The sequence below is a fragment of the Rattus rattus genome, chromosome 1, assembly GCF_011064425.1.
Source record: "Rattus rattus isolate New Zealand chromosome 1, Rrattus_CSIRO_v1, whole genome shotgun sequence".
NCBI lineage: Eukaryota > Metazoa > Chordata > Mammalia > Rodentia > Muridae > Rattus > Rattus rattus.
The window spans coordinates 271,390,009-271,531,386 of NC_046154.1; the positions used below are offsets into that span (position 1 = coordinate 271,390,009).

The 141,378-nt window shown below is 50.2% G+C and overlaps 5 protein-coding genes across 7 annotated transcripts; 2 read left to right on the forward strand and 3 right to left on the reverse strand.

The window, feature by feature from the left end:
* Positions 1-25,500: 25,500 nt before the first annotated feature.
* On the reverse strand, positions 25,501-46,791 carry Adcy6 (adenylate cyclase 6). Its single transcript, XM_032885972.1, has 22 exons — positions 46,700-46,791; positions 39,761-40,619; positions 36,880-37,029; positions 36,411-36,532; positions 36,204-36,315; positions 35,947-36,074; positions 34,758-34,916; positions 34,522-34,663; positions 34,277-34,405; positions 34,006-34,031; positions 33,636-33,783; positions 33,295-33,392; positions 32,911-32,998; positions 32,648-32,764; positions 32,224-32,382; positions 31,764-31,942; positions 30,642-30,677; positions 30,429-30,558; positions 29,852-30,115; positions 28,967-29,171; positions 28,161-28,285; positions 25,501-27,965 (listed from the first exon to the last, which is right to left on the reverse strand). The coding sequence occupies exons 1-22, from the start codon at positions 46,738-46,740 to the stop codon at positions 27,840-27,842; spliced, it is 3,543 nt and encodes a 1,180-aa protein (XP_032741863.1). The 5' UTR covers positions 46,741-46,791; the 3' UTR covers positions 25,501-27,839.
* Positions 40,920-41,387, forward strand: LOC116884740 (cystatin-C-like). Its single transcript, XM_032885962.1, has one exon. It carries the CDS (start codon positions 40,922-40,924, stop codon positions 41,342-41,344), a length of 423 nt encoding a protein of 140 aa, XP_032741853.1. The 5' UTR covers positions 40,920-40,921; the 3' UTR covers positions 41,345-41,387.
* A 21,965-nt stretch (positions 46,792-68,756) lies between the features above and the next one.
* On the forward strand, positions 68,757-81,190 carry Cacnb3 (calcium voltage-gated channel auxiliary subunit beta 3). 2 transcript variants are annotated; one of them, XM_032885987.1, is made up of 13 exons: positions 68,757-68,961; positions 75,761-75,883; positions 76,096-76,218; positions 76,632-76,747; positions 77,164-77,228; positions 77,418-77,437; positions 77,611-77,691; positions 77,834-77,892; positions 78,106-78,215; positions 78,436-78,587; positions 78,812-78,907; positions 79,008-79,157; positions 79,913-81,190. In XM_032885987.1, exons 1-13 carry the CDS (start codon positions 68,920-68,922, stop codon positions 80,225-80,227), a joined length of 1,452 nt encoding a protein of 483 aa, XP_032741878.1. In that variant the 5' UTR covers positions 68,757-68,919; the 3' UTR covers positions 80,228-81,190. The 2 variants fall into 2 exon arrangements, with proteins under 2 accessions (XP_032741878.1, XP_032741872.1); XM_032885981.1 differs by lacking the exon at positions 68,757-68,961 and adding an exon at positions 71,415-71,641.
* Positions 81,191-81,708: 518 nt separating this feature from the next.
* Ddx23 (DEAD-box helicase 23) lies at positions 81,709-98,938 on the reverse strand. 2 transcript variants are annotated; one of them, XM_032886001.1, is made up of 17 exons: positions 98,834-98,938; positions 93,991-94,196; positions 93,726-93,836; positions 89,700-89,793; positions 89,215-89,280; positions 88,627-88,765; positions 88,153-88,286; positions 87,943-88,055; positions 87,634-87,777; positions 87,316-87,541; positions 86,886-87,031; positions 86,450-86,627; positions 84,989-85,231; positions 84,000-84,151; positions 83,686-83,794; positions 82,861-83,035; positions 81,709-82,495 (listed from the first exon to the last, which is right to left on the reverse strand). In XM_032886001.1, exons 2-17 carry the CDS (start codon positions 94,194-94,196, stop codon positions 82,272-82,274), a joined length of 2,460 nt encoding a protein of 819 aa, XP_032741892.1. In that variant the 5' UTR covers positions 98,834-98,938; the 3' UTR covers positions 81,709-82,271. The 2 variants fall into 2 exon arrangements, with proteins under 2 accessions (XP_032741892.1, XP_032741899.1); XM_032886008.1 differs by having other exon boundaries at positions 81,719-82,495; positions 98,789-98,902.
* A 6,829-nt stretch (positions 98,939-105,767) lies between these two features.
* On the reverse strand, positions 105,768-112,175 carry Rnd1 (Rho family GTPase 1). The gene is given in 6 exon segments (XM_032886018.1): positions 105,768-106,087; positions 107,403-107,411; positions 107,413-107,538; positions 108,518-108,627; positions 111,265-111,352; positions 111,963-112,175. Coding segments are annotated over 6 exon segments (699 nt in total). The 5' UTR covers positions 112,083-112,175; the 3' UTR covers positions 105,768-105,841.
* Positions 112,176-141,378: the final 29,203 nt, after the last annotated feature.

Below are 141,378 nucleotides of genomic sequence, written 5' to 3' on the forward strand. Positions count from 1 at the left end.
CGGTACTGATGTTCACACATTCCCAAACTACAGATCCATTGTTTACCACGAGCCCCACTGCAGGATTGGCAATCGATCTTGAACACAGACTTGTCTTGGACTGACTTGCACAAAGACTAAATAGTTTAGAAGTCGCAAAGTGTCCTAGGATCTGCTCATGGATGAACCAAAACTGCTTGTACCATGTGGAAAGTTCCACCAGCACCGTGTGGAGATTTTCTAAGTTCAAGGCCTTTGTTAAATCGGAGCCCAACTCCAGCTTTTCAACCTGAGCAGTCTATTTACCCGGAATACATAACAAGGGCCAGGAATACTTAGATCTGTCTTAAAAAAAAAAAAAATTCCCATTTTTTTACTTATGTCTTGTCTCTTTTTCTTTGTTTCTCCTCACCAAGATCCCTTCTCCTCCAGGGAATTTTTTTTAATTTAAAAACTGAAAACTGAGTGTGTATACATGTGTGCACGTGTGCTTGGGTATATAACATGACTTTTCACATGTGAGTGTAAGGCTAGAGGTCGGAGGACAACTTTAGGGTGTTCTTTCTACCACAGGAACCAAAGACTAAACATAGGGTCATCCAGCTTAGTGTCAGACACCTTTACTTAACCAAGTCATCTCTATGACCCTCAAAGGAAACTTTTTTTTTTTTTTTGAGATAGGATTTTCACTGTGAAACAGTCCTAGCTGTCCTGAGGCAGAGGCAGGCAGATCTGAGTCTGAGGCCCAGCCTGGTCTACATCATGGGTTCCAGGACATAGTAAGACCTGACTCAAAAGGGAAGGGGCTTGTAAACCGGGAGGGTGCTGGTAAATGGGGAGAGCTGTCAAATGCCGGACTCCTGACCGGGGCCTGGCTAGAACTAGATCAGGCCAGTCAATAGTCCAGCAAGGACAGGACAGGGCCTTCTGGACCCCATCCTTGGAAACTGATGGCTGCTGAGGGAGAGTCACTCTTTCGCACATGCCCCAGTGGATGGCTCCACACCCACGTGCAGATAGGCAGCGTTAGCTAGACTCACTGAGTACAGAAAGGAGGCCATGCAGTTAGGAAGGAGACAAAATGGAGGGCAATTGGGGGAGTTGGAGGGAGGTGCGGGTGGATGCAGATGAGGCAGTTTTCAAAGGATAAAAACACCGTTTCTATGAAAGGTAAGGAGCCTGGAAGGCTGCAGCGTGGCGTACACCTTTACTGCAGCACCTGTACGCCAGCGTGGGCTACAGAGTGAACTCTCGGACTACACAGAAAACCTGTCTCAAAAGAAAAAAAAGTGTGTGTGTGTGTGTGTGTGTGAGAGAGAGAGAGAGCGCATGGGCGCTGCAATCTGGATGTAAAGTGAATAAATTAATTGGAAAAAAGGGTAATGGGCCTAGCAGTGGTGGCATACACCTTCAGCCCCAGCACTTAGGAGGCAGAGGTTGGCAGTTCTCTGAGTTTGAGGCCAGCCTGGTCTATAGAACAAGTTGCAGGATAGCCAAAGCTACATAGAGAAACTCTGTCTTGAAAAAAGTAAGTAAAAAGTAATGCTACCTGATCCCCCAAGCTTCCTGAAATGATTTAGCTCATGCGATTCCAACTCCACGGTGAACCCATATATCCTGTGCTTCACGGGACAAAGGAAATGCCAGTTACTAACGCTTCAAGCCTTTGCCATGGTTACTAGAACCTGGTGCCCCAGCGTAGACATTCTGGAGAGAAGGGGGCGCCAAGATGTCTTTCTTCAACATATATCTACTAGGACACCAGCATTACTTTCGGAGTAAAAAAAGAAACCCAACCAAAGAAACAAGTAAGGAGGACTTAGCGTGGTGGGGCAGAGCAGTGGACCGTGCCTTTCCTAAACACTCAGCCACTTCCTAATCGCTCCCTTTCCCAGCAGAGTTACAAATGTACTTTCATTACCAATAGTCAGCACAGTTAAATTGACCGCGTGGGGACAGTCGCCATGCGGCCCCACTTTCTGTTATTTCATAGCATTATTAAGATAGATAATTGAGGAGGCTGGAGAGATGGCTCTGGCAGTTAAGAGCACTGACTGCTCTTCCAGAGGTCCTGAGTTCAATTCCCAGCAACCACATGGTGGCTCACAACCATCTGTAATAGGATCCGATGCCCTCTTCTGGTGTGTCTGAAAACAGCGACAGTGTACTCACATACATGAAAAATTTATAAAAATTTTAAAAAAATACATAATTGAGCCAGCCAGCACTCAGGAGGCCAGAGGTAAGCGAGTCTCTGAGTTCAAGGCCAGCCTAGTCTACAAAGTGAGATCCAGGACAGCCAGTGCTACTCAGACAAACCCTGTCTCAAAAAAAAAAAAAACAGGAAAAGATGGGGTTGGAGAGATGGCTCAGAGGTTAAGAACACTGACTGCTCTTCCAGAGGTCCTGAGTTTAATTCCCAGCATCACAGCTATCTGTAGTGGAACCTGATGCCCTCTTCTGGTGTGTCTGAAGACAGCTACAGTGTGCTTATATATAATGGAAGGAAGGAAGGAAGGAAGGAAGGAAGGAAGGAAGGAAGGAAGGAAGGAAGGAAGGAAGAAAGAAAGACTCCCATAGGCTCATAGATTTGATTGCTTGGATACCCGGGAGTGGCACTGTTTAAAATGGTTAGAAGGTGTGGTCTTATTGGAATAGGTGTGACCTTTTCAGAGGGAGTGGGTCATGGTGGATAGAGGGATTTTGAAATTTCAGAAACCTAAGCCAGACCCAGTCTCTCTCTCTCTCTCTCTCTCTCTCTCTCTCTCTCTCTCTCTCTCTCTCTCTCTCCTGAGTTTAATTCCCAGCATCACAGCTATCTGTAGTGGAACCTGATGCCCTCTTCTGGTGTGTCTGAAGATAGCTACGGTGTACTTAATACATCTTTTTTTTTTTTAAATATTTATTATATATAAACACACCAGAAAAGAGCATCAGATCTCATTGCAAATGGTTGTGAGCCACCATGTGGTTGCTGGGATTTGAACTCAGCACCTTGGGAAGAGCAGTCAGTGCTCTTAACCACTGAGCCATCTCTCCAGCCCTTAATACATCTTTTAAAACTAAACAAAAAAGATAGTTTGTTCAACCAAACAATGTCATTCATTTAGCCAGCACCAACTAGCCCCGTGCTTCCTGTTGGTGACTGAGGGTACAGAGATGGCTAGATGACTAACCATTGAGTAACAAACTATCTCAGGTGAAACTTGTAGTAGTATACAATTCAATATGGACTGCTAACCTCAAAGGGGGAACTACCTGACTCTGTGAGGTTTGGAAATCAAATGAAAAGATTTCACACAGGAACCGAGTATGAAATGATACGTGAAGTGCCTCCAGAAAACAAGCGGCAGCCAGGAAGGAAGAGACAGACCCATACAAAGTTAATTCCAAGGGCTGGCCCACATGGAGAATGAAGAAGGTACCGTGAAGCAGACCTTGAAAAGAAGGCCAACTAAGTCAGGGTGCTGCCAACCCCGAGAAACATTTGGATCTCCCGGGGAACTGCTGAAGAATCTGAGCATATATTTGTCCTGCATTGTGAAATATTATATTCACAGTGACCAGCCGTGCCTCCTCACATGCAACAAAGCCTTAATATTTCCAGGATGAATGAATGGTTTTGATTAACTATAAAACAAAGTTGAGGCCAGTTTGTACGAGATTCCATTTGATTTAGGTCTTTAAGGTTGAGAGCATAGGGACTAGCGGTTAGGAGCACTGACTACCTTCCAGAGGTCCTGAGTTCAATTCCCAGCAACCACATGGTGGCTCACAACCATCTGTAATGAGATCTGATGCTCTCTTCTGGTGTGTCTGAAGACAGCTACGGATGGTGTACTCATATATAATAAATAAATAAATCTTAAAAAAAAATTCCACTCTGTGTATTTACAGGTTGTTATCAATGTTCTTAAGGAATGCATGGTACTGGGCTTTGTATGTTTAGGTGGGCAATTATATCTTACCAATTGGGTCAAAGGTTATTGTGTTGTGTGACCTTTCATGTATAGATTTAAGTGTAACGGAGTGTGGGGCGGCTGGTCTGGGCCACCACCACGGAGTTGGGATGTGTGTTTCTGGCATGGAAACCTGCCTTGGGAACTAGATAGGTAGAGAGATTGCTGCCAGCTCAGAGAGAGGCCTTCAGCAGTGTGATAGGGGATGGAGCAGAGTGGGTGAGACACTTTGCTGACTGAGACTTAAGATATCTTGGGGCACCGTGGGGCCAGACCTAGAGGGATAAAAGACAAATCGTACTTTTTTTATTTTTTATATTTTTACAACAACAATAAATAAGCTTTTTTCTTTTCTTTTTTCGGAGCTGGGGATCGAACCCAGGGCCTTGTGCTTGCTAGGCAAGCGCTCTACCACTGAGCTAAATCCCCAACCCCCCCACAGTGGTCTTGTATCGGCATCCCTTCCTCCACACCCCCACCGCACCAGGTCTCAGCCATATGTGATGAGTCTATTCTTGTTTCAAAGGGAGAGGTCTTTTGTCCCCTGTAGTAGAAAGCACATCCTTTAGAAAACCACACCCGTCCTCACTCCAGACCTGTAGTAGCCTCTCCTGGCTGCTCCAACCTACTTACCCCTGCCCTATGGGACTACCTTACCAGAAAGGAAGATGGGTGGCCTGAGATTTCCCTACCCACTTTACTTCTCACAACTCCTGTGGAGGCTGAAACGTAGCCCACGGTAAAGCAGTCACCACACCCACTCAAAAATGAAATTTAAAAATTAAGAAAAAATTAAAAACAAAACCAGTGGACAAATGCTTAGCACCAACTCAAAGAGAAACACGCCATTCATCTCTCCTAAATTTCTTTGTGGCACGCACATAGACTGCACTTTATAAAAACCAGGATCCAGTGCTGACTACTTTTATGTTAACTTGAGAGAAGCTAGAATTACCGAAAGGAGAGTACCTCAAATAAGAAAATGCCCCCATTAAGATCTGGCTGTCGGGGGGTTGGGGATTTAGCTCAGTGGTAGAGCACTTGCCTAGCAAGCGCAAGGCCCTGGGTTCTGTCCCCAGCTCCGGAAAAAAGAAAAATGAAAAAAAGAGAAAGATCTGGCTGTCGGACGTTTTCCTAATTAGTGATTGATGGGAAAGGGCCCGCCCAGGGCGGTCCTAGGCTCTATAAGAGAGCAGGCTAGGCAAGCCAGGAGGAGCAAGACAGTAAGGAGCGCCCATCCACAGTCTCTGCCTCACCTCTTGCCTCAGGTTCCTGCTCTGAGTCCCTGTCCTGACTTCCTCCAATGAACTTCGATGTGGGTGTGCAACAGTCAAATAAACCCTTTCCTTCCCACGTTGCTTTGGTCACGGTGTCTCATCACAGCAACAGCGACCCTAAGAGCATCTTCTGCGGGATAACAGGGACAGCAGCTACTCCAATTTGCTCCTTCTGCTGTTGTAGCATCAGAGTTTTGGCTAAACTGGCAACCTATAGAGAATTCAAGGTTGAAGACTGGACGTCAGGGGCTGGAGAGATGGCTCAGTAGTTAAGAACACTGACTACTCTTCCAGAGGTCCTGAGTTCAAATCCCAGCAACCACACGGTGGCTCACAACCATCTGTAATGAGAGCTGATGCCCTCTTCTGGTGTCTCTGAAGATGGCTACAGTGTACTTACGTATAATAAATAAATCTTTAAAAAAAAAAAAAAAGACTGGAGGTCAAATATATTACTCCTACCAACTGCTTGCTTTCTATGTTCAGGTGCCTCCTTAAAATATAGACAGACCAGGCTGGGAAGATGGCTGACCGTTTGCGTTTGCTTCGAAAGCATGGGAACCTGTTTGAACCCCAGCATCCTCACGAAGATGAGAGAGACAGAGGCAACCATAAGCCCAGCATTGGAGGACTTAGAGATAGGCAGATCCACAGGGCTCACAAGCCAGGCCTCACCGTGAGGTTTAGGTTCATTGAGAGAGTCTCAAAAACCATTAAGGTGGAGAGAGCTGGAGAGACAGCTCAGAAGATGCTTTTGCAGAGGGCCTGGGTTCAATTCCCAGCACCCACATGACCAGTCTTCAGCCGTCTGTAAACTCCAGCCCAGCACGTCTAAACTTTCTTCCAGACTCTGCAAGAGTCAGACACACAGAAGATGCACAGACATATGTGCAGGTACTGCACTCATAAAAATAAAATAATGCTTAAAGAAATTAAGGTGGAGAGCAATAGAAAAGAACACCTGAAGATGACCTCTGACCTCCACATCCACATAGAGGCAAGTGTGCATGCACACATACCCCACTTGCACACAGATATATGGACATATTTAACCACATGTGATGGCACATCCCTGTAATCACAGAACATAGGAGTCTAAGCTGAAGGACTGCCACAAATTCAAGGCCAGCCTGGGCTACAAAGTGAGGCTTGGCCAACAGACTGACCCTGTCTCAAACAAACCAAAATACAGGTTATATCTGGTTAGTAACTTCCTCTTTTTAAGTTATTTCACATATATGAGTGTTTTGCCTACTTATGGGTCTGTGAGCCCAGAGGCCAGAAGATGGCACTGGCTTCTGGCACTGGATCCTCTAAGCTACAAGACAGTTGTTAGCAACCTCCAAAGGGCTAAGGACTGAAGCCAGGTCCTCTGCAAGAGCAACTAAGTAGCACTTATTAGTACCGTTGTTTCATGTGTAGAGTTGTCTGCATTGAACCTACAATGGCTTTCTTCTAGCCTCACACAGAGTTTCTCACACAGAGAACTCTAATTGGGAGTCCTTTACCTGACTGGTTTCCAGCTAGAAGCCTTTCTTTCGGAACGTTTTCGTTTCTATTTCCCACTGTCCCGACACTCTGTAAGGACAGAATGCAGTGCCGATCTATCCATGTACTGTGACTGACATCCACTGTTCGCCATCCTGAAACCCATGCCCTTCCTGCCTGAGGAATTTCGTTTCCTTTCATTAGTTGTCTCTTCCCTCCTATCTGTTTCAAGTTCTCATTTGTGAGCTATAAAACCTCCTGAGCTGGGGCTGGAGAGATGGCTCAGAGGTTAAGAGCACTGTCTGTTCTTCCAGAGGTCCTGAGTTCAATTCCCAGCAACCACATGGTGGTTCACAACCACCTATAATCAGGTCTGGTGCCCTCTTCTGGCCTGTAGGCATACATGCAGGCGGAAAGCTGTATGATGTGTACATAATAAATAAGTTTAAGAAAAAGAAAAAGTCTAAAAAAACCTCCTGAGCTGATCATCTAGCTCATTACATCGTTCTTTATTATTCTATATTCTTTATTACTTACTCAGGGTCAGGCTTCCTCAATGTTATCTCTCAACTACCAATGTTTACTGTGTAACAACTTAGCTGAAACATACACTATGACCGTGTCTTCCCACATTTCTGAGAGAGTAGATCCGGAGGCAGCTTAGCTGGAAGGCTCTATATCAGGGTCTGTTTCTGACTGCAGACAGAATATTAGGAACTGCAGTTATATATGGCCAGAATTTTGGGTAGTCTCTATACCCAAGAGGATTTGTTGATGACTTACAGTCTGTAGTCCAACTCCCCAACAATGGTCAGCAGCAGCTGTGAATGGAAGTCCAAGGACCTAGCAGTGGCTCAGTCCCACAAGGCAGGCAGGGGAAGAAGAGTGAGACTTCCTCCTTCCAATGTCCTTATATAGGCCTCCAGCAGAAGGTGTGGCCCACATTAAAGGTGTGTACCCCCACGCCTGGGTCTGGGATTGGCTTTGTCCCAGGTGACCTTGAACTTAGAGACCTCCTTGCTTTTTAGTCTCCTGGGATTCATAGCCACTTTGCCTCAAGATCTCCATGCCAAGATCCAGATCAGAAACTTGTATCTCCCAGCCTCAAGATCAGGATCACAGGCGAGCCTTGCAATTCTGGATTGTAGTTCATTCCAGAAATATTCAAGTTGAAAACCAGGAACAGCCACTGCAGCCAGACAGGGGGAAACTACTTCTAAGATGCCTAGAGGTCAAAGCCTTTCTAGCAATTAACAAGACAACTATTTCTATCTGTATTGGCCTCTCCATAGGCTAAGTGTTTTTATATAGCAGCTAACTTTCCTTGTGTGTGTGTGTGTGTGTGTGTGTGTGTGTGTGTGTGTGTGTGTGTGTGTGTGTGTGTGTGTGTAGGTGGGGGAATGGAGGAAGGGAGAAAGGAAGGAAGAAAAGAGGAGTAGGGGAGAAGGGAGGGAAGGAAATGTTAGATGAGAATAGACAGACAAACATGATAGACAGACATATAGACAGATGTGATAGTAAGCACACAAATGACTTTCTATGATCTAGAAGTAATGGTCACATTTATCTTCCTATCGCACTGCGATTGGGGTCTGAAACCTCTCTTAAAGAGCCTTGTTGTTTTTTTTAAGATTTATTTATTTAATATATATGAGTACACTGTTGCTGTCTTCAGACACACCAGAAGAGAGCATCAGATTCCATTACAGATGGTTGTGAGCCATCATGTGATTGCTGGGATTTGAACTCAGGATCTCTGGAAGAGCAGTCACTGCTCTTAACCTCTGAGCCATCTCTCCAGCCCAGAGCCATGTTCTTAAAAGCTTAGATTTCCAGTATGGGGAGATGACTGGGCCTTTGGGAGTGACTAATAGAAGGTCTTTAGGTCATTGGGAGTGCTCAAAGAGATTATGGGGTCCCTATCTCTTCCTCTTTTGCTCTAATATGCTCTGCTACTGTAAAGTATTGCCTCACCTCAGAGACAGAGTCAAGACATCACAGACCAGAACCTCCAAAACTATGGGCCGAAATAAAACCTTTTCTCTTTATAAACTGATCATCTTGGACATTTTGTTGCAGTGGCAGAAAGCTAATTAACACAGCTTCCCAGAGGAGAGTCACTAAACCAAGCCTCAAGGGAAGAGAAAGGAGACTCAGTTTTTGCAGGGAAGACTATCAGAAGGTGTTGGAGCACCCTGAGTTGGCTATTCCAGTAGTTTCTACATATCTGAGGAGGACGTACCCCAAAATCTCCAGTGCAAACCTGAAACAGAACAGTGTCAAATGCTACATATGCCGCTCCTCCCTATACATACATGAATTTACCTGTTACAAAAACTTTATAAGCTTGCACAGTAAAAAAAACTAATAATAATAACTAATAAAAATGAACAACTATAGCAATATGCTATAGTAAAAGTTACTTAAAACTTCTTCTGGGAGCCATGCAGTAGCTCAGTGAGTAAACCGCTTGCCTTCTAAGCATAAAGACCTGAAGCGAGAACCCATTTTCTCAGTAAACAAAGCCAAGGATGGTGGCATGTTCTCATAACTCCAAACTTGAGGAGTGAAAGACAGTTGGACCTCTGGAATTCGTCAGCCAGTCAGCTGGCCTAGTTAGCAAGTTGCAGGCCAGTGAGAGATCTGAACTCAAAAAAGGTAGTGTGGTGAGATGCCTGGAGAGTTGGATCAACACTTAAGATTCTTTGCGAGGGAGGTTGGGGATTTAGCTCAGTGGTAGAGCGCTTGCCTAGCAAGCGCAAGGCCCTGGGTTCGGTCCCCAGCTCCGAAAAAAAGAAAAAAAAAAAAAGATTCTTTGGGAGGACCTCGTTTCAATATCCAGCAGTTACAACTGTTTGTAATCCCAGTGCCAGGAGATACAACACCACCTTCTGACCTCCATAGCAACCAGGTACACATGTGGTACACAAACGCCATGCAGGCAAACCATCTATACATATAAAAGGGAAAAATATGTACTAAAAGAGGGACCAGTAGGATGGCTCAGTGGGTAGATGCACTTGCCACTGTGCCAAAGACCTGAGTTCAATCCCCAGGTCCCACATGGTGGTGGGAGAAGAGAACTTAGTCCCACAAGTTGTCTCCTGACCTCTGCATAGTCCCCAAGTTGATCTCACATGCACACATGCACACATGCACACATGCACACATGCACACGTATACACCAATAAAACAAAATTTTTCTTGGAGACAGAATATCTCCATGTAACCCCGGCTGGCCTCGAACTGACAAAGATCTAGCAGCTTCTGCAGAATGCTGGGATCAGATGCATGTGCCATCATGTCCTGCTATAAAACAAACACAAAAACAAACAAGAAACCCCAGTTTTTTAAAAGTGGATAGTGACAGAGGATCAATACTTGAGAAGTTATACTCTGTTCTCCATAAGCATTTCTTCCTTCCTTCCCTCCCTCCTTCCTTCCTTTCCCTCTTTCAGGGGTTTTGCTTAAAACAAAGTATTACATAGCCTAGGCTGGCCTTGAACTTGCTATGTAGGTAAAGCTGTCCTTGAACTGACCCCTCTGCCTGTCTCCACCTCTTAAGTGCTGGGACCACAGATATGTCTCCCATGCCCAGCTTTTATTCTGGACTTTCTCTTTTTCTGTTTTGTGTGTTGGCTGTCCTGAAACTCACTCTGTAGACCAAAGGCTAGACTCTCAACTCACAGAGATCCACCTGCCTCTGCCTCCTGAGACTAGGACTACATCCCATCCCAGTCCCTTTTCTGGGTATTGTTAAAAGATTCCGTTCTTAAAGCTGTATGAATGTGGGAGGAAGGGGAGGGTGCAGTACAGTCCCTGGGGAGGCCAGATCCCCCAGAGTTGAAGTTAATGTGACTGAGCTGAGGTCAGGCCCCTTGAAAGACTGATACACATTCTAACTTCTGGGTGTCTCTCCAGCCCCTTACTCTGGAATTTTAATCTTTTAACGCCATGACTGACCTAAAAGAAGTGAAACTCAAGAATATGAAAGCACAGATGGAGGAACTAATGTGTAGTTTAATTTCCAAGGACCATTTGTCCTCCTGGTTTTCCCTTTCTATATATTTTTTTCTTTTCTCTATGAATATTTTACATTATTTGACATTATTTTGTTTCCTGCCTTAGCTCCTCTTTCTCTGAATCGTTTCCCCTGAGCTTATGGAGGTCTGTGGGTTTTTTGTGTGTTTTGTTTTGTTTTGTTTTAAGATTTATTTATTTATGTATTGTATATGTGTACACTGCAGCTGTCTTCAGACACACCAAAAGAGGGCATCTGATTCCATCACAGATGGTTGTGATCCACCATGTGCTTGGTGGGAACTGAACTCAGGACCTCTGGAAGAGCAGCTCTTAACCACTGAGCCATCTCTCCAGTGTCCTTTTTTGATACATTAACAAATCTTCAAATAATCTTGGCTCTCCATCCTGCTTAGGAAGGAACAGAAAAGAGGACAAGGAGACTCATGACTGTAATCTCTTTTGGAGGGGTGAGAGTGGGGTTTTGCTGCCCTGGCTGCCCTGGAACTCTGTAGACCAGGCTGGCCTCTAACTCACAGGGCTCTGCCTTTCTCGGCCTCCTGGATGCTGGGATAAAGGAATGTGTCACCCACCACCCAGCATCATGACTGTAATCACAACATCCAGGGACTGAATGAAGCGGGGGTAGGAGGGCATCACAAATTCAATCCTAGACTGGGTTACCTACTGATTTTGAGTTCTGCTCTGTCCCAGTCCATAAACTGTCTTGGGGCTGGAGAGAGGACTCAGCATAAAGAGCACTGGCTGCTCTTGCAGAGATCCCAGGTTTGATTCCCAACACCCACATGGAGGTTCACAACCACTTGCAATTCCAGTCCCCGAGGAATCAGACACCCTCTCGTGCCTCCTCAAGCACACAGGGTACCCAGATATACATGCAGGCAAAACACCCACACACATAAAGTAAAAACAAATACATCTTTCTTTTTTTTTTTTTTTGGTTCTTTTTTGGGAGCTGGGGACCGAACCCAGGGCCTTTGCGCTTCCTAGGCAGCGCTCTACCACTGAGCTAAATCTCAACCCCAAAACAAATACATCTTAAAAAAAAAAAAAAAAAAAAAAAGACTCAGTGGTTAGCCAGACATGGCAGTCAGTGGTTCAGCAGTCAGTGGTTCTTTAATCCAAGAATTAGGGAGGCAGAGGCAAGCAGATCTCTGTGAGTTTGAGGCTATCCTGGTCTACATAGTGAGCTCCAGGACAGCTAGGACTATGTAGAAAGACCCTGTTTCAAAAACAAAAAGGACTTGTTTTAAGAAGACCAAAGTAGGGACAAAAGAGATGGCTCAGCAACTAAGAGCACTGACTGCTCTTCCAGAGGACCCAGGTTCAAGTCCCAGCACCCACACGGCAGCTCGCAACTGTCTGTAACTCCAATTCCAAAGAATCCAGCACCCTCACACAGACAGGAATGCAGGCAGAATGCTAATGCACATGAAACAAAAGTAAATAATTAAAGGAAACCAAAATAACACAATATTAATCCTATTAATTCCGCCAGCCAAGAATAGGGTATGGAGGTCGGAGGACAGCTTGTGGGACATATTAGGATTAAAGGTGTACGCCAAGATGTCTGGTTATTTTAGCAAAATTGAGAAAGAACAGAAATAAATTCATAGGACCCATCTATCATTTTAAAAAACATTTTTTGGTGACATAATTTCAAAATTAAAAAAATGTAAGAGTAGTGGGAGGAAGCTCTCCATCCCCTTTGTCCTAATTAACCACATGTTGCCATTCTGCCAGTCTTTGCTTTGTCTCTTACCCCAGTTGTCTTTTTTCCAGTTAAAAATAATTCCTCATACTCTATCTCTTTACCATCAACATTTCTGTTTGTCTTTCTTTCTTTTTTCTTTCTTTCTTTCTTCTTTTTCCTTTTTGAGACATGGTCTCAATATGTATTTTTACCTGTCCTAGAACTCGCTATGTAACCAGGCTGGCTCAAACTCACAGAGATCCTCCTGCCTCTGACTCAGAAATGCTAGGATTAAAGGAATGGACCACATACCCTGCCTGTTTGCATTTCTTTTCTTTTCTTTTTTTTAAACATTTATTTATTTATTTATTTATTTATTTATTTATTTATTTATTTATTTATTATGTATACATCATACAGCTTTCTGCCTGCATGTATGCAACTACAGGCCAGAAGAGAGCACCAGAACTGATTACAGATGGTTGTGAGCCACCATGTGGTTGCTGGGAATTGAACTCAGGATCTCTGGAAGAGCAGACAGTGCTCTTAACCTCTGAGCCATCTCTCCAGCCCCAGTCAGTGCTCTTAACCTCTGAGCCATCTCTCCAGCCCCAGTCAGTGCTCTTAACCTCTGAGCCATCTCTCCAGCCCTTCTTTTCTTTTCTTTCTTTTTTTTTTTAAAGATTTTATTTTATTGTATATGAGTACACTGTAGCTGCCTTCAGACACCAGAAGAGGGCATCAGATCTCATTACAGATGGCTGTGAGCCACCATGTGGTTGCTGGGATTTGAACTCAGGACCTCTGGAAGAACAGTCGGTGCCCTTAACCACTGAGCCACCTCTGCAGCCCTGTTTGCACTTCTGAAGAACAATCACCCACAGCACAGATACAGTTTAGCAAACCGTTAGCACTCCTGTGTCATCTAATTACCTGCAGTCCAAAATTCCCGTTCTGCCAGTTGTCACATTAATGTCCTTAGAGCACAATGTTTCCTCTAGGGTCTAATTAAGGGTTGAGCTCTGTACTTAGTGAGCATGTCTCTTCGGTCTCCTTTAATGTGGCACGGTTCCGCTGCCTCTGTTTCATGGCACCAACATTTTTGTAGCATGCAGGCAGGACATTTTGCAGCATGATCCATTGGGGCGGGGGTGGGGGTGGGGTACGTGACATCAGTACTTTCAATTGTTCAGTGACTGATCCTAAGGACATAACCCCTCCATCCTTCATTCATTCCACCCCATCACTCAGGCTTGCTTGCTCCCCACCATCGCCAGACAGGTGGGTCCCTGTAATAATTCTTTTTTTTTTTTTTTTTTTTTTTTTTTGTTTTTTTTCGGAGCTGGAGACCGAACCCAGGGCCTTGCGCTTCCTAGGCAAGCGCTCTACCACTGAGCTAAATCCCCAACCCCAATGAATTCTAAGAGACACAGGACTTACAGAGTTTTTAAATAGAGTTGCTATTCTATTGTTAGTTATTAATTTCCTACTGCGCATGCTCTATAGGTTAAACCTTATTACCGGGATGTGCATAGAGAAAAGCCATGGTCCATTCAGAGTGCAGCGCTGCCCACGGCCTAAGGCATTTATGAGGGACTTAGCGCAGAATTCCTGCAGACAAAGAGGGGCAATGTACTTCCACCCAAGCGGCCTGACCCTGGTCCTGACCACACGCACTCAGTCTTCAACCTGTCCTGCAAGCTCAGATCAGCCTCGTTCCGACTTGGCCCTTCAGCCAGCCATACCAGCAGCTTTGTAACTGAACCTATTAATAGCCCTCTTCCCAAGCACTCTTACTACCATGGTGTATTTTTATCACAATTTTTCTTTGAAGGATGATTTTTTTTTCCCCTTTCCTAGTGGGTGTGAGTGTATTAAAACATTCAACTCAAAAAAAAAAAAAGCTCTCCCTGTTCCCTTATTACAGTCATAATGAAAACTCACCGAGGTGAGTCAACACAGTCAGATCCTTCTCCTGTCCTGAATCCTTCCTTCCTTTCCCTCCTGATCAAAAACAAGAAACAACCCACAGGGCTTGGAGAGATGGCTCAGTAGTTAAGAACAACAGCCGCTCTTCCTGAGGGCCTGGGTTCAGTTCCCAGCACCCACAGGTCTCAACCGTCTGTAACTCCAGTTCCAGGAAGCCCCAGTGTCCTCCTCTGGTCTCCATGGACAGTGAATGCATGCGGTATACATGCACTCAGACACACACATACACGTAAGACAAAAGTAAACCTCTTTTTAAACTATGCAAGCCAAAGAGGAAACGAATAGGGAGCACTCCACTCCATCCTCAACAGGCAGAGCATCGGTTCTGTGTGGTACCCAGAGTTCATGTGGTAGCCTGAGGAAAGCTAACACTGTGCAAATCCAAAGTTCCTGGCCCCTCACCTGTAAACGGAGACGGAGACGACGCCTACCTTTTTGTCATTGAGATCTAACACGGAGAGCCAAGGGTGGGGGTTCACACTGAATTCCCAGCACGGATCAGGACAACCCAGGCTAAGCACTGGGTTATTTTCATGTAGAATACAGATGATGTGGGAAGTGGCTTGGTGTGCAAAGCGCTTGCGGTTAGAACCTGACAACCTGAGATTCAATCCCAAGAGCACATATAAAATCTGGTGCCGGGGTGCACACTCCTGTCACACCCTATGGAGGAGGTGGGAGACTCTGGCAGCACGCAGAGGTGAGCAACAAGGGAGACCTTGTCTCTAACAAAGCATAAGGCAAGAGCTGACACCCAGGGCTGTCTTTTTATCTAGATACACACACCAGCACACGTGCATGTGCACACACACACACACACACATACACACACATACACACACATACACACATACATAGACATACACACATACACATACACACACATACACACACATACACACACATACATAGACATACACACATACACGCACACACACACGCACACGTATGCACGCACACACACAGATATACATACACACATATACAGACATACACATACAGACATACACACACATACACACACATAGATACACACACACACACATATAGACATACACACACACGCACACACACACACACCGTGTACACACACACACAGATATACATACACACATATACAGACATACACACATATACAGACACACACACACACACACACACATAGATACACACACATACATAGACATACACACATACATGCGCGCGCGCACACACACACACACACACACACACACACACACACACACACACACACCTGAAGAGAGAGGGAAATACTTTCAATGCTAACTGCAATGTCCTCTGCTCAGTCTTAGGCTTCTTGGTCTCTCTGAGCCACCTGGCCGGTGACCCGCTTGCTGCCCGCCTGTAAACTCCAGCAGAGGGCACTGTAGTTCCAGCTTTTCAAACAGGAGCACGTGTGGCACTGTGCAGCCAACAGTGAACTTGGCCAGGGACCCTCTGCTCTGCCTTTGTAATACATAGAACTGTATGGAACTGTACCCTGAAAACCTATACCTGCTTATAACTGCCACAGGCCGTCAAGTTCCATCCCATGAAACTAGACAGGGAGATGTCCCTGTGCCTCACAACCAGCGATGACGCCTCCAGAGTGGGCCCACTTCCTCACTAGGGACTTTACAGCATCAGATGAGCCACTTCTCCCACAGGGGCTCAGCCTTTCCTCCCTGCTCCTCCCCAGTGGGACTGGTCCAACTCACTGGGAGAGCGACCTACCAAGTCCCATCCTTTCTGCTTCTATGCTGACTTTGAGAAATTACATCCTACATTAGAGCTCAGAGAGCTTGGGCTCTCCCCCTGGATCAAGGCAATGATGTCATATTCCCCCATCCCACTCGAGTCTGTTTGGGTGAGCCGTCACGCTTGCTGAATACCTCCCCCCATCATCTATGCACATCTCTAAGGGGACTGGTGCTGTCAGTCCAAGTCCCCCATATCTCCTGGACACCTCCACGTGGCTATTTCAAGAAGCAGTTGTGTGTGGTCAGGACGAGTATCCCCAGAGCTAAGCGATTCAGGTTAAACTCATGTTTCTGCCTCATGTGAGTCTGTGACCACAGGCAAATGAGTAAACCTCTCCGGTGTCTCTGTCTCCTTTTGTAAAATAGCGGCCCCTACTTGACAGAGGAGGGCACATGATATTAGCTATCTTTATCCCTAGGAAATCCACTTTACCTAAGTAGTCTGAAGCATTAGGCCGCTCTGCGGCTCATGCCCCATCTGCTTTCCCTACACTCGGAATGAGCAGGCGCACCGCTAAAGGAAGACGCAGAGGCATGGAACCGAAGGCGTGTGGCAAACATACCCTGAGGATCCCGTTCCCTAGGCTCCTGTTTCTGTCTGCTTCCTCCCAAAGCACAGATAACCATCTCGCATCAGGGATGGCAGTAAACACAGGTGGCCCCCCAAACGCACCTCAGCAAATCATCTTAATATCCCCAGGTCAATGCCACGTGATATGACCTCCTAGATAGGGATCACTTTTCAAGTTAAAAACATGTTTGTGTGTTTGGCCCACATGTGTATATGGCGTCTGCACATGTGTATGCAAATGAGTGGACCTGTGCTCATGTGGAAACCAAAGGGGAGCACCGATGTCCTCTCGTTCTTTCTACCTTGTTCCTTTGAGGCATGGTCTCCCGAAGAACTTAGAGCTCCCACTTTTTGACCAGAATTGCAGCCGGCTAACACCAGCGATCCCCCTGTCTCCTCCACGTTGGAGTTACAGGCATGCACGCACGGGGCCACACCCAGCCTACTTGTGGGTGTGAGGATATGATCTCTGCTTCTCCAGTTAGCACGGCAAGCTAACATTCATAACCGCTGGGCCAGCCAGCTAGCTAGCCCAGGGGTCATTATGTATTTACGTAAAACGCCATAACATCTTCTCTCAACCTGACCTCGTATGAATTTCTCGCAAAGTGGTATTACCATTGGTAAACCAGTGGGACCAAGAGCTGTGTGTTGGATACTGTCACCATTACGAACCAAGAACCTGGTACCAACCCTTAATCTAGAAGTCAGACTTCAAGGAGTCACCGAGCGTGTGGATACCTAGATTCTAAGACCCTCGATCCCCTGCTCACAGGACAGCCTACAATACAAGATCCGACCAAGTACTCTCATATCGTCCAGGATGTCTTCAAAGTGCAGTCAAATCCCCAGCTTATGGAGGCCCAATTCTAGAAGCAGCTATTCACAGTCCCTCCTGTTTATTCCCCAACCAGGACCATTCAGGGCAGGGCACCAACTTAGCTATGTGAAGAACCCCTGTTGTACCACCTGCCTACAAGAGGCTGAGTGACTCCCGAGCACTGCGGAGCTCAGCCATTGTGCCCTCCGTAGAGAGCTCACCTCAGCAGTCACAACATGGCTCACACCCACCCTTGGCTCCCCCAAACCTGGGCAGTCTGGGAAAGTCGTGAGTCCCCAAGGATAGCTCCCAGTCTGACAGAAAAGAAAAATGAAAAACAAAACCTAAGGAACCCTAGGAGCAGCGAGGTGTATGCTTGAGTCAAGTGGCAGGCATCCAAGTGGGTGAGACCGTCACGCAGACTCCCAACGCAGCCACCTTCCATATGGGAAGCCGAGAGCCTGCTGCACTGCTGCACGGGCCCTTAGAAGTAACAGAGAACATCGTCTGGTCGTATCTTAAGAACAGTCTGACGCCTGAAGACCAGAAGGTGCTCTTGCTGTCGCCTGCATTTAAAACCATAATTTACTCTCAGCCCAGATCCCGACACCCACCAGAAACACATCGACTGCTACTCCTCAACCCAGAGCAATTTGTCCATGGCTATATTGCTACTTCTACCTCGCCTGAAGCTGAACGACCAGGCTCAAATGATACCATTTCCAGAAATGACCCCTCATTGCTGGAACACACGATTAAGTGCAGACCGGTCCCAGCTGCAGGCCAGGATCCCAGAACAGCACTCCAGCCAAACTATCAGGACAGCCAACCCCTCTTACATCTGCAGCTCACAGAGGGGACGTTTAAACTGCTCCTCACGGCTGTGGGGGTCCTCGGTTGTAGGATGTTAAAGATGTCCTTTGGAGGACAGAATGGAGAGACAAGGATAGAGACGATGAGTGAGTGAAGCCGGGCTAGGAAGCTAGAGGAAAGCAGGGATTGATTGGGAAAGAATGTCACAAAAATAACATCACCCTCACCCTCGAGGAGATGAGTCAGCCATCTTCACCACAGTGTCCAGAGAGATGGGTAAATACTGATCTCGTCCCTGACAAGCAGTAATGAGAAGGACAAAATAAAAATCCGAGGGAGTGGGTCAGAGCCATAGCTCTGGGAGAACCAAAGAGACATGGAGAACGTCAGATAAGAACTGGGTCTTATTAGGGGCCTGGACAGGGGAGAAGAGGTCAAGGGCCTGGCTTCTTTATGGCTTGGGTGACAAACTGTGTGGAAAGGCCAAAGGGAATCTTGGAGCAACCCTAGACAACGCCCTTCTTTTCACCCCTCACCAGGCCATGCTGTCCTGCATCTTAAAAGTTGTCACCTCGGGGTTGGGGATTTAGCTCAGTGGTAGAGCGTTTGCCTAGCAAGCGAAAGGCCCTGGGTTCTGTCCCCAGCTCCGAAAAAAAAAGAAAAGAAAAAAAAAAAAGTTGTCACCTCTACTCTGCTTTAGGGTTCTGAGATGTGAGCAGACATTATGGTGGGCACTGCCGGACCCAACAACATGGTTCTGCCGGCTGCTGGGAGAACAGGATGTGCTCATCGGTGCTCATTACTGACAAAACCCCTGTATGGACGCCCGCTTCCTTGCAACCCCATCTTTTTTTTCCTCCCAGAGCTGAGGACCAAACCCAGGGCCTTGACCCAGGGCCTTGCACTTGCTAGGCAAGCGCTCTACCACTGAGCTAAATCCCCAACTCCTGCAACCCCATCTTTAGCTCAAAATCTAGACCACAGGGCTGGAGAGATGGCTCAGTGGTTAAGAGCACTGACTGCTCTTCCAGAGATCCTGAGTTCAAATCCCAGCAACCACATGGTGGCTCACAACCATCTGTAATGAGATCTGATGTCCTCTTCTGGTGTGTCTGAAGACAGCGACAGTGTACTCATATACATAAATAAATAAATAAATAAATAAATAAATAAATAAATAAATAAATCTTTAAAACAAAATCTAGACCACGCCTTAAATTTCCACACTGGGGAAGCAGAGGCAGGCAGATCACTGTGAGTTCAAGGCCAGCCTGGTCTAACAAGTTTCAACTCAGCCAGGGCTACACAATGAAATGTTGTTCCAAATAAAAAATAAATAAATAAATAAATAAATAGATCTAGATGTGTTTGGTATAAGCCTAGCCTTTGAGAGGCCTGGTAAAGGAGAGCTGGTTTGTGTGTGTGTAGGGGTGTGTGTGTGTGTGATGCAAGATCTGCTTTATAACAGATAATTCCAAAACTCGACCACCATGTACCCACTTACGCAACCCTTCCAGGTGCCCGCCTGCCCCGGGCCACCCGATGCCATTGCCATCCTTCTCCACATCACCCAGCATTCTAGGTTCCAATCAACAGAAAGCTCGCTCTCTCTCTCTCTCTCTCTCTCTCTCTCTCTCTCCCCCGCCCCCCCGCTTCTGAAGCAGCTCCCATCCTGCCTGAAGCACCTTCATAACTCAGTCCTGGCTCATCTTCCACAACTTGGCAGCCTGACTTCCCCTTTCAGACCATTTGACGTTCTATACCAATGTCAGTCGTGGGAAAGTCTAACCTGTTTGCACCTGCACTGGTCCTAAATATCTATCCAAGTCTCCCGAGTACAGTGGGAAGCCACTCAAAATCTGGGAGTCAGAGAAGAGTGGCGAGAGCTTCTTGTGAACCCCGAGTTCTTCCTCCCTCCCCTCTATCACAGGCTTGATGATTAACTACTGGGATCCTGAGAACTGAATGTCAGAGCTAGGGAAGATCCCTATGTACCTAGTTGGCACAGCGACCAGGAAAATCAGAGAATAAAGAAGCCCCATTTGCCAAGTACTCAGAATGAAATCTTCTCATTTCAGACCAGAAGGATGCAGTGGCCACAAGGCTTCCCCCAATCACCTCAGAAGATGGTAATTATTCTGTCCACCAGAACAGCCATGAGAGGTACCAGGAAGCTGTTCGAAAGGTGTTGTTAAAATCATGTAAGTACCTTGGAGTGGAAATCAAGGAATGAGACTGAGCTCTTAAGAGTGGTTAGGATGTCGTGGCACAGTAATGGGGAGAGGGGGTGCTGTCCTGTTTTCTATGGCTCCCAGAACTGTGAGAATCACGGCACAATGCTGAAATAAGGACAAATGTACTTGGTGTTTGTCACGCTGCTGCACCCGCTGAGGAGAGCCAGCACCAGCTTTGTAACTTGAACTGAGCCCAAACTCCAAACAAGTTGGGTGACCTTGGTGAAGTTCCTTCAGCCATTTAACCTCTCCCAGCCACTTGAAAAATGGAGCTCTTTAGCTTCCTCCAGAAAAGCTTGTAGGACAGACTCTCAATGCATATGGTATGTCGTAGGAATCTTCAAGGAATTGTGTTCCCTACACAAGGCTGTTCCTAGCCTGGCTGTGGTAGTATGCAGCTTTAATCCCAGCACCCACCGGGAGACAGGTGGATTTCCGAGTTTGGGCCAGCATGGTCTACAGAGTGAGTTTTAGGGAAAGCCAGGGCTACAAGAGAAACCCTGTCTCGGGGAAAAAAAAACAAACAAATGAAGCAAACAAACAAGCAAAGAGGAAGGGAAGGGAAGTAGGGGGAGGGAGGGGAGAGGGGAGGGGAAGGGGATAGAGGAAGGGAATGGGGAGGGAAGGGAAAGGAAAAGGAAAAGGAAAAGGAAAAAGGGGGAAAAAGGGAAAAGGGAAAAATGGGAAAGGAGGAGAGGGAAAGGGAAAGGGAAAGGGGGGGAAGGAAAGGGAAGGGACAGGAGCTATTTCTGCTCTGGAGAGATGACTCAGTGGTTAAGAGTCCCTTACTGTTGCTGGTCTACAGGACTGGAACTCTGTTCCCAGCACCCACACAACAGCTCACTGTGACGCCAATCCCAGGGGATCTGACACTCTCTTCTCCTCCACAGACACCCAAGGTGTGGTAAACACAACAGACATGCATGCGCGCACAAATAAAAGAGAGAAGAAAGCCACTTCCTCTGACTCTGCTCCACCTTCCCTTCCTCACACTGCCCCCTCCTTCAGCAAACTCCAACTTTGCTTTATCAAAAAAGGCCAGCCCCCCCCCCAAAAAAAAAGGCCAGCCCCGAGCAGCCCACAATCCAGTCTCCACTTGTGTGGTATTCTTAAAACGACAAAGGTACAGAAACGAACAGAGCAGAGTACCAGACTTTACAGATGGCAACCCTGGATGTTTGAGGATTATCTCTCACAATTCCAAATGTCTTTTGCATAGTCTTGCACGTTAATGTTCCAATGTGCGGTCTTGTAAAATGTCACTACCGAGGGTCAGAAAATCTCCTAGCAGTGTTTCTTATATCTGTGACTCTGTAATTATTTCAAATGAGGGTTGATTATTTTCCCCCCTAGAACTGGGGGGGTGAGAGTGGGGGGGGTGTATTTCACTCTACCATAGGGCTATACCATCAGCCATATATATAATTTTTTTAAAGATTTATTTATTGTATTTTTAAAATCAAATTATGGTCTTTTTTTCTGTCTAATCTTGAAATTTTTTTTAAAACCTTAATTCATTGACTAAATGTTACATTTTTACCTAGCTGTTTTTCTTTTTTTTTTTTTGGAGCTGGGGACCAAACCCAGGGCCTTGCGCTTAACTAGGCAAGCGCTCTACCACTGAGCTAAATCCCCAACCCCAGCTGTTTTTCTATTAATTAATAAGTCTTAATTTTTTTTCTGTTAGAAATAACTTAAATAACCCTTTCCTTACATTTGCTGTTTTGATCTCTAAAATTTAGTTTAGCTTGGCCTGAGCTGTGGTGAAAGCTTGTAAATGAGTAATTGGTTAATCTGTTATTTGGAAGGCTAAAGCAGGCAGACCACATATGTAAGCCTGAACAGTGTAGTTAAGTCCATCTGAAAATAAAAGTGTAAAAAAAGGTGGGGCCGGTGCGATGGCTCAGAGGTTAAGAGCACCGACTGCTCTTCCAGAGGTCCTGAGTTCAATTCCCAGCAACCACAGGGTGGCTCACAGCCATCTGTAATGGGATCTGATGCCCTCTTCTTGTGTGTCTGAAGACAGCGACAGTGTACTCATCTATAATAAATAAATAAATAAATATCTTTAAAACATTTTTAAAAATATGAAATTTTGGGGTTGGGGATTTAGCTCAGTGGTTGAGCGCTTGCCTAGCAAGTGCAAGGCCCTGAGTTCAGTCCCCAGCTCCGGAAAAAAGAAAAAAAGAAAAGGAAAAAAATATGAAATTTTGCAAGGCACAGTGGCCCACCCTTCAATCCCAGCACTGGGAAGGTAGAGGCAGGCAGATCCCTGTGAGTTTGAGGCCAGCCTGGTTTCTATGTATAGTAAGCTCCAGGATAGTCAGAGACATGTAAAGAGACCCTGTCTCAAAAAACAAAAATTAATTAATTAAAAACATTAGATTATTAAAAACAAAAAATAGAGGAAGGCAGCCAACGTTAACCTCTGGTCTCACACACACACACACACACACAGGAATGAGCACACGGGCACACTCATGTGCACAGCACAAAGATACACACACACACACACACACACACACACACACACACACACACACACACACACACACACACACACACACACACACACCACACATACTCACACACTCACACACATACACACACACACACACACACACACACACACACACACACACACACACCACACCACATGCACACATGCACACACACACACAGCTTAGTTGGTTGGTAAGGTGTTTACATTGCGAGCAGAAGGTCCTGTGTTTGAGCCCCGGGCATGGAAGTACGCACTCATAACTCTAGAGCTGCAGAGGGGACAGGTGCGTCTCTGACACTGGTTGGCTGCGTAGCCTAATCATGGGGTCCTGGGTCCTAGTGACAGACTGTTCTAGATGGATCCCTGGGAACCCTTGCTTCCATGCATACCTGAACACAGGTGTACCTGTACATAGGTACGCCTTCACACACACACACACACACACACACACACACACACACACACACACACACCTTTTATATAATATTTTGAGCAGCAGGTACTTGGTTGCATCTGCACGTGGTTCCTCAGAGTGGGTGGTGTCATTGTTTCGTTTCAGGGAACTCCCTCAGACAGAAGGAAACAGAGTGAGGGAGGGTGATTGAGAATACTCCTAGCCCATAGAGATTTAATATGCTGGACAGGGATACCCAGGGGGTCCTACCTACTCAGAAGAGAAGAGATGGGGGGAAGGATTGTGGGAGGAGGTGACTGGGAGGGGATAGTGACTGTAAAGTGAATAAGTAAAAGAAAAAATTTTAAAAGATAAAAAAGATATTGAATCAATAGACTCTATTTTGTACACTTCCTGAGTGGGTTTCCACCTTTTTCCCTACCTTCTCGGCAAGACTTAGACACGGGCTTACTTAGTAACAGGGAAATCCAAGACTAAACCATCTGACCATGAATGGTGTGAGATGCTGGAATCCGGAAGTGAGGTAGGGTGTGGTGACCACATACCCAGGATCCCTCCGCACCTGGTCACAGCAACTTCCTGGACTGTGATTTTTACCTGGAGACAGAAAAACAAGGGACTCTGGAGAAAATTAACACCTGCCTTTCTTCCAACCCATCCAGTCCCCAATCAGGTCTTCAGAGTCCCTGTGACCGACGCACAGAACTTCAGCTTCTGGCGGTCCAACAGCCCAGGCGTGCGTCCGGAGAACGTCATCCCTTGGGTCAAGACTCCACGCCATTGTCTCATCAACAGCCCAATGACCAGGTGATATCTCAGCAGGGTCAGGGTGGAAGAGCAGCAGAAGTTCTTCTCTTCCCACACTGGAAACTGTAGTATGTTTCAGCTCCATTTAAGGGATGAACACCTTTAGTCCCAGCGCTCAGTAGGCAAAAGCAAGTGGATCTCTGTGGTCTGTGAGTTCAAAGTCAGCCTGGTTTAGAGTTCCAGGACAGACAGAGCTCAAAAAGGGGTGAGGGTGGGGTGTCAGAGTATAGAAGCAGCTTGAGCCTTATCAGGGAAAGTGTGCTTCACACACCCTGGGCGACCTGATCTCTACATGGTGTAGTTGGATCTGTCTGCTTTGCTTTATGGGTAACACTTTGAACAGGCACAAACAACAATGTATCTATCTAGCATTCCCCTGGGATCCTGAGGGTGTTTCCACCCCAACCGGCATCCATTAGCAGTAGTCCTAGTCCATCACGTCTGCCCATGTGCCGAGAGGCAGTCATCATGACAACCGCTTTTTTTTTTTTTTTTTTTTTTGGAGCTGGGGACCGAACCCAGGGCCTTGCCCTTGCTAGGCAAGCGCTCTACCACTGAGCTAAATCCCCAACCCTTGACTACCGCTTTTAAGGGTATTCCTTTCCCTTTATCCTGGGGTGGCCCAATCTGAGAGGGTTTCTCTCTTTTTCAGATTTGTGGATCATTCTCATCTCAATGACAAAACCTTCAGTCTGTACTGAGGAGGGCGCTCCTGCAGGACGAATGAAAACTAGAAGGGGTGGTGAGGAGGGGTGAAAACAGGGGAGAAGGCGGGGAAGAGTGCAGAATAAACAAACTGAACTAGAAGGCACTTTTGCACACTGAGTGTGACGGGTATGGGAGTTATCCCAAGGCCCTGACTCCTAAGGGCAAGCGCAGAGGTCTAGACTTAACGCGTGACAGGGGTCAGAGTAAACATATGGTGTGACACATTTGTCCTCATGGTACTGAAAGGCCTAGAGCAGTCATGCTCTCTGAAGACGTTGCAGCTCTATCCTGACAGGCAGAAAAACCACAGGAAGCTGTTAGATCACAGATGGCAGAGGCCCAGAGACCCCTGGGCTAGGAGCTTGCCTAGGAGCTAGCTTTACTCTGTCACTTTCTGACCCCCAACCCTGCACCCAAACAGCTGCAGAGAACAGGGCTTTTTTTTTTTTTTTTTTTACAAAGAGTTTGATTTTATTGATATTTAAATATATTAAATATTTCACTGAAATACATGGTACGTGCCCTCCCCGACTCCCACAGTGGTTACATTATAAAACCAGAGCCCATGGCCTCCCGTACCCTGACTGCTCCATCAACTGGTGAGGAGAGGGGCAACGGTAACTCAGAGGACACAACAGGCTGGCACTGTGGTGCAGGGAGCCAGGGTGTAGACAAGCCCCTCCCACCTGGTAAGAAGCAGACAAAGTTCCCAAAGCCGAGGTCTCCCTGCTTTGGTTTATACACCTCACGCCCACCCCATCGGCATCGAGTAGTCCCTTCCTAACAGGGATAGAATATGGCTGGGGGAGACGGGGAGGTGATCTTCTGCCTGGACCAGATAATCCTCCTCTCTTCTGCCTTGGCTAATCAAGCGCCCAGTGGTCCATCGAGTGGCACATGGAGATTCCCAGGAAAGCAGTCCCAAGCCCGAAACCAGGCCTCTGCAGAGAACTGGTGGCAGGGGCTTAAGGAAAGGCAAAAGTACTGGCCTGGCCCTCCCATACATCCTGAAACTCCTCTGCCTTCCCTGTCTGCATCTAAGACAAAGCGATCGCTGGTCAAAATCGAGGCGAAACGCCTCTGGCTTAAATAGGTGCAGAGAAATCAAGGCACCAGGCTAATTCAGACCAGAGTCAAGGAGGCTACAAGGGTAAGACAGGACAGAGTACAACCCTTGTGGGCCTCACGAGGATTGGGAGCCAGGACTAGAGTCTAGCCATGCTAGATTCAGGCAGAAAGGCTTGGGACAACCAAGTTCCAAGTTCCTAGGCTCCATCCCCTTAGTACCAAAATCTGGGTCCTCTGAGAGGGATCCCACACCACCCCAGTCAGAAAGTATTATCACACCCCCAAGACACAAGCTGAGGGATTCAGCAAATGCCTGAGCCTCTACCCACAAACCTCCAACAGTTCAAGTCCAAGGAAACTAGAGATTAAGCAGGTGCTTGGGTCCCCACCCTAGGCAGGGGGACAGTCATACTGCACATGTGGCCCCCCCAATGGCACTTAGGGATTTGGCACAAAAAGGACTCCTCTCCCAGACCACTCTCATTTTGCTACCAAACCCCATCCCACTCCTGTGCAACCTGGAAATTACTCTCCATCCCTTGGCATAGGAAACCCCGCCTTAACACCAGAAGACAGAGGCCCATGGGGGAGAGGCAGTCCCCAGTGGAGAGCTGAGGAGCTGGAGCATAAGGACACACGGAGACCTCAGACAGACAGACAGACAGAACACACACACACACACACACACACACACACACACACACACACAGGGCCTCCCTAGTGCCAGACTTAGGAGGCCAAGTTTGGGTCAGGATTATCTTTCTTGGAACCCTGACCCTTCGCTATTTGGCAATACAAGGGGTAGAGATGGCCCATGCCCCCTGCCAGCAGACAGCAAGTGAGCACATGGGCCAAGAGAGCTGACCCTGGGCACACTGGGGCCTCAGGTCAGTGTGGCCTCCTCCTCCTCTCCCTCCTCCTCCTCCTCCCTGGCTTCGTGCACTCTTCGGCACCTGCAGGTGAACATCCAGTTCCTATTCTTCTGATGACCTCACACCCAGGCTTGTGCCCTGGCTGGTCACTTTCACAGTACCAGTGAGGCCAGATGCCCCTTTCCCTGGAGCATGCAGGAATTGAGGCTAAATTTTCACTGTCAGAGGTCCCTTTGTTCCCCTTTGGGGACAGATCACGGGACTAGGATTTGGCAAATGGAAACATTCCCCTGAAATCTGCTCAGAGCTAGGTCCCACAGCACCTCCTTCCTCTGCCTTGTTGTGCTAGGAAGGAGACTTGGCTGGTACTGGGAGTGCCCAAGACAAATGCTGCTGACACAGGCCAGCGAAGGCAAGCATTCCTCATGCCTGCCCCAGTCTTTGTACAAAAATAGTCCCAGGAAAAATAGGGAAAGAAAGGTCCCAGCCCTGAGCCTGTCGCCCAGACAGGGAAACAGTAGGCAGAGTGAGTTGCCATTTTACTCTCAAACAGGAGGCTCTGCTCTGCTGCTGCTCTCTCAGCTGCGTCCAAAGGGGAAAAAAAAAGCAAACAGCCTTACTCCGATTAAGAAAGTCACTTGGATAATCCTCTCGGCGTCCCTTCCTTTGCTGCTCTGAAGGCAGACGGATATGGTCCAAGCACAGCCTGCTGGGGTGTTCCCTTTTGCTGTCAGCAAGATCTGGAGCTCAGAGCCCCCTGCCACAGCTCCATCCAGTGAGCAGAAAGGTCCACTCACTGCCCACCTTGGTCCCTTTGGTTCAATCTCCACTGCTGCGCTCTGCTAACTGCTGGGGCCCCCATTGAGGAAGTAGGTGGTCATCTCCCCCTTTCCCTTCACCTTGACCACCCCTCGACACTCCAGTTGGTAGCCCTTGGCAGCTAGAACCTGGTACAGATCCGTGGTCACCTGGGGAAGTGAGAGGGGAAGCCTGCTTAGCCTGGGATCTTAGATGTATTGGTAAGAAGCCCAGGAGTTCTCTCCCCGCCAACCCCTACCCCAACAGCCATGGGAAACAGGCACCCCTCCCCGTTCCCCGAAAGGTTCAGAGACCAGTGAAAGCCCTCAACACCCATCCAGCTTGGTGACAGACGTCCCCCTCACCTGTATTCGGTCAGGAACTCCTGTGCTGTCCATACGGCTGGAAACATTCACCGTGTTTCCCCAGATGTCATACTGTGGCTTCCGGGCCCCAATGACACCTGCTACGACCGGACCCATGTTCAACCCTGAAGTACAGACAATAGCAAGAGATTGAGGCTAGGATGTCCCAGGGTCACTCCAGACAGTCCTCTCCCCTGGCACCCTGAGAAGAACCCAAAGGAGGAAAAAAAAAAAATCAAAGAGGACAATGCTTCTGGTGGTTTAAGAAAAAAAGTGGGGTGGGGGTGGGGCGGGGGTTGGGAAGTGGGACTGGGCATGGGAGCTGAGTTGGCTCCCTTGAATCCAGATGAGGATTGAGGCTCATCTCCTGATCACTTCCCTGGGCACTCGCTGCTCAGGACAAGCAAGCATGGCCGTGGGGAATCAAGCCAGACTCTGGATGTTATGTTATTTAATCACTGCCTTCCACCAGAGCATTTGAGCCTGACCACACATATCACACTGACCACACACTTAGATACCAGGCCTTTAGACAAACCGGCCTACTAGTTCTCTAACCTTCTCTGAGTCATTTCATCTCTGAGCGCCACTCCCCTTATTTTATAGAGGGGCCTTGAATGCACTCCTCAGAATGTACTCGAAACCTCTGGGACAAAGCCCCAGCCCGTGGAAGACTCAACGGTCTTTATCCTCAGTATTAAACTTGACAGGAAGGTGGGAGGTAGAAACCCCCACAGGAGTCCTGATGGAGAACTCACTCTGCCCGACCCACACACTCAGCTTTACCCACAGTCCCAGGCCCTCACCGATCTTCATCTGGAAGTTGTTGAAAGAGTGTTCGTTGATGTGTTTCATTTGCTCCATAAGCCGCATGGCGTAGTCTGCCAGGGCGGTGATGTGCGAGCGGCCGACCTGGTCGTAGGTGCTGGCATTTAGCCCGGAGGCGGCCATGTAGGTGCTACCGATGGTCTTGATCTTCTCCAGCTGCCGGAACCTCTCCTCACTGATGATCTGGACAACACGGGAGGGGCGGGGCGATTGGTCAAGCCAGACCCAGAGCTTTCCGAAGCTCACTCCTTGTCATGCCGCTCCTCCCCCCAAGAGCCCCATTGTTTGAGTGGGTGAGCCCCTTCCTATCGATTGCAGAGCTTCAGAAGTTCAAACCGTAATAGTCCCCTGTAGCAGAAACACTCTGGTATGGTTTGGGGAAACTGTGTCCCAGTGTGTGTGTGTGTGTGTGTGTGTGTGTGTGTGTGTGGCGGGAGAGGGGGGTGTTCCCCCAGAACAGTGGACAGCCCATCCTTGACCCAGGTGAACAGGACGCTTCCATTTCCGCTCTTTGAGAGACAATCTTGCTTGCATGGTCTGGTGTCGATTTGCCCACAGACTACTGTGCTCCTCTTCAATGACATCACCTGATACCTATCCCGTCATCCATCATCCCTGTCCTAGAGCCTCCTGTCCTCCTCTGCTCCTCGGCAGGGACGACCCTGCCCCACTGAGGCTGACCTCCCTCGCTGTCCCGGACCGTGCGAGGGCCACTCGCCCTGTCTAATCCCTGGCTTTTCCATACAAAGCCTGCTCCTTCCCCCGTCCCCCCGTCCCCAGATCGCCCTGCCCCTGCTCCTGCCCCCCCCTGCCCCTGCCCCGCCTCCCACCCGTTCTGCCGACACTGGTCCACAAGCAAGCACCTCATCAAAGTCCGCGATGATCTCATTGAGCAGTCGCAGACACTCCACGCCCTCATTGTTCGCCTCCAGTTCCACGTAGAACTCGGAGAAGTTGGCGATGGAGGCAAACATGACAGCCACGCACTCGCAGGATTGGTAGTACAGCTCGTCGTTGCGGCGCTCCCGGGCCAGGAAGTGGGCAGCCACGTCCTTGGGAAGGATGTTGTGCAGCAGCCGCCGGTTGTAGGCCTGCAGCTCCTCCATCTCCTCCTTCTCCCCTGTGGCCTGTGGGTACCACATCCATCAGCCACTGCCCCACGCTCACAAAGCTTGAGCGCAGTGGCCGAGGCCAGAGGATGGGCGTCACCGGGACCACGTGGAGGAAGAAGAAAGGCATGGGCGGAGGAGGCCTAGATGATAGGCAAGAGGAGCGAAGGAGGCAGGTACAAGACAGGACACAAGAGATGGACAAAGGCATGGCCCCGGGGTGGGCTTGGGTAGTCTCGGCCTTAGCCGGTTAGCAAGAGATGCATTTCTGACTTGGCCTGGGCTCTGCCCCCAGAAGCCTCTCCCTCCCATAGAGGTCCCTCCAAGTCACCTGCAGTTTCCACAGGAAGTCCAGGCGGGCGGTAGATTCCACCTGTTGTGCGTGTAGATACAGTGCCAGGGCAAACACGAGGAGAATCACAGGGGTCATGTATTTGAGCGCTACCCTCCCTACGGCTGGGCTGAGAGGAATCAGAGACAAGCTTGGTGTCTGAAGGAGATCTCTACCAGTCTCGTCCTTCTCTGCCCCGGGGTCCCCACTTACCAGTCCAGCCCATCGATGGTCTCATTGGAGGAAGCCCTGGCAGGAAGATACAAAAGTCATTGGAGGCTGTCTGCTGGGAGGGAAACTGGAGGGGAGACAGAGACTACATTGCTGAGCCCAACCGCTACCCAAGCCTGTGGGTAGAGCCTTTGCTCTCATAGATTAGCTCAGTATGGGCAAAGATCAAAACTTTCCCGGCTATAAGCTCCTCCCCTGGCTGCTAAATGGTCCAGGACAAGTCGTTTATAACTCTCTGAGCCTCAGTTTCCCGTCAGTGAAATGGGTCTGCTCTAACTACAGCTTCTGAAAGGTTTAGTGTATGCTGTAAGGCTTCGGGGCTGTCTGTCACTGTAATGGATAGCGTGAGATGCTGGGGTTTACTAACAAGGAAACCCAAGCTCAGAGAGGCTAACTCACCTGTCCACGCTTATGAGAAGCGGAACAAGGACTCAAACCCAGAAGACTCTTAATGCTTCCTACCCCAAACTACAGCCACATGTGCATCCCAAAGGGCCAGAACTTTTTAGTCAAAGCTATGCCACCACACAACTCTAAGACCTACGAACAGAGGGTGGAACCCTCAGCAAACAGAGGCAGGCAGAGCTCTGTGAGTTACAGGCCAGCCTGGTCTACAGAGAGAGGTCCAGGGTTGTTAGACAGGAAAAAAACTAAATAAATAAATAAATAAATAGGGGTTGGGGATTTAGCTCAGTGGTAGAGCACTAAGGCCCTGGGTTCGATCCCCGGCTCGAAAAAAAAAAAAAAAAAAAAATAAATAAATAAATAAATAAATAAAATAAAATAAATAAAAAATTAAAAATAACCCAGATGGGTAGGGAAAGGACTAGAACACAGAACAAAAAGAAGAAAATACTTAAAAAAAAAAAAGAAAAGAAAAAAAGAAAAAAAAGAAAAAAAAAAAAAAAGAAAAGAAGAAAAGATAGCCTAAAAACACAGGACTTTGTCACAACTGGAATTTCTTTGGGGTAACTGAGGTCACATGCCAGCAACTAACTCTTCCTTCCCTTCCTTTCTCCCACAAGCGAGTTGCACATTCCAAAGGCCAGCCCAGAAGGATCAGGGAGACCCCAGAGAGATAAAAGGGGCTGAGAATTAACTTACAAGCCATGGACGCTAAGCAGTAGATCATAGTTGTCAAAGATGGTGGCTGGGGGACCCAGCAAAAGCAGAAGCAAGTAGATGAACCCCAAGACAAAGGTCATAACTAGCTTGCCAATGCTGCTGATGTGGAGGAAGACGGAGCTGGCCAAGAGACTCAGCAGCACACTCCCGACGAAGTACTGGAGGGAGGGGGCGACAGCAGAGGCAGCGTTGGGTGACAGCAAAGACCAGGGCACCCAGAGCAGGAAGAACCCTACTCCCCTGCCTGACTATCCGCCCTCCCACCACCTTCAAGCCCCAGCTCCCTATTCAATCCATGCCCAGCTTTACAGGAGGGGCCCCGGTTGCCCCTGGAGTCAGGGAGTTCCAGGCTCCCCTGGTACCCATCACTAGGCCTGGCACAGAGGGGCCGCTAACTGTGCCAGAACAACACCCCCCTGCCTGAACACTGCTCGGACACCTCAGGGAAGCTGCAGGTGGGTGCGGTGCCCTCACACAGGGGAGCATCCAGTCCCAGAGAGTAATTGAGCTGTCGTAGGTGGCAGGCGGTGACATCGGCTGGTGTTAAGTTCAGCATCTGGGCCGCACAGGTCCTTAGTGGGGTGTGATTGCAGGTGAACTGCAAAGATTGGGTGCAAATCAGGATAACCAGTGAGGGAAAGGTTTACGAGGAACATCAGAGGTACTTCTTCGACTAAAATCTTCAGGGATGATGGAAGAGGAAACAAAGACTAAGAACAAGAGATACCCACCTCCCCCCATACGCCTCCCCCCTCCCCCCTCACACCCCCACACACAGGGGCGGCAGGCTGCCCTGAGGCTGGAGCTCCTCAGAAAGGCTGCAGTTCTCAGAGAGTGCCTGGCACAGGGCATGGGAGAATTACCATGTTGGCGATGGCAGAGATGAACACAAGCAGAACCGAGAAGACTCCAACAGCTGTGCTGTGCACCCGTGAGCGGACGATACTGCGGGACAGGCGCTGCAGGGCGTTGGGGAAGAACTGCGGCAGTAAGAGACGAACAGTTAGAGACCGCATCGGTGAAGGAGGGAGACCACCCAAGAACAGGATCTGACAAGAGGCACAGCCACCTTTCCCGTGGGAACCCCCTCCCTCACCAACAGCCTCAGGGAAGTTCCCCTACTTACAGACCCACAGGAGCACACAGCACAGATCAGCACGGTGACCAGCAGCAGCAGGAAGATACCGGCATAAATCCCGAGTATCAGGGTGGAGCTGGAGCAGGGGGAAATATCAGTGGAATGTGGGGTGTCCTGGTTCTGGCCCTGAGATAGATCCAAGGCCAGCTTGCATGTGTGTTAGGAATGGAGAGATGGCTCGGCTCTTCCAGAGGTCCTGAGTTCAAATCCCAGCAACCACATGGTGGCTCACAACCATCTGTAATGGGATCTGATGCCCTCTTCTGGTGTGTCTGAAGACAGCGACAGTGTGCTTATAGACGTAAAATAGATTAAAAAAATTTTTTTTAAAAAAAGGAGAAAGGAATGCTCAGAATGTGGGGACAGACTCACTGTGGGAATACGAGGAACTGGATGAAACAGATGAAGCAGAAAACCAGGAGGGCACAGGCGACGTAGGCTCCGAAACGAGGGTCTACTTTCCGTGAATACTGAGGAAAGAAAGGAGACTGAGCTGGGTGCTGGGTCCTGGGTCCTACCCTGGCAGACATGTCATAGCAAGAACGGGGCAGTACAAGGGCCTTGGGAAGAACACTTGGCCCAATTTATATGCAAGTCCATCCTGTGCTGTGGTCTCTCCCCATCCCCGCACATCCTCCTGTCCGTGTGTTCAGTCTCCCAGCCAGGCCTTCCCTCCTCCCAGCCCTCGCTCTTTAGCCCTGTATCCCCCAAACCTTCTTCTCGAGATCCTCTCTCTGGAAGGTAAGCAGGAACCGGCGCACGTGGTCCTTACGCAGTTGGTCGATGCTTCGGGCATCGATGGCTCGGCCCAGAAACTCGTCCACCTCATCCTCAGGGTTCAGAGCATCTTGGGCACCCCGGCTGGTAATGGGATGCAGGTTTTACCGGGTGCGTGATTAACGCCACAGGACAAGCCATGAGACGGGTAGGGTTCAGGCAGCAGCAAGAAAGGCTACGTGAGCCATGTGTGTGGAGCCCTTCCCACCTCTTACTGAGAAATGGGAGGTCTCGGCTCCCACAGCCCATCCCAGGCTGCCAATGCCTTCTCCCTCCCTCTGTGACCCGTCCCGTAGACCAACTTACTTCTCTTTGCTAGAGTCATCGATGCCCTGGAGAAAGAAAGGAAGATGTGACTGGGGACAGGAACTGACCGCTTTCACCTCCAGCACCTTCCTGTTTCAGTACCAGGTTGAGAGGGTCCCCACACACGCTTGGGGAGACCTAAGGCACTACTCCCTCTCTTCCCAGTCTTAAAACACATACATGGAATGGAGAAGCCAGCTACGGGAAGAGAGGGGAAACTTTGAGGGAAACCAAAAAGTGAGGCCCCCAGGTCCTGTGGAGAGGCCCTCACCATCTGTCGGAATGCCTTAGAGTCCTTGGTCCGGGAGAAGGCACGGTCAGGAACCCAGCGGGGCATCAGTCCTTCCATGGAGTTGGCCCGCGTCCGCTGCAGCTTGACCAGCATGGCCTTCTCCTCTTTCTGTTCGGTAGCATGAGCACAGGCTCAGAAGCGGAACCCCAGGGAGGCTTTTGCTAGCACTTCACCATTTGTTCCTTTCCCCCTGCCCCTCCCGCCAGCCCTGCCCTGATCCTGACCCGTTTCTGGCTGGCTCCTAGTATGAGGAAGGTCTCAATGCACTGCTCCTTGAGGTACGCGTTGCGCTCGCCGCCGCGGCCTGGCTCCACCTCATAGTCCCCGTTCAGGTACTGCAGTGTGGCCCGAGTGATGTGGATGCGGCTGTAAGGGGCCAGGAGGTTAAGACCCTGGTTCTCCCACCCACCCTCCTATCCACTCACCCCCTACAACCAACCGGACTCTTCCTTCCACTTACCCGGCCCGGCCCCCCGCCTCCATGTGGTTGGCCAGGGTCACATCGTTGGACCAGACATCGAACTGCCATTTCCGCAGACCAAGGACACCGCAGTGCACACGCCCGCTGTGGATGCCCACGCGCATGTTCACGTTTACGCCCGTTACCTCACGCACCAGCCTGAGAAGATGGAGCTCTAGATCAGCCCCAAGCTGCCTTCTGATCCTCTAGCCAAGAACCAAAGCTGAGGCCAGCAGGACGGCTCGGTGGTAAAGGCCTTTGCTACCAAACTTCATTACCTAAGTCTGATCATTCCTGAGACCCATACAGTAGAAAGAAACCAGCTCCGAGTTATCCTGAGCACAATGTATACACTATGGCAGGTGCACACACAGACACACACAGACACACAGACACACAGACATACAGAGACATACACACATACACACACACACACACACATACTCACACACACATACTCACATACACACACACACACAGACATACACACACAGACACACACAGACACACACAGACACACACACACACACACACACAGAGTAAAGAAATGAATGTACTTAAAAAAAGAATCCAAGCAATATAGGCAAAGACAGACAGGAGCAGGAAGCCACCAGGGACTCAAGAACAAAGGTTTGAGAACTATGTCCAGCAGGGGCTGCCACTATCCTGCTCTCTGGCATTCTCTGCAGCCACAAACCCCTACTGCCCCAGCTTCCTGCACCTTCTAGCCTGCACCCTGCAGTCTGCACCCTGCAGCCTGCACCCTGCAACCTGCACCCTCCAGCCTGCACCCTCCAGCCTGCACCCCCCAGCCTGCACCCTGCAGCCTGCACCCTCCAGCCTGCACCCCCCAGCCTGCACCCTGCAGCCTGCACCCCGCAGCCTGCACCCTCCAGCCTGCACCCCCCAGCCTGCACCCTGCAGCCTGCACCCCGCAGCCTGCACCCTCCAGCCTGCACCCTCCAACCTGCACCTCCAGCAGGCTGGGGCTGGGAGGGCTGCAGGGATCTCCACACAGACTGGAGGCAGTCCCACTCCCTCCCCAGTGATGAATGCATCTCAGATAAAGAGTTACTTAGAGCAGAGAAAAGTCCCAAAGACACGTCAGAGTAGGAGCCGCCCGGGCACCCACAGCTCCGACAGCCCGGGCACCCACAGCTCCGACGGCCTGGGAAGGGGTATTGCTTACGAGATGGCCTCGATCATGTCCACCCCCATCTCCACACAGCAGTGGGCATGGTCTGCCCGGGCCTCGGGCAGCCCCGACACACAGTAGTAACAGTCTCCTAAGATCTTGATCCTCAGACAGTGATTCTCCTAAAGGGAGAGAGGTGGGAGATCACCTGACTCTCCTCATCACCCAGCACCTTCAATGCCCCCACCCCTCCCACCCACCACCACGACAACGACCGTATGGTCACCACCTCTAAGCCCCAGGGCCCTCACCGCAGCCAGCTTGTCGAACCGGGCAAAGAGCTCATTCAAGGTCATGACCAGTTCCTGGGCAGTGCACTGGGAGGCCAGGCTGGTGAAGCCCTCGATGTCCGCAAACAGGATGCTGTGGATAACGGCGGGAGAGAGAGGGGCCTGGTAGCCCTCGAGGACTCCTCCGCACCCTGCAACCCTTCTGGCAGCATCCCTACCCCGTCCTACCTGACGTTGTCATGCTTCTGGATGTAAATCTTGTGGAACATCATGTCTTCCTTTTTTGTGTTGATATCCTCTTTCATTTCCATGGCAACATGCTGGGGCAACACCGACAGCAGCAACCGTTCCTAGACCAGTGGTTCCAGCCACTATCCTCTCTGCTTTCCATTTGGATTCTTCTCGTTCCTTTCACATCCCCAGAGCCCTCCCGTACCTCTGCCACCCTTCCCTTTTGGACCCTTGACTTGACACTGCCTAACCCTGCCCTCGGAAGTCATCCATCCTAGCTGTCTCTGAGTGACCTCCACTCAACCCCCCAATGCACCCCTGCACTGTCCCTCCCACCCTGAGGGCTTTTGCCATGCACAGTCCTTGGGGACCATTCATACACTGCGTTCCAAGGCGGCAGGTCTAACCCACAAGGTACTGAGCGTGAAGGGAAGCAATGCCTTAGCCAAGGGAAGCGGGCCCCCACCTGCTGTCGATTCTCATGCTGCAAGTGCAGCCGGGCCTGGATGTAACCGCGGGTCTCCTGAAAGGCTTGGCGCTGAGACACTTCAGCGGGGTAGTGCGTGCAGACACCGATGGCATTGGTGCACAGGAAGAGCACCACGTTAGCACCGAGCTGTTGGGGAGGGTGGCAGAGGTGGATGAGTGACCACCAGCCCAGCACACACGCACACCAGCTCTCTCGCACATCAGCTCTCTCGGGACAGCTTGTGAGCCAGAAATGAAATCCTGCACCTTGTTTGTCCCCGAGCTGTACCATCCCCAGGATTCTCTGTCTCCCCCTCCCCCGGACAGATCCCAGCCTGCCTAGATTGTTCTGTGGCCGGAAAGATGAGCTTTTCACAGCTTCAAGAGCAGGAACCCCAACCAGAGCCACACAGGTCATGGGCCCAACCATGGTACCCTATAAGCTCCTGCCCCACAAACACCCCTAACAAAAGACAAAAGTTCCTTCTGTGTGTGGTCCTCCTTACAGAGCAGATCTGAGCTTCCCATCCTCTTCCAAGTGAACCAGGACAAGTGGCTTCCTCTGTTAAGGTGTCCCCTTACTCATCTACAACCCAAACAGGAGGACTAATCTCTCTAAAGCCTCCGGCTGCCGCCCTGCAATAGCAGAATGATGCTGTTGGGTTGTTGGGTTCGACTGGTTGAATTTTTGAGACAGGGTCTCGCTATGTAACCAAGCCTGCCTTAAACTCACTAGGCAGTGATCCTTTGCTTAGATTCCCAAGCTAATGTTACTGCTGTTATGCCAGTAGCCAGTGTGCTGGCCACCTGCAACGTCTACCACCCGGGGGGACCTGTCCCACACATTGACCGATGAACTTCTTACAACTATGAACCCGGTAACAGTACCCAACTTCACACCCCAGTAACTCGAGAGCCCCGTAGCTTGCCCGAGATCACGCGGGGTTGGTTGTGGTTGGCGGGAGATTTGAATCCTGGTCAATCAGATTCCAAAGCCTTTGTCCTAGTTCCACTATCTAACACAATCCAGGTTTCCGAAAGTTCTTTCTTTGGGGATTCTAGCTCTTGAAAGCCAGGCTGAGAGGCCCGCTCCTTGGCATCTAACGGTTCTACTACTAGAAAGACTACATGGCCACCCCTACCACAAGATACAATTCTCCTCCTCTCCTGTCCCCTCCTTTTCCTCCTCCCTCTCTCTCCCCTTCTCCCAACTCTTACACACATACCTCTGCAGGACCCCATGCCTAAGCCCCCACCCTTCACATAGCCAGTCCCAAACCACGGTCGCTAGAACTGACTAGAGAACAAGTCTGAGGCAAGCCCACTTCAGTGTTGCTGGAGACTCAGGGGTTAACTGGCACTGGGACTCCACCCAAGCTGGATGGGGCAGGGCTATGGTTATGGAGAAAGGAGGGAAGGCTCACCAACTGCCCTGAACCAGAACTAGGCCTGCAGACTTGGACCTGACAATCTTTGATTCCTCTGTGTAAACCGAGGTCTGGCTGACTCCTAGCTCCTAACTCCAGCCCTGACCCCCTAGGACTGGCCTTCAGATGCCCTTCCCAGTCTGCGAAGCTTCCAGAGAACCTACACAGAGCTTCCCCTCTCAGCAGCAGGGGTGAAGAGGGGGCACTCTATCTCCCTTGGGGGCTTCTAAGAATAGCCCCCAGTTGGGGGGGGGCGGGGGTAATCCAGGCAACTTCCCTTCCTGGCCCCAGGAGCCCAAGAGGAAAATGTGAGTCACAGCGGAGGGAAGGGGAAGAAGGATGAAGGACTGAAATAACCACACTCATCCCTATCTACCGTGAGAAAAAATGGATGCCAAGGCTCTGGGGGCCACCCTGGCCTAGTCACTGCTCAGGGTGTCTCAGCGAGTGCATCAGGAAAAACTTCCTCCTAAGGACACAGTGAAGCTGGAGCTGGGAAGGGATTGCCCAAGGAGGCTATGAGCCCTGCTCCATGCACAAACACCCAGGCCCCAGTGGGCACATGAGTTTGTTCTCAGTTCCCAGATGCTGAATGGGCAGCCAGAGCCCTGCAGATGAGCGCAGCCGGCTGCACAATCTTCTCTACCGTCATCGCAGGAATGTGGAGACCCCGCAGGGTGACACTGAAGCCAGGCACCCTGGGGAGGTAGGAGGCTGGCAGCTCTAGCCTCCCTAGTTCAGCCTCCCCCATCAGGCACAGGGCTGGGCCCTGGGCACCACGCCAGCAGAGAGCAGGGAAGAGCCACACACCCACCTTCTGGCGAGTCTGACAGAGGGGGGGAAGGGAGACACCACTCCTGCGTGTCTTCTCCCCAAGAAGAGCAGTTCACCCCAAACCCCCCACTTCGAAGGCAGCCAAGAAGAGAACTTAGGAACTAGCACAGGAGGGTCTGGCCCTTTAAGAGGTCTGCAACAAAGTAGCTATAAAGTTACTTTTAAAAGGTATGCTCTGTTCTCCGCAGGGAAGGGCATCGAGCCAGAGCACCCAGCTCCTCACCCTAGGAGCCCCAAGCAACTTTCTCTCTGTTTATGAGGCCATGGTGGGTTACAGGCCACAGCTTCTGACAAGGAGGAGAGAGGCCTTGCTTAGGGAAGCTTCACAGAACTCCCTATAGCTGCTTCTGGCTGCTTCTCAGGAGCAAGGACAGGGCTTAAGTCTCAGAGGTCAACAAGAGGTCAGAGAGACCCGCCCCGCAGCATGTCAATCCACCTAGGCCACAGAGCTGAAGACTGGCCTCTAACGGTCTACAGACCTGCTCCTTAGCGATGCCCACTGACTCAAGTCCCAAACGGAGGCTAGCCCCTGAAACCTGGCCTGATATATCTAGACATGCCTATACCATGTCCCTCCCTCGGCCCGTCCCCTTCCCGCTCTCACCCCACAGCACCTACCTGCTTCCAAAGGAAGGGGTCGCCATTGTTGAGATGCCAGGCCAAAATCAAATGCAGGGTGGAAAGACCCAGGCCACTGAGCACGGCCGCTCGCATCCGAATGGGAAGAAGCGTGTAGGTGATGTAGACGAAGAACACGGGGCACCAAAGGCCTGCTGAGGGGCTGCGCGGGTTGGCTGCCAGGGCACCCCCGACTTGCACGGCTGCTAGGATGCCCAGAACCACATAGCTCACTACCCACATGGAGTCCTGGCGGAAGCTATGTCGGTTACACACTACCATGAGTACCACAAAAAGGACGGAGGCACAGGTCAGCAGGGCCACATAAGCAGGCTGAGGCGGGGCAGGCGCAGAGTGGAAGGTCAACAGTACAGCCATGAGGAGCACAAGCACCGCCATGAGCAGCGTGAGGCTGCTCTGGTTCATCTGGAAGAAGTACCGCTGGTACAGACGCTCCAGCTTGGCGGAGCGGAACTGCTTAGACTGGAACACCTGCGCTAGCCGGTGCCAGCAGGACAGACCGCTTCGAGGCGATGTGTCGGGTGCCACTTCAGCTGTCCCCATCGGTGTGGTTACCTCAGTGTCATCAAAACCCAAGGCCACTGACCGCAGCCCCAGCTCCACACCCCTGCCCGGGCCAGCCCTCCTGATGAAGGCTTCATCCTGCCAGGGGCACCGAGTGCGAGCTGCAGGAGTAGGGCTGGGTGGCTCCACATTCTTGAGGCAGCTCATGTAGCGGGGCGCGCAGAAGCCATGGGCTCGGGTGGCGTGGCGTGGGCGCTTCTGCCCATTGCGTTCGCCCCAGGCTGTTTTCCGTTCATCCACTTTGGGAACCAGGAGGCCGCTAAACCATGACATGCTGCTGGGAGGAGAGGTAGGGAAAGGTATTAATACCACTGCGTGGCCGCAGTAGCTTGTGACACTTGCGCTTTGTACAGCTCTGTTCTTCATTCCCACCATCTTGATAAAACCGCCCTGGGTGTGTGTTGGGGGGAGGTGCGGGGGGGAGGGGTTGGCCTGCATCCCCTCTCAACAGGTAAGGAACTGTGACAGACACAGAAACGTGGAAAAGCCACAGTAGCCATGTAAGTAAAAGAACTAAGGCTGTCTTAGTGGCTCCTCTGCACCGACTCAGTACTGTTGGCTTTGTCCTGCCGAACCATGGCCAGCCCGCTGCGCTCCTTGATGCTACTGCTGGCGGTCCTGGCCCTAGCCTGGGCCGGAACCTCCAGGCCACCCCCGCGATTGTTGGGAGCTCCGCAGGAGGCAGATGCCAGCGAGGAGGGCGTGCAGCAAGCGCTGGACTTCGCCGTAAGCGAGTACAACAAGGGCAGCAACGATGCGTACTACAGCCGCGCCATACAGGTGGAGAGAGCTCGTAAGCAGCTTGTGGCTGGAATAAACTATTATTTGGATGTGGAGATGGGCCGAACTACATGTACCAAATCCCAGCCAAATTTGACTAACTGTCCTTTCCACGACCAGCCCCATCTGATGAGGAAGGTACTCTGCTCCTTCCAAATCTACAGCGTGCCCTGGAAAGGCACACACACCCTGACAAAATCCAGCTGCAAAAATGTCTAAGAGCTGAGTCTCATAGGACCATGCCAATGGTCCCTTACTTGTTCCCCTGTCCTGTAGTGTTTTATCTCTGAGAAGGGTGCTCCAGCTCTGGAGGGCATCTCCAGGGTGTTCCCACCAGGAGACAGTAAAGAAGCTGCTGCAGGCAGCTGTCCCCTGGTTCCACTCTTCTCCTTGCAGTACCTGTCATACCTTGCTCTTGCTCAATTAAAAAATTAAAAAAAAAAAAAGAACTAAGACTCTGGGGGCTGGAGAGATAGCGAAGTGGTTAGGAGCGCAAGCTGTACTTCCAAAGGACCCTGGTTCAATTCCCAGCACCAGCATGGCACAACCTACAACTGTTTACGGTTCCAGTTCCAGGGGGTTTCACACAAACATGCACGAATGCAAAACACCAGTGCACATAAAAAGTGTGTTTTTAAAAATTAAACAAGGGGTTGGGGATTTAGCTCAGTGGTAGAGCGCTTGCCTAGCAAGCGCAAGGCCCTGAGTTCGGTCCCCAGCTCCGAAAAAAAGAAAAACGAAAAAAAAAAATTAAAAACAAAAGAACCAAGATTCTAAGCTTGACTTGAGACATGAGGGCCTCCTAGCAGCAGTTGCCTGGTGTCATTGGGGCCCCAGTGGGGTGTGAACTTCTACTTTTTATTTTTTCAGTAGAAGCCAAAGAAAACCTTGGACTTCAATGTGACATCTCTCAATTTTGAAATTTTGATAATTAATATACATTTTATAATACTACGCACTAAAGCCAAGCGGCAATGACAAACTCCTTTAATTCCAGCACTCCAGCGGCGGAGACAGGCAAATCTCTGGGTTTAAGGCCAGCCTGGTCTACAGAGCAAGTTCCAGAATGGCCAGGGCTACACAGAGAAACCCTGTCTCAAACAAAACAAAACAAAAAAACACACCACACACAAGCCAAGTAAATCGTGTCAATGAAATATGTTCTTCTGTGAACTGTCAATCATCGGTGACCTCTATACAAACGGGATTCTTTCTATATCCCCTTCCTCTCCTTCTCCCTCTCCCTCTCTCTCCAGCAAACTAAATCCAATTTCTCCCACAGGTCACAGTTCAAGAGTTACTTCCTCACGGAAAATTTCCCAGCCCCACCCCGAAGACTAAGTTTGGTCCAGTTTAACCTCTGTTCATTTCCTCCCTGGTACCTACCGCCTTTATAATTCAATCATTCCCTGTTTAACATACGCCTCCGTCCCTAGGACTATGAGCTTTGTGCCGGTAGAAATTATATTTTTGTCAGCACTTCATCTCCAAAGCTATCGGGGCTAACAGTAGGTGCTCAATAAACACAAGGGCAAGAGATAAGGAGGAAGGGAGGAGGGGAGCGCAGTTCGGTAGTAGAATGTCTGTTTAAAATGCACAAGACAAGGCGTCAGGATCCATGCTTAGTGCCACACACAAAGAGATGGGCGGAGTGGCCAGAAGGAAGCTCAAGGGTATGGATGCCATAGGGCAGTCCACAACAAATAACTGCTAACAGTGACAGTCCTGGTCCCTCGTCTTCCTTATCGTACCTATCACACCAGCGTGTCTGGTGTTCCCCAGTACGCAGCTCAGCCCGGGCTGGCACCCTGGTACTTGCTGTTCCCAACTGGAACAGAAGCTCCTTTAGGTCATAGCCCAAGTCCCTTATCAGCGCTCCTCTCTTACCAGCCTTTTAAAATAGCAACTCCCTTTCCTGGGGTTCCGTATCTCCCTCCCCGGTTTATAATTTTTCTCTCTCCGCAGCTCTTATCAGCGACTGCTGCTCTACAATTTTCCTTTTGCTTATTTGTCCGTTGCCGCCGCTCCTAACTGGAATGCCAACTCGGTAAAGCCAAACGATTTGGGCGTTTTGTTGTGCACTGCGGTGTCCGCCGTCCTCGGTGTTTGCTGAGCGGAGGAATGGCCGGACGTTAACTATATCATATTTTCTTGGTGTCATAAACCTCCAGTATCTTTTCACAGACCTAACTTCATCTCTTCTCCACCAAAGGCCTGTGAAGCTTGCCCTGTGTCCGCCCAGGGAACAGATTTAAGAGAGGAAAACAGAAAGCTACATCCAGAGCAGTTTTCCATGGCTCACCAGGACAAAGACCCGAGACAACCAAATCGGTCTTAGATCCTAAATTTTCAGAAAAGACAAGCCTTGGACTGGGTGGATGACTCCATGACAACTACCTTACCACGTCTCCTGGCTGAGCCCAGGTTGAGAACACGAAAGCCATTTCTGTCATCATGACGCCACCACCAGGACCAAACTCCTGTACCCTGAGGGGCCCCTTACACCTGCTGAGCTGGCAGCACTGACATTTGTACTCACTAGGGAATAGAGAAGCTTACACAGCACCTGCCCCAGGTGGCCACAGAGCCAGAGCTAAGGAGGGATGCGCGAAGATACTCCAAGCTACTGCTGGAGGGAGCCAAAGCAGAGGGAAAGTCTGGAAGGAGCTTCCTTACACTCCCATCTCTACGTCTCCCTCAGCCATGCTCTGCCAGCGTCCCTTCTACATCCACGGGGCAGCCTGCCCTTCAACTTCTTTAACACCAACAGCACCATCTTGAAGGACAGATCAGAAGTACAAGGTTTCAGGTCAGGCTGGCATTTGGAAAAGGTCACCAGAGAAAACACTTCACTGGAAGTATGATCTTTGGCACAAGATCAGGTTTCAGATCTTAAAGTGATTTGTCACCCAGCTGAGACAAGCTATCTACCTGCCACCTCACGCCAGTCTCTTCACCTGAAGAACCAGAGGGCAATGGTTCTGAGGAGAGACTCTCCCTTTCTCACACACCCTGCCATGCTACACACTGTGGACATTACTTCTCCCACCATACGAACCTTTGAATGCAAATCTCTGTCAGGGTCCAAGAGATGGAAAGACAACAGTCATGAGCGAGACCTTGTATCCCTCCAGCCAGTCAGATGCCTGCCTGTCAGGCCCTATGTCCCCTGCTGTCAGCCTCCAGGGCTGCAGAGTGTAGTTTCCCACTATGTCACACCCCCCTCCCCAACGCACCCCACACACCATGACATTTCCCTTCCGTCTCCTCCCATTCTCCAGTCCCCTTCCCTGTTCTTATCTCACCACCACCACCACTGGCCCAGATCTCTGTTCCCAAAGGACCTGTTTTTGGCCATGTTCCCAGTCCCCTGGAAGCACATCCCTTGCATCTGGCTCATACCCACAGAGGAAGGGGCAGACTATCAGGGAAACATATGACCCTTCAAGAACACTCTGACTCCCCAAGGGGATAGCTCTGTAACTGGTCAACCAGCTACAAACATTCAGGCGCTGCCCACCCTAGAGGACTCGCAGGCCTCCTCTATGCCAGACTCCTAGAGCAGGAGAACTGAAGGCATTGTTCCAAGCCACAAAACTTCTCTATACGCTCCCCAAACCTCCCTGTTCGGGAACCCCTCACCACGAATTCCAAAAGTGCACACCACATCTCTTTTCTGCCTTCAGGCTCTTGAGTCCCATGCCTCTTGACCCCCTCCTCCCCTGGGTCCTTTGGTCTCTCTCACAGATGTGCTATTGCATACACAACCCGGCTCCCACAACCAACTCATGTCCACTTAGCCCCAAGTGCCATAGTCCCAGGCCCAGACTTCAAGTCCCTCCCAAATCCTGATCTTTTCCGCCTGAGACCAGGGTCTGGAAGTCAAGGCTTGGCCTCAGGAATGGCTCTGCCCACTACTTTGCCCAACCCTCTTCTGGCCACCTCTCAGCCACCTCATCCCCAGGGTCTATCTGCCTCTGGCCTTGTTGGCAAAATGATTTAAAAGTCTTCAGAAAGTTCACACAGAAGACTATGCCCAGGGGAAGCCCAAAACTCACTCCCCGATGCTGAAACCCAGCCCTCTGAATTTCCAGGCCTTTCCAGAGGTAGAAGAACTTCCCCTGGTCTGTTTCTATAGATTCAACACAGCCTTCTCACACCCTGGTTCTCCCCTAAGGACCAAAAAGGGTTCCCACAACCGGCCAGCTCCAACCATACAACACCCCACCAGGCCCTCTGGCTTCAGAGATACTCTGGGAAGACCCAGGTTCGGCAAGACTCTCACACTGCCTAATCTCATCTCTGTTTTTTTCAGTCAGGCCGCTGGGCCTACTCTGAATAAAGTCTGCCCACACCCCACCCCACCCCTGCCCACCCCGCAACAGGCCTCGGGGAAGTAGGCACTGACACTACCCTTTCATTCCAAAGGTTCAGGGTGAGGGCAGAGAAGGGGCCTCTCCTCTTCAGCACAGCCTCAACACTCCAAACTCACCCCCACATCCCCGATGCCAACCTCTGGGGGCATCCCCTCCCCTCGTGCACGCCTTCTCCCCTTCTCTGGGCAAGCCTGAAAACTCTGGGGAGTGCAGGAAGGAAAGCTCTTGGCGTGGAGCGAGGGTGGAAGCCTCCAGCCCAGCCCGTGGAGCCCGGGTTCCCCATGTCCTCCAGCACTTCCCAGGCGCCCCTGAAACTGTTGGGACTCCGCTGTGCCTCGCAGCAGCCCGCTCCCCATGCTCACCTGCCAGGGTCGGCGCCTGCCCGGGGCCCGCCGCCCCACCGCGCCTGCGGGCTCCGGCCCGGAGGGCTGGCCGTCCCGTCCTGCTCCGTGCCCGCGCGTCCCCGCTGTCCCGCCCGCCCGCCCGCCCGCCGCGCAGCAGAGCCTCCGGCCCTCGCCCCCCTCCTTGTTGTCCAGCGCAGCCGCCCTCTACCCCGGATCCAGAAGTCCCCTCCCCGCCGGCTCCCGGACTCCCCGCCTTAAAGGCACAAGCTCCTTTTGTCTGGGCACCCCCTCCCCCTCCCAGAGGCGGGGGCAAAGCTGCCCACTCCCCTTCCCGGGCCCCGGTCGGGTGAGCGAGGCCAGAGTCCCGCGCGCCCCCTCCCCTGTCCGCCAGGTCCTCCCGGGTCTCCGCTAAACAAGCGGCCACTGTTCTGGGCTTCAGACCCCGCGGGAGGGTCGGTGCGCCCGCCGGCCCGCTCGCCTGCCCGCCCGCCCGCACTCCAGCCTCCACCCAGGGCGGCATCCTGCAGGGTGCCCTCCACCCTCACCCGGGGGGTCCACCGAGGCTGGCGAAGCCACCCGCTGGTGGCGAAGATGCCCGCCCCGCCCAGAGGGTCAGCTTCCTTCCTGTCGGGGGTGCCCTGCGCCCCCTCCTCACCCCACCTTCCTCCCGGCCCCAGCCCCCACCATGCCCGCTCGCCCTCCCTCTCCACCGCGGCCCCGGCGGGAGCTGAGTTTAATAATTAATTAAGATTTCATTCCACAAGGCGCCAGGTGTGTGCGCCTGGCACCCGCTCGCCCGCACCCCACTTCTTTCCGCTTCCCCAACCCTCTGGGGCGCCGGGCCCGACGCAAACCTGCTGCGCCCAGAACCGGATCGGGCCACGGGCAGGGGCATTCTTGGTGCCGCCCTCTGGCCCCACGCTCTCAGGGGCAGCCCTTCCCCCGCACCTGCCAACTGGCAAAGTCCCTCCCCCGGCACCTTTTACCCAAAGGGTTGTGCTCCTTTGATGTGGGGGGCTGGGGTGCATTGCCAGGTTCATGAACTGAAAAATTGTTCCGGGATGTTTATTTATTTCCCTCGCAAGCAGCTGCCCAAGTTACCTGGGAGATGGGAAAATCATGTGAAAGCTACTTTAACCCTTTGAAGGGTAGAGTGGTGGAACCAGAAGGGAGAGAAGGGCTCATTCCCGGGCTGTAAATCTGGTTTAAACTTGCCTTGAGTCCCCTTCCCAATCCTCAGCCAGACCAGTAGCTGCAGCCCCACCTGCCAGTCCTGTCCCCGCCCCGCGGGGCCTGAGGGTCAGGCGAGCTCCCCTACAGCCTTGTCCTTCAGGACTCAACTGTCCAAACCACCCCAGATCTGATCTAGGGTCTCCTTTGTTCTTCCTAAACTCAGGTCAACATTTGTGGTGAGGAAAAGGTCCTTGACCTAATCCCTAATCCAACGTCTATCACAAAGGCTGTGGATGCCTCGCATAATGGCCCACGCGCCTTGGCGGATATAGGAGTTCGAGGACAGCCTGATTTACATAGAGCGGTTGGGACAGCCAGGGCTACACAGAGAAACGCTATCTCAATAACAAACAAACAAAATTACTGTGGATAAAACATTCCTTACTGTCTCGAGCCTCATCCCTAAAATGGGTATGATCCTCCTGACCTTTCTCCCAGGTATCTCAGGTTCAGACAGGAAAGCGCTGGTTGTAATGTTTGAGATGAGAAAGTAGGGAGACAAGTCAACCCTCAAGGCCCTGAGAACCTGAGTTTGGCTCCCAGCACTTACTTCTACTTCTACTTCTGCGGAGCTGGACACCCTCTTCTGGCCCCCAAAGCACTGGAACGCTCACAAAGACGAATTAAAATACATATTTCTTTTTAATGAGGACACAGCTGTCGTCTATTCTGCCTTGTACGGTTCTCAGCTGGTTGGGCTGCGCAGTGACGTTTGGGATCTCTGCCTGACTTCTCTCTTTCTTCGTGCAGCCCTTGCTCTATTGTGATCTAGATTTCCATCCCACCAGAATCAGGAGGACCCCAAGGCTCCCCTTTTGAAACAACGTATTTGGAACCAGTGGGGGAATTGCAATAGACAATTGAGGCAGAGAAATGGGGTCTGGGGCTGGAGAGATGGCTCAGCAATTAAGAGCACTGGCTGCTCTTCCAAAGGTTCCAGGCTCCGTTCCAAGCACCCACAGCCAATCATAACTCCTCTCCCAGGGGATCTGACAGCCAGGTGGGCACTAGGCACACACATGGTTGGTACACCGACATGTATGGTACACAGATATGTATAGTACCCAGACATGCATACAGGCAAAACACCCATACACATGAAATAAATGCTTATTTTTTTGAGATAGGATTTCTCTATACAGCCTGAACTGTCCTGGAACTTGTTATATAGACCAGGCTAACCTTGAACTCACAGAGATCCTTGTTCCTCTGTCTCTGCCTCCCATGTGCTGGAATTAAAGGTGTGTTATCACACCTGGCCAACATGTTTTTTCATATATATACATATACATGTACACACACACACACACATATACATATATATGTCAGGGGGTTAAAGAGTTGACTCAGTGGCTAAGAGCACTTGCTTGATTTCCAGCACCCATCTGACGCTCACAACCATCTGTAACTTTAGTCCCAGGAGATCCAGCACCCTCTTCTGACCTTGACAGGTAACAGGCACACATGTGGTATATGAGCATACATGCAGGCAAAACACTCACACACACAAAATAATGAAAATGTTTTCAACAGGTAGGTGAGTGATCTGGCATGGTGGGTGGTACATTCCTGTAATCCAGGCTTTCTGGAGGCAGAGGTAGGAGGATCACAGCAAGTTCAGCTCAACCCAACTACAGTCTATCTTCCAAGGCAGTCGGGCCTGTATATTGAAACCCTATCTAGTCTACAGAATGAGTTCCAAGCCAGCCAGGCCTAATATTGAAATCTTGTCTCAATAAAAGCAGTGGAGAGCTGAGATGGGCAAAGGCTAAAGGGTCTGCCACCAGGCATGGTGGCCTGAGTTCAGTGGAAGTGAGTTCATGGTGGAGGAAGAGAAACAACTCCTCCAGGTTGTTCCCTGACTGTTACACACAATGTGCTATGGTATGCATGCACCCATACACACATGCACCCATACACACATGCACCCATACACACATGCACACATACACACATACACACATGCACACATACACACATGCACACATACACATTCACACATATGCACACATACACACATGCACCCATACACACATGCACACATACATGCACCCATACACACATGCACACATATCCACACATATATCCACACATATCCACTCATATCCACTCATATACACACATATACACACATATACACATATACACAAATACACATATACACACATACACACACATACACACATGCACACATACACACATGCACACATACACACATGCACACATACACACATGCACACATACACATTCACACATATGCACACAGACTCACACACTACACACACAGACTCACTCATACACACTCACACACAGACACACTTATACACACATGCACACAGACTTACACACAGACTCATTCATATACACATGCACCCAAACACACATGCACACATACACACATACACACTTACACACATACTCATTCATACACTTCTACATACTCACACACATATACACACACACTCACATGAACACAGTCTCACTCATACACATATAAACACATACAGAGAGACTCAGACTTTCTCTCACACACATACACACAGACACACATGCACACAGACACACACACACTATAAGATATGTAAAGTGTAGGAGCTGGGCCTGGTGTTAACCCTATCACACCAGCTACTCAGAAGGCTGGGGTGGGAATGTTACATATTCACACCTTGGCTAGGCGACTTAGTGGAACCCTGTCTCAAAATAAAAATAAAGTTAATAATTGAATAAGAAGAGGAGGAAGAGAAGAAAGGAAGTCAGACAAGATGGCTTACCAGGGGGTTGGGATTTAGCTCAGTGGTAGAGCGCTTGCCTAGCAAGCGCAAGGCCCTGGGTTCGGTCCCCAGCTCCGGAAAAAAAAAAAAAAAAAAAAAAAAAAAAAGATGGCTCACCAGGTAAAGGTGCTTGCTGCCAAGCCTGAGGACCCGAGCTCTAACCTCTGGTGGAGAGAAGAACTAGTTCTTTCAAGTAGCCCCGTGGTCTCCACAGAATGTCACACACATGAAAGAAATGAATAAAACATAATGAATTGGGGTTGGGGATTTAGCTCAGTGGTAGAGCGCTTGCCTTGCAAGCACAAGGCCCTGGGTTCGGTCCCCAGCTCCAAAACAAAAGAAAAGAAAAAAAAAAACATAATGAATTTGGTTGGTTGGTTGGTTGGTTTAGTTGGGTTTTCGAGACTCTGTGTAGTCCTGGCTGTCCTAAAACTCACTCTGTAGACCAGGCTGGCCTTGAACTCAGAATTCTGCCTGCCTCCGCCTCCCAAGTGCTGGGATTAAAGCTGTGAGTTACCACCACCAGAGGAAAATTGTGTGATTATAAAGGGAATGTTGTATTTGAAATGAAAGGCCTTGTCTTCTTTACTTTTGAGTGAGAAAGAATTTGGACACCAATCAGGAAACTGAAGAAGTAACGCAGGGTTCTTCTCTGGGCTAAGTCCTCAGGTATCTCTACCTAGCAGAACTACACACAGTGTGACTGCACGGCCTCCTGAGTTCTGTTTTTTTGTGTGTAGCGGGCAGGCCTGACATCAGCATTTCCCTCAGATTCCCACCACCAACTCTGTTCCCGGAATTCTGCAGCCCTGGGACCTTCAGAGTGATTCCCCTCCCGTATTTCACAGAACGGGAAACATGGAAAAATGTTCCATTGCTAAAGTTGGCTATTTGGGCGGGAGGGTGTCCTAAAGATTATCTAACTCAGCCAGCGGATATGTTTTTGGTAATTATAACCATGGACGTGTATAACCTTTACCATGGGCTGAACAGTACTCAAAGCCCTTGGCACGTGTAACACCTCGGAGATGGGACGGACCAGAAACACAGAGAGGGTCAACCATTTCTCCAGGTCAGTGGTGCTCAGACTTTGGCCCAACTACTCTGTCTTTAGTTTTGCGTTTGGCAACCATTGTTCTATAGTAATTGGAGAAGGCAGAGCCCATGAGGTATGAGGTGGTTTGCCCAGACAGCAAACAAGTCACTGGTGGGAGGAGAATCAGAACTCACAGCTACTAACCCCGATTCATCGATATGTTTAATGGTTTTTTTTTTTTTTCTTTTTCTTTTTTTTCGGACCGAACCCAGGGCCTTGTGCTTGCTAGGCAAGCGCTCTACCACTGAGCTAAATCCCCAACCCCGGTTTTTAATTTTTTATATCGGTTTGTGTATCTATATAAAGGATACATACATTCTATGGCATCGTGTGGAAGCCAGAGGTCAACTTTTGGGAATCAGTTCTCATCTTTCATCACATGGGTCCCAGGGGTTGAGCTCAGGCATCCATCTTGGTACCTACCACGTGCCCTCACCACTGGGCCCGGTCACCGGCCCTCGGTGGTTTTTTGTTTGGTGTGCGTGTGCGTGTGCGTGTGCGTGTGCGTGTGTGTGTGTGTGTGTGTGTGTGTTCCTTAATTCTCTATTATGATCACACACAAAAGTCCTGGATTATTCTGACCCTTTCCTGAGGTTTTTCTCCCAAGGGCAGGCGGGTGTTGGCTCCATGCAGCTAAGGGGATGCTACGTTGAGCTGTACCACAGTAGGCCTGTGCTGACCACAGCAGTGTGTGAACCACTGTTGTTAGCCAGCAACAGAAACCAGGGAATCCTCAGACCAGCACGTTAGAGTCTGGGCCCTCCGCCAAGCCCTTCCACGACAGAGGACTGCCTGCTCCAGACATGTTTCAGCCAAATTATCTGTCTCCGAAATGCACTACGCCTGTTTATAAAGGTTTGCTGGAGGATGCTGGGTAAAAAAAAAAAAGGCCTCTAAGGCTGCCTCCCAGACTTACCCTGAGCTCTGCTGAGAAACAGGACCCTTGGGTAGACCGTGGCAGGATGTGAATCTGCTAGGATAACCCAATACAGATGTGTACTGTGGCAGGAACAGCGGGCATCAAAGTGTTAGAGAAGAATGGGGAAAACTTAAAATGGAGAACATTCTCTTCTTTTCTATTTGAACAGGAACCCATCTGTCCCTATTCCAAATTCACGGCCGAGCCCTGTGACCCAGCTTGTGGACTACGGACCCTGCTGAACCCTCTGAGAAGAAAACATCACAGTAACTAAAGAGTTTGGGAAGTGTTAGCCCTGACAAAGAGAAGGGAGAGGGGCCTGGAGAGATGGCTCAGTGGTTAGAGCACTGACTACCCTTCCAGAGGTCCTGAGTTCAATTCCCATCAAGCACATGGTGGCTCACAGCCATCTGTAATGGGATCCAATGCCCTCTTCTGGCCTGCAGGCATACATGCAGGCGCAAAGCTATATGATGTATACATAATAAATAAATATTTAAAGAGAGAGAGAGAGAGAGAAGGGAAAGGGAGAGGCCCTCAGAGTGAGCTGCAGCTAATGGCCAGGCCAGAGACTAATCTCGGTGATCTTTTGGGGTTTTTTATGATATAGACGGGTCGTCAGAGGGGGTCATTCTCTACTTCTCCTTTTCTGGAGGAGGAAATTTCCAGCTGGAGAGTATATGCAAATGCAAGCTCCGTGGAGCTGTGTGTTTCTGGACAACACTAAACGCGGCCTGCAAACGCTGTACCATGACATGGAGGAGCTTGGATTTTCTTCTGCGCCTTCCCTGGGTTGTTCAAATAACAGCTAAGTCCCGGCACCGTTAACAATCGTTCCCTAACACCCCTGGCTGGCTGCAGCGAAGGTTTCCACACACTTCTGTTGTTGGTGCTGCTGCTGCTGTTGCTTTGCAAGACAGGGTTTCTCTGTAGCCCTGGCTGTCCTGGAACTCACTGCAGACCACCGCTGCGCTGGCCTCTCTGCCCCAGAGCGCTGGGATGGATTAAAGGCCTGCACCACCACCGCCTGGCTCCTGGTGCTGTTCTAGGAATAGGCGCTAGGGATGTGGTAATTGAACTAGGGAGACAGGGTCCCTTTTGTTGTAGAGTTTCCTTTCTAGAAACAAATGAGGAGCAGGACTCGTGAGGCTGAGGCGGACGGATAGGAAACTGAGGATCAGTCTGAGCTCCACAGCGAGACTCTGTTGAACAAACAAACCAAAAACACCACCACCAACGACAAAGAGGGTTGGAGAGATGCCTCGCACACAGTGTGGGCTGTGTGTACACATCTTTTTTTTTTTTTTTTTTTTTTGGTTTTTTTTTTGGAGCTGGGGACCAGACAGGGCCTTCGCTTCCTAGGCAAGTGCTCTACCACTGAGCTAAATCCCCAACCCGTGTGTGCACATCTTGCAGAGAGGACTTGAGTTCGGATCCCGGCACAAGCCAGTGCAACCCCCCTGTTAACTCCAGCTCCAGGGGATCTGACACCTTTGACCTCCAGTGGCACGGGCATTCCCCGTACACACACCCCACATATATGCATAAGTAGAAATAAAATCTTAAAATTAACAACAGGGGGGTTGGGGATTTAGCTCAGTGGTAGAGCGCTTTTCTAGCAAGCACAAGGCCCTGGGTTCGGTCCCCAGCTCTGAAAAAAAAAAAAAGAAAGAAAAAAAAAATAACAATAGGGCTGGAGAGATGGCTTAGCGGTTAAGAGCACTGACTGCTCTTCCAGAGGTCCTGAGTTCAATTCCCAGCAACCACATGGTGGCTCACAACCATCTGTACTGGAATCCAATGCCTTCTTCTGGTGAGTCTGAAGACAGCTACAGTGTACTCACGTACATAAAATAAATAAATGCTTCTTTTAAAAAAAATTAACGTGGTTGGGGATTTAGCTCAGTGGTAGAGCGCTTGCCTAAGAAGCGCAAGGCCCTGGGTTCGATCCCCAGCTCCGAAAAAAAGAACAAAAAAAAAAATTAACAACAGATAGACAAGAAGTCAGGATAAGAGCTACTGTGATCACCGTTAAATGAGGAATGGATTTGGTGGAGTGGCTGGGGAAGAAACCTAGGTTGTCAAGAGCTGTCCCTTGGAGGAAGTGACATTTATGTGGTGACCTAAATGACGAGGAGGAGCCCCTCCAAGCAAAGAATCTGGGTTGGGAGCATTCTAGGCAGAAGGAACGGTTAATGCAAAAGCCCTCTGGCAAGAGCAGCTCCCTGGGCTCTAAAAAGACAAAGGAAGCCAGTGAGGCCGCAGCGTGGATGAGGTCAGCGAGGCAGGCATGCCCCGGCTGGTGCAGAAGCGCGCAGGCCACTGGAAGGAGTCTGGATTTCGTTCAGAGTGTAATGAGAAGCCTTTGGAGGTGTTAAGCTCGGAAGTGGCACACTCTGATTTATGGTTTTAAAAGATCGTGCTGGCCGCTGGGTGAAGAATGAACTGTGGGATGAAGGGATTGGAGGGGAACCACTTAGGAAGCTATTATAGTGGTCCAGCAGAGGGAACCGCAGCTTAGGCAAGGCCAGCAAGAGTGGCTGGGAGAAATTACAAAGACTCGAGCAATGGGAATTGGAGCACCCTGTACCCGCTGCGGTTCCATTGGTAACACTTATTCCGGTCAAATCGTTATCAACAGGCAACAAACACTCGCCAGGCACCTACTCTGTGCCAAACACCTTAGTGGGCACTGAAATACCAGTTCAGAGAAGCCACACTCCACTTCCTTCTGCCCAAGGGCTGGAGGAACGTGCCTCACCCTGCTATCCCTGCCCTGTACAACCAAAGTGGAGTTGATGGGCAGAGGTGGGGGGGAGTGGGGTGTTGACAGTTGGAAAATTGATGCCATAAAACGGAGAGTTCAAAGTCCCCTCCAGTGCCGACAGCAGAGAAGCCTCTCGCGGCTCACACTGCTCTTTATCTTCCGAGTTCCCACAGCACAGTCTGTCAGGGCCACCCTCAACCCACATCACCGCTGGTTTTTGTTGTTGTTGTCCCAATCCCCCAACCCCACTTCGGGAAATTTGTTAGTCTCTTGTGCCCTCTGGTGGCGTATTTGGGTACTGCTGTCCGTAGTTGTCTCGGTTTCACTACTTGGGTAATTTGAAGGTCAGTCTGGGAAATTCTGGAAGAGCTGGAATGTCACTGCACCGGGGACTCTATCAATTTCCCAGGACTGGAGGCAAGATGTAGCTCTCCATCTACTCTGTACATGACGCCAGATTCACCTTTTGTCTATAAAGCAATGAGCATTAACCAGCTAGTCTGTCAGTCACCAATGTGTTCAGAGCCTGCTGTAGCTCTGATCTTTGGACATTTCCACCCACAGGTCTGGAGCTGATGACATCGGGCAGGGCAATTAGAATGCATTGTGTCATTGTCGGAACATGAACGGAAAAACCCCCTTCTATTACTCTGTTCCTGCCTGGCTTTCAAGGCTGACACCCTGACCTTTCCAGGCTGAGAAAATATCTCACTAACATTCTGACAGATGGCTCAGGGGTTAAAGAGCACTGACGGCTCTTCCAGAGGTCCTGAGTTCAAATCCCAGCAACCACATGGTAGCTCACAACCATCTGTAGTGGGATTTGGCGCCCTCTTCTGGTGTGTCTGAAGACAGCTATAGTGTACTCATATAAATTAAATGAATCTTTTTTTTAAAAAATGCATTTCTGAGTGGGCCTGGTAACCCTAGGGGAAAGCAGCCAACATGAAAAAAAAAATGCATTTGAGCCAGGTGGTGGTGCACGCCTTTAGTCCGAGTACTGAGGAGGCAGAGGCAGGCAGATTTCTGAATTTGAGGCCAGCCTGGCCTATAGAGCAAGTTCCAGGACAGCCAGTGCAGCACAGAGAAACCGTCTTGAAAACAATTATAGCTAAGTGGCTCTGCCCACCAGGAGACGGAGTGCCATCTACCAACAGAGTGTTCTGTTTTCAGGTAGCAAAGCCACAAGCAAAAGGCCAGTTGGGGGTTCAGCCTCATTGGTGACTAGACGGATCCAATACTATGCTCACCAGCAAAAGCTGGTAGGATTTAATTCCTTTTTTAAAGCTGTAAGGCAGTTTCTCAATTAGTGATCAAGAGGGGAGGACCCAGCCCATTGTGGGTGGTGTTATCCCATGGGCTGGTGGTCCTGGGTTCTACAAGAACGCAAGCTGAGCCTCCATGGCCTCTGCATTAGCTCCTGCTTCCTGACCTGCTTGAGTTCCAGTACTGACTTCCTTTGTCGATGAATAGCAATGTGGAAGGAATAGAAACCCTGACTTAAGACAGTAGGCAAGCAAGTTATAAGCATCCACCACCGGAACAAACATAACCGCTGGGGCATCTCTCTAGCACTGAGGTCAGCCTGTTTTACAGAGTGAGTTCCAGGGCAGCTGAGGCTACACAGAGAAATTCTGGAAAAACCAAAGTGGGGGGGGGCGGGAGAGAGACAGACAGACAGACAGACAGACAGAGGAAATATTCCTGAAACACCTCGTGGTAGAATACTGTTGCAAGTAAGTGGAGAGAGAGTCTGACAGGAATGTTGTTTAAAAGGCCCAAACAAACTGTGTCTTATAAGCTCCAAGTCCAGGTTAGGATCTGGACAGAGAAACCAGTTACCTCCTTGCTCACAACCAGCTTGACATACAGATGTTAGGAGTTCGACTCCAGACAGAATGCTATTTTCAACCTCAGACAGAATGCTATTTTCATCTGCTTTTGACCAGATGACATGAGTTCCCAGGGAGGTGAGAGAAGGGGAGGACACTTTGAGGCTGGGCTTGGTTCAGACAGGACCTGAGGCTGCTTCCTCTTGAGGGGTTGGAAACTTCTGGAGGTGGAATCATCTGGTGGGATTTTGGCCGTAGGGAAAAAGTCAGAATGATGGCTCCCCTTCCTTTCTCGGCCTCTCGAAAGTCTGCAGAGGTCCCATCATCCTTCTGTCAGCTCTCCCCATTTCTCTCCTGAGAATAACACCCCGATTGAGAAAAATGCCACGGCAGATGTCTTGTCCAGGGGACCAAATCCAACAGCACCAAAACTGAACGTACGGATTCCATATGACCTCAAATAGATTTGTTAGCAAAGACACAAGGTCACAAGGTGGTATTTGCAATAGAAATGTTCAACCCTAATTGAATTGTGGGCCAACAGACAGAGGGTCACTTCTTGGGCTGTTGGTTGCACTCTCCCATAATATCAGTGCTAGGATAAAGTTTTAATGAATGTGGACGAACACAGCTAAAGAGTTATAGGACACTTATCTGGCCCAGGTCGTTGGTGGTGGTGGTTCCAGATTTATTTATGTGTTTTGTGCGAATGACTGTTTCGCCTGAATGTGTGTTTGTGTCCCTTGTGCGTGCCTGTTGTCTTTCTGGAGTGGATGTCTTTCTGAAACTAGAGTTACGGACAGTTGTGAGCCGCCAAGTGGGTGCCAGGAATTGCATCCAGGTCCATCTACTTGGAGCAGGAGGACCAAAAGATCGAGGACAGCTTGGCCTGTTTACTAAGACTCTTTTCTCTCTCTCTCTCTCTCTCTCTCTCTCTCTCTCTCTCTCTCTCTCTCTCTCTCTCTCTGTCTCTCTCTCAAATTTAAATTTAAAAAGAAAAAAGGAGTAGGGTAGCAGGGAGGGGAGGTTGTGTGTCTCTCATTATAACTGCGATCTGAAGTATTTAGGAACTCAGTTGGCCCCTGCTCTCACACTCTCACAGGGCTCTGCCGAACCACACATCTGAAAGAGAGTGGGCAAATGTGGGAACTCTGACAGCCAGTAAAAACAGACAAGATGTGTACTTACGTATTCACTGTACTGCTCCGGCCATTTCTCTATGGAAAATGCCCAGTTTGGGTACCAGCATGATAACACTCCAGCGAGGGAATTAACACAGTACCTCCTTTCCGTAGAGTATTACTGAAGGAGCGGTGAAAGCTGGGTACCAGCTGCCAGCAAAGTCACTGAACAATGTTTATTTAAAAGTGATCCCATGTGTGGCACCCCCCCCAAAAAAAAAAAAAAAAAAAAAACAAAACCCCGTCAATTTGTTATGGGAATCGTCCCAATTTTGTCTCTCTCCTTCATATTTCTACAATTGAATTGAGCGTTTTGTTGTTAGGTTTTGTTTTGTTTTGTTTTTTTTTTTTGGTTGGTTGGCTGGCTTTGTTTTGAGACAGGGTCAAATCAGGCTGGCCACAGACTGGCTCTGTTTGATGTCCCCTACCTCCCAGAGCTGGAATTAGAGGCTTGTGCTCTAGCACTGCCTCAGCAGGTAGGGCTGAATTGGTTTTCACTGCATGGGGTCATCAGAATATTTCTAGTGCATAGTGTGTTTCTGAGTCCTAATGTGTCCCGAAACCACCCACAGGCAAATAGGCAGAAGGAGCAGGGAGGCAGGGAAACCGGAAACCGGAAGGCCACTGAACGGATTGTAAGCCGTGGGAGCCAGCGGTCTAGGAGGCAGGCGGGCAGGAGGTGGGGCTCCTGGGAAAGCTCTGTAGGAGGCTGGAACTTTACATTTCAGCTTCCTCCCGGCTGACTGGTTACTGTTGTTACTGCTTTTGTTTTTCTGCGGGTGTTGGTTTCTTTGTTTGTGGCTGGGGGTTAGATTCCTCAAGCCCAATCAGAGTTCAGGAGTTTCACTGTTTGCTTGTTTTGTTTTTTAATTGTTATTCTGAGCTTTACATTGGGTAAAGCAATTTGGTTGTTTGTTTCCCGTGTGCTGCAGAAGACATTCTGGACACACAAAACAATGGGGGCGGGTGGGGGAAGGGATGAATAGGGAGACACAACTCAGGGTTTCTAGTGGAACTCCACTTGTGCTGTAGGGATGGGTGCAAATAGTCACACCCAGCACACAGCCTTCACCGAGAGTCAACTCTGACATAAAGGGAATGATCTGCCTGTGTGTTGTTGGGAATTGGAGTTGGGGTCCGGGTTGGAGGTGGGGGTGCTGTGCACCTGTACAGAGTGCAGAAACATCAGTGTACCTGTGAGTTTTGCTGAGTTTTGAGGTTGTGTGTGTGTGTGTGTGTGTGTGTGTGTGTGTGTTTTCCGTATGTATATGCATGTGTGTGCAGGTCCCCCAGAGGTGAGAATAAGGCATCAGATCTTACGAAGCAAGAGTTGCAGGCTGATGTAAGCTGACTTATGTGGGTGCTGCAAATGGAACCAGGGTCCTCTGCAAGAGCAGCAAGCGTCCTTAACCGCTGAGCCATCTCATTGGCCCTTTTGTGGTGAATTTTCAGTTGTTCCGAAGGACGAAGCGTTTCTGTTTTGTCTATGTTAGAATGAAGTGGAACCCAGAGATAGAGTCTAGGCAGGGAGCCTGCGGCTGCCGGGTCCTAGTGACATGCAGGTGAGGGATGTGCCTTCACAGCACTGTTGGTATTTTTGGTTTTGTTCTGTGCTGGGGGATTAAACTCAGAGCCTTAGCACATGCTAGGCAGGCAATCATTGGGCAACACCCCAGCACTGCCTGGCTGTTTTCAAGATGAGTGATAGATACACGAAGGTGGCTCTCCCATTTCTTGTGTCCTCCAATGCTGGACAGTTGAAACAGCAGCCACAGGTCTACAAGGTCACACAGGCAAGGGCCCCCTCTGCAACAGCAACCTCTGCCTCCTTGGATTCGGGCCTGGGTGTGTAAGTGCATGCTCTCTGTGTGACTTGGACCTAAGGATTGCTTCCTGAGGAGTATAATGCAGCAGAGGACGAGATACCCCTTTCAAAATTAGGCTACAAACAGCTCGTGGCTTCTACTCAAATCCACCACAAACTTGCCCCTCACCCCACCCCTACAAGTAAGCGGCCGTGTTATGGTGGAGCTGTGAAGAGATTCAGATAGCAAGGAACACATGTATCAGCTAACAGCCTGCCAGGACCCCAGGAAGGCCTGCCAACAACAGATATGCCAGCCCACTGCACATAGGGTATTCGATACATGGCCTTTTGAAGTGACAACTCTGGAGTTTTAGGGGTCTTTGGAAAACACCATGGGAATATGTTTTCATTTGAATCCGGGATATGGGGCTGTTTTAGATTGTCTGCAGCAGCTGACTATGATTTGCCTCGTGCCCTGGGAGGGTCGTGACTTTGCCTGTTCCTGTGATGGTGTGGCGGTTGGAATCCCGGGGACTTTTTAGAGTGTATGTAAGTGCTAGGGCTCCTGAGAGGTGGGGGGTTGTTGATTGGTTGTTGTTGGTTGAGGTTAAGTAGTACTGGTGCGTGAAGAAGAAACAAGAAGGAGAAGGAGAAAAGAGAAGAGGAGGAGGAGGAGGAGCAGCAGCAGCAGCAGGGAGAGGAGGAAGAGAGGAGGGGGGAGGAGGAGGAGGAGAGGGGAGGAGGAGGAGGAGGAGGAGGAGGAGGAGGAGGAGGAGGAGGAGGAGGAGAAGAAGAAGAAGAAGAAGAAGAAGAAGAAGAAGAAGAAGAAGAAGAAGAAGAAGAAGAAGAAGAAGAAGAAGAAGAAGAAGAAGAAATAATTAGATATTCTGACCACAAAGATCAAATTTACCCCAAGGAATTCTAATCAGCAGGGAGTAGTCTAAGTATCTTTGCCCCCTTTCTGACCCCTGACTTTATTTAGGGATCTCTTTCCTTTCCTTTCCCTTTTTTTTCTCTCTTATCTAGTGTTAGGGGGTTGAAAGAGAGGAAGAAGGGGGTGAAGAGGGTGGAAGAAAGAAGAACCCAAAGTAGCCAAAAGACAGCTACAGTCTTTTCTTGAATACTGAACGGCATTTATCAGCATTTGTGGAAGGAAGTTTGGGATAAAATTAAAATTAAAAAAAAACAGGGGTTGGGGATTAGCTATTGACTAAGAATAGACAAAATTCCCCAGCTCCAAAAAAAAAAAACCAAAAAAAAAAAAAAAAAAAAAAATGTAAAACATCTTTGAATGAAAAAGTCGAATTTTAAACAGCATTCCATTATGATCTCATTTTTCTAAAAAAAAAATTAGTCTATGTGTATGAAAAGGGATACATTTTATCCTACAATTCTGTTTCTAAGTATATACCCAGGAGAAACAAGTTCATCTGATTACCGAAAGGCATATTCAGAAGGTTGGTGGGAATTTTATTTATTATAGACCAAATTGGAACCCTCCCTAGTAGAAGGAAGCATGGAGAGATTACAGTGTGGTATATTCTAAGAATGGCCTACCGCAAGGCTCAGGAGGACCAGCTTCAGAAATACAATGTTACAGCAGCTGAGGAGAGGTCTCAGCAGGAGGAAGCGCTTGCTGCTCTTTTTTTTTTTTTTTTTCTTTTGGAGCTGGGGACTGAACCCAGGGCCTTGCTAGGCAAGCGCTCTACCACTGAGCTAAATCCCCAACCCGGAGTGCTTGCTGCTCTTACAGAGGGCCCTGTTCAGTGCCCCGTGTCCCTTGGGTGGCTTGCAACCTGTAACTCCAGCTTCAGGAGATCTGACCCCCTCCTCTCTGCAGATATCTGTGCACACACAGCATGTGCACACGCATACATGTAAGTTGTAAAAATGTAAACCTCAAAATAGAAGGCTGTCCATCACTGTCATACCAAGGTTAAGTATGCGCAAGCGTAACCTGCAATGGTGTCTGCAGAGTCAAGTCCCTGCAGGAGAGGTGCCAACCAGGAAGGCAGCAGAAGGAAGCTTTTAGTGTGAGGTTGATGCCTAAATATTGACTTGGTTACACAGAGGTAGATCCATATACACAAATGCAAAGGCCATCAAATTGTACATTAATATTTGTGGTTTAGGCAACTCAGTTATATCTCATTCCATACTTAAAAAAAATGTAAAAGGAAAATCAAGGGGCTGGGGGTGTAGGTCAGTGGCAGAGGGCTTAATGTGTAGCATTGCAAGAAGAGAGAGAAAAAAATTCTAGCAAGAATGATGCAGTCATGTTAGCAGTCCTCCTTCCTAGGTGATGGGAGTATAATGCTTTGATTTGTTTTATTCCTGATCTTTATTTTCTTTTCTGTGTGTGTGTGTGTGTGTGTGTGTGTGTGTGAGAGAGAGAGAGAGAGAGAGAGAGAGAGAGAGAGAGAGAGAGAGAGAAACAAGATCCCACTCTCTAGCCCTGGCTGACCTGAAACCCATTATTTAGTCCAGGCCAGCCTTGGACTTGTGGGCAGCCACTAACCTTGGCTTCCCGTTGTCAGTTGAGATTGCGGCTGTAAACTACCCCACCCAGCTGCTAAACTTTATTTTCTTTTTGCGACGTACAGGCAACACTTCTGTAAAAATCAAAGGTTATTTTGAGAACTGCATTCCAAATATTTGAATCATGCTGCCTCAGGGGGAAGTCAAGAAATCCTACTGCTCCAGTCCGAAGGAGAGAGGGGTGTGGCCTCACGTGAGGAATGAAATGCTAATCACCCTGGCACCTGGCTGGGGGAGTGGGGTTGGGGATAGGGGACGGCAGCAGTGTGCTTTTCAGGGGAAGTCCCAAATGCTGAACAGGAGGAAAGTCCCAATGGGCATGCGCAGTAGTGGAACGTAACCGGGATCCCTAAATGAGAAGCTCCAGCCGTTGGTTAGCTGTGGCATTTAAAAGTCATTTAATCTCAGAAGTCTCCCAGTGGCTTAGTCATAGGGCAGGGGCTAAAAGCCCCAACTCTAACCCTGAACAGGTTCTTTCCACTGTGCGCCACCTCGCTGGTTTCTGGAATTCCGGGTCCTAATTCCGCCAGAGCAGTTTACACGTGGTGAACCACTGACCTTTTTTTTTTTTCCGGAGCTGGGGACCGAACCCAGGGCCTTGCGCTTGCTAGGCAAGCGCTCTACCACTGAGCTAAATCCCCAGCCCCACCACTGACCTTCTTGCTCAGTTCTCACAGAGCTTTGTGACAAGAGGGTACTGTTCTTTCCTGTGTTTCTCCTTCTGTGGGTTATATTTCTTGTTTGGTTTTGAGACAGGGTTGCCTAGGCTGGCTTTCCACTCGCGCGTGTCCTGATCGGACTTCCTAACTGCTGGAGTCACAGGTGGGCACCACTGGGCCCAATTTTATTATTTTCCTTTCATTTCTCCCCTGGTTTTAATTGTATAGGTGTTTTGCCTACTTGTATGTCTGTGTGCTTTGGGTCCACAGAGGCCAGAAGGGGGAGTCAGATCTCCCAGAACTGGACTTACAGATGGTTGCAAGCCACCATGTGGGTGCTGAAAACCAAATTTGAGTCCTTTGGAAGACCCATCATTTAGCACAGGCGCTCTCTCTCTCTCTCTCTCTCTCTCTCTCTCTCTCTCTCTCTCTCTCTCTCCCTCTCCCTCTCCCTCTCCACACACACACTCATGCTTTATTTATTTATTTATTTATTTTTTTGGTTTTTTTTTTCGGAGCTGGGGACCGAACCCAGGGCCTTGCGCTTCCTAGGTAAGCGCTCTACCACTGAGCTAAACCCCCAGCCCCTATTTATTTTAATTTTATGTGAATTGGTGTTTTTCCTGCATGTGTGTCTATATGCTGGTGTTGGATTTCCTGGAATTACAGACAGTTGTGAGCCGCCACGTGGGTGCTAGAAATGGAACCCACGGCCTCTGGAAGAACTCTTGCCTGCTATTCTCTTAACTGCCAAGCCATCTCTCCAGCCCCCTTTCTCCCTTTTTTTGACGGTGTCTCCTGTGGAACAGACAGGCCTCCAGCTCCCTGTACAGCGGTGATGGTTTTGATCCTCTGAGTCTCTGTCTGCAGCGCCAGAGGACTGGGGTTATCGGCTTGCATTATTCAGGGCTGAGAATTTAACCCAGCGCTTCAGGCTTCTTGTGTACTAGGTAAACGCTCTTCCAGTTGAGCTACATTCTCAGCCCTTTTCTTCCCCCCTTTAAAAAAAAAATTATTTATTCTTACGTGTCTGTGTGTTGCTTTGCCTGTGAATCATGTACGCACTTGGAACCAAAGGAAGTCAAACGGGGATGTCACATCCCCTGAAACTGAAGTTGTAAGCTTCTGTTTGGGTGCCAGGAATCAAACCCAGATCCTCTGGAAGAGCAAACAGTGCTCTTTTTTTTTTTTAAGATTTATTCATTTATTATATATAAGCACACTGTAGCTGTCTTCAGATACACCAGAAGAGGGCATCCGATCTCTTTACAGATGGTTGTGAGCCACCATGTGGTTGCTGGGAATTGAACTCAAGACCTCTGGAAGAGCAGTCAGTGCCCTTAACCACTGAGCCATCTCTCTGCTCGGTCCTTCTTTCCTTTCTCCTCTTTTAAAAAACAAAGACAAAACATACTTTCTTTTTTTAAACATACATCGGTGTGTCGCTTGCATGTATGTCAGCGTGAGGGTCCCCTCGAACTGGACAGACAGTTGTGAGCCATCACATGGGTGCTGGGAACTGAACCTGGGTCTCTCGAAGAGCAGCCGGTGCTCTTAACCACAGAACTACAGCCCCCTTCTTTCTGTATTTAAAGAGCGGTTTCTGAGGCAATAAATACCACCCACAAGTAGGAACTCAGAGTTAGGCCCTCCCTCCGGTCTTCAGACTCCAAATGCTGCCTTCTTTCCAAGATTTTCTGGGCGACCTTTCTGAACCCTGATGCTGCTTAACTACCCACCACACACACACAGACACACAGACACACAGACACACAAACACACAGACACACGCACGCACGCACCGCGCACCAGGGCCACCCTCAATGTCCTCTCACGGACCTGCTTTGATGTCATTCAAAAAATCCAGGGGTTGGGGATTTAGCTCAGCGGTAGAGCGCTTGCCTAGCGAGCGCAAGGCCCTGGGTTCGGTCCCCAGCTCCGAAAAAAAGAAAAGAAAAAAAAAAAATCCAGATTTCTGTCTCTATAACCCCAGAGGCCTATAGGAGCCCAAACCTGCAACTTCTAGCAGCCACTTGGCGGCTTGGCGGCGTAGGGTACCTTCCGTTCCTAGTCCCCAGTCTGGTTCAAAGGTGAGTGTCAGCTCTCCTAAGAGCAGCCTCCTCACTCGGACATTCTCTACCACGAAGGAGGGTTCTCTCCAAACGCAGCGCCCCACCCTCCACCCCCATCCAGGGTGCTGCTCTCCCCACTATCCTTCCCAAGGCCACAAAGCCCCTCAGAGCAGTGAGAAGCAGCAGAGTGACAGGCCATGCTGGGGCCCAAGAGCCAGCAGCTGTGTGCATCTAGCACTACGTCCTCTTCAATAATTCATCTTCCAGCAGGCTGCAGGCACCATGCCCTCATTCTGAGCCAGAGATGGCTGCCACAGCTCTGTGGGGTCGGAGAGGAAGGCTGAGAGGAGCAGAGAGCTGGGAGAACAAGTCAAAGGTGCCAACCTCCAAGTCTGTGCTGCACACGGCCCGCTATTCCTTGTGAAAAGGGTTTCAGTCTGGGCCGGTACTAGGGGTCCAGACCCGGAAGGACCTCAGAGAGTGCCTGCCGTCAGCTCCCTGCCGAGTGCATACCAGGAGCAGCCTCATGCCCCGGCGGAGCCTCTGCAGGCTGCCTTGCCTTTCTAATGATGTCCACAGCCCTCTGTCCCCTGACACGGCCCAGCTGTCCCTGCTTCCAGAGATCTACTCTGCTGGAGCTCCCACCACTTAGACGTCCCTAAACCTCTTCTTGGCTGTGTCGGTCCACCCCCATCTCTTCAACCCCAGCCTCTCTGGCTAAGAGCTGATGTTTACGGAGCTTGTAGACCGTGGGGGTGGAGGACCTGAACTGACCCGTGTGTGGCAAGAAGAGGGATTCAGAATCGTAAATGTTAGGAGTGTACCAAGCAGTTCTTTGCAGTGTGGAGGGACGGAGCCATATCAGGGACTTTGCCTTCTCAGTTCCCCAACCTTTAGAGACAGCCTGAATTCTGTTCCTATGCTAGCCCTGTTCCTTCTGCAGTCCACTCTGTAACTGGTACATGCAATGGCATTGGAGGGGAAACTGAGCTGAAAGACTAAAGCAAACGCTCACAGAGCACCTAGTCCGCACCAGGCTGAGCCAGACCGACCAGCAGAAGCTGAGAGCCAAGCATTTCTGGCTTCCCTTTTCCTCTTTTTTTTTTTTTTTTTTTTTTTTGGTTCTTTTTTTTTTGGAGCTGGGGACTGAACCCAGGGCCTTGTGCTTCCTAGGCAAGCGCTCTACCACTGAGCTAAATCCCCAACCCCACTTTCCTCTTTCAAGTGAAGAGGATTCCTCAAATGGTCAAAGCAGACCCACTGTCTGCCCCAGAGTGGGCAAGAAAGCCCCGTTCCCTCTGGGGGGCCTGGCTTTCCGGAGAGAAGGTGCTATCATTCCGAGCACTGTCAGCAAGAAACTCTTCAGACATATTTATAGCAAGTGCTGCATCAGGAGATGGAGCCTGAGAGAGCTCAAAGCATCAAATAACTCTATAGGCCCTGAGGTGGAGCCCAGGAAGACAGTACTGGTTGCAGCAGGAGAGACTGAGGTTTGATGTCGGAGGAACTTCCCAGAGTAAAATTTGGAGTTGACAGTGGGAATTCCCTGCAGAAGTTACTTCCAAAGAATTTTTCTCAGAGGGATAAAGCATCGTGTTTTGGACTAGTGTGTGTGTGTGTGTGTGTGTGTGTGTGTGTGTGTGTGTGTGTGTGTGTGTATGATGATGTGCTGGGCCACAGATTCTGTCCTGGTAGTGTCCAGACTACCAAATACCATAAGCAGAGTTGTCCAGGTTATGCCATTCTGAGGAGGCAAGTGGAGACTGAAGGGTGAGCTTGGTTCTGTGTGGGAACCAAGGGTTTGGTAGGTCTGGTCTGCACCAGCCAAGCTGGGGCGGGAGCCCCAGAAACATATTGGACAGGGGCCTCTCCTAAGTAGCTGCCCAGAGACTCAAGTCCCAGTGCAAAGCAGGAACTGAAAGGCCTTAAGTGAAGAGGTGGAGCGTATGTGACCTGCCTATCTCCTCACTGGGAGGAGGGCCTTCGACAGAAAGTCCTGGGGTCCAGTTCTGATACCTACTTTTTTGCCCAAGTGGTGACAGGGTATGTGGTTCAGGTCCCACAGCTTGGGTGAAAATGAACAAACAGGGGTGTGGGCTTCCCCCCTGCATCTCAGATTCCCTCTGATAAACTCGGAGACCTGATATTTATGCTTTAAAGAGGTGGAGATGGCTTCAGGGGTGTAGGCTCAGGCAGAGGGAGGAGGGAAGCCAGGGACAATCGCTTCTCCTGTGAAAACTGAAGCGCCCCAAGGCCCAGAGGAGCTAGTCCATTAGCTGTGGTCAGCAGGGGAGGCAGGGAGGGAGGGGGATGGGGGATACATCTCTCCCTCCAGGTCTTATTGCCTAGGCAAAACTTCAGCTCCCTCCATGACAACCCCCAAGACAAAAGGAAAAGAATTAATACCCTCCCTACCCCCCTACCCTGTGCCCAAACCTGTCTCCTCTCCAGGGTTGACGCTGAGTGTGTAGGGGTGGCAGTAAAGCAACCACAGCAGGGGCAGGAACAGACCACAGAAGAGGGGGAGGGAGGGCAGTGCCCTCCCCAGGCACTCTCCAGGTTAAAGCCAGCCCAAGAGGACCCTGGAATGGAGCGCTCTGAGAATGGATGTTCTTCCACCTTAGCGCTCTCTGGAATGGGACCAGTGGAAAGTCAGCAGAGTAGAGACAGTCTCCAGAGATCTTCAGGGAACAGGGAGGTGGAGGGGAGGGGTCCTGAGCCCCCTCTACCCGGAGAAAGTGGGTTCGAAGAGGGGCTGAGAAAGGGAGTTTTTCAGTTGGAAAACCCCGAGGTGAAGTTGGAGGCTCTCCCAGAACATTAGATCTCTCAGTTCTGTCTCCATAAGGGGGGGTCTTCTCCCACCCTCGCCAGGCCCAGGAGCGGTCACTGTCTTAAGAACAGGAAAGGGTCCGGTATGGAATGACCAATGAGAGGTTAGTCCGCTTACGGGGATGTAGGGAGTGAGCCGGACTGGGTTTACACCCTCGCTCCCCCCTCCCACGCCAGAACTTGGGCTTGTCCGCTTTGACGTGCCCGCCGGAGGGGACGAGAAGGGGTACTGACCCGAGAAGCGGTCCTGCGACTTTGTGCTCTCTGCTGCCCAGACTGAGCTGGGATGCTGCTCGGCTTGCCCGGGCTGCCCCTGAGACCAGGATGGAGGTAAGAGCAGTCTAGGGCTCTGGAGGGGGCAAGAGTTTCTCTAAAGAACCCCACATGGGTGGGGACAGAGTGCGACCTGGGGTTCTCTCCTGGGGCTCCTGGAGAGGGGGGAAAGGCTTCAACCGGGTCTAGACCCAGGCTGAGCCCTCTCCGGCAGCGCCTCCTGCTGGTAGGAGACAGCACTTGCGGCCGATGTAGCCACCTGGAGGGTGGGTGCGGACACCCAGCCATGGAACCTAGGGGGCGCTACAGCGGGTAGGGAAGCGGCTGCCTCACCTCGCCTTGACCTTCCCCTTGGCGGATCTGAGACCTGCAGTGCCCTAACTGACACAGGAGGCGTCCGTGCTGGGCTGTCTCCTAAAGGAGTCTGCAGAAGCCACAGGGTCGGGACCTGGACGGGGTGGATGGAAGTGGCTTCCCCAGAACTCAGAGGGGCGTCTTGAGGCTTGGTCAAGCGGACTGAACACCTGACTCTTCTTCCTTCTTGGTCTGTTACCCGACTGAGGTGGGGACTTAGTAGGGCTTTACTTCCTAGGGTGCTGGGGGTGGGGCACTAGATGCACGGAGCCTGGAGGGAGCCGAACCCAACCTCCCCCCTAAAGCCTGCCTTTGAACCTTCCCTGCCCTCTGCCTGAGGTGGCAGAGCTCCACAGACCCTGTCTTTTCTGGAGACCGGGTGGAGGGGGAGGGGAAGGCTGGGTGGGAAAGAGGGGTTGTGATGGAAGGACTGTGGGGGACACCGGATGAATAGGGAATAGGGTGGTAGAGAGGCAAGACTTAAGTGGAGACACACTGGACTGAAAGCCGAGGGAAGTGCAAGAGAAATTGAAGGAGGAGGCTAGAAAGGAAGGGAGGAGGGAGGAGGAGGAGGAAAAGGGGTGGGACCAGGAGCGCGGAGAGGGAGCGGGCGGCTGGAGCTGGGCGGGCGTGGGGCGAGGCCAGGCGTGCAGGCTGGAGCGGTGTGCAGAGCCGCGGCTGGGTCCCGCTCCCGCCTCGGAGCCCCTGGCCCGGGGGAGGGAGAGAGGCCGCTCACCCGGTCTATGTCTTTTTCGGACTCCAGTGCAACCTTCCTGCTGAACGAGGTAACCGCTGGGGCCCCCTCCCCAGAAGGGTAGGAGGTGAGCTCCAGCATTTGGGGGAAACTGCAGCATGGAGAGGGAGCAAAAACAGGAGTTGAGACCTCTGGGCTAAGAGAGGAGCGCAAGGCTGGAGTTGGCGGCTTCTCCAAAATATGCAGAGAGGTCTGACTGGGGAGCTGAGAAAGGGGCTATATTGAAAAGAGGGCCGTGCCAGGCTCCCTCCGTGGACCTCTCTGAGTTCCCGGGGGAGGGGGCAACCTAATAGCTGGAATGCTAGGTGTCTCCGCCTGGAGTAGAATTCCTAGTTCCTGCCTCAGTTTCCCCTCTTGCTGTCCAGTTAAGAGTTTTTCTGGAGGTTTTCAGCTCCCAAGCCTGGTCGTGTAAGGGCTTTCCTCCTCGGTCCTGCTTCCACAGCTAGACTAGCAGGAGAACTGGCATGGGCAGGTGTGGCTGTTAAGTGGGCACTGGGTGGTAACCCGGAGGTACAGGAGGAGGGAGGGAAGATCAAGTGCCTGCAGGACCCAGGGGATGGACGCCTGTAGGTATGAGGAACTTGAAGCCATCGCCTGGGGAGGTGGTTGGCATGGCAATGGATTTCTCAGAGGCAGACTTAGACACCATTGTCCCAGCTGGGGATGAAGACGACAAGGTGTGATCTGTGAGGCTGATTGTAAATCTACCGCTGTCTACAGTCCAGGGACCCCCATGGGTAGAGCCCCAAAACGAGAGGCCAGGAGAGGAGACGCCAGATGGGACCCTCTTCCAGGAGAAGAGAGCTGGAAGGGTCTCACTCTTCGACACTTCTCTACCCTCTGGGAAGGAGACAAAGGAAAGAGAGGGCACAGGACAAGGCAGTGCTTGGGGACACAGAGCATATGTTACTAGCCCCTGAACACAGGACTGGAGCTGTGGAAGCTGGCTCCCCCAAGTGCAGCTGGTGCCCTGGGCCACAAGGGCTCCAGTAAAGTTGCCTTCAGTCAGTAGGAGACAGACTAGGGTGTCATTAGATGAGGGCCCCCCTCCCCTTATCCTTTTCTTTCCAAGGGAACAGGAAGATGAGACATAGGTGAGAAGCCAGTTGGCTTGGGTGTGTGGTCTTCCTGTCTTCCACAGGGTACCTTCTAGAGATCTCATGAACCCCTCCAGATTGGGGCAGGAAGGGCCAAGGATGGGCAAAGTCCTGAACTTACACCCTGCGGGGTTTGAGGTGCTAGAAGTGCAGAGGGCTGAGTTGAGAAAGCGAGACACCAGGCATGGCTGATGTCTGCCTCACATCCTCTTGGGTTGGCCAAGCAGGTGGTCAAAATGCAAAAGGAAAATTTTGGTGGGGGGGGTGAAAAAAGAGAGAGGGAGCTGAAATGATGGCAGCTTTGGGAAGATCTCTTCCAAGATTAAGACGCGGCTCTTTTCCTCGAATGGCGGGGTGGGGGTGGGGGGCGCTGACTGGTGCGGGATGGCTAGAACCGGCACCCTGCACAGCATAGTTCTGATCTTTTGCAAAGCAGTAGGCTTTACCCTTTCTCCTTCCCGACCACAGCGTCAGGATCTCACCCTCTGCTCCACCCACAACCACCCCCTTGCCTCCACCCTTTAGGCTCACCTAAAACAGCCCCTTTCTGCCCCAGTTCCCGCGGACGCCTTGGCAGTGTCTGGCACAATCCTTGGCAGGGAAGTGAGGAAGAGAATCTCCATCCCGGCTTAACTTGGATGAAATCTGCCCGTGCAACAGGTGTGGGGAGGCCTAGCAAGCGTCCCCGAACTTCCCCCCTTCCTCAGGGTCGGCCCTTTACCGCAGCCCGAAACGGAGAGGGCCGGGCACCTGTTGGGACAGGAGCTGCTTTCACGGCACGGGTCTGGGAGCTCAAAACCGTTCTCCTCAGTACCACCGCGGGGTTTGCTTTGGGTGTCTCCAGGACTTGCAGGGAGCCGACATTGCCGGATCACCTGAGACCTCTCCCCATCTGCTGCCCGTCCTCCTTTCGATCTCCATTTTTCTGTCTCCGCGTTCTCCCTGCCTGCAGTCCTCCTCTCCCTCCAGCCATCCTTCCCGCCGCCCGCACCCTCTCGATTCTCCACCGGGGTCGCGTCTCCTCGCCGCGTCTCTCCCCTTCCCCTCCCCCGCGCCAGCCCTTTGTTTCCCGGCGGAGCAGTTCCTGGGTTGCGAGAGTCCCTGTCTCCGCATCTCTCCTCGCCCCGCCTCCTCGCCGGGATCCGCCCCGCCTGCAGCCTCTCCGCCCTTCTTCCCCGCCGCCCCGGCCCCGGAGGTGCCGGGGACCCACCTTCCCGACTCGCGTGCGCCCGCTTCCGCGGCCCCGGCGGGTCCCCCGACCGCCGCGCCCCCGCCGCCCGCGTCTTCCCGGGAGGGGGTCAGGTGGGCGGGCACTATTGTTGTAGGAGCCGGCGGCAGATTCCTCAGCCGCGCTGGCGCGCTCGGGGTGGGACCGGCTGGGCTGGGGGGTGGGGAGGGGAGCGGTGATCTGAGCTGCGAGCAGCTGGTCTTCGCGGCTCGCTCCTTCCTTCGCGCTCGCGCTCTCCGCCGCCGCCCGCAGGGCTGCGCGGCTCGGTGGCATCTCGGGCGCGGCCCGCCGTCCTCGCCCCCGGCGCCGCTCGCTCCCCCCACCCCACCCCGGACTCCCCCATGTATGACGACTCCTACGTGCCCGGGTTTGAGGACTCGGAGGCGGTGAGTGCCCACGGGGGAGGGTGGGGGTGGGGGAGTAGGGATGACACCTCTCTCTTCAACCCTTCCCCCAGTTCTGGACTTTGAAAAATGGCTTGGCAGCGGGCAGCGCGCGTAAGATGGGGGGGCGGGGGGCTCTCTAGGAAAGTGGGGAGGTGGCCCCTCATAGCCAGGTATCCCAGATACTCCGGTGTGTGCACAGAGGGACTCTACAGGGGGACGGCTCAAGCAGGTGGCCCCAGAGCTCAGGGCATAGGAGGTTGAGGAGAGGACAGAAGGCCCTGACACCAAGGTTTTAGAGGGAACATGGAATGTTTGGAGTTCCAAATCCTGGGTACATAGGGGTCTGAACACAACAAGGAAAGCTGAGCTTCAGGGGAGACATTCCGGACCTGTGCCTCAAGTAAATGACAAATTGGGGAGCTGGAAGAACATTAGAGAGTCGGGTGCCAGCCTCTGAGGACAGGAATTCTAGACCTTGAGGTCTGTTATTCCCTTCTGCCCACCACCCCTGCGCATGGCCTTGACTCTTCACCATTGCCTATTACCCTGCTTCTTGGAAAGGCCACCAACCACGGGGATGGGCCGTCAGACTGAGTTCAGTCTAGCCCCCTGCCGAGCTTCCCTCTGAGCCCCTGCTCTCCGTGGAGGGCCGGGAGGTGAGGCCAGGGGAGCTCAGGGCATGGGGATGGAAAGGAAGCTCTTTGCTCAGAGAACCAGGCAGCCAATAAATATTTAATTCTCCTCTTTGCTTTTATCTCCTGACCCACTGAGACAAATCGGCTCATTAGGCAGTGATTCCCGGAGCTCAGAGAGCAGGGAGAATGCCTGGAAAGGTGGGACAGGAGTGGGGAGCCGCTTCAGAGCCCCTCGGAGTTGCGGGTCTTCCCTCAGACATCCCACACGAAGGCTTTCTTGGGAAAGGACCGCTAACGCGGCTTGAAAGGGTCCCCTGACAGGATTAGGTCGAGCCTTCCGTCTCAGGCCCAGGAAAGATGAGGAGTGAGCCTCAGAGCGGGCATGTGTCAGTCGATTCTGGGACCAGGCTCCTTCTGGGCCCAATTTTCCATGGGGCTCTGGGGCTAATTACGTTGCAGCGAGAGCAGAGAGATGGTTCCGAAGGCTCTGGTGGGCACCTCTTTCTGACAGTTGAAGGGACAGCTGGTGTAGCCCAGGGAGTCAGGATGAACTTGCGGAGAGATCTCTGTGGGGCTGCCCGGCCTGAGGACCTTCCTTCTCATCCCTGGTGAGAAGTCAGGGCTGTTGCAAGAGACTGACACGTGGATGTTGTTTGAGGGCAGCCTGCTGACCCTCCCTGGTTCTTGGATCTCCAAACCACCCCCCAACTTCCCTTCCTCCAGCTAGCTCCTTGCTCTCCCTGAGGCCCCCTCTGAAGCAGTAGGAGGGAGATCAGGCTCTAAATAAATCCACTGGGCTCATCCCCCTCCTCTTCTTCCCCCGTGCCAGGCAAGAGAGGAGCTGCAGCCTGCCCACACACTCACCAGGCAAGGGGGGCACCACCAGGGCACTGTGCCAACTCCAGTAGCTCCAGAGTACTGAGAGGTTTTTGGGGCGTAATGGATTGGGAAATAAGACCCCACCATTCTACAGGGTAGAATGTTACCTACTTCCTAATTGATAACCAGACCAGCATAGTCAAACCCCCAAGACATGAGAATTATGGAAAGTGGCTTCCATTCTGATCACAACTCATTAAAGAATTTAGGGAGAGACTCCCCGTCACTTTCTAGGGTTAAGAGGTTACCTAGTCTAGATACCCCAAAGGCATTAAGGACTAAATTAGGCTGACAGCTTGGATCAGATGAGGTCAAAGTTACACTTCCCCCCCAGTAACCTGCTGGGTACACAGAGGAAGTATCGAGTACTTGCACAGTGGGTGGTCATCCGGCCTCCCTCCGGCCCTTTTCACCTGCTGGTCTCTTAGTCCTTCAGCCAGCCACACCCCACAGCTAGCACTTACATCCTGGGTGTGAGGTCCCTCACCCCTTGTCCAGGTTTTTTCTGGGCCTTAGCCTTGTTTTCCTGTGGCTGGAGAGATGGGGGGCGGGCAGCAGACAGCCTCTACTTCTGCAAAACAAAAGACTCCCCCTCCCTCCCCAGTTCTGGGGCTGCCTCAAGCCATTTGGTCTACAATAGACACAGTCTTTAGAGCAGATTCCAGGGCTGCCTGAGCCAACCTGGCCTGCCTTCGCCCTGCACACGCAGCGCTGGGCCCTAGGCCTGGTTGACAGCGGGGTGTGAGTTTGCCTTTTCCAAAGAGGAGTCTGGCTTCTGCTGCTTGTAGGTAGGTAGTCATAGCCTGTGGCTTTAAGAGACTGTTTCTTCAGTCTTAACATCCTGAAACCTCTTTCCTTACGCACAGCCTTTTACCTAGCCTCTAAGCTTTTTTTCCGAGCTGCTGACATCTTGGAATACTGGGAAGAATTCCTCCAGGCTCCTGCACATAGGAGACACAGAGTCGGAAAAGATTTCTTTTTCCCTAACCCGGTCATCTTAACTTTCAGCCGCTTGTCTCAAAGTTGAGCTTCCCCTATTCATCTGGCCTCTTCCTCATGGCCCCAAAGGTGAACTCTGTAACCCTCCAAATGTAGGCCTCTTGCCCCAGGACCCTACTATGGGCAGGACTCAATGACTATCCCTTCCCCGAGGTCCTGTATCTCATCTGGGTTGCCTGGCACAGTCTCCCTCCAGGCCCTGCTGTCCCTTGGGCCCAGGATAGAGAGATACAGGCCAGGTGTACCTGTCTGTACCCAAGGAGATGGCCTTGTATGGCTCTCCTTCCTGTCTTCTTGTCACACCTGTCCAGTCCCCACAGGACTGAGAAGGAAAGAAAGTGGGGGGAGCCAAGGAGAGGTAACTTCCGGGAGTCTGTAGCTTTGGCCCTGTCTAAGGTCTTCACACACAAGGCAAGGCAAAGCACTCATATCTGACAGCTTTCAGAAACCTTGCTGGAAGCCTGCTGTCGGGGTACACTAGCACCTGGGAGACAGACAGGTCTCCGTGTCTCTCTCTCTCTCTCTCTCTCTCTCTCTCCACCCCTCTCTCTCCTCCCCCCCCCCGTCTCTCTCTGTCCCCCCACCCCCCTCTCTCGTGTGTATTGGTTTGGTTTTTAAGACAGAGTTTCTCTGTGTTGCCTTGGGAATCACTCTGTAGGCCAGGCGCCACCACCACAGGATTCATGTGTGTGTGTGTGTGTGTGTGTAAGGTCAGACATACACATGCCACTGTATGTTTTAGTTTACTGTGCATACAGTCTGTGTAAGTGTGTTAAGCTGCTCAGACACACACACACATGCTGCTCTGTGTGTACATCATGTGTGTATGTAGGTGTATAAACTCAGACACACACATGCCGTTGTGCGTGTGTGCGTGTGTGTAGATCAGAGATGGCTTCTCTACTTCTGTTGGTCCCCTGGATTGACCTTGGGTCATGTTTGAACAGCAAATGCCTTCACACCATCCTGCTCTTTTGGGTGAGGGGGTTGGTCTCATGCAGCCCAGAAGGTCTAAGTCTCTTAGCTACTAAATTGACCCCTCTTAGCTAGGTGTACTCTAGTCATCTTTTTTTTTAATTTAAAGTTGTTTGTTTCTAAAGATTTGTTTATTGTAATATTTATTGTACACTCTAGCTGTCTTCAGATCTCATCCCAGATGGTTGTGAGCCACCCTGTGGTTGCTGGGATTTGAACTCAGGACCTCTGGGAGAGCAGTCAGTGCTCTTAACCACTGAGCCATCTCTCCAGCCCCTTTCCAGTCATCTTAAAGGGATAATGTCCCGGCTACTTCAGGCTAACATGGAGATAAGAGACGGTCCCCTGGATTTAACACCATCTCGAATACATTGTCTTTAGTATTTTGGTATTTAGTACAGGGGAGAAGGGAGAGAAAAAGGTAAAGATTTCATTCAGAAATCCAGGTGCGGGGTAGAAGGCCCTGAACTTTGCACATACAGATTGGGCAGCTTCCCTGTAGCCTTAGAGACACCAGGAGACACACAGGAAGCAGCTTAGGGGGTCAAGTCATCCCCTAGAAGATGGAGAAGCTGCATCAGGGCTAGGAGGAGGCCCGTATGGTCCCTTTTACACAGACTCTCCCATCCAGGGTTCAGCCGACTCCTACACCAGCCGCCCCTCTCTGGACTCAGACGTTTCCCTGGAGGAGGACCGGGAGAGTGCCCGGCGAGAAGTGGAGAGTCAGGCTCAGCAGCAGCTGGAGAGAGCCAAGGTGTGTGTGTGTGTGTGTGTGTGTGTGTGTGTGTACACCTGCTGGTGGGAGGCTAGGCTGGGCACGAATCTGTGCAGAATCCTCGGTCCCCAGGGGCATGTCAGGGTGTGGAAAAGTGTATGCCTGTAGCTGCTTTCTTGTCTGGGCCTCTGCCTCCCCCTGAGGTACTGTGAGGTGACTCTCTCTCACGGCCCCATGATCAAATTCCCCAGCACAAACCTGTGGCATTTGCTGTGAGGACCAATGTCAGCTACTGTGGAGTTCTGGATGAGGAATGCCCAGTCCAGGGCTCTGGAGTCAACTTCGAGGCCAAAGATTTTCTGCACATTAAAGAGGTAATGAACCTTACTCTCCCCGGAAGCCTACTCTAACACTTAATTCTTCTGTTTGCTGTCACGGCCTCCAGTGCCTCTTTAGTTCCATATGTAAAACAAGCCAGCTTCTCTGCGTGCATGCCTGTAGGCCCCTTCCACGGGGCCTGGTCCCTCGGTTCCCACCGTTCTCAGACCTGGCTTGGTCCTGAGTTCTGTCTGGGAGGCTAGAGTAACTAAGCAACCAGTGGTCTCGTGGTGACATCCGGGATTCCACACCCTGAAGCGCAACGGCCTGCGGCTCGAACCTGGCTGTCTTGTTCTATGACACCATTACACGTTCCTTGGCCCTCCCTCTGCCTTCCTTGTGCCAGCGTCCCAGAGTCCTCCCTGAGGAGCATCTCTCACTGCTCCTCCCTCGTCTCATTCCCTCCCAGAAGTACAGCAATGATTGGTGGATCGGGAGGCTAGTGAAAGAAGGTGGCGATATCGCCTTCATCCCCAGCCCCCAACGCCTGGAGAGCATCCGGCTCAAACAGGAACAGAAGGCCAGGTGAGAACAGTGCTGAGATTCAATACACACGCCCACGAACACGTAATACTGCACCCACAGAACGCAGCTACACATTTACACCACACAGTTACACACACAGACACACAACTACACACACACTCACACACATATACACACACATACACAACTACACACACAACACACACACGTACACAACTACACACACTCTCACAACTACACACACATACACACAACTACACACAGAAATACACACACAACTACACACACACATACACACACAACATACACACACAACTACACACACACTCACACGCATACACAACTACACACACACACACACCGTAGATGCCCAGCTGTCATAAACGTAGTTACTAATTTGTAAAACTTTAACATAGAGAACCGTATAGACCTTTTTACTGTCCCCTTTCTGTCAGGAGATCCGGGAACCCTTCCAGCCTGAGTGACATTGGCAACCGACGTTCCCCTCCTCCATCTCTAGGTAGCCTCCTCCCCTCAGCTTACCCACCTTGGGTAGGCAAACAAGGGGGTCCTTCCTGTGAACGATATCTGAGCGGGAGGGATCGGAGCAGCCGGGGGAACCCTGACCTCCCCTGGGGAAGGGACGCCCAAGCTCCCTAGGGCCTTTTCCCTCCACCAACTTTAATCTTTTATTTCCTTTTCCAAAAAGCCAAGCAGAAGCAAAAGCAGGTGAGTCAGAAAGGGACCTGGGCCGGGGGGGTCATGGATTTTGGCTCTGGGGACCCTCCTGGTCAGCCACTGCTGACATCAACAGAACAGAGGGGAGGGCGCCCAGAACTCTCCACTCTGCCCCCAGAGCAGTCAGGCCTAAAGTGGGCACTGACCTCCTGGTCATTCTGCAGGCGGAACACGTCCCCCCGTATGATGTGGTGCCCTCCATGCGGCCTGTGGTGCTGGTGGGACCCTCTCTGAAAGGTTATGAGGTGAGGAATCTCCCAAGCCCAGAGTTACCCCTATCAGAGCTGCCACCGTGGGAAATGTCTGTGCGGAGGGTGCAAACTTACTTTGGGACACTGTCCCCCACCCCGCCGGAGCCCTCTGTCAGCACCACATCTTCCCTTCCAGGTCACAGACATGATGCAGAAGGCTCTCTTTGACTTCCTTAAACACAGGTTTGATGGCAGGTAAGCCGTCCTGGAAGGGAGCGAGAATCGGGAGGAAAATAATCCCCCGCCCCCATGCGCGCATGCCCAGAGCTGGTCTCCTCTCAAGGAGAATTAGAGAGCTGGCTGGGGAGTCCATGACTTAGACGGCGTGTGTGTGTGTGTGTGTGTGTGTGTGTGTGTGTGTGTGTGTGTGTGTGTGTGTGTGTGTGTGTGTGTGATCCTCACACCCAGGATCTCCATCACCCGTGTCACGGCTGACCTCTCACTGGCCAAGCGCTCTGTGCTCAACAATCCTGGCAAGAGGACCATCATCGAGCGCTCTTCTGCCCGCTCCAGCATTGGTGAGGAGTCCTTTGTCCCTGGCTCTCTGCCCGCTTGATGCTAGTGAAAACCTTGAACTCCTTGTGGTCTTGCCCACGCCCCACCACCTGTCCCAAGTGCTGCCCTCCTCCCTTGCCCAGTCCACTGCCCGCCCAGGCTTGCTGGTCCATTCCATTCGCTCTCGAAGCCCTGGTAGTTAGCAGTGGCCAGAGCCCCTGGTGAGCTGCTCCCCTTCCTCAGCTGAGGTGCAGAGTGAGATTGAGCGCATATTCGAGCTGGCCAAATCCCTGCAGCTAGTGGTGTTGGATGCTGATACCATCAACCACCCAGCACAGCTAGCCAAGACCTCACTGGCCCCCATCATCGTCTTCGTCAAAGTGTCCTCGCCAAAGGTAAGTGAACTGGGGTCACTGGGGTCCCCTAGAATACAGTGCACCTCTGCCTGGCTCTTCCCTGGAGTGACCAGTTCCTTTTCCTGCCATTCCTTAACTCCTCACCCAGTATAAATGTCATTCATAGCACAAGGTAGGAATTGAGCCTAGTTCCTTCCAGGCTCAGATCTCACCAGAGCCCCCCCCCGAGAAACACCACGCCCATCCCTGCCCTTCTCCTCCAGGTACTGCAGCGACTGATCCGCTCCAGGGGGAAGTCCCAGATGAAGCACCTCACTGTACAGATGATGGCCTACGATAAGCTGGTTCAGTGCCCACCTGTGAGTGCTTGGGTCGGCTGCACCCATGGCCTATGCCAGAGGTTAAAGCTCAGCGTCATTGCTGCAGAGAAGCCAACCTCCCCGTGTGCTCTCTCTCCAGGAGTCATTTGATGTGATTCTGGATGAGAACCAGCTGGACGACGCCTGTGAGCACCTAGCTGAATACCTAGAGGTTTACTGGCGCGCTACCCACCACCCAGCACCGGGCCCCGGGATGCTGGGTCCGCCCAGTGCCATCCCTGGACTTCAGGTAGCCATTTTTTTTTTGTAAAGATTTATTATTACATATATGTATATAAGTACACTGTAGGTGTCTTTAGACACACAAGAAGAGGGCATCAGATCTCATTACAGATGGTTGTGAGCCACCATGTGGTTGCTGGGATTTGAACTCAGGACCTCTGGAAGAGCAGTCAGTGTTCTTAACCACTGAGCCACCTCTCCAGCCCCAGGTAACCATTTCTACTGGGCAAAGCTCCTGGCTTGACCGAGGATTATTCTCAGTCTGTATGTGAAGCCAAGGGATTGCTGAGATCGTCGGCTCTGCCTGGGGCAGGCTCACAGGCCAAGGGACTTCCTGTCTGGACAGCATGGTGACTGAGATTAGAGCTGGTCCTCCTAGGGTCCAAGGAAACACCCCACACCTTACTCCCAGGCACTTTTTAAGGAAGAGCCTGAATTTGTAAGGAGCTAACAGTCCAGCTTTCTGCCTCTGGCCTGGAAAATGCCCCAGCTTACTCCTTCCTTGCACTGCATACTCTTAAAAACCTAAGAATCGGGGGTTGGGGATTTAGCTCAGTGGTAGAGCGCTTGCCTAGCAAGCACAAGGCCCTGGGTTTGGTCCCCAACTCCCGAAAAAAAACCAAAACAAACAAACAAAAAAAAACACCAAAAACCTAAGAATAAAGACTAAGGGAGGAAGAACCCCACCTCCCTGCCAGAGTCCTGGGAGGAACAAAGGCTAGACCTCCCTTACCTTACTTAGAGCTATTGTATGTCCCCCAGAACCAGCAGCTGCTGGGGGAGCGAGGTGAGGAGCATTCACCCCTGGAGCGGGACAGTTTGATGCCCTCGGATGAGGCCAGCGAGAGCTCCCGCCAGGCCTGGACCGGATCTTCACAGCGCAGCTCCCGTCATCTGGAGGAGGACTATGCAGATGCCTACCAGGACCTGTACCAGCCTCACCGTCAACACACCTCGGGGCTACCCAGTGCTAACGGGCATGACCCCCAAGACCGGCTCCTAGCCCAGGACTCGGAGCATGACCACAATGACCGGAACTGGCAGCGTAACCGGCCTTGGCCTAAGGACAGCTACTGACCACCTCCTGCCCTACCCTGGCAGGCACAGACACAGCGGCTGGGGTGTCCACCTCAGGCAGGTTGGAGTTAGATTGGCATTAGGCTGCCTCTAGGTTCAGCTCACACAACCCTCTGCCCAGCCCTAGGTCCAGGGCTGACTGTGGTCCCAAGGTTCTGGGAGAAGCAAGGGGCCCCTTCACCTCCTGGGCACAGTGACCCCGTAGGTTCTCATCCAGGTACTAGCCGTGTTCTGCATCCTTGGCACCTTCCCCTGCATAAGAAGCTGCCCCGGTGAGCAATGATCTCAGGCCGGGATCACTTAGCAGGGGCCTTCCAGCCAGAGTGGATGCCCCTCTAAACAGCAGGAGGGTGTGAGTGCAGGCAATGTAGCATGAGGAAGAGACATGGTTCCTGAGCAGGCGTAAACCCTAAGCAAAGGAACTCCGTTCACGTCACTGCCGCACATCAGAAATGAAGCAGTCAGAGCTCAACATGGCGGCACTTCTATCCCATCAGCTGGGGTGGGCACTTACACCTAAGACAGGAGCAGTGCAGGTGAGGCAGGACAGACAGCTCATGGCTGTAGCTCTGTTAGAGAACGGCCCTCCTCACCAAACCAGGAAGCTTAGCATCTGGCAAGACTAGGGAACTGGGGCACAGTCAAGCCCAAAGCCGGCCTGGACTGTGGGGGAGGGGGAGCAGCTTCCGGCCCCCCACCCCCCTTGCTTTTCTCATTCTTTGCCCTTGCATCTATCATTTCTGTTCCTTCCCTCCATGCCTCCTGCAAGATAGGGGCTCCCTGGCTCGTAGCTGCCACTTGTTAAGTTAGGGTTAGATGAGAGGAACAGACACAATGAACAGCCCCAGAGGCTGTCACCTGGCTACCCTTGCCTTATGGCTCTAGCGTTTGACCTACAGAGCATGCTCCATTAAGAACCCGCCCCACCTCATTGTCATCTCCAATAAAACATCACGCACAGTCCCTTGGGTGTGGCTCTGTAACTCTGCAGAGGTGAGGTTCCCTGGCTCATTCTCTGAGGATTCGTGAGCTGGGGGAGACCAGCAACTGCAGCAAGAGGCCCTGTATGTGTAGGCACACCGGGGGCACCCCAGGCCTGATGACTGGAGGAGGCAGTTGGTGGTACACAAGGGACTCTGAGACATGAGGAAGTGACAGTCAGAGCTTCCCGCTGCTCGCCTCAGGCCAGAGGGCTGCACGAGCAGCTACAACTTGAACTCATATACTTGCCTCCCTCTGAGGGACGGGGAGGGCCTGCGCCTGAGACCCATCTCCAGTCCTCCAGACCCAGAACCCACCCCGCGAGCAGGGAGCACGTGTTGGCTCAGGTGCAGTTCCACACAGAAAAGCAGGAGACACTGCCATCCTGCCCCCTCCATCCCTCCCGTGCAGATAAACCATGTGAGAAGCTAGGCCTCCCTTCACTTAGCCAATGCTGCGGGCCTGACTTGTTTCCCAGAGAGGAGGGCGGAGCCAGGGGCTGACACACTGTAATATTCATGTATTTATTCTCAGAACATACAAACTTATCTTCTCAGAGAATAGAAAACAAATTTTACTGACTTAAACTCCGAGGGGCGGGGAGAGGAGGGACGCCCAGAGTGCACAGCACCCGTGGCACAGAGGTGGTGTGGCACAGGGCTGCGCAGTTCTAAGGGTGCTCAACCTGCTTTAAACTCCGAATGGGAAACCAGTTGTCAGAGTGACAGAGTCCAAGGTCCACAGTCCTCATGATGCCAGATCCCCTGGGTCACTCAGGGCAACTACTGCTGTACAGTCACACAGGTGTGCTGAGGAAGTCCCCTCCAGGTGACCAGGTGTTTGTTCAGGCTGGAGATCGTGCTGGGCAGCTGCCCCACAGCGTGCTGCTCCTGCCTCCTACAGCCCTTCCTGTCCCCGTGGAGCCCACCTCACAGGCTCCAAACCAGGGACTCTGGCTGCTTCCTAAGACCCATGAGCCAAGGACGAGAGCCTGGAGGGGTCATGAGGGCTTAGGACAGGCACCAGTTTCAGAGCATGGCTTCACATCCACTCAGGGGCTGTGTCAGGCAAAGATGGTCTCTTCCCTGCGCTTCTTGGTAAGGATGGTGCCGGGCTTGTGCTGGGCATCTGGGTGGTTTGCCAGCTCTGGAGGGCAAGAGGACACTGGGCTCTCCAGGATGGCTTGCTTCAGTTCATAGAACACGGCTGAGTCCTCTTTGGTGAGGAAGGTGATGGCTACACCACTCTTGCCTGCTCTTCCTGTGCGGCCAATTCGGTGAATGTAATCTAGGGAGCAGAAGAATGTCACTCGGGACCAAGTCAGATGTCCTGGTGCGTGGTGCCCACTCTTAAAAGGAACCTCTGCCCCACAGACCTCCATGGGCAAGCCATCCACCTCCTGCTGTCTACACCCGGTGAATCCAGAGTGCCCTCCACTCTGCCCATCCCCCGCTCCACTGCCGACTTGTCGCACAGCAACACTAAGGCTCTCCCAGCCAGAGCCAATCTTTACACCCCATGAAGTGTCATCCTAGACACTGGGACGTCGCCCCAGACTCAAGCAGAGTTTTCGGTGCACCCTGACTCTGAGAGGGACAATGTAAGTGGCCTCTCTCCTAACCCTGAAGTGAAGCTACCCCTGCAGGCCTCACCTTCAATGTTTTTGGCCATGTCGTAGTTGACAACCATAGACACGTCTTGGATATCGATACCACGACCAGCCACATCTGTAGCCACCAGAATATCCTTGGCTCCAGCCTTGAGGTTGGACAATGCGAATTCTCGCTGCTCCTGGCCTTTGCCACCATGCAGTGTACAGGCGTTGTACTGTAGGGTAGAAAGCACTAGGCTCAGGGAGAGGGAGTGGAAACAGGGAGAGGGGGAGAGCAGATGCTAGGGGAGAGCAGGATGATGCTAGGGGAGAGCAGGACAATGCTAGGGGAGAGCAGGACGATGCTAGGGGAGAGCATAGAAGCCAGAGAAGTTCAGTGAAGTGAGGAAAGAACACAGGAACTAGAGCAAGAATGAACAAAAACATGGCGTCCTGTTGGGGGCAGGCAGGATAGGGACTGAGGCCCAGGAGTGTGCTGAGATGAGGAGCCAGGCAGACGACAGGTTCTAAGGGAGAATCAGGGCAAGGAATGGGGAGGTAACAGGCTAGGAAGGCGACGGACATGAGGAGCTGAGTGCTGAGGACACCCCTTACCTGGTGAGCAGTACAGGCCTGGTCATCAGCACCCCTCCCCCACCCTCATAGGGCTCCAGCCTCACACTGGCCCCACCCGTCTGGCTGCCGGACTAGAAGGGAATCCTAGCAACTGATCAGTTCTCCTCCCTTTCTCAAGCCATGCACTAGTTTCTGTGGCCCTGGTTTGTTAGATGTGTAAAGATTAAAGAGCGAGTGGGAGCCAACATCCCCATCCATCCCTAGCTTCAGAGAGCTGCAGCGCTGGCTTTGCTCTGCCTGCCAGACATACCCCCATCTTCTCCAGAGACTTGGCCAACACGTCGCAACCCTTCTTCTGGTTGACAAAGATGATGATGGGTGGATCAAAACCTTGTTCCAGGATTGCCAGCAGCTTTTTCCTGGGGGAGGGGGAGGAGAACAAGGTACACATACCACCCAGACTCAGTAACCCCAACACTCAAGCCCAGCAATGGACAAACCCAAGGTCCTCAACAGAGACCTTGCAAAGGAGGAAACAGCAAGGCAACCACCCCACAGCCGCCCCACAAAGAAAGAAACCGCAGACAAAAGCACGCAGGTCTCCCAGATCAGCCCCGCCCATACCTCTTTTCTGACTCGGACATGAGGAAGACCTTCTGTTCCACCCGCTCATGGGGCTTGCCTGCAGAGCCAATGTACACCACAGCAGGCCGCCGAAGATAGCTCCTGGCTAGACGCTCCACCGCTGGAGGCATGGTAGCCGTGAACATGACTGTCTATAAAACAGGAGGTTCAGCTCAGCCCAGGCAGATGAACTACACACCCTACTGTCAGCCCAAGCAGCCCGACTCAGGCTAAGACATTAATCTAACACTGCCACCCTGGGAAACAGTGTTCTTTGCCTTTTGTCTCGCGCTAGGAAGGACCGAGAGCATTTGCTACCACCTGGATCCAAGTAGCATCATGATTCCTCACATCAGGTCATCATCACCATGATCATTACAGGTTTTTCAAGACAGGGTTTCTCTGCAGCCCTGCCTGTCCTTGAACTCACTCTGTAGTCCAGGCTGGCCTCAGATTCAGATCCCCCTGCCTCTGCCTCCCACAGGCTGGACTAAAGGTGTGCCAGTGCCCAGCTTGTCTACTTTTCTTTAATGCCCGAGTGTTCTCTGTATTACACCTCCACACCAGAAGAGGGCGTCAGACCCCTTTCTAGATGCTCACAAGCCACCATGCGCTTGCTGGGAACTTCCCACCTGAGCCGGCTTATCAGCTCTCAGTCCTTACTTTTGTTTAGCTCTTTTGAGACAGGATCTTGTTGTGCAGATCTGCCTGGCCTGGAACTCACATCTAAGACAACCTAGCCTCAGTCTTGGGCAATCTCCCTGCCTCCTCCCGAGTGCTGGGGCTTTGCCATGAGTCACTATGCCTGGCACCTTTTTCTTCTGCACCGCTAGCATGCTGGAAGCGTGTGCGGCAGTGTTAGCGCGCTGGAAGCGTGTACGGCAGTGTTAGCGCGCTGGAAGCGTGTGCACTGGGCCCTCCCTAGGCAAGGAAGGTCTGAAAACAAGACTTGGGAACTGGTTCAAGTTCTCCCAAGAAAGCTGCCTTACTTGACGGTACTTATGTTTTCCTGATTCAAAGTTGGCTAACATCTTCTCGGGGTCCTCGGCCTCGTCCGTGTCCGGCTTCTGGTTGCTGACAGGCATGTGCTCCAGGATCTTCTGCACATCTGGCTCGAAGCCCATGTCGATCATCCTGTCGGCCTCATCCAGAACCACATAGGTGCAGCGGCTGAGCACCAGGTAACGGTTCTCCAGCACGTCAATCAGACGTCCTGGGGTGGCGATCACAATCTGGAAGGATCAGTGTAACCATGTATGGCTTTAGCAGACAACTCACCTGTTTTTTTTCTCTGCTATGAACTATCTACTCACCTAGGCAACAGACCTTCAATGCTAAGGAACCTGACCCTCAACCTCCAGCCAGATTTGGTACTTAAGGTCCCAGAGAATGGACCTGAAACTATCTGCTACCTTCAGTTTCCTTCAGGAATAAATGGGGTTTCTAAATAACATCCAGGGTTAGACAGATGGCAGAATCATGAGGAACTAGCTTAGATGGAAAAACACTAGGGAGCACTGTGGGAAGAGAGAGGCTGGGGAGCACTGTGGAAGCAGAGAGGCTGGGGAGCACTGTGGAAGGAGAGAGGCTGGGGAGCACTGTGGAAGGAGAGAGGCTGGGGAGCACTGTGGAAGCAGAGAGGCTGGGGAGCACTGTGGGGAGCACTGTGGAGGCTGGGGAGCTGTGGAAGGAGAGGCTGGGGAGCACTGTGGAAGGAGAGAGGCTGGGGAGCACTGTGGAAGGAGAGAGGCTGGGGAGCACTGTGGAAGGAGAGAGGCTGGGGAGCACTGTGGAAGGAGAGGCTGGGGAGCACGGGGAGCACTGGGGAAGCAGAGAGGCAGGGGAGCACTGTGGAAGGAGAGAGGCCGGGGAGCACTGTGGAAGGAGAGAGGCTGGGGAGCACTGTGGAAGCAGAGAGGCAGGGGAGCACTGTGGAAGGAGAGGCTGGGGAGCACTGTGGAAGGAGAGAGGCCGGGGAGCACTGTGGAAGGAGAGAGGCTGGGGAGCACTGTGGAAGCAGAGAGGCCGGGGAGCACTGTGGAAGGAGAGAGGCTGGGGAGCACTGTGGAAGCAGAGAGGCCGGGGAGCACTGTGGAAGCAGAGAGGCCGGGGAACACTGTGGAAGGAGGAACTTGCAGGACTACACTGAGAGGTCTACATGAGAATCACGGTCTCAGATCCTCACAGGATCTCTCCACCTCTGAGGAATGCATGTCGACAACATGCTTTAGTAAGAACACAGGCTTTGGCTGTGAACCATTCCCTCCCTCACAGGGCTCACTAAGAGCTGGCTGTGTTGGATTCTAGGCGAGTTATTAACCTCATCTTCATCTATAAAAGTGTACGATCTCTGTCACTACCTGCTCTCATATGGCTGCTGTGATGGCACTAGTCACTAGTGTTTAAGTATATACTGGTGTAATTAATTAAAGCTCATTAGAGACACAAACCTCACAACCCATGCGTAGCCTGAAGCCTTGGTCCTCTCTGGAGATGCCACCAATGACAGCCACGGTGCGGATACCTAGTGGCTTTCCGAACTTGATGGTCTCTTCCTCGATCTGCTGAGCCAATTCACGGGTGGGAGCCAGGATGATGGCATAAGGGCCCTGGTCGGACTCTTCGATCCTGCAGTAAACAGGGCGTCCCACAGCTCCGTAAGCTTTGGTCTCGGCCAATCACAAGCGGAACAAGACAAACACAAGCGGGACAAGGCGAAGTCCCTTGTAAGAGCATCTATGGGAATGGGCGGGTTGGTGATCCCGTGTGAAAACCTGACTACAGATGAGCAAGGGAAGGCAAGACCTCTCTCCACAGCCTCTGATTCCAGTCTGCCTCGCCTGCCCTACCCACCAATCCAGGCACCTGATGACGAGCCGAGCCTACCTGTCAATTTTGGGAAGTGTGGTGATCCAGACCAGTAATGGTATGAGGAAGGCTGCTGTCTTGCCACTGCCAGTCTCAGCTACGCCAATGATGTCACGATTCTGTAGCCCAATGGGAATGGCCTGACGCTGGATAGGTGTTGGCTCCTACGGTGACCCAGAAGAAAAGTCATGGGCAGAGAATCACACTATCTGAGATGGACAGTGCTAACACAGTGGGCAAAGCATGCTACTACCATAGACCTCAGACACATAGGAAGGGGCCCACAGGAAAACGCAGGCCTAAAGCCCATACTCCATACAAAGTGACAGGCACAGTTAGTCTGGTGCTGTGGGCAGAGAAGACACTAAATAGAGAAGGAACGAAGCTCTCCAGTCCCAACTACATCTACAGTCCTAGAACACAGTGCTCTGGGCCAGTCTGCCCTTACCTTGTAGCCACACTTATCAATGACTTCCAGGATATGCGGGGGCAGAGACGAATCTTTCCAGGACCGAATAGGATTGGGAATCTTGCCACCTTTGGTGGTGATGCTATAGTCTTCCCGAAAGATCCGCCAGTCCCTGTCCGTCATCTCATCCAACTTCTTCTGGGACCAGTGGCGATCATCCCAGCGTTGCTTGGCTTCCTTCTTACGAAGTTTGCGGAGTCTTGCTCTGAAGCAGGTATGATGGAGGTTAGACAAAACCCGAAGACTCCTTCTCATAGACCGCAGGCTCCACCCAACCACCCTGACCCAATCACTCACTCCTCCTGCTCCTTCTCTTCCAGGGTTCGTCTCTTTTCCATTAGGTCTCCATAGAAACGGGACTGTTCTCGCTTCTGCTGCTTTAGGTCAATGCCCGCAATGAAGCCCCGCCCCAACAGCTGCACCTGGTGCCGTTCTTTGTACCTGGGACGGAGACAGAGGGAGAGAAACGAGGTGTTCAAGGCAAGGGCAGACTGCCCGTGAGTAACAGTTCTCCCCCAGCCGGCCTATCACTTCCCATCCTAGCCCCGCCAGCCTTCAGGACCACCCAGTGTCCAAGCCCCAGGATGTGGGCACGAAGCCACTCACAGGGGGTTGTAGTCAATGGAGGTGTCTTCAGACGCATCCCACTCAAACACAAACTTGCGGTCATTGAGATGCCTTGTCCGGCGCCGTTTTTTGATGCCACCCAGGTAACGCTCCTATCAGGGAAAGAGCACAGAGCTGGTCAGCCTCAGCCCTGACCTGAGACCAGAGTGACCGGTGACTAAGCCTGGTCTGTGGGGTCTCGGCCCGCACCTTAATAGCGTGCAGCTCCTTGCTCTTGTCCTTCTCCTCCCGGATCTTCTGCCGGCCCTCCTCATCCTCGTTGCCATTGGTCTCCCGCTCCATCCTTTCCCTGCGTTCCCTCCGTTCCCTTTCCTGAGGGTCTTCTGCAGACAAAGCAGGAAAGCAGCAGAAAGGCTCAGTGGGAGGAAGAGGTCAGGGAAGGGATCCAGTTAGCAGGGACAAGTGAGGAAAGCGAGGGGACACATGGCAGAATGGGGACCTAACAGATATTTCCATACACTTTCACCATTCTTTCCTTTCCCAAGCCCTGGAACAAACAAGCCCCTGTCCTCCACCCTCCCTTTCTTTTTGTAATGGCTGGAGATCAAACCCAGGGCCTTTTGTATGGTAGGCAAGTTCCACCGTTACCTACAGCTCCAGTCTGGGCTTCTATCTCTCTCCATAATGTCACCCCACCCTTTCTGCACAGGACAGAAAACCAACCCAGCATCTTCCTGCCCAAATCCTGGAACTGTTTCCTTTTCTTCCTCTCTTCTTCGAGCATCTTCTGTCGCTCCTCCACCTCCTGCTGCCGCCGCTTCAGAGCTTCAGCCTCTCGCTCTGCTTTGGAGAGGAATTTGGGCTTCAAGAGAGAAGGGAAGGGTTAACAGTGTCTAGCAGCTGGAAACGACCGCATCACTGCCAGAGAGACCCAGGAAGGTCCTATCTACTTGCTAAGATGGTAAATATTATGATAAAACACAGAGGCCTAGGACTCTGTTATGGACTAAAGTCTTTGCTCATCAGAAATAGGGCTGCAGGTATAGCCGGGTGTCATGGCGGAAACACAGCAGCTGCCTAGCATGGTAGGTCCATGAGAAAATAACAGATCAGCGCTCTGAGGAGAGGAGTGCCCACAGAGGTGATTGTAAGGACAGCAAAGGCGTCTATCTCTGAGAACAGGGTCGGCAGACTAACTACCGATACCGCAGACAAGGCCTCTCACTCCTGGAACTCCGATGCTGAGGCTACCCAGTTGGTGGCATTTGTTATGGCCTCCAGAACATATTAACCCAGACGCCCAAGTCTTACCTTAGCTTCAGCTTCTTCCTCAGCCTTTTTCTTGGCCAGAAGTTCCTCCAGGGACAGTGGCTGGATCTGAGCATAAAACAAGGGAACTTGGTTTATGAAGATTCTCCCACATGGAGCTAGAGACATGGCTCGGAAGTTAATAGCAGCTGCCCTTCCACAGGACCCAGAATCAGTTCCCATACGGAAGCATACGACTGTCTAACTCTAGTTCCAGGACCCGACACCCCTCACACAGACATGCATACAAACACCAGTGCATATAAAAAATATGAAGGAATCATTGAAAAAAAAAATACAAGAAGACCCTCTTCCTGAGCTGGGCACTGACAGTGGTATGCACGTTCAATCCCAGCACTGGGGAGGCAGAGGCAGGAGGATCTCTGTGAGTTCCAGGCCATCCGGGGTTTCACAGAGAGACTGTCTCTGGGGTGGGGGTGGAGGGTATCTCCCTTAAAGGAGACAGAGAGGCATCAGCCCGCCTTTACCTTAGGCCTCTTGTCACCATGCTCATCCTCGTCACCCTTCTTAGAATCTCTGTCCTTCCGAGACTTGAAATCTTTTCCTCGACCAGGAGACAAGCTTTAAGGAAAAAGGAGAAAGGTTCACAGCTGTCTTCCCCCAGCCCCTGACTGAGGTTCATGCTGAGCCTCCAAAGGAAAATAGACATTATACCACTCAGGACTGGTCATTCATCATGTCCTAAAGCTTTCAGAAGCATGGCCTGGTCCCCTGCCTGCTCTGAAACCCAATTAGGCTCCATCTTGGCCCCACTCTGCCTTTTTCAGAAAAGTGGACCTTTACTGCTATTATCAAAAACTCCAAAGAGTCAGCGTGTGGTGACACACACCTTTAATCCCAGGAGCCAGACATAGGCAAACAGAACTTTATGAATTTGGGGCCAGCCTGGTCTACATAGTTTTGGGACATCCAGGGCTACACAGAAAGACTTTGTCCTAGGAAAGAAAATTCACACCCATGAAGTCTCACCAACATGATCACCTAAACACGGCCATGCTACCACAGCTAGGGGAAAGCTCTCCTCAACCATACAAAGGACTACAGGCAACCAGGGATGCTGAGATCAAGAGAAAGTGTTCTCTAGGAGTGAGCACACTGACTGTTACATTGTAGGTGCTGAGCAGGCCATCTGTGTACTTCAGAACACACACACACACACACACACACACACGTGCGTAACAATTCATGCATGAAAAGGAAAGAGGAGGTCATGAATTTGAAAGAGAGGAAGGAACATGAGAGGCTTTTAAACAGGGGAAGAAAAAAGGGGAAATGCTGTTAAAAGAGCAACGAGACAGGCACATGGCCAGCTCACAGCTGGAACTCCAGCATGCAGGACTGAGACAATACCTCCATGGCTACCATGTGGGACCCTGTCTAAAAACCAAAGCCAACCAAACAGAAACAGACGCAGGAGAGATGGTTGGTGGTTAGGCACTTGCTGCTCTCAAGGAAGACCCAGGTTCAGTTCCCAGCACCCATATGGTGGCTCACTACCATCTGAAGCTCCAGTTCTAAGGGATTGGACACCCTCTTTTGACCTCCATGGGCACAAAGGACTCATGTGGTGCACAAACATATTTGAGGCAAAACACTCATATGCACGAAATAAGATAAATAAATCTCAAAAAACAAAAATAAAAACCAGGTATAGTGGTGTATGCCTACAATCTCAGCACTCAAGAGTCTGAGGCAAGAGAATCCAAGTTCTAGGCTAGCCTGTGCTACACAGCGAGTTCCAGGCCAACCTGAAATACAGAAGAACTCTACTTTGCATAGACCCCCGAACGAAAACTCTAAAAAGAAAAAAGCTAAACAACAGTTGCACACTGAAAAGTAAAACCGTGCGCCTTATTCACCCAGTGAATTGAAGACTCGCAGCCGAGCCCTTCCCGCAGAGGAGGTCCTGCGGTTTGCACCCTGGTTTATCTTTCCCCTGCTCAGTATCCCCAGCTCAGCTGCTTTACATGTGCTGTAAGACAGCGCAGGGAACCCTGCGGAGCTCCTATAAGGTCGTCTTCCCTTTAGCCCACACCTCACATGAGCCTGACAGAACTCTACAGTCGCAGCTCAGTGTTCCCTTGGATCCTGTCTCACTCTCGGCTCACTCCCTCTCCCTCTCTCCCCCCTCCCCTTCTCTGTTGTTTTGCCAGATAGGCTTTCTCTGTGTAGCCCTGGCTGTCCTAGAACTCACTCTGTAGACCAAGCCTGGCCGCCTCTGCCTCCTAAGTGCTGGGATTAAAGGCCTGTGCCACCACCACACCCACACAGCTTAAACTTTTCTCTTGCTACATAGTGTGTGTGTGTGTGTGTGTGTGTGTGTGTGTGTATGTGTGTGTGTATGTGTGTGTTCGCGCATGCGCATGCACCCAAGTGCCTGCAAATATGTCAGAGGTCAGAGGAACTGATGGAAGTCAGCTCTCTCCTCTCCTCCTGTGGGTTCTGGGGATCAAGCACAGGTCATCAGACTCATTGGTCAGCTTTAACCCGCAGAGCCGTCTTGCCAGTTCTCAGAAACTCTTCCTCACTTTTTCTTAGTAAATCAAAATCTGTTATGCTTTAAAAAAGAAAAAACCGGGGTTGGGATTTAGCTCAGTGGTAGAGCGCTTGCTAAGCAACCGCAAGGCCCTGGGTTTGGTCCCCAGCTCCAAAAAAAAAAGAAAAAAGAAAAAACCAAAATCCCAAACAAACAAAAAGTTCATGGGGTAAGAGCACTGGCTGATCTTGCAGGGGACCCAGGTTCAGTTCCCAGCAGCCTCAGAACCACACGTAACTCCAGTCCCAGAGCATCCAATGCCCCCTCCTGACCTCGGTATGCTCCAGGCACACAGATGGTGCATATGCACACATGTAGGCAACACACACACAAACATATAATAAATCTGTTTTTTTTTTCTTTTTTCTTTTTCTTTTTTTTTTTTTCTGGAGCTGGGGATCGAACCCAGGGCCTTGTGTTTGCTAGGCAAGCACTCTACCACTGAGCTAAATCCCCAACCCAATAAATCTGTTTTATAGTTAAGAATGCACTTTTATTTTTGATTATGTGTGTGTGTGTGGCAGGGGTGCTCCAGGAGGCCAGAGGCCATGGCACTGGAGTTGCAGGGACTTGTGAAAACACCTGACGTAGGGGCTGGGAGCTGACCCAGGTCCTCTGTAAGAGCAGCCAGTGCTCTTAAGCACGACACAGCTCTCCTGTCCAAATCAAACTTTTTAAAAGATATTCTACTAAAGTTATTTTACGTAGCTTAGGTAAAAATTGAATTTTATAATGGAGCTATTGGGATGTTTGATTAACTGATAAGCTTTTCAAGTAATTTCTCAGTTCCAAAAATAACCTGGACTTCAAAATGTGACCTGAATTACTGTGCTTGCTGGGGTGTGTGCATGTACACGTGTGTGCAGAGGACACAGGAAGGTATCACATGTCTTGCTCCATCACATTCTTCCCTACTTTGAGACAGAGTTTCTTACTGAACTGGAGCCAGGCTGGCGGCCAGCAAGTCTCAGCAATCCTCCTGCCTCTGCTCCACAGGTACTGAGATTGCAGAGGGAGAACATAGCAGCACTGACTTTCATTGTAGATGCTGGGATCTGAACCCCATTTCATTTTATTTTCCTGTTTTTCTTTTTTTTACTTTTATTTACATTTATTTTATGCTGAATTAATCCCTGTCCCATAAGTCCTTGTTTCTTGGCTTTTTTCTGGGATATCATTCCCATTTGTTCAGCCTTTTCTGGCTTGGGAAACAGTCTGTTCCTCTTCCATGAGGATCATCTTAATGAGGAGGGAAGCTCACACACGAGTCAATCTGACCGCAAGCCCCATAGTGCACCGCGCATCTGAGGTGCTTTGTTCCCCTTGCTGTCCAGTGCCGACAGTCACCCTCTAACCCCCGCTCAGCATCACTCTACATTTCTCGGCTGGAGCAGCCAACAGTGCTGTTTGTGAGCACTGACCCTGTGTCTGGCCCGTTGGGCTTGGGCACACCTATGGACTCTACCACTATCCTGCTGGGATGCTCAACACCGCTTTTATAAAGGGACATTTCCAGATACCTGGTGGCTTTTCAAATCTGCATACCTTTGGTGGCCTAGGCGATTACACAGGTGTCAAAATGAGTGTAAAGACTTGGCCTTCTTGATTTACTAGGTTTTGTAGGGTTTTCTGGGTCAAGGGAGTACTAATCATTTCCATAGGTCACGGCTACTCTCTGAAGAACACATGCTGAGCTGAGACTCACACCTGCAATCCCTGCTCTTCCGAGGCAGCAGGAGCAAGAGTTCAAGGCCATCCACAACTGGTCTATACAGGAAGTTGCGGGCCACCCAGGCCATGTAAGAAGACAGTGATTATTCAAACAAACAAATATATGGAAAGGCACATGCGTTCTGTGAAAAATGATTCTGTAGACACTGCCGATGGGATCTCCCATGAAGCTAAGCTTCAGAGCAGGAGAGCTGACTACAGCCCCTAAAGCCCAGTCACCCCTTACCTGGATCTCTTGCGGTCCTTGTCCCGCCGGTGGCCATCCTTGTCCCGCTCCCGCTCCTTCTTACTCCGATCCCGTTCCTTATCTCGTTCCCGTTCTTTGTGCCGTCGTTCCCTGGAAGACAGAAAATTGAAGAAATCCCTTGCTGGTTCTAGAGTTTCTTACCTCCCTGAGGCCTAAGAAGGTTCCCATGTAGTTGCTTCACACTGAAGCGCCAACATCCCCCACCTCATTCCCCACCCCGTGTAACAGAATACAGTCACTTTACCTCTCTGTAGACTTGGAACGGGACCGAGAGCGAGAACGACTACCTCCTCGACGCCTATCCCGTGAGCGATGCCTCTTCCGGTCTTTAGATGGGGAGGACTTCCGGTCCCGGTCTCTATCGCGATCTCTTTCAGGAGTCCGCGATCGCTTCCTTTCTTCCTTGGGTGATGCGTCTCGGTCCTTCTTGTCAGCCAGTTCTCCTGCCATCTTCGTGAGAATGACAAGTTCTCATCATGTACAGTTCTGCAACCCTCAAAACTATCAATACGTGTATTGGTATACCTGCTTCACAGAAGAGGAAACTGAGGCACAGGTACACACACTAACTTGCCTGAGGTAACACAAGTTCTAAATAGCAAAGACCTGGTAGTCTATCTGAAAAGCCCATACTCATTCATCACACTATTTTGTCTCCCCGTGATTTCTTCTTAGATGTTCGCTATTCGATTGTTGGGACAGAGCTAGCCGGGACTATTATCTCAAAAACAGAAAGTAATCAACACCATTTAAAAACAAAACAGCAGAGGAGAAGAAAAACACTTTTACTCAGATTTAAAGAAATGCACCAATAGGGGCTGGGGAAATGGCTTGGTCTAAGGTGTCCACTGTACAAGCATGAAGACCAGAACCCGGATCTCAGTGCCCATGTGAGAACCCACTAAGACAGACAGATGGACCCTGAAGCCCAGTGGCCTGCGTGACCAAGCCAATGAACTCTGTGTTCAGTGAAACCTGTTTCAAAAGACAATGCAGGGCTGGAGAGATGGCTCAGCGGTTAAGAGCACTGACTGCTCTTCCAGAGGTCCTGAGTTCAATTCCCAGCAACCACATGGTGGCTCACAACCATCAGTAATGGGATCTGATGCCCTCTTCTGGTGTGTCTGAAGACAGCAACAGTGTACTCACATAAACAAATAAATCTTTAAAACTATATCTGGGTTGGGGATTTAGCTCAGAGGTAGAGCGCTTGCCTAACAAGCCCAAGGCCCTGGGTTCAGTCTCCAGCTCCAGAAAAAAAGAAAAAAAAAAGTACTTAAAAAAACAAAACAAAACAAAAAAAACCCACTATGTCTGATTCCCAGAATCTACACAGGGGAAGGAAGAACCAGGTCCTAAAACTCATCCTCTAACTTTCGCACGTGCACTGCAGCAAGTGTGTAAACGAGTACATGCAGAATATAAATAAATGTGAAGTGTCAAGGATTTTTAAATTAAATAAAGTATGGTAGACAGTGACCCCTAATGTCAACTTCTGAACTACCTACCTGACTACCTACACACTACACATACACACACACACACACACACTACACATATATACACACACTACACACACACACACTATACAGTACACATATATATACACACACTACACACATACACACACACTACACATACACACACGCACATGCGCGTACACACGCACTGTACCTCTAGTTAAGCAATAGAAAACCTGTGAAGGGTGCACAGGAGCTCCAAGCATTTTTGTCAACTGCCTGGGAACCTCTACTTATTTCAGTATCAAACATAAGCGATGGAAAGTGTCTTATCTAGATGTCCCAGAGGGGCGTGGCTGACAGGCTGCTGATCTCCTCAGGTCTCACAGCCTGGGCGGGGTCTGTCTTCTTTAGGCAGACAGGCCTGTCTACTGTCTACTTGTGAGATTTGAGCAGGAGTCTAATCTACTCCCCTCCTCCGTGGGGTATGCTGCACAGCACCCCAAGCACACTGCCAACTATTCTTGAACTACAAAACCTAACTTACTAGGGGTTAAAGGGACACACAAGTCTGAAGCTGCCTCTATTCCATCTTCGTCCCTACGACTTGGGACACATTATCTTAAGGGCTTATTTTATTCCTAGATGGCTCGGCTGGAATATCAGTACCCTGAGCATTTTGTTACACTCCTCATCTCCTGTGCCATACGCCTAAGAAGTTAATTACGATGAAATCAAAGATGAAAAAACCCACTGAACAAACATCGCTTTCTGAAGATGAAGATGACCAAGTTTTATCTCACAATGACCTAAAAAATGACAGTCTTAGTCAGCATGTCACGCACTTCACTGTATGTCTCTCCTACTTACAGCCCTAAGAAAACAGCCCAACAGAAAAAGGAAAAAAAGACTTTTTTTTTCTTTTTTAAAATTATTTATTATGTATACATGTATACCTGCAGGCCAGAGAGGGCACCAGATCTCATTACAGATGGTTGTGAGCCACCATGTGGTTGCTGGGAATTGAACTCAGGACCTCTGGAAGAGCAGACAGTGCTCTTAACCTCTGAGCCATCTCTCCAGCTCCCCAATAAAACCGTTCTTTATAAAGCATCCTTGGGTTTTTTGTTTGTCTGTTTTAAAAGATTTATTATATATTTATTATATATAAATACACTGTAGCTGTCTTAAGACACCAGAAGAGGGCATCAGATCCCATTACAGATGGTTGTGAGCCACCATGTGGTTGCTAGGATTTGAACTCAGGACCTCTGGAAGGGCATCCAGGGTTCTTAACCACTGAGCTGTCTCTCCAGCCTGTTTTTTGATTTTGTTTGTTTGTTTGTTTGTTTGTTTGTTTGTTTTTGGGATATCACCTATCTATATGTCCCTTGGCTGGCCTGAAATTCACTGTGTAGACCAGGATGGTCTCAAATTCACAAAGATCTGCCTCAATCTGTTGGGATTAAAAGTGCATGCACCATATCTGGCCTCGTTCTTTCAACAACTGTACACCTTCTAGTGCCAGGAGCTGTTCTGGGTCCTGGAGAAGACGTTATAACTAACACAAATTCATGGTTTCATGGAGCATGAATTCACTGTGCCACATTATTTCAGATACTCAGAATGAGCTCAAATCGGTAACCAAACGGAGTAATATGGTCTGGAGATAAGAAGAAACTCTCAGGGAAGACTCCTTAGGCTGGCAGTTACACTGAGACCTGATGCTGGAAGAAACAGCCGTGGGGTGATCAGGAAAAAGAGCTGCAGACAGAGACAGCAAGCAGTGAGGGGATGATGCTCGCTCCCCAGACACTGTGGTTCAGTGGGTACTGACCCACAGGGACGCTGATGCCGGGTTAGGTCAGCGGGAGGGCCACAGACTGGCTCAGTGGGAAGACAGGCCTACTACAAGCCTGACCGTCTGAGATCGATCCCTGGGACCCACACGATAGAAAGAGAGCCGACCTCCACAACTGACCTACTTTACGATAAAATAGGTAACCAATAATTTTTTTTAAAAAGACAAGGTTAGGGGCTGGAGAGATGGACGGTGGTTAAGAGCACTGGCTGCTCTACCAGAGGACCTGGGTTTGGTCCCCAGTATCCACATGATGACTGGCAAGCAAGCAGCTGCAAATTCCAGGAGATCCAACGCCTTGTTTTGACCTCCTCAAACACTAGGCACTCAAGTGGTGCATGGACATAAATGCATGAAAAACACCCATACCAAAAAAAGAAAAAAAAAATCAATGAGTAAAGTCAAATCATGAAATTGTTATAAACCATGTCAAAGGTATGTGGTTTTCAACTTAAAACCAAGAGTAGGAACTAGAGATTTGGGGGGCAAAGTGGAGATTACTGGTGGCTTTCACTATAGCTGTAATAAAAAAAGGAAAAGAAGGGGCTGGAGAGATGGCTCAGCAGTTAAGAGCACTGGCTGCTCTTCCAGAGGTCCTGAGTTCAAATCCCAGCAATCACATGGTGGCTCACAACCATCTGTAATGAGAACTGATGCCCTCTTCCGGTGTGTCAAGGACAATGCGGTCCTATACATAAGATAAATAAATAAATCTTAAAAGAAAGAAAGGAAGAAAGAAGACATAGCTTGAGTGATGTTTGTCTGGGAGAGAATGGGAACAGGCAATAAAAGCAAAATACCCTGTTAGGGGCCAGGGCAAGGACGTCTAAATTTCAACTTAATCTCAACAAGAACATTAGAAGAACTTTAAGCAGAGTATGATACAACCAAAAATTATCTTAGAAAAGGATTACTCTGGTGACTTATAAGGAAATATATTGACGTATTTTTTTTAATTACGGAAAATACTTAGTAGTAACTGTAATCACAGCACTAGGAAGGTGAAGGCAGTACTGAGCACCCAAAGACAGAACAGAGTAAGCTGCATATTGAATTCAAGGCCAGCTTAAGCTACAAAAGACCCTGGCCGTGCTTCCCAGTTCTCTGTAGGGCAAAGGCCAATTTTCACTTAATTGTTAATCAAGCGCTACTATATATGCACGATTCATTTGTAGGCCCTGTGGAAATTACAAAATGAAATTCTGTCCACAGGAAGCTGCAGAAGGCATGAGACACGCCAAGTATAAGCCGCTCAGACGTAGAATCCAAAGTTGCCGTTTCTTTCCATTCGTAAAGAGGATATGGAAGGATCCACAGAGGAAGTAGATCTTTTTAAAGTATGGGTAGAATTTGAAGATATGTGCAACTGTGGGTTAGGGTTAGAACTAATCTCCGGCAAAAGCAATTGATACTGGCAACGCCGAAGCCGGAAGGCACGGAGTGGGTTCTGGGAGCACATCAGAGTTCCAGTCTGGCCGAAGTAAGGGAACAAGAATTAGGTCAGACTGAGGTATAGCAAGCGCGATGTCCATGGGCCAAAGTCTAGGCTCATAATATAGTCCTGGAGGTGGCCTGTGCCCCGGGCAGCCAACACTGCACCCGGGGCCCGCGCCCCTTCGCTTTTGCCCGCCAGAGATGCCCGGGCTCGTGCCCCTTCCCTGAAGCGTTCTTCCCCGTCTGGTCCCAGAGACTGAAGCTACGGCTATCTTCCTGCTCCTCACCCACTCTCCAAACTCGTGGGAGCCGCCTCCACCGCCAAGACTCACCACCCCGCGCCTGAACCGCCTAACGCGGCCTCAACGTCGCCGAACAGTCGCCATCTTTCGCGTTTCCTGATCACGGAGGAGCACCCTGGCCGCGCGGGGAGCCGGGAAAGCGAGTTCCTGGGCCTTCACCGCGCGAGCTGACGAATTAGCCCCTAAAACTACCAATCCCAGAATGCACGGCGCGAGGGCTGACCAGGTTGCGTGGTCTTCTGGGTAATGTGGTTTGCTGAAGATTCGGTGTCTGTAGGAGAAAGAATTTTCCAAATGTTGTCTTTCTACTTTCTTACAAGGTTCTTCTGCAGCACAGGCTTCCTGGAATCTTCTAGTAGATATTGCAGTTGATTGCAGTCAAAGCTGGCAGCTTTCAGGGACCAGGTTTACACGGTAACAAATAATTTACTTTTTTTTTTTAAGAAATGTTTTTTATAAAAATTGTGAGAGACTATCGCCTCCGTGAATGAATGAAAGATAATGAACTAAAGATTAGTTCACTGGAGTAGCTTAGTAATTCACAATGACGGTAGAACCGTTTTCACAGTAGAACTACTTCAATCATAAGAAGGTATCTTAGCGGGGTTGGGGATTTAGCTCAGTGGTAGAGCGCTTGCCTAGCAAAGCGCAAGGCCCTAAGGTTCGGTCCCCAGCTCCAAAAAAAAAAAAAAAAAAAAAAAAAAAGGTATCTTAGCAAACTTGGGTCCCCAGAAGGATGAATTCCTTAACACCTCCAAACTGTCCCCCCACTCCCAATAAATAATAAGTTAACAACATCCCAAAGGTTTCCCTGGAAGGACTTCCCCCTAAAGTGTCTTACTGTTTACTCAACATTCCAGAGGGGACCTTGGCTCCCTCGTTTTCTTGATCTTTAGGAACTGCCCACCTGGGCTACTTGTTATTATTGATTTCTTCCTTCAGGTTCTCCGAACATCAGTCCACTGAACTTTTCTTTCATTTATTTATTTATTATTTATTTATGTTCATTTATATAAGTACATTGCAGCTGCCTTCAGACACACACCAGAAGAGTGCGTGGGATCCCTTTCCAGATGGTTGTGAGCCACCATGTGGTTGCTGGGGATTTGAACTCAGGACCTCTGGAAGAGCAGATAGTGCTCTTAACCACTGAGCCATCTCTCCAGCCCCCTGAACTTTTCTTCTAGCCCTATATCCACTTCCTTTCTCTTTGGTTCAAACTGCACTGTCAGCACCTGCTGAAACAATGCAAACGGTGTGTGCTAGGATGGTTGAGATTAACGGCGGTACCTCGCACTTCCTTTCACAACATTTTTTTCATCCTCAGGTTTGCTTTAGTCCCACATAGATGTTGGTCTTTCTTTTTAAAATTTAGTCTTTTTTTTATGGGCATTGGTGTTTTGCATGCGCACATGTCTATGTGAGGGTGTCAGAGTCCTTGGAACTGGAGTTACAAAGAGTCGTGGTTGCCATATGGGTGCTGGGAATGTGAACCTGGGTCCCCTGGAAGAAAAACCAGTGTTCTTACTGCAGAGCCATCCATCTCTCTAGCCCCAGGTCTGGTTTTTCACCCTGTGTATTCTTTCAGTTCCCAAACAGGGTCTCAGAATGCACCCTAACTCAAAAACGCACCTTCACTCACAATGGCTCAATGTCCTTTAGGAGACTTTAGGACAGAGCTCCTGAACCTTTGATATTGCAAGTTCTAGTGCAGGGAGGACTTGGTCAGTCAGTCTGAATCTATAATGAACGCTAGAGGGCTCTCCACTCATGGACTGAAACCTTACCTCCCCCACCCCAGCCCCAAAAAAAAGAAAAAAAAAAAAAAAAAAAAAAAAAAAGACCGACTAAAGATGGGTGGGAACATTAAAAACCTCCCACTATTGTTTGACAGTGTTCGGCTCCCGGCTTGACACTTAGGCTAAGGTTTCTTGTCTTAGTCATATTAGCAGGGTGAGCTGCGCATTCCTTGATCTTAGTGGATGAGGAAAGTGTAGCCACTACATCTGCCTTGTGAGTCCACAAAGCTAAAAACATGAGGATCTAAGGCCCTCAGGTTCACTTGATCTCAGGCACCTTACCTTTCCCTATTTCAAAATACTGTTCTGTATACGTGCACACAGTGATGATTGCTTAGATTTATTCAATTGTATGTGTATGTTGTTCTCTCCCTCTCCCCTCTCTCTCTCTCTCTCTCTCTCTCTCTCTCTCTCTCTCTCTCTCTCTCTCTCTCTCTTTCTCCCCCTGTATGCATCTATGGGAACCTACGGTGCTTGGGGCATAAGGAAGTCAGACAAGAGCGTCAGAGCCTCTGACCGGAGTCACAGAGGGTTGCGAGCTGCCATGCGGGTGCTGGGAATCAAACCCAGGTCTCCTGGAGGAGCAGCCAGTGCTCTTAGCTACCGAGCCATCTCTCCAAGCCCGAAATGAATGATTTTTTTTAAAAGAGAGTAAACCGAGACTCAGAAAGATGAAAAGGCTTGTCTGAGTTCACAGTGACAGTCTCCTATATTTTGTACTTCTCAGGACACTGGTAAGAAAGACACCGATCTTCAAGGTCCTTGTTGATTTTGCTTTTCTAGCTATCTTACAAACTATTCTTGAGATAAAGGACATCAAGACTGTGGTGGCTGTTTGTGTAAGGTGTTACTCGATGTGCGTTCATGTGTATAGATGTGTGTGGAGGTCACATGACAACCCACAGTCTCAGTCCTTGCCTGTCCTCTTTTTTATTTTTCCGGAGCTGGGGACCTAACCCAGGGCCTTGTGCTTGCTAGGCAAGCGCTCTACCACTGAGCTAAATCCCCAACCCCTTGCCTGTCCTCTTGTTTCCACCTTCCGTCTCACCACGGAAGCATTGGGATTATGGACATGTAGCACATGCAGCTTTATGTGCACGCAGGGATTTGAACTCAGACTCCCATGTTTGCAAGGCAAGCACTTTAGCCACTAAGCGACTCTCCAGCCCTCGAGCTTATATCCTTTTAGTAAGGATCAAAGCTACTTTTCTACTTAGCAACGTGGCTAACAATAAGGGGTAATATAGTTAACAGTGAGACTTGGTTTGAATCCTGACTCAGTCACTAACGGTATGATCTTCTGTATATTATAAACTTTATATAATATACAAAATATAATATGCATATTATATTAGCACATTATATAACATTATTATATAACATTATTTTTTTTTAAAGATTTATTCATTTATTATATATAAGTACACTGTAGCTGTCTTCAGATACACCAGAAGAGGGCATCAGATCTCTTTACAGATGGTTGTGAGCCACCATGTGGTTGCTGGGAATTGAACTCAGGACCTCTGGAAGAGCAGTCGGTGCTCTTAACCGCTGAGCCATCTCTCCAGCCCATTATATAACATTATTACATGCTATATAGCATGAATCTTATATTATATAACATGCAATTATATAATATATAAGTCATATAACATACATACTATAGAGTAGATAGTATTTTCTCTTGCATTACTTATAAACCATAAATAACAATACTCCTTGCCTGCAAGGCAGTTAAAAATGCATATTCTTTTTTTTTTTAAGATTTATTTATTATATATAAGTACACTGTCGCTGTCTTCAGACACTCCAGAAGAGGGTGTCAGATCTCTTTACAGATGGTTGTGAGCCACCATGTGGTTGCTGGGATTTGAACTCAGGACCTCTGGAAGGGCAGTCAGTGCTCTTAACCACTGAGCCATCTCGTCAACCCAAACGTGTATACTCTTGACGCCTGTAGTACCAACTCTTGTGAAGTGAAGGTAGAAGTATCGGCCATTGGTTCAAGGTTACCCTTTGCTGCAGAGTGAGGTCAGGACCAACCAAAGCTGCATAGGACCCAGCGTGCCTTAATCCCAGCAAGGGAGCTGGGCAGAGGCAGGCAGATCTCCGTGACTTCAAGGCCAGTCTGATCTACAGAGTGAACCAGGGCAGCCCCCAGAAGGCTACACAAAGAAACCCTGTCTCCAAAAACAAAGAAAACAAACCAGGACCCAGTCTCAGCTCCTACCCTCCCCACAAAATAAATAAATAAATAAATAAATAAATAAATAAATAAATAAATAAATAAATAAGAAGAAAGCATATGATGTTACCAACTGTAGTGTCAAGTGCCAGCTACTCAGGAGGCTGGCCTGAGAGGATCACTTGAGCTCAGAGTTGGAGTCCATCCTGGGCCATTCACCAGGGAACTTCCTCACGACAGAGAGCTCTAGAGCAAGACTAAAGGCAAGATGGACAAGGAGGAGGAGAAAAGACAAAAGAGAAAACACGTTTTAAGTGCACATTTAAAAGCTGGGCTTGGTACCCAGGCGTGGTGGCACATCCCTGGAATTGCAGCACTCGGGAGGTAGAGAGAGGAGGATCCGCTCAAGAAATTCCTCTGGTGCGTTGCAACTTGAAACCACCCTGGGCTGCAGCAGCTGGGCATAGTGGTGCACACCTTTGATACCAGAACACAGAAGTAGGCAGGTTTTTGTGACTTCTAGGTCACCTGTGGTTATATATAGTAAGACCCTGTCTCCAGAAAAAGTTCTAGAGTTCTACACTTCCTGGATTTGCATCCCTGTTTAAATACTCCGTGGCTGCATGGTTTCTGCACTCTATTCTCCCAGGACCTCCTTGCCTGTGTAATGGAGTAGGTAATCACTCAAAAGGTCTTCACAGATATATAAAGTGCTCTGATGCGCAGCAAACATAAGACGAATGTTAACTAGTTTTGTTTTTTGAGGTTACGTTTGATTATTTAAAGCATAAAACAGGGCTGGAGAGATGGTTCGGCACTTAAAAGCACCCACTGTGCTTGCAGAGGACCTGAATTCAGCTCCTAACACCCACATAGTAAGGCAGCTCATAATAACCTATTAATTCCAGCTCCAGGAGGTCTCATGCCTCTGGTCTTTGAGGGCACCTGTATTCACATGAACACAGGCATGTGCACACATGCACGTGCGCGTGCACGCACGCACACACACAATTAAAAATGAAATCTTTTTAAAGAACAGATGCATAATAAATTATCCTTTGGAGACAAGATCTTGCTACATCCGTGGAGCAGACTGGCTCCTTGCCTCAATTCTCCTGCCTCAGCCTCCCAAATGCTGTGCTTCCAGGCATACACCACCATACTTAGTCGTAGTAACTTTTTAAGAGTTTTTTTTTTTTTAATTTTATGCATATGGGTCTTTTGTCTGCCTGGGTACCACATGCATGTGGTAACCATGGAGGCCAGAGGAAGGCATAAGATCCTCTGGAGCTGCAGTTACAGATGTCAGCCACTGTGTGGATGCTGGAAACAGAACTTGAGTTCTTTGCAAGAATAAGAAGTGCTCTTAACCCCTGGGTCATCTGCCCAGTCCCCATAGTAACCTTTCATTTCTATTACTACTCTGTGAGCCTTTGAGAATAAGGGGTGTGAGCTGCTGTGGAAGAGAAGTTAGAACTGAGCGACCATCAACAGGTACTAGAACTGGAAAGTCAACAATAGCCACCTCTCCTCGAACCCGGGAAATGGGAATCCCAGGAGCCATCCCTGGGCTTTGAACTCGTCTGTGGAGCACCCTACCCCACAGCTTGGTCCTCTATTTGAGCTGAGCTTTCCCTCTTCTATCTCTGTAGGACAGTGGGTTTCCACCAGTCTGGGCTCGCCTATCAGATATTTACATCACGATTCACAACAGTCGCAAGATTACTGTCAGGAAGTAGCGACAAAATGGTTTTATGGTTGGGGGGGTCAGCACAGCCTGAGGAACTGTATTAAAGGGCCAAGGTGTCAGGAAGGCTGAGAGTGCTGCTCTAGGGAAGTGGTCCTCAACAGGGAAGTGGTTTTATCCAGAGGGCATTCAGCCATACCTAGAGACTTTTTTGGCTGTGACAGTTGGAACGTGCTACTCTCATTTAGAACCGGGGAGGCCAGGCTGCCACTGAACGTCATCTCCTACATAGAACAGCCCCTTAAAAAAATACAGTCCTCTCGCCCTGCAGTATCAGCATCCTGAGGTTCGGAAGGAAGCCCCACTCCAGGACCAAGGAGCTCTTTCTTGGCTTCGCAGGATGTGAATGGGATTCAGGGAAGTGGAATAGGCGCTAGGGGGACCATGGAGATCGCCACTCTAACTCGCAGAAAGGGATCCAAGACAGGTCTTCCACTGATGGTCACGAAAACCGAAGAACAACAAGCCACCAACCTCTTCATATGTTATATTTCATTAATAAATAGGTTTTCTTCTTTAAACACAGAACATATAACGGATTGAAGCGCTCCCCCTCCCCCCCAGTTCCAAAGACAAGAGTCTATAAAACAAATGCCAGCTGTACTGCCCTGAGGGCAGGAAAGTCTGGTGACGACCCCCCCATCAGTCTTGCCCCTGCAGCACCACCACCCCCACATTCTGCAAGAGAAGGGGGTCTGGGGCTTCTCCCTTGGGCCCCGGGGACTTCAGTGAGAAGCGTGTGAATGTGTGATGTCACCTCTCCATGACGCATGGGCTATGCAAAGATGAGGTCTCCTTTTTAGGCCTGGTCAGCCCTCGCCCTCCTGGTTTCAGTGAGGAAGCATCATCTGGGTTAAGCCCCCAAGGGAGCTGCCTCCAGGTTTTCCCACTCTCCAGTCCATTGCCACTTCATAAAGGGGAAGAGAGGGGATCAAGGACCCCTCCCACCCGACCCTGCATGGGAACGATGTGCGGAAGAGGCATGATGCTGAAGATGAGTCCATCATGTCCCCATCTCCCCAGTACCCACCCTTCCTCTGGAGTAGGGGGGACACTGGGGCAATGACCCCCTCTCCAGCGTAGCGCCTGGCTTGGGATATGATGGCCCTCGCTTAAATGTCAGGCCCTCCTGCCAGGCCTGGCCTCTTCTTCAATCCCATTCCTGTCTCCTTCTAAAGCCCTCTCTCTGTGGCCATCTGAAAACGTCACATCCAGTGTCTTAAGCTGTCTCATCCTCCCTCTCCCCATGCCTCTGTACCCCAAGGGAGGAAGTGGGGGGGCTGTCTTCCCCGCCTCCGGCTCCAACTTCACATGATGGAACAGCTTTTGGCCTTCTCCTTCTTGAACGTAGAAGTGATGAGTTCAGAGCGGCTGGGAAGGTGGAGTAGTCGCTTGGAGAGGCTTCGGACAGGGCTCTTCGGGGGCACTGGGCTAGGCTTGTTCAGACACACCATGGATGCCGTCCGGAAGATGCTGTGGATGCTCGTCTCCGAGGTGAAAGCTGAGCCCTCCAGGTAGATTTCTGCGCCCAACTGCTTGGCTATCGCACAGCCCTGTGGGAGAGGTGAGGTCATCAATGCGATGGTTTAAGATGCCTAGGGAACAGTATGGCATTCTATCCAAGTACCACGTGTCCTGCGTCACCCCACTGCAGGTCTTCCCCCAGCCCCTGCCAGCATCCTCAAAGGTGAAGACTGACTGCACCTCAGAATCAAAGCGTACTGATGCCGACCAGATGCAGCCGGATGTCTGGGGATGGCACAGGCCTTAGGTCTTAGCGATGGCACCTGGAGCTTCAAGCGTAGTAACCAAAACGACGTTTTAAAAACATTTCTCTCCTGTGAGTGTCTGTATGTCCGTGTGTGTACACACGCACGCCACAGCATCCACGTGGGCGTCAGCGGACAGTTTGTGGAAGCCCGTTCTCTCCTCCCGCCACGTGGGTCTCAGGGATCAAACTCAGGTCATCTACTCTGTGGCAAGTGCCCTTACCCTCTGGCCATTTCTCCAGCCCCTCATGTCAGAATGTTTAAGAGTACCCCCCTCCCCACCTCAGGTGATTCTAATAAGAAACATGAGCAGACATTCTTACACTCTTGCGTGCATTAAAATTATTCTGGGAGCTGGTGAGACATCTCAGCAAAGAGAGGGAAAGAGTTCCCACCAAGCCTGGCAATTTGAGTTCAATCCCAGAAGTCCATGTGGCAGAAGGAGAGAACCAACTTTTGAGAGTCCACACACGCGTGTGGCACAAACCGCTCACACAATTAAACAGGTAACTAAAAAGTGTCCTCCGGTCTTGTCATAAAAATACAGATTTCCGTATCGTTCTCCCAGAGTTATTTTACGGGCAGGGAGTGCGGAATTCAAAATCCAAAGACTTCTTTTTGTTTGTTCGTTTCAATTTGGTTTTGGCTTTTTGAGACTGGGCCTTATCTTGTAGCCAGGCTGGCCTCAAACCTGGAATCCTCCTGCCACCGCCTCCTGAGTTCTGGAATTATAAACTATTACAAACCCTCTCCAGCTCTAACAAGCATCTTTAATGAGTCTGATACATATGGTTTCAAAAGGAAAAAAAAAACCTTTAAAAATGCTGGCACACGCTCGGGAGAGGCTCGTAAGCTAACCTATGGTAGGGCTCTAATAAGTTCCTGCCACCCCAACCCAGGTGACATTCCGCTATTTATAGATAGCCCTGCCCCCAATACTAATTCTATCTTACCTTAGCCTTTTCTATCCTACCCGCTCACGTGTGTACATGCATACACACACCTGTACATCGCCACACATGAGCGCATGCCACACACACACACACACACACACACACACACACACACACACACACACACACACACACACACACAGCACCTGCTCGTAGGGAGATGGGTGCCTGCTTCTGGTGGGACAGTTCCATTAGAGTGCTCAGGTCTGTTCGAAGATCTGTCTTGCAGCCAATAAGCAAAACACGTGTGCTGGGACAATAGTCTAGGATTTCTGTTCTCCACTGAGGGTTGGAGCAAACAGGGCGGGGGCAAGGGGAAAGGAGAGAAAGTCAGTGGTGGACAGATACCAGGAGCCCAGTGGCGCCCGTCCAGCGCATTGCTCAGATTATCAGGTCCCAGTCTTCCCTCTGAGTCACAGCCTCTCTGCTGCACTAATGACATCATCTTCCTGCCCATGAGGCCTTTGGTGGCACCAGTGTGCTAACCCAGGATCCTATCCCTTCAGTCAACAGTACAGTCACCAAAAGGAACACGGGGCAAGTCTCCCACTCCCTGACACACAGATAAGACATGGATCTGTCTTCTTTCCCCAGTCAAAAAGGCAAACAGGACCCGAATACCTGTAGTTGGGAATGAGGCAATCCCTTCCCTAAGATGCTGGGCAAGTCCCACAGCGTTTCCTGCAACGTCTCATCCCGGGCAGATCCCTACCATCCAAGCCAGCACTTCACCCGATAATTGAGGCCTGACCTGCCTGACTCAGTGGACCGGAGACAACAGTCCACAGAAGCTCCTCCCAAAAGGCCTCATGGCACACCTCTCGAGAAGGTTCTCTGGGCCTTTGGTGCCCGCCCTAGTCTAGCTTCTAGGATAGGAGAAAGGAAAGGCAGAAGGCCAAGGGGGACCCAGGTTCAACCCAGAGCCACACGGCTAATAATAAGGCCTCGAGCAAAACGAGTCTTTCCTGGCTGATGGGCAGGATTATGGGACAAGGCCCCTTCTTGTTCTAGGTAGAAAATGTACATTTATCCTCTCCTCTGCGCCCAATCCTGGGTGTTGAACCCAAGGCTTTGCTTATACAAGGGAGGCACTCCCTCACGGCGAATCACCCCGAGTTCCACCTGATTGTTACTCGGACACAGGGTCTCACTAAGTTGTCTGATCTTGAACTTGAACCCAAGATTCTCCTGCTTCGATGCCCGCCGTCCCCCAGGAGCTAAGCCAAGAGCAGACGCCGCCCCACCTCTCAATCGGCCTCACCTTCTTGAGCGCACTGTCCATCGTCTCTGGACGGCTGATGTCGAAGCAGAGCAACACTGCATCCGAGTCGCTGTAGCAGAGTGGACGGACATTGTCATAGTACGGAGAGCCTGGTATCAGGGGAGAAGAGCCGAGAGTGAGCTTCTACATCTTCTCTGCTCTAGAGGCCCAAGCCCGGGGATCCCTGGGGACTGTCATTCTTGATCCCTTCGTGTCTGCCTGTGTATCAGGGCACTGAGCTATCTCATGGAAGCTTGGGACAGGACCATCTGCCAGGAACACCATTTCCTTTGGTCCTAAAAGAGGAGTAAGCAAGCAGGTGGCGGAGTCACTCTGAACGTGTCTGGGTTTCCTACAGTGGGTTTAAGATCCACTCATGTCAGAGCCCCAGAAGATGCTGCCTCTGGAGAGACGAGGATTTGTTCCAGGTTCCCTTCACCTGCACCTGCCTGCTGCCCAACATCTGCTTCTCTCTTCTGCTCTAGGGTCTCCCGGTGAAGGAACGGCCCTGCCTGTTACATAACTGGCTACCCTGATTCTTTACCTCAGGGGTCAGAACTTCAGGAGGTTGATGGGGGAGGAAAAAAGCATCCAGAACTGGGAGTTTTACTCTTGACCCACTCAAATCAGTTTACACTACAAAGGGCAAAGGGTCTACCGTGGCCCCCACCCCTCCGGTCTCAGGGAGGCGCTCTCAAAGACCAGGGACACCAATAGCTGAGGAGTTAGAGGCCAGAGCAAGGGTCCTCGGTAGAGGGTCCGAAGGAGGCAGTTCTGACCCAGGGTCTAGTGGGGTGAAGGCTAGGAGCTGAGCCCGGGCCCCTCCACCCTGGGTAAGGAATAGTAGCAGATTTGGACTCCAGACGATCCGTGCTTAGAATAGCAAGCAGCCCCTCTCCCTGTACTGCAGTCACCATGGAAACTGGGGGGAATCCAAGCTGAGGTGGGGGTGTCGGTCATAAAAATGAAGAAGTAAGGGGGAGTTGGGATAGCTGCCTGCTCCTTCAGCAATCCACCCCCACCTCTGAGGTGAGGCGGAGGCTGGACCACAGCAGCACTGAGGCAAGGGAGCGCGACCGGCCAACCGGCCGGTCCTGGAGGAAGGGGAGGGGGAGGGGGACCGGGTCTCCATTTTGGCTCCAAGCAAGCCCCCTCCCCTAAGACTGGCAAGTGAATAACAGAAACAGGTTCAACGCTGGCCCACACGCAGGGAAGCTTCATCCTACACACGAACGACTGACATTCCCTCTGTCCTCACAGACCTAGTTTAAAACAAGCTAATGGCCTTTATCCTTTCGAAATGAGGGGGTGGGGTGTGACCCGGGGGTAAAAAAAGACCATCCCGGCTGATCTTCCATTATCTGGGCTGGGATTTAAGGGCTGTTGGGGGGGGGAGGGGGCATCGAGGATGTAAGGAAGAGAGAAGAGCTGCATCAAGGTTCAGGGAGGATTGGAAGGTGGGAGGGTACGCCAGGAGAAAACCCATACATCATGCAGCCACGCTGCATTCTGGTCTGATCCGGCCAGCATAGCACAGTCCAGGATAACCAGAACCCTGTCTCCCTTTTCCTGGAACTGCAATGGGGGGAACCCATGTACCTGCCTGAGGAATTTTGGTTTCGGGGAGAGCAAAAGAACTGTCATTTTTCTGTTTACACATTTCTTATCCCCAGTCCTCCCAGACCTTAGAATTGGAGAACACGAACAAGATTGCTTCATAGAAGCAGGGTGGCGTGTCTCTCACACACGCAGGAAAGCCTTAGTAATCTACAGTTTCCCTACAAACTCGGCTGGGGCAAGTAGGAAACATCCCCTTCGGTAAAGCATGGATTTTTCTTTTCTCTCTCATATTGCTGGCCCTTACTCTTTAATGATGTCTGAGACAGACTGTTCAGAAGGAGGCCCTCGGGTAGAGAAAGCGGGAAGGACTCAGAAGCAAAGCAAACGTTAGCTGAGCTCTCAGGGCTTGGGGGCGGAGAGTGGGAAAGGTAACTACTCTCTACATTTCCTAAAGACAGGGCATCTCCCACTCGCCCGCCCGGCACCGGGAGAATGAAGTAGACCCCGTGCACTCCCCTGGACGCCAACCCCAGCGTGGACATGCCCAACAGTTACTGTCTCCCCCATCCTCCAAGACATCGATGATGCGTCGTCTCAGTCTCCCAGCCGCAGCCTCTGAGTTGCGGCAAGCAGACAGCAGCGGCCTGAGGAGGGATGCGGGAGAGGAGGAATATTCCCTCCAAAGTGGGCGGCTCTCTTCCCTACCACAGCTGCCCCTAGCAGTACCACTCCTACCTCTCATTTAACTTTGCTGTGGAGAACTAGAGAGGGAGGGGGGGAGAGTGGGGAGGGGGGGGAGAGAGAGAGAGAGAGAGAGAGAGAGAGAGAGAGAGAGAGAGAGAGAGAGAGAGGGAGGAGTGTGTCTATGAGAAAGAGACAGACAGACAGAGAAGTCTGGTGCTCCCGGGAGTACTCAGGGGTCCCTAGACATCACCATCCAGAGCTGAACTAAACCAAGGACCTGAGTGGCCCCTAGGCTTGTCCATTGCCGTTCAGGATCATCTAAAATCATCAATGCCCCAACCAAAGAATTTTTACATTCCTTCCTTCCTTCACTTTCCTGGCAAGCAACTCTATCCTCAAAGCTGGATCTCCCCCACCTCCCCACCCCGGCTGCCCCTTAAAAAAAGCAGCAGCTGTCAATAGAGGTGGGATGGGGCATTTGGGGGGAGGGGGTACAGTCTTACCTGAGGTATCCCAGAGACTAAGCTCCACTCTCTGTTCCTCTGTCTCCAAACAGGCTGTGTAATTCTCAAACACGGTAGGCACATAGGTCTGTGAAGAGACAGGAAACACTCATACCCCAGCAGCATGCCCTCAGAACCTAGACCAAGCATTGGCTACACATGCGCTCAAACACTAAAATGTCAGGTGATGAGAAGCCTGAGGAGGGGGATACACAGGGGGCTGTAAAGGTACTGACCTTCGCTCCCCAGTCTGGGGACAAGACCCCTACAATCCTGGCTGGTCTGAGACACATACATTCCCTTTTTCTTCTCATCGCTAAATTTGTGTCTCATTTTTCAGAGCCACAAGCCTGTTTTAACCTCTGTCTTCTGCCCTCTAGTCCCTTGACACAGGTGAACAGGAGCCACCCTCATAGAACCTTACAGGAGAGGCGGGCAGGTACTGCGTCAAGAACAAGAACGAAGCCCAGGCCCTCGGGAACCTCCAGGTCTCAGGGATGAAGGCAAGTGGGAGGGGATATGCTGGGTAAAGAGGTGAGGAGGAGCCGACCGGGCGGCAGAAGTGGGTCAGGTCTCAGGGGAAGCAAGACAGGGCAGTCCTCCAGCCAGAAGGCAAGGCAGGGTGGGGCGGCCTGCGGGAGGGGGAGACCGCTGTCCCAGACAGGTGGGGATCGACCCCGGGACGGCAGGGGACTCACCTCGGGATAGCAGTCTTTCGCTAGCACCTGTAACATCGCCGTCTTCCCACACTGCACGTCCCCCACCAGTACGAGCTTACATCTGACCACCACTGGCTGCGGTGTCCGTCTCTCCTTCATGGCTGCAGCCTAGGAGGGACGTGGACTCGGGTTCAGTGAGGAGGAGGTCGCCCCTCAAGCGTCCACACTGGTGCCTAGTTGCCGGTTCCCTGCCTGCCTCCAACTGAGGCGGAGGCTCGCAAGGCTCCCTTATAAGTCTCAGACTGAGCCAATCACAAGAGGAGGCGGACTCTGCCGAAGCCAATCCCTAGGGTGGGATCCCCTGCAGCAGCCAATGGTAGGAGACTCCGTCTCAGCTCCCTCTTCCTCCCTTCCCTTTCTGTTAAAGCTGCACCGTGGCTTGCTTCCTCCTGGAAGGGGATTCCCACGCTTTTTGTGTTGCTGTTAGGAGGTCAGGAGGGGACTGGAAGCTAAGCGATCTCTGACTGTCTGAGAGTTAGTGTCAAGACCCGGAAAGAGCGTTGGAGTCAGGCTGTAGGGTCTGTCCCAGGAAGACAGCAGGACCTGCCTAAACTCTGGACAGGTGGCATTTCTGGGGGAAGAGGGTGACTCCTTAATTTTATATAGTTCCTATTCACTCTGGTTCCACTTCTGGAATCTCCTAATAGAAGTCCCTGCTGTTCCCTCCTTTACAGCCCGACTCCCTCAGGAACCGCCTTCACCAAAACAAATCTACAGCTCGTAACCCAGAGATGGGCAAACGAAACAAAACAAATGAGGGAGTCCTTCGAGTAGAAACAGGAGAGAGAAAGACCAAAGAAACTGTTATCTGTTGGCCAGGCGGCTGCTCATGCCAGGCCGTGTCATGGTGTTTGTTCTGTGGCCTGGCTTCAGCGTCCCGGATGAATCAGGGGCAGGTCTAGTTTCGGGCTGATAGCAAAAGACTCTGACGCACTCATTAGTGTTACCTAGTGAGAGTCCAGCCTGGAAGCCGGAGCTGGGCCTCAGGGATCAGAAATTGAAAACCAATCATTTTAGATTGAGATAAACTACAAACTGCCGACTGGCCCTAACCTTCAGAGCCATGGCTTCTGCAGACCCCTCTACCAGACAGAGCTATGGGGTACACAGCTCAGATAAGCCACTGGCAACCAAAGAAGTCCCATAAGGCCTCCAGAGAATTGGGGACCAATTTTGGGCCAACTTGAGAACAACCTTGGGTTCCGCCCACCACCCCGTTTGGTTGGTTTGTTTTTCGTTTGTTTGTTTGTTTGTTTGTTTGTTTAGAGAATCTCACACTGGAACTTGCTCCATATATCCCAGGATGCAATCTTTCCACCCCAGGCCTGAAATTACGGACAGGGCACACCAGCCCTAGCTCATGGTTGTCTTGAGGTCCCTTCTTGATGACAGGTCCCGAATTTCCAGGGTCCCACTTCCGGAATGTGCCTGGGTCTTGGTCTTCCCCTACCCCCAACCTTTGCTCATCAGTCAGTCTTTGCTGCCCACCCAAGGACATTTCCCTGAAATACATGAAGGACCTTCCAAAGGCCCTACGGATATCTAAGAGTAAGACAACCAGGCCCGCAGGAACGGAGAATGGATCGGGCAATGCAGTACAGCCGGTATCCCTTTAGTCTATGCTGGTGGTTTCCAGACTCCTCAGTGGGCTCGCAGGAGGGCGGGGCTGCCCTCTACCCATCTGCGATCACCTCCAGGAACAGAGTCTCTGAGGGAACCAGTGGAGTGTCCAGGGTTACCACGTATGATTGATTATCCCCTTCATGAGGCTCTCTGGAAGGTTCTTCACCTTATCTCCCCCGACACTCCATCCTCAGCCTTCACAGAAATTTCAGTCTCTGGGATCCCTCCCCTTCTGTCCCTTTCCAGCATCCTGGTGGCCTCTCAGAGCTAAGTGTGGTTTGGAGGGGTTCTGTGGCCACCAGAAGATTTGTCTGTCTCAACCTGGAGTCCTTTCCCTCAGCTTGACCACTTTCAGTATCGGCCCGCCCCAGTGGCTCACCTAACGTGGGTCTGCAGGCGTCAGTAGGGTTCCCGTGCGTTCTCTTAACCCTGAACCAGGTTTCCTCCAAGTATGACACGAAAGGTTTCAGCATTCTCTCCCAGAGAGACAGACAAACAGACACACACACACACACACACACACACACACACACACACACACACACACAGAGTAAATATGTAATAAAAATGAAAATCTAGGGTTGGGGATTTAGCTCAGTGGTAGAGCGCTTGCCTAGCAAGCGCAAGGCCCTGGGTTCGGTCCCCAGCTCCGAAAAAAAGAAAAAAGAAAAAAAAATGAAAATCTAAGAAAGCAGATTAGAAACTACTAAGGGTGGTAGGGTGGAGGGGAGACAGAGGGAGATTACAAGTCCACTGAACCACACAGCCCAAACTGGCAAACTGTTATAGTGTGTATGTTAAATCTACCCAGGCGGGCGTGCTTTAACTCACAGAACTTGAAAAGCACACAGACACACAGACACAGACACACACACACACACACACACACACACACACACACACACACACTCAGACTTTAGTAGACAGAACACTTGACTCGAAGAATCCAGGCACAGAGCACTGGGTTCGCGGTCCCTAGGGCTACCAGAACAGACCATAATCTAGGTGCGATGGCACATAATCTGTTACCCCAGTGTGCAGGAGGTAGAGGCAGGAGGATCAGGAAGGTCATCCTCCACTACATAATGAGCTTGAGGCCATCCTGGGCTACACGACAGCCTGTCTCAAAAACCAAACAAACCAGGAGTTGGCCACCAATCCTGATGCTCTGAGTTAAATCCCTTAGGGGCCCATGTGGTGGGAGACCTGACTGTTACAACTTGCCCTCTGACCTACACTCCCAGGTAAGCACACGCAATAGAGGGTGCCATTTATAAGGTTTATTAAAGCTTTCGGAATTCATAGAAGACTAAACTCCTCCTTCTCCTGCTTCTTCCCCTCAAATGCTGGGATTACAGACAGACATATGTTTCTGCAGCTGGCCCCTAGCTTTTTTTTATAGCCTCTATTATTTTCTCCTTGAAACTTTTGGTTTGCTGGCTAAGGTTTGGTTGTTGTTTGTTTTATTGTTTTTGTTTGTCTTTTTTTTTTTTTTTTTTTTTTTGAGACAGGGTTGTTCCTCTTTGTAAAAACCCTGGCTGTCCTGGAACTCACTCTGTAGACCAGGCTGGCCTCGAACTCAGAGACCCACCTGCCTCCGCCTCCCAAGCCAGGGATTAACGGTGTATGCCACTATGGCCGGGCTGGAAACGTTTTTTTTAAATCCCATTTCTTTTTAAAGGATTTTTAAAATAAACTTTATGATAAAAAAAATTACAAAAAAAATATTGCACATTAAAATTAACCAGAGGAGGGGTTGGGGATTTAGCTCAGTGGTAGAGCGCTTGCCTAGGAAGCACAAGGCCCTGGGTTCGGTCCCCAGCTCCGAAAAAAAGAAGAAAAAAAAAAAAATTAACCAGAGGAGGACTAGAGAGGCGGCTCAGCAGCTGCTGCTCTCAGAGGACCCAGGTTTGATTGGCAGCATTTACCTGGGGGCTTAACTGTAACTCTGGTTCCAGAGGATCCAATGCCCTCTTCTGACTTGGGTAAGCGCTAGACCCACGTGTAGCGTGCATACGTACACGCTGGCAAAATGCTCATACACATAGAACAAAATGTAAAAGCTAGCCAGACAGACCCAAAGTCTATCCATCACAGTGAACGTCTAAGCAGAATAGCATTTGGTGTGGAAGCTGCTGGGCTCCATGTTGGATTTTACACTTTCACTACGGAATGTATTTTTAGCCACTCTCTACTGAAAACGAAAAATCCGAGACAGAGTTAGAACTAGAAAACCAATTTAACTTGATTTCCTTTCTCGTAACTCATGCCCATTGTCAACAGCCAAGTCCTTTGCTGTCTCCTGAGTTTTAAATTTTGACTTTCCTGTTCTCTTTCCTGCAGTGCCCCAGTGTACACTTGTTACTGATATACTACGGTGCTGCTTCACCTCGGAGATTAAGCGACCTCACTTAACATTATATACCCTAATTCCACCCATGTTCCTACACATTTTGCGATTAAATAGTATTTTGTGTGTGTTGGGGGCGGGGAACAGCGGATAACTTGTGGGAATTGGTCCCCTCTCTCTTCACCATGTGGGTCCTGGGTATGGAATGTGGGGCACCAGGCTTGGCAGCGAGAACCTCTATCTGCTGAGCTGTCTCGAAGCCCACGAGTTGCTTTAAGAAATGAGGCTGACGGGGTTGGGGATTTAGCTCAGTGGTAGAGCGCTTGCCTAGGAAGCGCAAGGCCGTGGGTTCGGTCCCCAGCTCCGGAAAAAAAAGAACCAAAAAAAAAAAAAAAAAGAAAAGAAATGAGGCTGACTGTTCCCCCAGCAGTGTCATTTACAAGTTAAGGAAAATTTTACCCCAGCCCTGCTCTCATCACCGCTTGAACTCGCAAGCTAAGTCTTTAGAACGAGTCTTGTGAAGAGCTTTAAACAAAGGTGGAGATGAAGCTTCTCTTGCCTGAGTTAGAGTTGGTGTTTGCCATGGGGCTCATTCTGCTCCTACTCCTGTGGAAAGGATAAACCCTGGGGACACAGTTTAAAGCCACTAAATCTGAATAATATTTTCTACACACACACAGACACACACACACACACACACACACACACAAACACAGAGAAAGAGAGAGAGACTGAGTCACGCACGCACACAGAGAGATAACACCACGTGCTCAAACCTCAGAACTGCCTTTATCTTTTTTCTGGTTCTGATTACTCTGATAAGTTCCCGTTCTGGGACAGACACATAATACACAAAGCTGTCCAGGGCAGCAGCAAATTAAAATTCACCCTGATTTTACCAAAGAGTTCACAAGCCCAGAACCTTCTCTGCCCTAGGGACGCTTGCAAAGAGACCCCAGGCACCTTGCCACCTGTGTCTTCCATGTGTCTGAATAGAGTCACGCCCACTCTCGTGGTCCCCAAATATAACTCGCTCCTTAGGGAACGTAGCTGCACTCCATAGTGGGGTTTGTAACTTCTTCTGATCCCTGAAGCCTCTGCCTTTCCATGATCAAACACGCAAACAGCAGGGTAGGTAACTGGACCATAAGAGCAGTGACTGTGAAGGATGTGGTCAGGGGATCATACAAGACCCTGGTTTTACCGGGGCCAGGAGGATTTTGGATGCTCCAAGGTGCTTGAGCATGGTCAAGGACTGAAGAATCCTGTCAGCAATGACAATGCAGGGTAAAGAGTGGAGAAGTTTGCTGGGGAACAGGAGCTGGAAGGGAAATCTGCTGCTTAAGTACCATGAAATTCATCTCAAAGGCAATGATACGGGGTTTACTCCCCAGAGAAATACATAGATGTATACGCAACACAGTCTTTTCTTCTTTTAAAAAAACCACGACAAAAAACGTGTATGTAGCTGTTTTGCCTGCCTGTGTGTCTGTGTGACCCAGGCTTGCCTATTGACCACAGAGGCCAGAAGAGGTCAGACCCCCCAGAATTAGACAGCTGTGAGCTGTCTTGTGTGTGCTGCTTATTGATGGGAATTGAACCTGGGTCTCTAGGAAAACAGACAGTACTCTAACCACTGAGCAATCTTTCGGGCCTTTTTTATTGTTTTAGACAAAGCCCTATTATATAGCCCCAGCTGGACTGGGACTCACTATGTAGATCAGGCTAGCCTTTTTTTTTTTTTTTTTTTTTTTTTTTTCAGAGCTGGGGACCTAACCCCGGGCCTTGCGCTTGCTAGGCAAGCGCACTACCACTGAGCTAAATCCCCAACCCCCAGGCTAGCCTTCAATTCACAGAGATGCACTGAAGTGCTGGGATTAAACCCATTGTTCTATATTGTGAATGTCTTCCAGCCAAAGGCGACCAGCAGGCATCTGCAAAATGAGCAGCAAGTTTATTGGTCCATCTCAACAAGGATACACACCGAGGCAGAATGTGGCCTAAACAACGTTAGCTTAAGGTTAGATTTGGAGGATGGACTTAATTTTGATGACCTGGGATTGAAGTGGAGGCAATGCGGCTTCGCTCTGACTGGACTCGGTCGGAAAGGGAAACATTGTAAGCAGGATGAAGCCAGGCTAAAGCTCTGACTTGCGGAGGAGCAGCAGCGTAGTCCGGGCAGGCGAGTGTGTTCTTATTCTCCTGGCTTGAACAGGTTATTTTGTTTCCATTCAGATCAGATTACAGAGAAGCTCTCTCTGTCTTCAGCTATCACCCTCACAGAATGGCCTTGGCCTGACTGTAGTCTTGTGTGAAATGGCTTATGTTCAACCGGAAGAAAGCAAAGCATTGCTTGGAGTGCCCACCCGATACCCAGCGGGGGTGGGGGGTGTGGGGGGTGCAGTTTCCACCTTGGCTACTCCCCTGCTCCACTTCCTGGTAGGCGGGCCTGTTCCCGACATCTGCTGAGTCAGCAGAAGGGAAACCAGACCTGAGGGGACTCTCCCAAGAAAATAGCCAAGAAATAGCACTGAGTTATGAAGCAATCGGTGACACCATGCTGGGAGCTGGACAGAGTATAGGGAATGTTCTAGACTCTAGAATCTGTAAGAGTAGCCAGGCTTGGAAGTAAAGGATGTAGGTCCAGAGAAGACTATGGTTGGTTGGTGTGTGTGTGTGTGTGTGTGTGTGTGTGTGTGTGTGTGTGTGTGTGTGTGTGTGTGTGTGTGTGTGTAGGGTAGGTAGGTATAGGAGGAGGAGAAGAAAAAAAGAAAACAGCATGTGGGGGCTTGTGCTTGTAAATCCCAGCTACTCAGAGGACTGGGGAGGGAAGATAATCCCCAAAGTCAGCTTGGGCAGCAGTGAGTTCAAGACCAGCCTGGGCAAGAAAGTTAGACTCTGTCTCAAAAATCAAAATCAAAAACAGAGACAAACAAACCAACCAACCAAGCACTCTTTAGTGCTGAGGGTGTACCTCAGAAGCAGAGTTCTGGCTTGACTGTATGAGACACTGCTTTCAATCCCCAATACCAAAGGGGTAGAGGGAAAGGAGGGGAGAAGGGGGAGGGGAAGGAAGGAGAGAGGAAGCCACTTGAGGTTGAGCAAGGGTCAGTGGGGAAGTACGAAGCGCTCGAGGATGGGCTGGGGCAGAATTAGGGAGGAACTGAAGGGAGTGGCCGTGAAGAACCTGTATCTGTCCCAGTGGAGTTAAGGTAATGGGTGGCGTGCTGGCAGAGAGGGCTGGATGGGAGCTGAAGGACACTACTCAGTAGCGATCATCCATCTGCCAGCAGCACTTGCTGAGGAGACTGGAGAGAGCACAGCCTGTGAGTCTTCCTGCCTCCTTAAGTTTCCACACCAGGGCTAAGCCAAGGGGTGTGGGAGACATTTGAATACAGGCACACAGCCTGGAGCTATCACACCAGGGCCAAGGCAGTTCTATTACTCACAGGTTCAAAGGTTTCTTGTGAAGTTGTTTTCTTTCTGTTTTGAGACTAGGTCTACTATGTAGCCCTGGCTGTCCTGGAACTCCCTATGTAGACTAGGCTAGCCTAGAACTCCCAGGGATCTGCCTGCCTTCACCTCAGGGGTGCTCAGACTAAAGTTGTGTCCTACCACACCCACCCTCCCTTTTCTGTTTGAGACAAGATTTGATGTATATCCCAGTCTGGCCTCAAGCTTGTGGCAGTCCTCCTGCCTCAGCCTTTCAAGGTTTAGGACTTCAAATGGGTACCCCTAAACTGTCCTCTTCCTCCTCCTTCTAGTGCTGGGAATCAAGCTCAAGGGTTTAAATTTGTTAGGCAAGTATTCTACTACTGAACAAGCTTCCTCCCTGGTCTTTTGTATACTGGATCATATGCAGATAACTGTTAACTGTGCCTGGCCTGAGTTTAACAGAGTAGTGGGAGAGGCAGATAACTGAAGTAGTTCTTTAAAAAAAAAAAAAAAAACCAACAACAACAACAAAAAAAACAGTTGTTAACTGAGCAAATACGGCCCCTGTGCATAATCTCAGAACTAAGGCAGGCTGAAGTAGGCAGATCAAGAGTTCAAGGCCAGCCTTATCTACATTCCAAATTAAAAAAAAAAAACCAACAACAAAAACAACAACAACAACAACAACAACAACAAAAAAACAGTTGTTAACTGAGCAAAGACGGCCCCTGTGCATAATCTCAGAACTAAGGCAGGCTGAAGTAGGCAGATCAAGAGTTCAAGGCCAGCCTTATCTACATTCCAAATTTGAGGGCCAGCCTGGGCTAGGCAAGATCCAGAGCAATCAAGCAACAACAACAACAACAACAACAACGACAACACAGTATTGAAATTTGAGTTCTGAGAGATCCAGGGAATGTCTCACAGGAGCCTCTGTAGAGGAGGGTGGGTGATAGACAGGCTAAAGCCTCAAGTCTGCAAGGGAGACAAGGACTTTCAGAAGCCCATGCTAGGCCAGATGGAAATTAGGGATGAAGGCCGGAGGAAAGAGAACAGAAACCTGAAAAGCCCACATTAGGCCCACGCAGCAGCTTACCGGTGCCTGTAACCGTCCCTTTTGACTACTTTATTGGGTTCTTATATCTACCACCCTTCTCCACCCCAATTCCTTCCAACACCCCAACACTAGGTAGGTAAGAAAGAAGGTTAGAGGGGAAAGGGGCACAAACCTCTTTAGACTACTTCCTGCTGATCAGGGGCATCGAACTCCTTGGGGCAAGTCCAATAGTCAAGATATCTCCAACCAGCAACCAGCAACCAGCAACCCAGCAACCAGCAACCCAGCAACCAGCAACCAGCAGCCCAGCAACCAGCAAACCAGCAACCAGCAACCCAGCAACCAGCAACCCAGCAACCAGCAACCCAGCAACCAGCAACCCAGCAACCAGCAACCAGCAACCAGCAGCCCAGCAACCAGCAAACCAGCAACCCAGCAACCCAGCAACCAGCAACCCAGCAACCAGCAACCAGCAACCAGCAACCCAGCAAAGCAACCAGCAACCAGCAACCCAGCAACCAGCAACCCAGCAACCAGCAACCAGCAGCCCAGCAACCAGCAAACCAGCAACCAGCAACCCAGCAACCAGCAACCAGCAACCAGCAACCCAGCAACCAGCAACCCAGCAACCAGCAACCAGCAGCCCAGCAACCAGCAAACCAGCAACCCAGCAACCAGCAACCCAGCAACCAGCAACCAGCAACCAGCAACCAGCAACCAGCAACCAGCAACCAGCAACCCAGCAACCCAGCAACCCAGCAACAAGCAACCAGCAACCAGCAACCAGCAAACCAGCAACCAGCAAACCAGCAAACCAGCAACCAGCAACCCAGCAACCAGCAACCCAGCAACCAGCAACCAGCAACCAGCAACCCAGCAACCAGCAACCAGCAACCAGCAACCAGCATCCCAGCAACCCGCAACCCAGCAACCCAGCAACCAGCATCCCAGCAACCAGCAACCAGCAACCAGCAACCAGCAACCAGCAACCAGCAACCACCATCCCAGCAACCACCAACCCAGCAACCCAGCAACCCAGCAACCCAGCAACCAGCAACCAGCAACCAGCAACCCAGCAATCTGGCAACCCAGCAACCCAGCAAACCAGCACCCAGCACCCAGCAACCCAGCAACCCAGCACCCAGCAACCCAGCAACCCAGCACCCAGCAACCCAGCAACCCAGCAACCAGCAACCCAGCAACCAGCAACCAGCAACCCAGCAACCAGCAACCAGCAACCCAGCAACCAGCAGCCCAGCAACCAGCAACCAGCAGCCCAGCAACCAGCAACCAGCAACCCAGCAACCCAGCAACCAGCAACCAGCAGCCCAGCAACCAGCAACCAGCAACCCAGCAAACCAGCAACCAGCAACCCAGCAACCAGCAACCAGCAACCAGCAACCCAGCAACCAGCAACCCAACAACCAGCAACCCAGCAACCAGCATCCCAGCAACCCAGCAACCCAGCAACCAGCAACCCAGCAACCCAGCAACCAGCAACCAGCAACCAGCAACCAGCAACCAGCAACCAGCAACCAGCAACCAGCAACCAGCAACCCAGCAACCAGCAACCAGCAACCAGCAGCATCAGGGACCAGCAAAAGCAGCATCAGGGACCAGCAGCCACAGCAGCCACAGCAGCAGCAGCTACAGCAGCCTCTCAGGGCTCTGGCATTTCACACCCTTTCTAAATTGTGCCCCCCTCCCCAAACCCCAGAATTCCAAACTTCACACAATCACAGAAACTATCTGCAGCTGGCAGAACCACGCCCCTGCCAGAGCCTGAGACAAATCACAGTCAGCTGCTGTGGACAGTCTGAAGCAGCCCCGTATCCCATACCTGGGATTCAAATGAAAACGTATTCATATAATATACCTGGTTTTTAAAAAGAAACCAAAATTCTCTCTACAGGTTCCAGGAAAGGAGGAAAGGATGGGTGGGGAACAAGGCTATAGGGGTGTCTTAGGCAGGCCAAGGGTAAGCAGAGATCAGGGAGCCGCAGCTCACCTCAAGAACAGAAGAAAGTGGTCAGATGCCAGTGTGCAAGTTTAACGTCTGTAACTTCAGTTCCAGAGGCTCCAACACCAACACCCTCTTCTGGCCTCTCCTGGCACTGCACACACATGGTGAACAGACCTGAATGCAAGCAAGACACCCGTACTCATAAAAACAATAACTAGGGTTGGAAAGATGGCTCAGTGGTTAAGAGCCTGACTGCTCTTCCAGAGGTCCTGAGTTCAAATCCCAGCAACCACATGGTGGCTCACAACCATCTGTAATGGGATCCGATGCCCTCTTCTGGTATGCTTGACTGAAGAACAACAGTGTACTCACATAAAATAAATAAATAAATAAAAAACCCAATAACCAATAGTAATCAATGCTAACAATGATAATAATAGAGAAGGGGGAGCCTTGAGGGCTGGGAATGTACCAGATTTCATCTTGGCGGTCAGGCCAGGATCCAGGACGTGGGGCTCCATGTAGAGGTGGTTAGTATTATTGAGCGGATATAGAACACTCAGCCTCTGAAGAGAGCCAGAGGTGAAGCATCGCTCGAACCATCACAGGGGGGCCTGGATGCAGCTGGAGCCTCCCATCCTGATCAGCGCCAAATCTGGGGAATGGAGCGCTCCCTACTTTTTATTGAAAGTACACATTTTTTAGTGAGCGCATATATGCGTATGCGTGCCGGCATAACTGTGCATGCAGAGGCCACAGGACAACCTGTGGAAACTGGGCTCTCTTCCTTCCTTCACCATGTGGGTCCTGGGACATGCTCAGGTTGTGAGGCTTGCCGACAAGCTCCTTGATCTGACGAACCACTTAGCTGGCCCTCCTCCTGCATTTTAAAAACCGATTCATTTTACATGCATGAGTATTTTGCCTGTGCATATATTTCTGCACCGTATACGTGTCCGGTGTCTTCAGGAGTGAAAGGAAAAAGGTGGTGGGGGTCTCTACACACTCTGTAACTGAAGCTACAGTTGGTTGTGAGCCACCATGCGGCTCTCACAACGTGGGTGCTGGAAATCGAACCCAGGTCCTCTGCAAAAGCAACAAGTGCGCTTAACCACGAGACATGGCACATATTTGCTCCTTTGTGTATCAGTCACTGTTCTGCTGCTGTGATAGAACGCTCTCCCCAGGGCTGTGCACTTCCAAGGTTGAATGGCTGTAGGCGGCATCGTCATCCTAATCACCCCTTATGACAGAGGAATCTGATGCCCTCTCTGTCCTGTCCAGCATGGTTTGGTCCTGGAATCCAGACTTGGGGGATGAAGGAATGAAGGAAGGCATGGACACAGGACAGCAAAGCTGGGCCATCAGGTAGACCATGCTCTCTCTGAGGGAGTGGGACCGACTATACAACACCTCAGATCCTCAGTGTGCTTACTGAGGTACAGTGAGAAGGACGGACTAACTAGCCTCCTCGGAGGCCTCTGTAGGGAGCTGTCTCAGGCTGCAGTCATTCTGGAAGAAGAGAGCTGTAGGAGATGCTTTCGGTCAACATTCATACCCGGACCCTATGGAGGAAGGTTTCCTCAATCCCCGTGGGTCTGAGGTATTGGCCCCTGTGTGTCTTAGTCGCTGTCTGATTATTGTGAAGAGACACCATGACCATGGTCATGCTTACAAAAGAAAGCACTTCCCTGGGGGCTGGCCTACAGTCCTAGAGGTTTAGTTTACTGTCATCATGGTGGGAAGCAGGGCCGCACACGGGCAGGCATAGTGCTGGGGAAGTAGCCGAGAGTTCTAAATCCGGATCTGTAGTAGGCAGCAGGGGATGGGGGGTGGGGTGGGAGGTGGGGTAGGGGGCGGGGAGCACCATTGAGCCTAGCTTGAGCATTTGAAACCTCAAAGCCCATCCCCAGTGACACGGTTTTTTCTCCAACAAGGCCACGCCCCCTAATCCCTCTCAAGTTATGCCACTTCCTAATGACCCAGTGCTCAGTTCTTTGGTGGGGCTTCTTACCCTCTGCTCCCACTTCTGTGCCTTCCATTGTTTGGTCTTTCGCATCTTTTCCCCTCACAGGAGCAGACAGCTGTCACTCTTGGGCTTGCCCCACCACCATGGAGCAGGGTGGGTTCTGCCCATCAGTTGTTTCAACTCTAGGGCCTTAACCCTTTTGTCCCCTGGTCCCTTAAGGAGTATTCAGCCCCGCATTAAGTTTGTCTCCACACTTTCACAAAGCGCTCTACGGAGTGGGAAATAGGTCCACCGAACGAGGGAGGAGGAAGGGTGTCTTTCTCTCCATGTAAGCGGGTGTCTTTCTCCCGGTATTATCATTTGGTGCTCCAGGATTCCTGGACAAGATGGAGCACTGTGAGTCACAGTCTGGGTCAAGTGGCCTTTCCGGGTCCACTTAACATCTTTTCTACCCTCTGAGGAAAAAATGTGTTTTCCTTCCAAACAGTCAAGTTATACACCTACTCTTTAAATAGTCTAGCTTAGAATTGGGAGCTGCCTCTATAGGAGTATTTAGGTAACGCTGAGTGGGAGAAGGCAAGGAGCAGAACAGTGGGCCCACTCAGAACTTTTCCCAAGGAGCTTTTGAAGCAAAGAAAGAAAAATGACCAGAATCAGACAAACCTGGCTCTAAAATTCCAGCTTTGCCAACTTCCTGGCTTGAGTGCTGGTTTGACACACCTACCGTTCTCTCGGGTTCTCTTTCTCATAATAAATAACAGTAAGAGCGAGGATGAAATTGGGGAGCGGAAGATGATGTGGCTCAGCTGATAGTGGTTGCCTAGCGATCGTGAAGCCCTGGGCTCTAATCCCAGTAGATATGGTGGCTCGCACCCATCTAACTTCAACACACAGGAGTTAGAGGCGGGAGGATCAGAGATTCAAGGTCATCCTCAGCTACATACAGAATTCGAGGCCAGCCTGGGCTACATGAGACCCTGGGTGAGGGAAGGGCAGGAGATAATTCAGCATAGCCCTTCTATCGAGGTTCCTAGGGACTGTCTTAGTCAGGTTTCTATTGCTGTGATGAAACACCGTGACCAAGAAGCAAGCTGAGGAGCAAAGGGTTTATTCAGCCTACACTTCCACACTACTGTTCATCACCAAAGGAAGTCAGGACAGGAACTCACACAGGGCAGGAACCTGGAGACAGGAGTTGATGCAGAGGCCATGGAGGGTTGGGGCTTTCGGGTTTGCTCAGCGGGCTTTCTTATAGAACTCAGGACTGACAGCCCAGGAGTGGCACAAGCAGCCCTCCTCCACTGCTCATTAACTGAGAAAATGCCTTATAGCTACTTCTCATGGAGGCTCCGTCCTCTCTGCTGACTCTAGTTCATGTCAAGTTGACACACAAAGCCAGCCAGTACAGCTCTTAAGAATTCCCCTCCAAGTTAAATATAAACCGTGTATATAAGTTCATTATAGAATAAGAACAAAAGCAAAAAGGCACGCACTGTAACCTCGCAGAGCTGTCAGGCGTCGGGTAAGAGGCTGGTCTCAGTGGTCACGGTCCTGGCACAAAGGCACCCTAATGTTGTAATGTTTCCAAAATGAGGTAAAAGTGCCCATGGTCCACTAAAGTCCTTGAAAGACTGTCTCATGTTCCTAGTGACAAGAGGACCCCTCTGCCTTTAAAGAGAAACTCAGGCAGATACAGAGCAAAGAGGGAATCTAATGAGTAGAGGTGGGGAGAAAGTGGGGGCCTGAGTGTCCCCAATGAGTACGGCTTCTGTAGGGGAGTGTAGCTGTCATGGATGGGTGTCCTACATGCCTCAGTTGACAGTGTATGCAGAAGGGGCTGTGCTGTCCCTGGGACATGGGAGAGCCCTTCCTCCCTCTGCTCCCTGCAGTCCCTGGCTTTCTCGCCCAGCCCGCTGCCCTCTGGCCTCTTCTCTTTGTTTACCGACTTGGCCGGCTTTCTCCTCTAGAAACAAAAAAAGGTGTTCAGTTCTGAGTGGTGCTGGACTGCAGTTCCCAACCCCCAACCTCTTTGCCCTTCCCGAGTGGGTTCTGTCTTAGACCAGACCTATTCTTGCTTCTCAAAGGCCTCCTCTTCCCATACTGAAAAAAATTTAAGTTGGCCTTCCCCCTTTTTTCTAACAATTTGGCCCCGGCCTCTGTTGTCAATACCCGCACCCCCCCCCCAACCCCAAGCTTCACTTGTCTAGGCCGGAGACAGCTCCTCTCCCCATTGTCTGACCAGGATTTGGAAGCTGTGGTTTCCATAGCAACCCCTGGGCATTTAATTAAGGGAGGAGGCCTTCATCTCTTCCAGGCTGGGCAATTCCAAATCTCAGCCGGAAAAGGATACCCTGAGGGGGCGAGGGAAGAGCGCAGTCCTCCAGAATAGCACCGTTCAGGCGTCTCCCCAGAGCCCGCTGTGGTTTTCCTGGCCCACTCCCTCGCGCCTGCCACTCGGATCCCGGTTTCACCCCAGCTGGGAGACCTCTCAAACCGACTTTCAAAGCCTTGTCCCAGGATGGCAGAGGTCATGAGGGGTCATGACTGGCTGGAAGACCCCCTGGTAGAAGGAGATACCGTCGTTTGTTTCCTCATCTACAGGGTGAGATAATGGTGGGCGATAATTCGGCATGTCGTTCTATACAGGTCCCTTAGGGACGCTCGAAAACCCCTTCCAAGTAAAATACAAAATGTGTATATACAATCATTGTAAATCTGCACTCAGCTTTCGTTTGACCCTTGGAATGGTACCCAGCACTGTTGTTTCAGACTTTAGGTACCTTTTTTTTTTTTTTTTTAATTTTATATGAGTACACTATCGCTGTCTTCAGACAGACCAGAAGAGAACATCGGATTCCATTACAGATGGCTGTGAGCCACCATGTGGTTGCTGGGAATTGAACTCAGGACCTCTGGAAGAGCAGTGGGTGCTCTTAACCACTGAGCCATCTCTCCGGCCCCCGTAGGCACTTTTTAAAAACAAAGACACTCTCTGAGACTCTGTGTCAACAGTAAGTGGAGATAACATTTCTTCATTGGGCTGTTGACCTTTGATGACCCTGTGGTCAGGGGCTGTAGTGGTAATGTCCATTATTGCTGTAATGAAGGGCCGCCCAGGGGATCCATCCCCATTGCCCTGAGGTGACAGGGTTGGCTGGCTGACAGCCACCTCTCCCACCTTCTTGTTCCTCCTCTGCCCTGCCCAGGCTGCTGGAAAGTGCTCCTGATGGGAAACCTCACTCATCACAGAGTGGAATTTCCAGGTTCAGGTCACTGAGTTCCTGAAATTCCTGAATTCCCAGCTCATTTCTCAGTCATTGGCAGCTTCTCTCCACTTCTGGTCAGCTTGGCCAGAGTGAGTGTGTGTGTGCGCTTCCTTTTCGTGTATTTTTAGACTTTGGAAAGAATAAAGAGTTCACACGGCAGCACCTTCCCGATTCCCACTTCTCAGGCGTGGGCGTTGGGCATTTCTGCCCCTGACCAGTCCTCGGCCCTGCTGTCCGTGACATATTATCACACTCTGTTGAACACTCCTCTGTTTATACGCTGTGCTGCCACAGGCCTGTACTCCCAGCACACAGGAAGCCCAGGCAGGCAGGCAGGGCATAAGTTTAAGGTCACCCTCAGGCTGGCATGGGACTCGTGAGAACCTGCCCCAAACAACAACAACAATCAAAGAAAAATTTAATTAAATTCCTGGGACTCTAGGGATGGTTCAGTGGTTAGGAACAGTGTTGCTCTTGCACAGGACCTTAATTCAGTTTCCAGCACCCATGTGGTTGCTCACAACAGTCTGTAACTCCAGTTCTTGGAACTCAACACTCTCTTCCGACCTCCACAGGTGATAGGTAGGCAGTCGATGCATAATAAATCAAATAAATGCAAAATAATCAAATGCATAAAATAAATAAATCTTTAAAACAAAACAAAACAAAACCAACCAACCTGGCTGGGTGTGGTGGCACTCAGGAGGCAGAGGCAGTCTCAAGGCTGGCCTGCTCTGCAAAGCAAGTTCCAAGCCAGCCAGGACTGTTACACAGAGAAACCCTGTCTTGAAAAACATAAAAAAATATCAGGAGGAGGAGGAGAAACAAAAGCAGGAAAAAGAGGAGGAGAAGGAAGAAGAGGAGGAGGAGGAGAAGAGGAAGAGAGGAGGAGGAAAGAAGGAGGAGGAGGAGAAGGAAGAGGAGGAAGGAAAAAGAAGAGGAGGAAGAGAAGGAGGAGGAAGAAGAAAGAAGAAAGAAGAAGAAGAAGAAGAAGAAGAAGAAGAAGAAGAAGAAGAAAAGAAGAAGAAGAAGAAAAGAAGAAGAAGAAGAAGAAGAAGAAGAAGAAGAAGAAGAAGAAGAAGAAGAAGAAGAAGAAGAAGAAGAAGAAGACGAAGACGAAGACGACGACGACGACGACACTTCTGGGTTTCTCCCATCAGCATTGTGACTTTGAGATGGCAATTGTGACAACTTGCCTCTGTGGCGGTCTTACACCTCACATGCCTATATTGCTGTCTTCTTTCACTCCTAGAAACTCTCTACAGAAAGGCAGAAAGGCAACGGTTCGTGGCTGGCCCACTGCAGCTCTCTCCTTCAGAGGCAGTGCTGTGAATGGGATGAAGAGAGGCTCCAACCCCTGTCAGTTGAATTCTAGTATCGCTGTCAACAAAACAGTGTCAAAGGCATGAGATAAAAAGGAGGTCTGGCTGGGCACTGACGACACACGCCTTTTATCCCAGCACTCTGGAGGCAGAGCAGGCAGATCTCTATGAGTTCAAGGCCAGCCTGGTCTACAGAGTGAGTTCTAGGGCAGCCAGGGCTACACAGACAGACCTTGTTTCAGAAAACAAAAAACAAACAAACAAAAAAGAAGTCTCTGGAAAGTCATTCCAGGAGAGGGTCTAGCCCAGGCTTACAGGGGCAAAGAACTTGAAAATGAAATGTTATCATCCGTTAGGCTCCTGAGGACCCAGGGCTAGTTCTGCTGCTCAGTTCAGTTTAGCCAGGGTCATGGAGCTGAGCCCAGCAAAACGGTGTCAGGGGAAAGTGGTAGGTGGGCTGAGCTCCTGTGAAAGCACAAAATGAGATTTTTGCTATTCAACATGGAGGAAGCTGGGTGGAGGGAAGAAAGCTCTTTTTTTTAGATTGAAATTTGTATTTTTTATTGGATATATATACATATATTAAGATTTATGTATTTATTTCGTGTACATGAGTACGCTGTAGCTGTCTTCAGACACACTAGAAGAGGGCATCATGTAATGGATCCCATTACAGATGGTTGTGAGCCACCATGTGGTTGCTGGGATTTGAACTCAGGACCTCTGGAACAGCAGTCAGTGCTCTCAACCGCTGAGCCATCTCTCCAGCCCTATAGGCAGATCTTACTAAAGCCATTTCTCAGTGAGGCTCCCTCCTCTCCAGTGACTCTAGCTTGTGTCAAGCTGACGTAAAACGAGACAACACATCATTTAAAACTTTTTTTTTTTTTTTTTTTTTTTTTTTTTGGAGCTGGGGACCGAACCCAGGGCCTTGCGCTTCAAGGTAAGCGCTCTACCACTGAGCTAAATCCCCAGCCCCACATTTAAAACTCTTATGCACCTACACCTGCACCTGCACGTATTTGAACATGCATGTCCACTCACGTGTGTACACACACATAAATCACGGAGTTGGACATGGAACCTGGATTGGAGGCCCAGCACACAAAACAAACAAATGTCCTCTCCTGCAGGACAGGGTTGGGTTGAAGAGGCTGAAGTTGGCCACCAGAACAATGTCCATGTTCTGAATGCAACCCCTGCTGCAAAAATCCAGAGTACAGCGGTGGTGGCGGCACATGCCTTTAATCCCAGCAAAGGCAGAAGCAGGGGGATCTCTAGCAGGTTGAGGGCAGCCCAGTCAATGGAGCAAGTTCCAGGACAGCCAGAACTACCCAGAGAAACCCTGTCCCAAAATAAACAAAAAGCAAACAAAAATATCCAGAGAGTTTTGCTGAGGAAGAAGAGGAGCCCAAACTGGCTTCTCTAAGGAAGCAGTTTAGCAGGGCTTGGACCTCAGCCCGCTCAGAGCAGAGCCTTCCATCCCTAAACTGAACTTAGCTCAGAGCTTTCAGAGTCATGGGGAAAGGGAGCCAATCGGAGAATTCCAGTTGACTCCCGGTTCCGGATTCCCAGGAAGGTTTCCTGTGGTCATACAGGGAAAACATGAGGTAATTCAGTTATAGCCATCCTCATCAGAGCCATTAAAAAACAAGACAACCCCGGAAGAGGTGAGCAATTAATCTAAGGTCACCCAGTTAGTGGCTGAGAGGGACGGGGTCCCAGGCAGACAGGACTGGCATGGGTTCTCGACCTGCTTCTTTACAACTGTCATGGTCAGGCTTTGAATGCTATCTGGCTACGTCACGAGTGAGGTCTGTCATTGTCTATCATTGATTCTAATCCTCCCGGAGAACCGAGGAATGGCGGACAATACCAGCAGAGCATGCCGACCCAGAAAGTCCACCGGTGTGGTCTTCTTCATTGTGTCAGGCGCGACTCCAGTCTGGCAGTCCATTCATCTCTGCGCTTCTCCAGTATCTGCTGCATAGGATTGTGGGTAACTAGCCTGACCTCATTGTCCCTCCCACTATGCGGACCCTAGGAGTCTGGAGTACGTGCTGTGGTGTCCAGACACTGGACTAACTGTGTTGTTGGAGGGGTTCCCGGCACGGTCCGGGCTTCCACATTGCAGATTTCCGGAATGCTGAGGCCCAAAGAGGACAGACTCTAGTGAGGATCCCTCTTCCCGCTCCCAAATCCCCGAGCCCCACGCACTATTCAAGACGCGATACTGCGGAGTTCACCATATCACAGAGGGTAGAAAGACAAACAAACCATAGGGAGGGAGAGATGGCTTTGCTGTCAAGGTGTCTGCTGTCAGGCCCAATGGCCTGATTCTCATATCTAGAACCAACTTAATGGAAGGACAGAATTGACTCTGGGAATTGTCCTCAAACCATCAGATGAGCACTGAGGCATGTGTGTGCCCCACCACATACATACATACATACATACATACATACATCATACATACATACATACATACATACATACATGGTAGTAAAGCACTTTTTTTTAAAGATTTATTTATTTATTTATTTATTTATTTATTTATTTATTTATTGTAAGTACACTGTAGCTGTCTGCAGACACACCAGAAGAGGACATCAGATCTCATTACAGATGGTTGTGAACCACCATGTGGTTGCTGGGATTTGAACTCAGGACTTCTGAGAGAGCAGCCAGTGCTCTTAACCACTGAGCCATCTCTCCAGCCCATAAAGCACTTTTAAAACAGAAAAAGTTACAGAAAATATGTAAACAAAAACGTAAGCCAGAAGACAGAAAACGTAAGACAGAGTCCATGGTGAGTACCTGGAAGAGAAGACCCAAAGGGCCCTTTTAGCCTGGGCAGGTAATGAGAGCTGCAGGATCTAAGGGGTTAACAGTCACAGTCAAGAACAACCAGTCTCCCCAGTGTGTGTCTCATGTGACAGAGTACACTGGACTGGGAAATTTATTTAGTGTATCCTGACAGGATTTTTTTATTTAAATTTAATTAATTTTATTTGAATGGACGTTTTACATATCTGACAACTTTTTAAAATTTAATTTTATGTGTTCCGTGTGTGAGCCTCCTGTCCAGAGAGACCAGAAGGAACCAGAGTGAAGGATGGTTATGGGCTGCCATGGGGGTGCTGGGAATTTAGTCCGGGTCCTCTGCAAAAGCAACAAGTGCTCTTAGCTTGATATATATATATATATATATATATATATATTATATAATTATATATAAACATATTATTACATACAACACATTAATGTACATTAATGTCACTATAATTATTATATATGAATTCTATAGTAAACATATATTTATATGGTCACATGAATATGTTAAATATGTATTAGCATATGTCAATATATAATATATTAACATGTATTATATATGAATATAATTAGTATTAATAGATTTACATAGTATATATTAGTGTTATAGAACACATCACACATAATATATACCGTGTATAGTATAGTGATATACAATATACATAATGGGATTTTTTGGATGGCTTACAGATTGTGGTCCAGGTAATCCAATAATGGCTGTCCACCAATGGAAGCCCGGAATCCAGCGGTCCTTCGGTCCGTTAGGCTGCATGTCTCAGCCTGGTCTTCAGTAGAGGCCGGAATGCCGAAGAGCAGGCTCTAATGCCAGTCTAATGGCAGCGAATGGACCTATCAGTGAGAGGGAACAGGAAACGACAAAAGCTTTCTCCCTCCATATCTTTATGTAGGCTGCCACCGGGTGTGGCTCAGATTAGAGGTGGATCTTCACATTTCACGTGATTTAATTAAGAAAAATAAAATCTCTCACAGGTGTACCCAGACACTTGGGTTTTAGTTAATTCCAGATGTCGTCAAGTTGACAACCAAAAGTAGCCATCACCCTCCTTCCCCAAAAATCAAGTACTCCTGTCTGCCGCTCTTGCAGAAGAACTTGGTTTGGTTCCCAGCACCCACGTGGCAATGTAATTCTAGTTCTATGGGATCCAGTGGCCCCTCCTGGCATTTATGGGCACCAGGCCTGCATGTTTTTAATTACATGGTATATTCTTTCTGGGGTAGAATCTACACTTTTTGTCATGATCTTAAAAGATCTCCAGATCTGGAGAGATGGCTCACCCGCTAAGCACCTAAGCACACTGGCTGCTCTCTCCTGGGAGCGAGGTTCGATTCCCAGCACCCACGTGGCAGTTCGCTACCATCTACTCCGATGCCCTCCTTGTCATCCGAGGCACACACGTGGTGCACAAACATACATGCAGACCACCCAGATACAAAAATCAGTTTTTAAAAAAGCGATGTGACACTTCTTCAAAAAAGGTTAAGAATCATTGTGCAGTCTATAAGTATTTGTTCTGATTTTATCTGTGATAGTTGTGTACTCAATAAACAATGAATGAATGAGTAAGCCTCCCCCTCATTAGGATGTTTTTTCAATGGGGGAAAAACAGCAACAGTCCAAAAAAAAAAAAAAAAATCTCAAGAGAAGACTGGGAAATAAGGGTTGATTACTTCGACCGCCTATCTTGTGATCCTAAGTACCGCTCTTTCTCAGCGGGGCCCATCGCTTAAGACCCACACTTCAGTGTCTCCCAGCCCTCACCAGCACCCATCTCCTGTCCTGAAATCCTGATTGCGCCTTTGCGCCTCTGCGGCGGAGAGGAACCTTGAAACCCAGGGCACCGGCTTGTGAGCCCAGAGAGCCTCGCCGGCTTCTGCGAGGGAGACACTGCCCCCTGCCGGCTGCTGGCTCGCTCGGCCAGGGGAGAGCCAGAGAGCCAGGCGATTCCAGCGCGCACAGGCAGAGCGGGTGTGGACAGGGTGGACCCCACACGGGACAGGCTTCCCACCTGCGACCCTGCTTGAGTCTGGGGCGACTGTGCTTGCTTTCTAGGGTTCGAGTCCCCCAGGTTAGCGGGACAGGGGCGAGGAAGTTGTGGAGGCGCTGCTGGATGGAGCTCCAGGGAGGTCTGGTGTCTCAGACTTGGCTTTCTCAAGGGCCCTGCTGCGACACCTTTCGATTCTGAGACAATTCTCTCCAGCGCCTACACTTGGCGAGCGCTGTACCAGCCTCTTCATCACCATGGAAACAGGAGCCTCTGCATCCATCCTAGAGCAGATTCGCGAAGCTAAGGGAAGAATCTGGATTTGGGAACGAGATTAAAAGAAAAAAGAAAAAAAAACAAAAAAACAAAAAAACGCGGAGGGAAGGTCGTTAAGATTACCGAGGAGCATGTGCCTTGTGAAGATGGTGAGAAGACCATCTGTCCTCCTGTCCTCTCAGACCATCCAGACTGACCACCTTCTCCTGACACAACCACCAAGCATCACTTTCCTCATGCGTTAAATAAAAATAATACCAGCACTTACTTCACAGGGCTGTCGTAAGAATCCCGTTAGGTCAGGCTCACATAACACCTAAGTCAGTGCTTAGCACATAACGATGAGTGCTCCAAGAGGTGGCTATTGGACATACGTTTCCGCATATTTATTATTTAGGTATTTATTCTTCCTGCTGCTAAATCGCTAGTCCCTTGGTAATAATTCCTTTTGGGCCAGGCATGGTGGTGCACAACTGTAATCCCAGCACTTGGGAGGTGGAGGCAGGAGGATCAGGATGTTCAAGGCTAGCCTCAGCTACATAATGTGTTCAAAGCTAACCTGAACATGAAACTGCCATCTTAGAAGGAGGAGGAGGAGAAGGAGGAGGAGGAGAAAGGAGGAGAGAGAGAGACTTTTTGGTTTCTTCCCTCTGTGTGTCTCTGCCTCCCTGTGTGTCTCTGTCTCTCTGTGTGTATGTGTCTCTCTGTCTCTCTGTGTGTCTCTTTCTGTCTTTCTGTGTGTCTGTCTCTTTCTGTCTGTCTCTCCGTCTTTTTCTGTGTCTCTATCTGTTTCTCTCTGTCTCTGTCTGTTTTTCTGTGTCTCTGTCTCTTTGTCTTTCTGTCTCTCTGTCTCTATCTGTGTGTGTGTGTGTGTGTGCACGCACACATGCATGCACAAGCATGAGTATGTGCATCAGATTGTATAATCATTCCTAGAAATGCAGAGAGCAGAGCATACTCTGGTGTCTTCCTCAACTGTTCTGTTCTTGCCTTAAGACAGGGTCTCTTTTGAATGGGAAATCCACCATGTTGGCTAGACTAGCTGGCCCACAAGATCTTGGGATCTACCTGGCTTCGCCCACAAAGCTGGGGTTACAGATACAACACAACCATGACAGACTTTTTACTTGTGTGTGCTGGGCTCAAATTCTGGTTCTCATGCCTGTAGAGCGAATGATTTCACTCACTGAGCTACCTCTCCGGCCCTTTTGTTTGCTTTTCTTCATGGTTCTTCTTTGGATTTCCAAATTCCGGCCATGCTCGCCCTGGCACCTTAGGCTGCCACCCTGTTTCTCTGAAGACTACACTCTCCTTACAGAGCGGGCTGCAGTTTGCTTCAGACTCTAACCCAGGGCTGCCTTTCCCTCTTTGTCTCCATCACCTTCCCCCTTCCAGCAGCTGTGGGTTTTTAAATAGCTTGCCTGCCCTGTGGTTTTTCTCTCAAAATCTCATGAAATGGTCCTCAAGTTGAGGAAGGGAAGAAGAGAGGGAGGAGGGAGGGAGGCAGGGAGGCTTGGTTCTGTAAAGCCAGCACACAGTACCTGTCTAGTTATCTCCTCTCTATCCCTGTGCCCAGCTCAGTGTCACAGTCAGCACCTCATTTTGGTGACATTAATTCCTTGGTGCAAGAGTTTTGGGGATTGGGGATTTAGCTCAGTGGTAGAGCGCTTGCCTAGCAAGCGCAAGGCCCTGTGTTCAGTCCTCAGCTCCAGAAAAAGAAAAAAAAAAAGTTTCTACATGAAGTCAACCCCCTTCCCTTTTTTTTAAAAAAAAAGATTTATTTATTTCATGTATGAGTACACTGCCGCTGTCTTTAGACACACCAGCAGAGGACATTGGATCTCATTACAGATGGTTGTGAGCCACCATGTGGTTGCTGGGAATTGAACTCAGGACCTCTGGAAGAGCAGGCAGTGCTCTTAACCACTGAGCCACCTCTCCAGCTCATGAAGTCAACCCTTAAGTGTGGACCCCTGAACTTCAAAGTGGAAGCAAAACCCTTAACTGAACCTGCAAACAAAAGCACGTTCACAGGTCAGGACTGGCATTTTGGCTACTGAACACGGGAAGATCAAAAGTTCAAGGCCTGCCTGAGCTGCAGAGTATAATTCAAGGCTAACCTGGGCAAATCTGTAAGGTCCTACCTTAAGAGAGAGAGAGAGAGAGAGAGAGAAGGGGGAGAGAGAGAAGAGGGGAGAGGAGAGGAGAAGAGAGAAGAGGAGAGGAGAAGGAGGAGGAGGAGGAGGAAGAGGAGGAGGAGGAGGAGGAGGAGGAGGAGGAGGAGGAGGAGGAGGAGGAGGAGGAGGAGGAGGAGGAGGAACAGCTGGAGCCAAGCAGAGGAAGCAGAGGCAGGCAGAGTCTGAATTTGAGGTCCACCTGATCTAATAGTGTGTTGTTTCAGGCCAGCCAGATTTACATAGTGACACCCTGTCTCAAAACAAAAACGAAATGGACTTTAAACACGAAAGGTGTGTGTGTGTGTGTGTGTGTGTGTGTGTGTGTGTGTGTGTATCACACACACACATATTTATTTACACTTGTTTTTTGAGGCAGGGTATTGCGTAGCCCAAGATAGCTTTGAAATGCCTATATATTTTATGCTGATCTTAAACTCCGAATCCTCCTGTCTCCACCTCCAAAATGCTGGGTAAAGATTGTACTGCTCCCCCATTACATGTGTGACAATAGTAGCAGGAATTACGGGAAATCTAAGCAGAAGAATGTCTGATGATCTTGGACCAGAAGACGCATTCTCCTAAAGCTCCCCAAACACACTTAGAAATTCACCGTGCCTCCCTTCCAACCCGGACAGACAGAGCAGGCAAGCCGATGCCTGTGTCTGTGTCAGCGCAAGGCCCAAGGGTAAGCACGAGGCTCTGTGGAGGGAGCGAGGCTGGCTTCCTGGTCGAGCGCGCACATCAATGACTACAGTAAACCTCCAGTACTGGAGACCGAGTGCGGGTAGTAAGATAATAAACAAACATAAACCAATAGCCCTCGGAGCAGAATAAAGAATTTAAACACAGCCCCGGTCACATGTGGACTCTTGAGTCGTGGTCAGAATGGAGGTCTGGGAAATGTCTCCAAGGCACAGACCAAACCCCAGGATGGATCAGACATCAGGGGTCAGGTATAAACATAAAAGGCAGAACAATAAAGCTTCTAGGAACTAAGGCAGGAACCAACATTAAAGACTTTAAGAAAACCCTCCCGAAAGGCTATGCGGGAGGGGGCGTGGCTCATGCTGTTGCACTCAGCTGGCAGATGCCAGACAACCTGGGCTCCATCCGCAGGGCAGGAGAACAAGGAGAAGTGAACAGAGGAAGGCTAGTGTGGCACGCAAATTAAAAAATGTCAGTTAACGCTGAAAAAAAAAATAAATAAGGGGAGAGAGGGGGGCCGGGGAGAGAGGGGGGCCGGGGAGAGAGAGAGGTAATCTAGGGGCCAGTGAGATGGCTTAGTGGGTAAAAGATATTTGCCACCAAACTCAAGTATAAGAATTGAGCCTAGAGGGGTTGGGGATTTAGCTCAGTGGTAGAGCGCTTGCCTAGGAAGCGCAAGGCCCTGAAGGCCCTGGGTTCTGGGTCCCCAGCTCCGGAAAAAAAGAACCAAAAAAAAAAAAAAAAAAAAAAAAGAATTGAGCCTAGAAAGCTATCTTCTGACTTCTACTGCTGGGCAGTGTGTGCAGATACACACACACACACGCATGCACATACACACACATATACACACACATGCGCACATATACACACACACATATACACACATAAACACATACACACATACACACATACACATACACACATATACACATAGACATATACACACATACACACACACGCACATACACACACATGTGCACATATACACACACATACACACATACACACATATACACATAGACATATACACACATATACACATACACACACATATATACACATACACATACACATATACATATGCACATATACACACGCACACACATACACACATATACACATAGACACATACACACACATACACATACACACACATATATACACATACACACACATACACATATACACACGCACACACATACACATATACACATAGACATATACACACATATACACACACATATATACACATACACAAACACACATATACACACACACACACACACTACATAAATGTTTACAAAAAAGCTTTAGGCTGAGAGAAAAAGTTGGAGCATATACTGATAAAGATCCTACAATCTGATCCTGAGGTGAGGGCTGACGATGTAGCTCGGGGGTAGAGCCCTTGCCTAGCACACTCAAGGCACACACACACACACACACACACACACACACACAAGTACAAATAAATAAACACAAATACAAATAAATTCAAATAAATACAATAAATATAAATAAATATATGAGGTGGAGGGAAGGGAGGGAAGGAAGGCAGGGAAAGGAGAGCGATGGAGGAGCTAGGATTGGGAGGAGTGGCACAGCTCACCGATTGCCTAACAAACGTTTTCCTGTTCTCTGGTTCTGCTTGACAGGGAGAAATGCTCCCCCTGGGAGGTACACAATGATTTTACAGACCTGGAAGGGGGACTGAGCCTCACCACTTTGGGCTCTGTATGACTTTGAATCAACAGAGCAAGAACAGAGTTGTGGTGTCGCTGGGAAGATTTCCTGTCCACAGGAACGCTGCTGCGTGGGAACACTGAGGGTAGGTAAGAAGTCTGAAATGCAGGACGCCTCTTAGGGCTCTCTTAATCCTGCCTTGTCTGTGACAAAGGCAAGTGAGAAATGACAACAGTATTATCAGGACAATGAGTAGACCAGATTCTTCAGAAATCCTGACAGATAAAAGCGCGGCCTGTGTGGGTGCTTACCTTACGCAGAACGCATGGTGTAGACATACATTTTTTCGAAACCTACTTTTTTTTTTCTTTGCTTTTTTTCCGGAGCTGAGGACCGAACCCAGGGCCTTTGCTTTTCTTTTTTTTTTTTTTTTTTTGGTTCTTTTTTTTCGGAGCTGGGGACCGAACCCAGGGCCTTGCGCTCCTAGGTAAGCGCTCTACCACTGAGCTAAATCCCCAGCCCCTGGCCTTGTGCTTTCTAGGCAAGCGCTCTACCACTGAGCTAAATCCCCAACCCCTCGCAACCTACTTTTAACTCTAGCCCACCACCCAGCATGACCTTCCAGTCGTGGAAGAGAGAAGTTATTAGGATGTGGGGGAAGGGGGGACGGCTGTAGTTCAATCCTGAAAACCGCCAGGCTCGCCAAAGGGACAGAGTCGAGGCCGCAGAAGCCGTAAGCTGCCGCAGGAGCCTCACAAACAGCTCTTGGGAGAGTTTCTCTCGATGGCCGCATTACCACAAGTTGGGGGGAAGAACCAAGGCACACAACCAAGGAATATGTGTCTTTAGCAAAGAACAGTGAGGCAGAGCAAACCAAACCAAGGCTCAGTGCTGTCTCCCACTGTCTGTGAGGTCACATCTATACTCCGTCACGGGGCCTTTCATGTGTCTGCTGTATCCAAACATCCTTCCACCTGCGTCTACTTCGGGAAAACACCCCCCCCCACGTCTGCTCCAGCAAAACACCCTTTTACCTGTGTGCCCCTAAGAGAACACCTTTGACCTAACTAACTTTCTAAAGTGTTTCATGTGTCGCTGGCAGGGGCCAGGAAGGACAACAGATGCCTTGGGACCGGAGTTTGATGGCTGTAAACAGTCATGTGATAGCTAGGAGCCCAGCCAGCATCCCCTGCAAGAGCTGCTCATGGCCACTAGCCACGGCTTCAGGGCCTCGGTGGCTTTTTGTGGAGACCAAGTATCTCTATGTAGCCCTGGAACTTCTAATACAGGCCAACCTGGCCATGAACTCCCAGAGATCCACCTGCCTCCTCCACCTCTCGAGTGCTGAGGCTAAAGACCGGCACCACCACATGCATCTTCAATGACTTCTCAAACCAAATTTATCAGGCTGGAGAGATGGCTCAGCGGTTGAGAGGGCTTGCTGCTCTTCCAGAAGATTAGCTTAGTCATCTGCATCCATAGGTGTCTCACAGCCATCGATAACTCCAGCTACAAGGGATTCAATGCCCTCTGCTGGCTGTCGCAGGCACCTGCAAATGCCTACACACACACACATACACACACACACACACACACACACACGCTATAAATATTTTATAAAATGTTATTATATATGTTATTTATTTATTTTATGAGAGTATATGAGAGTGCTCTATCTGGATGTACGCTTGATGGTTCTGAGCCACCATGTGGTTACTGGGAGTTGAACTCAGGACCTCAGGACCTCTGGAAGTGCTCTTAACCACTGAGCCATCTCTCCAGTCCACCATATAAATTTTAATTTAAAGCCCACTAAGGGGGCTGGAGAGATGGCTCAGTGGTTAAAAGCACTGTCTGCTCTTCCAGAGGTCCTGAGTTCAATTCCCAGAACCCACATGGTGGCTCACAACCATCTGTAGTGGGACCTGGCGCCCTCTTCTGACCTGCGCATGTACATGCAGGCAGAACACTAAAAAAAAAAAAAAAAAAAAAAAAAAAAAAAAGGAAAAACAAATTTAAGCTGGAAGTAATGGTTCATTCATACATTTGATCCTAGCACTAGGGAGGCCGAAGTGGATGGATTTCTGTGAGTTTGAGGCCAACCTTGTCTCTATAGTGAATTTCTGGCCAGCCAGGGCTACACAGTGAGACACTGTCTCAATTTTTTGGGTAAGATTTATTTATGTGTACTTGCGTTTTGCTTGCTTGCGTGTGTATATGTGGACCATGTGTCTACCTGGCGTCCACAGAGGTCAGATGAGGGAATCAGATCCCCTGGACCTGGAGTTATGGACAGTTGTGAGCTGCCCATGTGGGTGCTGTGAACCAAACCCAGGTCTTCTGCAAGAGCAGCAAGTGCTCTCTACCTCTGAGCCATCTCTCTATCTCCAAGGAGACAATTTTTAAAAAATATCTAAAAATATTTTGTGTGTATGTGTGTGTTCGTGCACGATAACGCAGTGTCCACGGAGGCCAGAGAGAGGGATTTTGATCCCCTGAAGCTGGAGTTTACAGGTGATCGTGATCTCGGGCCGTCAGGCTTGGCCGTGCCTCCCTTACCTACTGAGCCATCTCATCATGTGAATATATGTGTGAATGGTTTGAATCCAACGCTGTCTCCTGACCTCTGCAGGCACCCGGCACACAGGCGGGCAAAACATGCATGCACCATATAACAAGTAAAATAGAAAACGATGTGAAGACCTTTTTGTTTCTTTAAAGACGGATTGGGGTTCTT

Excerpts from the sequence above, each read along its gene's own strand:
- LOC116884740 (XM_032885962.1), top strand. The coding sequence starts at position 40,922 with ATGGCCAGCCCGCTGCGCTCCTTGATGCTACTGCTGGCGGTCCTGGCC.
- Adcy6 (XM_032885972.1), bottom strand. The coding sequence starts at position 46,740 with ATGCCCCTGCCCGTGGCCCGATCCGGTTCTGGGCGCAGCAG. Across the intron at positions 34,032-34,276 it reads CTAAGGCATTCCGACAGATG|GGCATCGATGACTCTAGCAA; the intron begins GTGAGGGCCTCT and ends TTCTTTCTCCAG. Across the intron at positions 27,966-28,160 it reads GAGTTCCTGACCGAATACAG|GTGACCACGGATCTGTACCA; the intron begins GTGAGGGGGACG and ends TCACTTCCCCAG.
- Cacnb3 (XM_032885981.1), top strand. The coding sequence starts at position 71,597 with ATGTATGACGACTCCTACGTGCCCGGGTTTGAGGACTCGGAGGCG. Across the intron at positions 76,219-76,631 it reads ATTTTCTGCACATTAAAGAG|AAGTACAGCAATGATTGGTG; the intron begins GTAATGAACCTT and ends ATTCCCTCCCAG. Across the intron at positions 78,216-78,435 it reads TTCTGCCCGCTCCAGCATTG|CTGAGGTGCAGAGTGAGATT; the intron begins GTGAGGAGTCCT and ends CCCCTTCCTCAG.
- Ddx23 (XM_032886001.1), bottom strand. The coding sequence starts at position 94,196 with ATGGCAGGAGAACTGGCTGACAAGAAGGACCGAGACGCATCACCCAAG. Across the intron at positions 88,287-88,626 it reads TTTGGGCAGGAAGATGCTGG|AAGACCCTCAGGAAAGGGAA; the intron begins GTTGGTTTTCTG and ends CTTTGTCTGCAG. Across the intron at positions 87,778-87,942 it reads TCCATTGACTACAACCCCCT|GTACAAAGAACGGCACCAGG; the intron begins GTGAGTGGCTTC and ends TCTCCGTCCCAG.